General features: G+C 40.2%; 2 protein-coding genes across 8 annotated transcripts; both read left to right on the top strand.

Annotated features, from left to right (window-relative positions):
- The first annotated feature begins 32636 nt into the window (after positions 1-32636).
- Positions 32637-83247, top strand: RCOR3 (REST corepressor 3). 7 transcript variants are annotated; one of them, XM_033092640.1, is made up of 13 exons: positions 32702-33089; positions 33501-33557; positions 41291-41368; positions 44436-44488; positions 46097-46258; positions 47554-47678; positions 48396-48474; positions 59084-59302; positions 63159-63236; positions 71489-71546; positions 72853-72903; positions 79551-79792; positions 80262-83050. In XM_033092640.1, exons 1-13 carry the CDS (start codon positions 32921-32923, stop codon positions 80604-80606), a joined length of 1716 nt encoding a protein of 571 aa, XP_032948531.1. In that variant the 5' UTR covers positions 32702-32920; the 3' UTR covers positions 80607-83050. The 7 variants fall into 7 exon arrangements, with proteins under 7 accessions (XP_032948537.1, XP_032948535.1, XP_032948531.1 ...); XM_033092641.1 differs by having other exon boundaries at positions 32703-33086; positions 80262-83049; XM_033092642.1 differs by lacking the exon at positions 72853-72903 and having other exon boundaries at positions 32703-33089; positions 80262-83046.
- Positions 83248-93186: 9939 nt separating this feature from the next.
- TRAF5 (TNF receptor associated factor 5) lies at positions 93187-138563 on the top strand. Its single transcript, XM_033091949.1, has 11 exons — positions 93187-93317; positions 118925-119143; positions 120136-120193; positions 122202-122303; positions 124641-124805; positions 125871-125948; positions 126272-126346; positions 128995-129087; positions 132848-132995; positions 134430-134591; positions 136154-138563. Exons 2-11 carry the CDS (start codon positions 118926-118928, stop codon positions 136729-136731), a joined length of 1677 nt encoding a protein of 558 aa, XP_032947840.1. The 5' UTR covers positions 93187-93317; position 118925; the 3' UTR covers positions 136732-138563.
- The last annotated feature ends 5616 nt before the right edge of the window (positions 138564-144179 follow it).

Here is a 144179-nt window from a genome sequence, read left to right as displayed (position 1 = left end):
GGTCATGTATGTATATAAAAATTAATATAAGACCCGGTCTTATTTTACTACTATGTAAGACCCACTCTTATGTAATATAATATAAGACTGGGTCATATATTAATTTTTGTTCCAAAAGACACATTAGAGCTGATGGTCCGGCTAGGTCTTATTTTCAGGGAAACACAGGATATACATATGTGTGTGTGTGTGTGTGTGTCTAACATCCCATCATGTCTACAAAATACCCGTCGATGTCTCCTGCTTCTGGTGAGAAGAGGCAGGCAATGATTCTTGAGATGAAACTCAAGATAACTGTCCAACTGTAGGCTAATATAAGTATTCTGAGCATGTTTGAGGTAGGCTAGACTAAGCTCTGATGTTCAGTAGGTTAGGAGCATTAAATCCATTTTCAACTTACAGTATTTTTTACTTATAATGGGTTTATCAAGACGTAACCCATCAAAGTCAAGGAGCATCTGTGTATGTGGTTGTTTGTGTATATTTGTGTGTATATGACACATATATATGTATATACTCATATGACAGAGGAATGCCAACCTCTTTCAGGGTTAAGAAAAACCTCCCTGAGCAAGTGGTATTTAAGCTGAGCCACAAGAATGGTAATATGGACTGAATTGTTTCCCCCACAAAATTCATATGTTGAAGTCATATAACCCTCAGTACTTCAGAATGTGACTGTATTTGGAGATAGGGTATTTATTAAAGAGATAATTCAGTTAAAATGAGGTTATTGGGGTGGCCCCTTATCTGCTATAACTGGTATTCTTATATGAAGGGGAGATTTGGACACAAACACATAGTGGGACAGTCATGTGAAGACACAGGGAGAAGGTGGCCGTCTACAAGCCATGGAGAGAGGCCTCAGAAGAAACCAACACTGCCGACACCTTGATCTCAGACTTCTAGCCTCCAGAACTGTGAGAAAATACATTTCAGTTGTTTAAGCCACCCAGTCACTGGTACTTTGTTATGGCAGCTGTTGTGCAAGGCAGCCTGCAGGGTCTCTGCTCCCGCTCCCCACATAAGAACGCAGGATATGGTGAGGCCAAAAAGGAACACCCACGGAGCCATAGGTAGGGGAGTCACACCACTATACTCTCACTGGCGGCTGGGTTGGAGAAACAGGAAACAGGAGCAACACAATTCTCAACCCTCACTGCGCCGCTTGCAGACTCAGCCACCATCTTCTTGCTAGCTCTCCCCCTTTTCTTTTTTTGCTACCAGCCTAGCCACGGCAGTTATATTCATGGCTAATGGCTCACTGGTTACAGCTGACGGCCAACTAGCCACAGCTGCTGGCCATTTGATCACAGTCGATGGCCATTTACTACCTGAGCCAGCACCTTTCTATGTGAGGCCGAGAGCCTGGAAACTGCTTTTTGGGGCTCTGTCCCCACAGCAGCCCAAGCAGACTAATATAGATGGATAGGTGTCACCCATTACAGGAACACAGGGAAAAGGACATTTATACATTGCTGGTGAAAATGTGAACTTTAACAGCCATTTTGGAGACCAATTTGGCAATAGCTATTAAAAATTTGTTTACAGTTCTTTTGTCACTACAACAATGCAATTAAAATATATAAATGTTTATATGTAATGTACACGTGCACACACACACAGAGACACACACATTCATCCTTGCTTACTGAATGGGGCTTTTATTTCCATGGACAAATTCCCAAGAGTAGAATTGCTGGCACCAGATCATAATAAAATGCTTTCCTTGTGGGTTCCCCAGAGTCTTATTGTTCCTGAGATTATACTACAAAATTGCTGCTTTCAAAATATTTCATTTCCTAAAACTCAAGCAGCATATTAAGTATGAACATCAGTTAGCAAAATCACTGTCAACAAAATAAAAGGGAACAAAATTCAGTAACAATGCAGATTATATTCATTTTCTATTGCTGCATAAGAGATTATCACAAATTTAGTGTCTTAAAACAACTCACATTTATTATTTCACCACTTCTGTGAGTCAGAAGTCTAGGAATGGCTTAGCTGGGTCCTCTACAAGGCTGCAGCCAAGGTGTTAGCTGGGCTATATTCTCATCTGGAGGCTCAGCTGGGGGGAATCTCCTAAGCTCATTCGGGCTGTTGATAGAATTCATTCTTGGTGGTTGTAAGGCTGAGAGCTCTGACTTCTCACTGGCTGGAGCCTCGAGGCCACCTATAGTTCCTTGCCATGTAGGTTGCCCCAATATCACCGTTCATTTCATTCAGCCATCAAGAGCCTGTAAAGTGAGTCTGCAAGCAAGACAAAGTCTTATGTAACATAATCACAAGAGTGGCATCCCATCATCTTTGTCACAGTCTATTGGTTAGAAGCAAGTCACAAGTCCCATCTACACTCAAGTGGAGGGGCTTACATGAAGGTGTGACCACCAGGTGACAGAGATCATGGGAGCCAACTTACAATCTGTCTGCGTCATAGATTTAAAACCTTCCTTGCCTTTGAGTTAAGACACACTCCTTTTCCTTGGTACTCTACCAATCAGACTAATCAGTGTGCCTGACTTCCCAAAACCAGTCAGTAAAGATACCTGGTGTTTCTTGTTCCCTTCCTAGACTTTCTATGGCTTCATGTTGCTTTCACTGACTTTATTACAATTAAATTCACATTAGAAAACATTGGATGAACACCTTATATGCAACTATCTTTTCCAAGGTTCTAAGTGGTCTGACCACTTTCACTTTTTGAGGCTACTACGATACAAAAAGATTTGAAGGAGAGATCCAAGATGGTGGAGTAGATAAATGCTGTGCTTGCCTCAGCCTGTGAACACATCAAAATTACAACCAAATTATAGAACAATCAACCTGGAAAACCACCTGAAGTCTATCTGAACAGAAGTTTTCTAACTAAGGGTATAAAGAAGAAGCCATGTCAAGACTGGTAGGAGGGGCAGAGACACTAAATGGGTTGGTCCCATACCCATGTGTGGCAGTTGAAAATTGGGAGAGATATATCGGCCACAGAGGTTCCCCACAAAGGAGCGAGGGACCCCAGCTCCACACCAGGCTCCCCAACCAAGAGTACTTGGTGCCAGGAAGAGGTGTCCCCACAACTTTTGGCTGTGAAAAACAGTGGGGATTCCAACTGTCCAGGTAGGACGGAAGGCTGCAGGTGACACAAACATCCCCTTAAAGGGCCCACACAAGAACTCACCCTGAGCTCCGGCAGAGGGATGGTGACTAGTGGCGTTGGAGACGTATAGGCAGAGACTGAAGTTGTGTAACTTCAGAGTAAGGACTGAAGGGATGGTCCCTATTTTCCTCGCATGGGGTCCCCCTGTCATGCAGCCAACGGGCAGGTGCCATCTTTCCTGTGTTCAGCCCACCCCCACAGGCCAAATCTGAATCTGATTGGCCTGGTGAGCTCCACAGTTTCACCATACTGATTCACTGAGACCCTGCCTCACCCAAATTGTGGACAGCAGGGGCTTTTATCAGTGACTGAACCTCATGGAAGCCGGCACAACTCAGGGTGTCCTGGCTTTTTGTGGAGCTACCCCAGGCCTAGTACTAGTTCACAGCATGACCTCTCCCATGTGCCTCCAGGTTTAGAACAGGCAATGAACAACTATGGATCACTTTGTAGCTCCTACCAGGCAGCTCCCAGCCAGTCACAGGCAGTGGTGACCTGGGGCCCCTCCCAAGAGGTCCAGAACAAACATACTTGAAGTTTGGCTTCAGACTACAGCAGAACACCACCCAATTAGCCCCATGAGTGGCACACCGAGAGGGCAGTCTCAACAGGCACCAGAGCCCACTGGGGCAAATCCCTCTACATGGGGTAAGTCCCCCACACTGCAGCCTATAAGCTGTGGACATGACTAAACCCCACAGCCAGTCAGCCTGAGAGTTAATACCATCCACTGACATTCCAACAGCAATGAAGGCTAAACTATAACAGGAGGGCACATACAACCCACACAAGAGACACTCCTGGAGCACCCAGAGCAGGTGACCAGGGAGACTGGGTGCCATGGAGACCCATAGGTTACCTACTACACAAGGCCACCTGGCAATACTGGGAGACATAGCAGATCTACCTACTACATAGAAACAAACACAGAGAGGCAGACAAAATGAGGAAACAAAGAAATACGTCCCAAATGAAAGAACAGGAGAAAACTCTAGAAAAAGAACTAAACAAAATGAAGGCAAGCAACCTGCCAGATAGAGTTCAAAACAATGGTTATAAGGATGCTCAAGGAACTTAGTGAGAACTTCAACAAAGAGAGAGCAAGCATAAAAAAGGACATAGAACCCATAAAAAGAACAAGTCAGAAGTGAAGAATACAATAACTGAAATGAAGAACGCACTAGAAGGAATCACCAGCAGAGGATTGAATTAGTGATTTGGAAGACAAGGTAGCAGAAAATACTCAATTGAAAGAGTAGAAGGAAAAAAGAATCCAAAAAAATGAGCATAGTTTAAGAGGCCTCTGGGACAACATCAAATGTAACAACATTCACATCATAGAGGTACCAAAAGGAGAAAAGAAAAAGCAAGGGATTGAGAATCTACTTGAAGAAATAATGACTGAAAACTTCCCTAACCTGGTGAAGGAAATAGACATACAAATCCAGGAAGCACAGAGAGTCCCCAAAAAGATGAACCCAACCAGGCCCACACCAAGACACATCATAATTAAAATGGCAAAAGTTAAAGACAAAGATATCATCTTAACAGCAGCAAGAGAAAAGCAGTTAGTTACCTACAAGGGAGCTCCAATAACTGTCAGCTGAATTCTCAACAGAAATTTTGCAAGCCAGAAGAGATTAGCAATAAATATTCAAAACAAGGACCTACAACCAAGGGTACTATACCCAGCAAGGCTATCATTTAAAATCAAAGGACAGATAAAGAGTTTCCCAGACAAGAACAAGCTAAAGGAGTTCATCACCACCAAATCAGTATTACAAGGAATGTTAGAGGAACTTCTCTAAGATGGAAAAATAAAAATAAAAAATATGAATAATAAAATGGCAATAACCACATATCTATCAACAATTACTTTCAATGTAAGTGGATTAAATGCTCTATTCAAAGATAGAGAGTGGCTGAATGGATAAGGAAACAAAACCCTTACATACACTGCCTATAAGAGACTCACTTCATATTGAAACACACACACAGACTGAAAGCAAAGGGGTGGAATGGAAATGGAAACAAACAAACAAAAAAATCTGGGGCAGCAATACTTAAAGCAGACAAAATAGACTTTAAAACATAGGCTATAACAAGAGACAAAGAAAGACTCAGTAATTACACTTTCTGGTATTTATCCGAAAAAACCCAAAATGCTACTTTGAGGGGACATGTGCGTCCATATGTTCACTGCAGCATTGTTTACAATGGCCAAGGTGTGGAGGCAGCCTGGGTGTCCATAGATAGAAGAATAGATAAAAAGGAGGTGGTACATATATACAGTGGAATATTGCTCAGCCAGGGAAGGGAATGGGTTCTTGCCATCTGCGATGACATGGATGGACCTGGAGGGTGTTATGCTGAGTGGAGTATGTCAGACAGTGAAAGACAGATGCAATGTGATTTCACTTATATGTGGAATCTAAAGAACAAAATAAACAACAAAACAGAAACATAGATACAGAGAACATTTTGATCGTTGCCAGATGGGAAGGGGGTTGAAGGGGTGGGTAAAACAGGGGGAGGGATTAAGAAGTACAAATTGGTTGTTACAAGGTAGTCATGGGGTTGTAGGGTACAGCATAAGGATTATACACAATAATATTGTAATTGCTATGTATGGTATCAGATGGGTACTAGATTTATCGGGTTCATAGATGGGAGGGGTTTGGGGGGCACGGTGAAAAAGATGAGGGGATTAAGAAGTACAAATTGGTAGTTACAAAATAGTCATGGGGTGGAATGTAAAGCATAGGGAATATAGTCAATAATTTGGTAATAACTATGTATATTGCCAGGTGGGTACTAGAATAGTCAGGGGGAATCACTTGTTAAATTATATAAATGTCTAACCATATGCTGTACACCTGAAATTAACATAAAAGAATATTGAATGTCAACTGTAACTGGAAAATTAAAAAGTGAGGGAGGTGAAGGGCAATAAGAGGTCCACATTTCCAGGTAGAAAACAAATAAGTCATGGGCATGTAATGTACAGCATGGGGAATACAGTCAATAATATTGTGATAGTGTGGTAACGGTGTCAGATGGCTACTAGACTTATCATGGTGATCACTTCTTTAGGTATATAAATGTTGAATAAATATTGTGTGCACCAAAACTAATATAATATTGTATGTTAGCTATATTTTTAATAAAAATCCTTTAAAAAGATTTGAAAGAATAATAATAATGGTTACAACATTGTTGCATGTTTTAAATGGGAATTTTGGAACTGAAAAATACAATATCTGACATAAAAAAATTTCACCAGATGGACTTAATAGCAGAACAAAGTTGAGAACAAGAAAAGTCAGCTAATTGCAAGTTAGAGCAATAGAAATTATCCAATCTGAAAAATAAAAAGATAACAATTTGAAAAGATTAACAGAGCCTTAGGAATCTAAGGGACAATATCAAAAAAGCTGACATACAAGAAATTGGAATCCCAAAAAGAGAGAAGAGAAAAAATGAATCAGAAACAATATGTGAGGAAATTATGGCAACAAAACTTCCCATTGTTGGTGAAATACATAGATTTACATATGTAAGAAGCTTAGCAAACCCCAATCAGGATAAATAAAAAGAAAACTATCTCTAGACATATTATAGTTACATTGTTTGTGATGGACAGTTTCTGATTTGACTTCCAGTGCCCCCAAACTCCTGGTATTCATGTCCTTGTGTGATCCCCTCCTCTTGCGTTCAGGCTGACTCTTGTGACTTGTTTCTGAGGAACAGAATACATAAAAGTTATGAGCTGTAACTTTCATGATTAGATGACAAAAATTGTGATTCTTCTCTAGGCAGTTCTCTCTCTCTCTCTCTCTCTCTCTCTCTCTCTCTCTCTCTCTCTCTCTCTCTCTCTCTCTCCTCTTCCTCTCTCCCTCTCTCTCTCTCTGTCTCTATTCCTCCCTCCCTCCCAGATTTTGAATTCTTGACCCACAGAAATTGTAAGATAATGTGTACTGTTTTAGCTGCTACATTTTAAAATAATTGTTTACACAGAAATAGATAACTGATACACTGTTGAAGCCAAAAATAAAGAGATAATTGTGAAAGCAGCCAGAAGAAAACAATACTTTATATAAAAGAGGAAAAATTAACAATAACTTTGGACTTTTCATCAAAAGCTATGGGAGAAATATTTTTCAAGTGCTTAAAGAATGAAACCATCAACTCAGCATGCTGTAACAGCAAAATTATCCTATAAAATAAAAGAAAACAAAATAAGTTTTCAAGTAAAAGTAAAGTAGAAGATTTCATATCCGCCAGAAGTGCACTACAAAAAAATGCTAAAAGGAGTTTCATCAGACTGGAGGAAAGTGACACCAAAGGGAAGCCCAGATCTTCAGAAATAAATTAAGATCATCAGGATATTTATGATCATTAGATATTTACCATATCTAATAAATATATATGACAATTTAAAATAAGCATGAATTTTTAAGCAAAAATTATAGCATTATTTTTGTTGTTTATAATATATGTAGATGTAATACATATGATAAGTAGAGCGTAGAGGCTAGCAGATAAGAGAGTTAAATGAACCTATACAAATGAAGATGTATACATTGTATGTGACATGATACATTAAATCCAAATCAACTGTGAAAAGTCAATGATGTATATTGTAACCTCTGGAGTGAACAACTAGAAATTAATGCAACAATGTATACCTAAAAAGCCAATTGTTGTTGTTATATGCCTTTGAGTCTTTAGACTTTAAACTCTGTTTTTCCCCGTTTCTCATTTGACAAATATTTTCTGAGCACCTTTCTGCCAGGCCCTGTGTTATGAATTGGAAATATGGAAAGAAACAAAATAGACCTACTCCCTGCCCTTAAGAAGCAGTCCAATTAGGTAAATAAACATTTTTAAAACACTCAAATAATTATTTAATAACCATTATGACAAGTGTTAAGTATAAATTACCATGAGAGTCAGGCTGCAGATGTTTTCAGCAAAGGTCCCAACCCTCATCCATTGGGAACACTCAATTATCTTGGAGAACCAAAAAGAAAGCTCAATAAGTGGTAACAAACCTTATTCCCCATGCTGTCATCAGTTTAATGCATTGGGACCAATGTATTACTAGAAATGTCCACGTCTTAGAAAGCAGTGACTACACACCACCCTGTTCCTGTCTGAATAGGAAAGCCTTTATGCTACAGCATATGCTTCTTACCTGGAATCCAGGAACTATGGGTCCACTGAAATGAATGTTGGCCACCCTCTATATAATTTTAGTGTGCCATAAACCTATGGGACTTCTTATGGAAGAAATAAAATGTCACACGTGCATCAGTCAGGGTTCAGTTCAAAAGAGAAACTATGCAAATCATTGCAACAGAGAGAATTTAACCTAAGTAACTGTATAGAGCATATAGAATATATTATATATGTGGATTGAGGTTTGCAAAACAAATTGTTTACCACTAGGGAAAGGACAATGGCCACACATGTTTGAGACTGATAAGAGTGAAGTAAAACACATATTTTTGTGTGAAACTGAGCATAACAAAACTGAGTGATAAACACATTCACCAAAACAACTTCTGGTTATCACCTAAGAAGTAATCAAGTCCAAGGAAAAGAGAATAAAAGCAGAACTCCAGAGCAATGTTGTGAGTAGTCTGAGTGGGCGCTCCAGGTAAGACCCTCTGCGAGGCTCTGAGCGAGACACTATCGGACAGAGTCACCTGCGAGTGGCAAGCCGTGATACTTTGGGGCTTTCCGAAGTTTGTCCTTGCAAGACCAGCTAAACTTGTGGACCTTGGGTTCAAAGGAGATTTTATGAATTTGAGCTCAAAGGCAAGGGAAGTAAAAGCAAAAATCAATGAATGGGACTATATCAAACTAAAAAGCTTCTGCACAGCAAAAGAAACCATTAACAAAACAAAAAAGCAACCAACTGAATGGTAGAACATATTTGCAAACAACACCTCCAATAAAGGACTAATATCCAAAATATACAAAGAACTCATACAACTCAACAACAACAGCAACAACAAATACACAATCCAATTAAAAAATGGGCGGAGGACCTGAACAGACACTTCTCCCAAGAAGACATATAAACGGCCAACAGATACATGAAAAAATGCTCAACTTCACTAGTTATTAGGAAAATGCAAATGAAAACCACAATAAGATACCACCTCACACCCATTAGAATGGCTGTGATCAACAAGACAAGTAATAATAAGTGTTGGAGAGGCTGTGGAGGAAAAAGAACCCTTGGACACTGCTGGTGGGAATGTAAATTAGTACAGCCACTATGGAAAACAGTATGAAGGTTCCTCAAAAAGTTAAGAATACAATTACCAGCAATCCCTCTTCTGGGTATCTACCCAAAAAGTCTGAAGACATTTATCCGTAAAGATATATATACACCCCTAATTTCGTTGCAGCATTATTCATGGTGGTCAAGACATGGAAACAACCAAAGTGTCCTTTGATAGACGATTGAATAAAGATGTGGTACATATACACAATGGAATATTACTCAGCCATAAGAAAAGATGAAATACTGCCATTTGCAACAACGTGGATGGATCTTGAGGTTATCCAGCTAAGCAAAATAAGTCAGACAGAAAAAGTCAAAAGCTGTATGACCTTACTCATATATGAGATATAAAACTGAAAGCAACAAAGGAACAAGACAAACAAAGAAACAAAAACTCATAGACACAGACAACAGTGTAGTGGTTACCAGAGGACGTGTGGGGGGATTGGTAGAAGAGGGAAAAGAGTCAAATATATGGTGATAGAAGGAGAACTTATTCTGGGTGGTGAACACTCTGTGCAATTTATAAATGGTGTATTATAGAAATGTACACTTGAAACTTATATAATTTTACTAGCCAGTGTCACCCCAATAAATTTAATAAATAAATCAACAAATTTTTTAAGAAAATGTAGGGGCTTGGAGGAAGAGCCATATGGAGCTGGAACTTAGTCCTTTGAGGAAAGACATTGCTCAGCTGTTCTCATGCCTCCGAGTTAGCTGTAAGGCTGGTACTGGTAACATGGAAAAACTGCAAACAGGAACCAAATGCTGTAGCAATGACCTGTCACTGTCAAGGTGAAGAATCATTGCTGTTGACAATGACAGCAAACAGGAAGGAGCAAGTCTCTCTTTCCTCCAGTCTTCTGGTTTCCCTGTAGCATCCCCGAATGTCAAAGCCTAACTTGGGGCAGCTGGCAAAGCAAAAACTCGTTTGCAAGGTCCAGCAACACAAAGCAGAGAATGAAATGGTGGATTTGGAGCAGAAACTAGTTAATAACTGTCACAATCTGACAGAGCAAATCAAAATTGCCAAACTAAAGATAGTGAGAATTTGAGAAGCTGTGAGTAGACTGACCAGCTCGTTGAAGGGGGAAAATGGGAAGGATGATGGTCAGTGACTTTGTGTGGAGTGGCCTCTTTCCCACTAGTTCTTTACCACCTAGGAACTGGGAGCAGGCACTACTAAAAATCAGTTCAAAATACCTTTAGGCGTGTCCCTTACTCATTAACAGTACAGTTTTGTTTTTGTTTTCTTAATTAGAACCATCTCAAATGTGCCATAATGCATGCCCTCACCCCAGTTTCCCCAACAACATTGTCTGGACTTTTTTCTCATAGACATTACCCTATTTATCTGATACTTAGACTTCCAGAAACTTCAACTCAAGAACACCAGTGAGTCTGATGAAAAGCCTAATGTAAATGCAGCAAGAGCCTGAAGCTAGTTTGAAATAGATGTCGTTAAAGTCATGTACTTTATCTCTATCCAGACAGAGAATATTTAAATTAATATTACACTTAATAATTACTTAGCTGGTTTCCCTTGGCAACCACGCAGGAGTGGCTGAACAGAAAGGAAGAGAAAAAAAGTTACATCATTTTGGCAGCTTCAAGAAGTTACCATGGAGAAGAGATGTGCAGCAGGAAAGAAAACAACATCACGGGCAGCAGAACCAGAATAACAGCATGCAGTGTGGAAGCACTCGGCTCTACAAACCACACAATGTCAAAAGCATCTGTGAGGGAGAAGACAGCCCCACTGCGAATTAAGACAGTGCAGCCGCCTGGCAGAATTCAGGAAAAAGAGTGGTTAAGTTTCTCTGCTTCATCCCCCTGAGGCGTGTCATTTTTATCACAGACCAGAACAACTGTGTGTCTGTTTGTTTACCATTGCATGTTCAGTGCCTGGAACAAGACAGGCATTTAATTAATGAACCACGGATAACCGTATTGATGCCTGATCATAAAAACAGCAAATGCAGAGATGTAACAATTGCATTTTAAAAAGTCACTATTGCAACAAGTCACTATCTGAGAGCTAAAGAAAGTAGGACCAGAGAGTTATTTACTTCAAGAACGAAAATGTACAGATGCAGACCATTCTCCTGATTCTCAATGGGCAAAAAGTGAGAATTTGGTTCAACATATTTCCTTAAGGAAGAGCTGTATTTCTCCCTGTCAACTAATCTCTTTGGGAGCTTTCGTTTTGTTGCTATTGGAAGACTTTTCTGTTGGGATGGATACAATTGTAGAACAGGGGTGTCCAAACTTTTTTCAACGTTTTTTACCAAGGGCCATATGCGGTAAAATACACAAAGAGCCGGGCCACTCACTCGAGGTGAAGTACGGATTGCCTCACCTGGTTTATTTAAGTAAACTAAATATATTTTTGGAATTTGCTGCGGGACAATTAACAATGGATTACGGACCGCAGTTGGCCCGCGGGCCGCAGTTTTGACACCCCTGCAATAGAAGAAACAGATACATAATAAACGGTCACATGGTTATATCACAAGTGGAGAGGGCAGAAGAGATGCTTTAAGAACGACTTTGAAAGCCATTTCCTATTTGGTGTAACCAGAGGATGCTAAAATTTTAAGAGAGTCTAATAAGTATTAATAGCAATTGGAAAAGGTATGATTCTTTTAACATGAAAGGCTGTATAGGCTTTTGACTTTTATTTTTCAAGTCTAAAGTTAAGCTTTCTAAGAGAAGCACTTTTCAAGTTAACACACACCAAGAACAACTGTAAAGCTAGATAAAATACCCACCCCAAGTCAGTTATTTGAGCATATTGTGGACGGAAAAGGGACCACATATTAAAACTGACAAGCTCAGGAGACTGAAAATAACCACATAGGATGGCGTGAGCATAAAAAATTTCATAACTAAGTGGGCCATGGAAGGAAGTCACATCTTTAGCTTCTGTCATAAAGTTAAGCTGTGCCTTTAAGAGGGCCTGTATGTTGTCTTTCTGCACCTAAAATCGCATCTTTGGAATGTCAGTAATCCTTTTTCCGGACCAGAGATGGAAACTGCAAAATCCCTCATTATGCTTGTCCCCTGATTACCGTCTCTATGTGCTGTAAAAAGCGAACTGTTAACTATCCTGCACCCACCTATGTAAAAGAAGTACCTGGCTCTCCAATTTACTTTTATCCAATCCCAGAGATTTCCCCACTTTGCTTTCTCCCACCCCCTTAATCTACCACCAGTGGATTTCATGTAATCTTTCTCCTTTAATGTTATGTATAAAATAAGCTGCAAACCACCATTTCACGGAGCTTCTTCTCAATCCGTGGAGATTTTGCTTCCCAGCAATTGTTAGTTTGGCTCAAATAAACTTTTCTAAGCTTTCTTGGGCTGGATGTTTTTCGTTGACAATATTGAAGAGCAACCAAGGCAGCCAGGCCAAGGAAGTCAAGATCCTAGAGGAAAGGAAAATAAACTGGAACAAACGAGGTAAGTTCTTGGTGAAAAAACAACTAAGTAATGTTCTTTACTAAATTAAATGAGCCCAGAAAGAACTAGTGAAAGCAAATATACTAATCAACATTTTTGTAACTGTAAACAAATATTGACTATTAAGAAGTAAAGAAAGGAAGGAAGAGAGGGAGGGAGGGAAAAAGGGACAAAAGTAATAAGTCACTGATGTGAGAAGGTAAAACCAACATGAAAATGGGAACAGGGTTGTTCAAAGGTGAAGCATTCTAATTTCTGTTTTTTCCTTATGCTTTTTGTCTTTTTGAAATTGTCTATTCTTGTAGGTGCATTATTTTTTTGTAATAAAGATAAACAATACATGCTGGGTTTTTTTTATTTTAATTTCTGTTAATGATAAGATTCTACTATGTAAAATGATATGGCCCAAATGTAATATTTTCTATAGATCCTGACTATAAATAATAAAAATGAATGTCCAAAAAATTAGTAAACTTGTCAAGATTACACACTGAGTGGAGAATGGGCTAGAAAAGAATTTAGGCATCTTCCCTTCCAGTTTCACAATAAAAACACGTCAGTTCTTCTTTATGTGTATCACCAAAATCTTACATTGCAAACCATGAACCAAGATGTGGATTATTTTTAAGCAGTTTTTTAAACCCCTCCCCCACGTTTTCTCCCACCCCTACCCCACCCCTGAAGAGAATTCAGGAAGAATAACAATTGCCAGTTTAACCTTTTAGATTTTCTCCATGGTCTATGAAACCAGCTAACAATATACCCTAAGAAGACTACTGCTCCTCTAAGTGATATTAATGTTTAAGATTTCCATGAAATCATCAGAGAATCTCCTATCCCTAACTAGACTCTAAACTTGGAAATAATGTTGTTTTCAAACAATACAGAAAAGAGCACTTTGGCTCAAGGAAATATGGGCAGTAATCTCAAATAAGTAAATATGTGTTATACTCTGAAGAATATGCAAGGAGGAAGATGGTTATCTCTTACGATTTCCCTTGTAGGTATTCATGTAGGTGATGTTGGATCTGTCGACAGTTTCTGGGTGTGGGCCAGGATCGTGTCTCGTGAAGCCAAAAAATGGAAACACGGACCAGGGAGAGGCAAAAAGTTTTAAAAACAGGATCGTTTATTAGAGGCAGGAGAAGAGGTTGCAGCTCCCGAGTGGGAGGAGGTCCCGAATGGGGGGGTGCCCCATGACTGAGGCAAAAGCTCTTACTTTTATACCTTCCCTTGCCTGCTTGGGGAAGGGGAGCTGTTTGGAGAAGGGAACTGTTTGAAGAAGGGAACTGGCGCCTTCTAATGAAATCTGTCTACCAGGTTTGTTCTGCTTGCCCATCCTGGAGGAATTAGCAAAGTAACCCACTCTTATCTATCAGATCTGCTCCATTTGTCAGGCCAAAAGGAATTTTATGATTAACCTCAAGGCCTTGTTACATTATGTCCTGGAGTAAAGGAGTGATTTCAAAACCTGAAGTTTTAGGATATGGCTGTCTTTGTTTATTCCACCAGGGACCTCCCCGTTTATGTAGGGACATGCTAACTCTCCTGTATCAGTATCTTAGTTTTCCTTCCTGCCCCTTTCCTTTATTTTGCTGAATTGCCTGTTTTAATTGTTCTCATTACTCTTTCTGGCAATATTGAATTCCACAAAGAATTATCTAATAGTTTCTTTTAAATTTTTATAAGCATTTTTGTTTGCATTTTCCTGTTAATACCAAAATTCAACAATTACGTTTCTCACCTATATTCTGAAATGAGACCTTTATACTTCTGTACAAGTTTAAAAATTTTCCATATTTTATGAACCCAAGTAAAGAATAATCAGGTATGTTGTTTTTCTATTTAAAGAGTCTGTTTTTAACCATTGCAATATAACTCTTAACTACTATATAACCAGCATTATTTCGACTTACACACATTTTATTGAATTAAATAGTAGACTTTATTTCTTATGTTTTATGTCTTCCCCATCTTGAGATTTTATTCTGATTCAAAATTCATTTGACTATAATACTTCCTTGAATAATTTTGGTTCCAGAAAGAATACTTGAAGTAGAGAAAGTTGTTCCTTGCTAGCTATTCCCCCCCTCTTTCTGGAATAATAAGACCTCAAAATTTTAGCTGGATACACGGCTTCCCAGAAGAAATCACTTATCTCGGCATTTTTTATAGCTGGGTGTGGCCATGTGACATTCTGATAAATGGGATATGAAGGGAAGTAACGTATTCCATTTCCAGAACTTGGCTTAAAGAAAAGCAGTCATCCTTCTATTTCCTTGTATTCCTTTCTACCGATCTAAATGCATATGTGATAAAGGGAGTTGGAGGAACCATCTTGGACCACAAGATAGAAGTTTGGTGGTGATATAAGCTGAAGTACCCAGTGATCAGTGGTGGCAGATGTGGTCCCGGATGCAGCTGCCTGGTATGCCTTGCTCCAGGTTCTCTAGTATTCCTAGAGATGTTGTGAACCACCTGACATGTTTTCAATATATTCTTTTTCTTCTTAGAACTGACAGTTTCTGAGATTTGCAACTGAGGACAATGAGACAAATATTGGAAAGATATGGTTGCAGGCAATAGACCCTCAGGGAAATGGAGAAAGAATAGATATATGCATAGTTATATAGTCTGATTGGAGCTGAAGGGACCTGGTAATCCATGGCACATAGTCTCCAAAGAGCTAATTACATTACCACCTGTGGTGACTGATCTGAAATAAAGTGCTTGTATTGGCAACGAAATGGCCATTGCCAAAGACCACTAAGAAGGTTATGCAAAATAACCTTTGGGGTAGCTTTCCTAATGGCTCTGGAAAGCTTCAAGTAAGACGACTACTCAAGATTCCTAAATTTTTTACTTATGTCACAGTCTTAAACCCACAGACTTTCTAATATTTTGCTAACATATCTACTTTCCTGAAACCACAGGATTGAGATAGATGGAAAACAAATGCAAAAGTTTGATCCACAAACTTAGTGAATTATAGGGCCTTTCTCTATGTCTGGTGCACAAGAAAGGGCACTGATCAAGAAAGGCGGGGACCCTATAATTGGTGTTGGAGTATATAAAAAGATTGGGAAAACCTTCAATACCCATTCTTATCGAGTCTCTCATATTAAATTAAATGTTTGGTTTTGTTTTATTTTGTTTTGTTTTCTAACACCAAGCAATTCTCCAATTCTTAGCAGACATTGACCAGGTGTTCCACAAATGTAACTCAATTCTGCCACTGTCTACCTGGAGATAGCATCAGATCCCACAGGTTAAGGACTCGGTCCCACAAGACTGCCCCCACTTCAGATACCAATCAGAAGTCCAGGTTGTTACCTGTTCTGACCAACCAGCTCTAGATCAAGGGTTCTCATGACCTCCTCTTCGGGTTTGATTAATTTACTAGAGCAGATCACAGAACTCAGAAATTATGTGAATCCCCAAACAGAATACATCTGCCAAGAAGGACTCCTCATGGTTAACCGCGTCCAAATTCATAATCAGAGTCAAGCAGCCATTGTTTATAGAGGCCTCTCATCCACATTGCATTTCACAGAAAAGCCGCCAACTGAGCTGCCAAGCCTCTTGCACTGTGTTTCTGCTGGCTGAGCCAAACCTTATAAAGGAATTCCTGGAATTGTAGTTTGACCAATGAGTTGAGACACCTGCCCCATCCAATCAGAGCTGCATAGCTCTATCTTTATTTGCATCTTTACTTACCAATCAGAGCAGCTCCATAATGACCAATCAGACCTCAAGAAGCTGACGAATCAGGACAGTGCTATTTGGACCAAACTGTGCAGATGTGAATTTCTCATTTACATAAAGATGAACCAATCAGGGACCAGGGTGGGTACTTTCTCTATATAAGCAAGCCTCCCCTTTGTCTCAGGGGGACACACTTCTGGTTTCACCTGAAGCTATGTTCCCTGGGTTTGCAAACTGTTCATCTGAATAAAGTTTCTCTTCTTTTCACAGCCCAGATTAAGGACTCCTATTGACATTATATTGGTGACAGTGACTTTTTGTTGACAATTACCAGTTTATTATAAAAGGACATAACTCAAGAACAGCCAGATGGGAGAGATGCATAGGGCAAGATATGTGGTAAGGGGCACAGAGCTTCCATGCTCCTTTGACACATTACTCTTCCGCTCCCCCATCTCCATGTGTTTACCAACCCAGAAGCTCATCAACTCTTGTTGAAGAGTTTTTATAGAGCTTAATCTGTAGCCACCCTTCCTTTCCCCTTCTCAGAGGTCAGTGAGTGGGTCTGAACATTTCAACCCTCTTACCACTTGGTCTTTTTGGTAACCAGTCTCATCTAGGGGCTGTCCAGGGGCCCCACCTGTCATCTCATTAGCATAAACTCAGGTGTGCTCAAAATGGATGTCTAATGAATGACAAGACAAATTCCAATCACTCAGGAAATTCCAAGGGTTTTGCCTGGGATGAAGACCATATATATTTCTTATTATACCACACTAGTCAATGCTGCTACCTCTTACTTCTCAGATGTGCTGTTACTTTAAACTGTGAAGACTTTGTTGAAAAGGAGAGCAATGTACTTCATGCCTCTCACATGTATATCTCATTGCTCCAGTTTCATAATCAGAGCTGATATTCAGCTGGTACCACTAGTGCATTCCTAGTGATGCAAGTAGTGAAGCTGTACTTGCAGTTTGAGCTACTTAGAGCATGACATATGGCTTCTCCAAGATTGCAAAAGGAGACGCTTTCAGGATTTCTTAAGCTGTAGGACTGGGACTGATATAGTATCTGTTCATGCAGGTCACACAGCCAACTCAGATTCAAGGCGAGGAGATACATAAGGGCATAAATGCTGTAATGGTTCACTGGGACTCACCAAAGTTTCAGTCTACTGCACTTTCCTTCCCTCCTACAACTGTGATAAACGTGGGACCATTTCAAGTGACAAGTGATTTGCTAAAATAAACTGTAGAGATGAGCTAATGGAGTCACAGCTGTCAAAGAACTTTGAGGCTTTGATTTTGGATGGAGCATCTAGGATAATGGCAGGTGTTGGGGTGAGAAAACTATGAGACAGGAGCCAAATTCTTCAATGAATGAGGGGAGTAACCTCAAGATGTGAAGATGTCAGCAATGAAGATAGTTGGTTTGTAGGAACGCCAAAGAAAGAAGGATTGTTATATAAAAATGGAAAAATAATGATCTAGAATACGGGGCTAGCAGAATGTTGACTGCCCCACAGCTCTTCTCTATGGAAATGTGAGAATAGGCAGCCTCTATTCAAGCAAACTTCTCAAAAATATTAGACACAATAATACATGTCTTGGCTGCATAAGGAAGCAAAATAGTTTTACAAGGTTTCTGAGAAAGCATTCATCAGAATCCCTCCAAGGACTTGAGAATGTTTCTTTGAGTAACTGTCACATAAACATGGTAGTGTGGCAACTTAAGGTGGGTCAAAAGTCTGGTTTAGGGAGCAAAGCTTGGAAAGGCTGCCTAAATCCACCACTAAATATATTTGGCTTCGCTGAATAGCACTTTAGAAAATAATTAAGCAACTCCAGGTGAATAATATAGAAGCAAACAAACAAAATCCATAAGGTAGTCGATTCACATAAAACATTTTTAAATTGGTTGCTTCTCAGAACGTTAATATTCAGAACGTTTAATATAAATAACTTTTTTATGTTGTCATAAATGAAAGGTGACGTGGAAGTCAAAATATGAAGTTTTATTATTAAATTTGCCATTGAACATGACTATGAACTTCACCGATTAAATGTACCCACTAAGAACTTCATGCCTCTTGGCAGTCAAGATAAAAAAAGAGGAGAACACACCCTCTGCCAGGTGGGCAGAGCCTCAAAGACAGTGCTGAGCAGTTTCAGACTATGCAGGCGAAGAGGATCAGAAAGAGAAGAGGCGACCTTTGAATATCTACCGGAATTCAGCAGGTCCCATTTATGGGCTGATAAAATGTCTTCTTCTATAGTTGGATGTAAGAACAGGCACTACTGGAAATGCACACAGAGGAGGGTAGCTCCCAAGGAGAGCCAGGCTTTGGTTAAGGCAAGACGTGGAGGTGAGTTCCCAGTCATAGCTTGACACAATGTGAGAGGTCACTTAATCTGTGGACTAGGAGTTCCTGAAGACCCAGTGAAATGATTTGGGGAGAGAGAGAAAGTTAAGTTCAAGGCTGGGTCAAGGACAAGAAAGTAAGGCATTGATTCATGAAAAAAGGTGAGCGACAAGGTGAATTTAATCCTGATGGTCTCTTGGAGGATGACAGGCACCTGGCTCACCTTTGGGGGTGGCATCTCCAGGCCACTATCTAGCTCCCTGGACCACAGGCACCCACCCTCCTCACACAGCATGAGCTCCTGTCACTCCCAGCCGTCCTATATCTGGGACCCTGTTTGCTCAGTTTCTGTTCATCCCAATGACCACAATATCTGCTCTTCAGAAAAAGATATTTTGGATTTATAATCTATAGCTCTTGTATTCTGGACTGCTTATCTCTAAAAGTTAGTCCTGCATTCCTCATGGTGCTTAAAATGCCCATGTAAGAACTTCTCTGCAGATCAAAGATAACTGTCAAAGAAGTCACTGAAAGTGGCTGACTACAGATAACTAGAGATCCTTTGCAGAATTTCCTTTGCTATTTGAAATGAAAATATATTTTATCTATAAAGGCAAATTCAATTTTCAGTACAAAAACAGAATTATTTTCTAGGTGCAAACTTACCTTCTCTTTGATGCCCCTTACTATGATGCACTATTAACCACAGAAATATATCAAAACCCGGAAGCAGTCAGCAAAGCTTTAGGTTTTCGGAAGAATGGTTTTCAAAGCCTGCCTCATTCTTCCAAAAACAAAAAACAGTAACACAACAACAAACTCCTTACTTAACTCTCTGGGTTATAAAATGTTTTTGTGGAAAGCCCTGAAAAGAGTTTTAATCAAAAGTCAGAATCTTGTTAACCCTTTTTTCCCCTTTAGTCTTAGTGTACAGCGCATTAAAATGCATAAGAACGGGCAACAGGTGAAGATTTGTTCCTGAACAACGCCCTGGATGCCTGCAGATTTGATACTTAAAATTACCTTAAGTTCAAGGTTGGGAAGACTTTTCTTCTCGCTTCAAAGTCCTTCCATATCAGCCTATTACCAATGTGTCTTGAGATAATATGACGACAATGCAATGGGAAATAAGAAAGGGGGAATAATGAACATTTCAAAAGCAATTTCTCTTTTTAAGGATCCTGAATTATTTTTATAAAATATTATTTTAAGACAGATTATCGAGGCCTCATAAATACTTGACATTGGACAAAAAAGTTACTCTCCAAAAAATTTGGGACAACTTCAGAAAATCCTATCTGACCTCATTTAAAATGTTTTCTTTCCAATGTCCAAAATCTACCAAGATTTTAAAATAAATTTCCTTATATAACAGTGATTACAGAAATGTGTTATACTTCAGGGGAGTTGGTACAAATGTGGAATATGACCCAATGTCTTTGTTGCTATGTAATATCAAGAAATTATTTTCAACAATTGTAATTTTGTGGTTTGTAATACTCCATCAGTAGTTTTGCCTGGCTTCTTATATACAAATTAAAATGTATTGTTGCTAAAAGTTTGTTAACTGCTAAATCCAGTGGGCAATTCCGTCTTCACCTTGTTTAGCTGCCCGGCAGGATCTGATGCAGTTGGTCACGCCTTCTTCCTGTCTCTCTGGGCTTCCAGGTGACCATGCTCCCGGTTTCCTCCTCCCTCCCAGTTCCCTTTACTGGCTCCATATATATATGTATATGTATACATATATGTATATATATATATACACACACACACATACATATATGTGTGTATATATATAGATATATACATGTATATGTACATATATGTATTTAAACTCGTTGTTTATTACTGTCTCCTATAGGGAAGATGTTGAAGAAAATTTGCCTTCATTGGTTGATGTGAGCTTTTGTCTATTAGCTTTTATCTGTTCTTGTATGTGAGGTAATTTCTGTGCTGTGATCAGGGGTTGAGTAAATTCCCTCTTTGGTCTCATTCTCCCGAGCAGGGAGATAGGAGATGATGTTGCTTTCTGCGTCTCATTCTCCCGAGCAGGGGAGACATGAGTTGAGGTTTTCTGTTTGGTCTTATTCTCTCAAGTAGGGGAGATATGAGATGATGTCTGTTGTTCTGTCCGTGTTGTGAGGTAATGATTAGCTTAGGGTTAAAGAAATTCTTGATCAGGGGTTGAGAGAATTTCCTCTTTGTTCTGTCTGTTTCGCCCACATCAGCAGATGCAGTGAAGAAGTAGTTAAGTTATATCAGGATGACGTGACAGGCACATTGCCAGGGTTTAGAAGACCTTGGGCTGATGGTCCCAAGCAAGAACAGTAGATATTGCTTATCTGGATAAATTGGCCCTTTGGCCGGATGGACTTTTGTATCAGTAACTGCCGGACCCTCCCGGAACTGGCCATTCCCGGAGCGGGAGGCAGGAACAAGAAACTTGGCTCTAAAGTACATCTGAGAAAATATATAAGACGGACCTCAGTTGGCAGTGCTATTATTATTTTGTTGTCATTTGGTCATTTTGTCATTGGTGATTTCCTTCATCATTCTAACATTTTGAAGACTTCCAGCAACATGCAACTTACAACACCAGGGGATGTCCTGACTTTCAGCCATGAACCTGGTGAGGGCTGGCTGGTTCCCGGCCTCTCCAGTGTTGTTCCCCACAGATAGCCTTCTTGAGAATTTATTAGCATCTAGAAGACTTTGTATGTAGCTCGCAGCTTACAACATCAGAAGGCATCCTAACTTCTCACAACGACAACAGCAACATTCTTCAGATTGTTAACACCTTGAAAACTTATATGTAGCCTGCAGCTTATAGCATCAGAAGACGCCTTGACTTCTAACAACAACGCCAGCAGCAGCAGCATTCTTGGGAACTAGCAACCGGTGGTGTGGAAGACGCCTGCCTTTCTCTCAGCTGCAGACCTGGCAAGATTTTGACTTATGACTTTTCCAGGTTTTGACTTATGACTTTTCTGGTGTTCCCCACCGGTTTGGTGAGCTTTTGGCATCTACTGTAATAGTTACTATCCTATAGAGCTTATTACTGTTTTTGGATACTCCTTACTGATGTTATTTGTGCATTTAGCCAAATAATTTTTGATCAATAGTAAACATATGTTGGGATCTCTTAAACTTATAAGTATCTGTACTCCTTTGACATGACGTTGTTATCAATGTATAGTTTAGTCTTAACCACCTTTACTCTTTACTTTCTGTCATTAGCACATTCTATTAATTGCCTTGGTCTTTTGCTATTGCATACTGCTAAATAAACTGATTAGATATTGCTAAATAAATTCATTTGCTCCACTCTAGCGTGTGTCCCTCCTCCTTCTTTTCCCCGCTCGTCATTACATGCCCCCTTCCTAAAATGTAAACTCCACAAGAACAGGGATATTTACTAAGATAGTACTTGGGATGTACTAAGCACTCAATTAATGTTATCAAAGAACAACGTATAGTACAATCCATATTTGTTATGGAAGAACTTTAAGCATGGAATTTAATAAATATTTGAATTGTTCAGTCATTTATGTAGAGTCCAAGGTGATCAGCTTAACCTCCCTCCTCAATATTTAACTTGATAAGAAATAAAAACTTTCCTCCAACTGTTCTGTAATTGTTTATTATTCATACAATGTTATTCCCCTCATTAACTGTTCATTATTCAGTTAAATGAATGCATTACTCTCAAAGAGGGGGCAGTGCGAGTTTGCAGATCAGGAATAACTCACAATTAAGTGGGATGCTCAAAGCCTGTATGCTATAATTGCACTGATTTAGTGGTATCTTATATAGAAAATGAATTTTGCAATAACTAAGTATAACATAACCTCTTTAAGTTCCAAATGCAAACAAACGACTTAGCAGTCCATAGTGGCTTTCTGAGAACTGGAAATAATTTTTGCTGGTATTATAATAGTAAGGCAGTAATTCACGTTAGGATATAAATGAAAGAATACCTTTTCTCAAACTTAAAACTTGCCATATTTTTTTCTTGGTAGTGACGGGGAAAACTAAGTATTTTCTATTATTTAAAATAATTTTGAAGTTAAGTTTTGCAATGCTTTCAAAGAAAAGCTACAGAGATCGGTTGTATGATTGAGCTTGTAATACTACAATGAAAAGAATGCAAATGAGAAAATACTCCAATTCTCTAAACTCTAGAAATTGAAGTCAGGCCTAGAAGTCTGTCCTGTCCTGGTATGAGGACATCAATGTGGGGCTCTATTTCTGCCTGCAATTTAATGGGATTTCAAAATATATTATCCAGAATTTGTGTAGTTAGCAATAAAAACCTAGAAGGAAAGGTTAACAGATTTAGGATTATTCCCTCTGCGGAAGAGGAAATGTCTCGGCTTCAATTGTAGCTTAGATTCCTTTATATAGCATTTTACAATTTACATTTGCTTCTATATACATTATTTCATTTTGATCATGACTAAGCTGTTTACCGAACAGGTTAGATAATATAAAAATAATAAACTTTTTCCATCTTAAATGAGATTTAACCACACTTTTGTTTAATGAGTTTTTTAAAGTATAAACGTCAGATATAGTAAATTACATAAATTCAAATTATTATGAAATAAAGTCTGTAACTTCATTACACAGCACAGATGGTCCTCAATTTTAGGTATGATTGAAGTGAAGGGAAGATGAGACACAGCTGGCTGGCTGGCTGTGCCTTGGTGAAGTGCCGTCTGTCCCTGGGAATGCCCACAATTCGATTTTGTTTTCTATCCAGAGTTGGTCTAGCTCTCAGGTCCTTCCTCATACTAAACAAACACTCAACAAGGCTGAAAGTAGTATTCTCCCTTTGTAATTAATAAAATTACTTCCTATTTATAAATATTCAAGGACTTTGTGATGCAATAGGAGACAGATAAATACATAATTTCAATGAAGGATTGTGGTTATTATCATTGAGTCTGCACAATCTACTCAGGAGAGTAAACCCATAGTTTCCCTGGGGAAGAATCCCAGATGATTCTATGAGAGAACTGCGCTTTTTAAAAAACAATACCAGAGGATAGGAATAATACCAGAACTGGGGTATTTGATTCAAATAATAACTAAAATACCAGTATTTTCTTTTTTGAAGCTTTTTAATTAATAAAATAAAAATGTAAGACTAAGTACTTAATACATTTTAAAAATTATACATTAAGTAAAAAGAAAAATTATAAAAATATAAACATTAAATATAAATCATCAGTCTAGTATCAGTTGCTAGCAGATAAAATGAACAAAGTATTACAAACTTAGCTAAACACTACATGAAATAACGAAAATGTAATTAATCATGACAAATAAAAGATGAAATATGAAATGAATTTTTTTTTAAAAAAAAGTTGTTTCTTTAAGTGTGTCCATTGGTTATTATTAGATAGTGAAATTATTTTTGTGCAAATTTTTCCAGCTACTGAAAAATCTTTTCCTAATTCTACAATAGTTGGAAGAGGGCATCATGGTTATTAGATAACTCCAGATATTTTCTTTTTATTCCATCTTCAAATGACCTCTTTCTTTTTTATGTGCACATGCACATACTAACTTTGAGAACTATTTTTTCCATGGGTTGCAATCTTTTTATTGATAGCAAGCTATTGTTCTTATTCCTTAAAAAGAAATATTTCCAGTTCTCCTTTGGCTTCTTTAGTTTTATAATGGGATTCCAATGCAGTTTCTTAGATTAGTTTCAATACTGGCTTCTTCATATTCTATTTGTTCAGAAGTTCCTGGAACTCAAATAAGTATTATTCTACCAATAGAAGCTTTTTTCAGTTGTCATTGATTCCTCCTGTTAGGAATTATGGAGACAGAAGAATTTTATCTACACAAGTAAAACACAGTTTGATTAGAAATTATAATGGAATATATCAATGATTCAAATTTCAGAATATTTTAGAATAATGGTTTTATTCCAACAAAAAATACTGGCCTTTTGGTGCCTTAAAAAAATCATAGTATACGGAATAGAATTTTTTAAAGCCAAAATGCATTTACTAGCTTAAAAGTTAAATATAATCCACATAATACAAGGCAAATTTGTATAATTCAGTCCTGGCATGAAAAATAACTCGACAAATCCGGCAATCTGAAGTAATTAAAATAGAAATTCAAATCTTTACTATACCCTCTGAAGAAAACCTCCAAGAAGGAAGACTTACTTAAAACTTCATAAAAATCCCTTTATCCAGATTGCCTGGAACATATTTGGAAGCTACTCAAAAGTCCTTCTTTGTTCACCTCCAAAGTTCCCAGAACTGTCACTTGAACCCATGCAGTATGAATTCTTGTTTTCCCACTACTCTCCATCTTCCATTGGTTTGTCTATTTGTAACACTCTCCTCTTTCCCATGAAGGTAGCCTGGGTTTTCAGGTTAAAGATAAAGAATGGAATGGGAGGGAAGGGACTTGAGGTAGACCCTATATTCTTTCAAGGAGCATGACTTCAATGAGGAGGTAAGTCGGGCAGTAACTTAAGGAGGACACAGTACTGAGGGAAGGATTACTATTTGCATTGTTTTGGAATGTTAAGAAATATGATTTTTATAGGTCATGGAGAAGGGGCCAAATGGAAAGGAAGACATTAAAAGTACAGAAAAGATGAAATAGAATAACCCAAAGATTAGGGTTCTAAGCCTTTGCATATGCTGTTCCCCTCTTGCCTGAGACTCCCTTAAGCACTGACTCGATCTGGCCATCTACCACTTGTTCTTCAGGTCTTAACTCAGAAATTAGTCCTACAGAAAGTCTTACAGAATCCCCCATTTCCATAGCTATGGAGGCTCATCTTAGGCTGGCCCTTGCCAGGTGTATTTAATGGCCTTGTGGACTTGTCAGACTCCCTCACTAAAGATCCGGTGTAGCTAATCCTTGTAACCCCAGCCTCAGGCATAGGACTTGGTGCACAAAGTGGTAGGTTCTCAATTATCGTTTGATGGATGCTTTGAAGAGAGAGGTGGTCATGCAACCATAATAATAGGATGGATTCTTCTTTTTCTTGAAGGAAAACTCTTAAAACCATCACTTTAGTGGTCTCAGCTTTAAGGAAGGAACCCTTTATTATAGCTGACAGCCCAAAGAGAAAATATGAAAGGAACTAAATACAATTTCAAATGATTAACTTCACAGCTAGCTTCAGAAATGGCAATGTTCTAGAGGGTGAAGAGGGGATTACCAGACCTCTAACATGCTCTTATGATTTTTCCACTTTGAGGACTAATGGTTCTAAAAAACAAAACAAAAACACAAGAGCTCCTTGTCTTACTGTAAATACACGTGGGCTGTTCCCACCAGACTGAGCCCTACGTGAGTGACTCAGGTTGGACAGCCTCCTGGCCGTGCCACTCGGCGTTGCCTGACTCCGTTTCAGTTAAACTTATTCTGAGACAGGCACTTACTTCTAAAGTAATAGTGAAGCAGAACCAAAGAGCAAATCGACAAATTCTTCAGCATAATTGGTGTCATAAAGAAACTCATTGTTTGTCTGGATAAAAGAATAAAACAGGACTTCTGGTGAGGTCCTTCCTGGGTGCCTAGTGTAGTTGGTGAAGCAAGGTTAGTCCACACTAAAGCTGTTTAAATTTTTTTCTTTTATAAAATGAGAAAAACACCTCTATTCTCTTTGCAACTTTCTTATCCCATTCTACTGCCCAACTTCTGTTAGCTGTAACTTTACTTTTCCATTATTTTAATGTTATTTTTTTAACATTAAGTATCTGTGTTTTGTCTATTAGTTGATACTTTAAACATTTCCTCAAAACAGTAATACACAGACATGACGAGAGTCCAACCATGCAAAGGAATCCTCAGGCAGATGAAGTCCTCTTTCTATCCCAGACTCTGACACTCCCCTCCCCAGAGGAAAACAGTTCCTGTGCACGCTTTCAGAAATATTCTTATGTATAGGCAGCTACATATGTTTTTATGTGTGTATGTTAGAAAGGAGATGCATACATACTACGATGGTTTGAATGTCTGGGTCCCACGCAAAGTCATACAGTGAAATCCTAACCCTCAAAGGTAATATTAGTAGGCGAGATGTTGGGAGGTGCTTAAATCATGAGGGTGGAATTTCATGAATGAGATCAGTCCCTTATAAAAGAGGCTCCAAAGAGATCCCTAGCCCCTGACACCACGCGAAGTTATATAAGGAAAAGTCTGCAACCTGAAAGGAGGCCCTCACCCAACCACACTAGCACCCTGATCTTGGACTTCCAGTCTCCAGAACTATGAGTAATAAACTTCTGCTGTTGATAAGCCAACCAGTCTATGGTAATTTGTTATAGCAGCCCAAGCAGACTAAGACACACACACACACACACACACACACACGAATACACATGAATGCTGTATTAACTATTTGCACATTGACTTTTTCACTTAAAATACTAAGATTGTTCTATATTGGCATAAGTAGATATGCTTCATCCTTTTTGAAAAGGTCACATTGTGTGCATGTGTGTGTGTTGGTTTAAAAGCTAAAAACTAACAACAGCATTAACATTTAAAAAAACAAAGATGGCAAACATTTTAGTACAGAAAAAATTCTTCAAAAATTAAATTTAGAATTCAGAAAATTTTATTCAATTCAGCAAATAGTTATTAAGTATCAACTATGTACAGGGATGCAGATCAACTTTATTCCCTTTTTTTCTTAGCAACTTAAAATTATCTACCTAATAATGGGGGGAAGCAGCATTTGGTACTTCAACTTTTGAAATATTACATGTATACATATTCTTGCCTGTAACTCTGTAATTACTTTGCTTCAAGTAAGTATTTGCTTACTTGTTTGTTTGCTTTGTTTTATTTGCTGTTCTTATCCACATGAGTACATTTCTGGAGTAGGTTCATATTGCTTGTTCCCATTTCCTTATCCCATCATAAATTATTATAATTATACCATATAAGACCCGGTCTTATTTTACTATAAGATCGGGTCTAATATAAGACTGGGTCTTATATTAATTTTTGCTCCAAAAGATACATTAGAGCTGATTGTCTGGCTAGGTCTTATTTTCAGGGAAACACGGCATTTGCAGTTTCCTGACATAACGTGATAATTCAAGATTCTTTGCATTTCCCATACTATTTTCTGTACGTGAAATGCTCAATATTTTCTGTTATAACCTGCACTTTTTATGCCATTTAAGACATATTGGACTATCCAAAGTTATAAAGATAATAACTCATAAGTAGGCATCAAGGTTTCTTGTTTTCCACATGAATATTCAATTGATCCACATGATTCATTTATTGAAACATCCATTTTTTCTCTCCACATTACTAGTTTCACTTTTGTATAAATAAAATGTTCACTTAAGCACCTGTTTGAGAACTCTATTCAGTTCCATTGGTCCACTTTCTACTATCTGGTAGTATAAATCTTCCAATTTTGTTCTTGTAGATTGTCTTGACTATTCTTGGTCTTTTGAATTTCCATGTGAATTTTAGAATCAGTTTGTCAATTTACACATACACACACACCTGCTGGGATTTTAACAGGGATTAGACTAAATCTACAGATTTGGAGAGAACTGACAGTTTTACAATATTGAGTCTTCTGACCTATGTGCATAGTGTATCTGTCCAGTTACCTGGGTCTTCTCTAATTTCTCTCAATAATATAAAACTCAGTATAGTGTTCTTACACCACACACCTTTCATTGAAATTTATTCTTAGGTGGTATGGGCTGGATGGTGTCCCAAAGATGTCAGGCCCTAAACCCTGGAACCTGTAAATGTTACCTTATTTGGAAAAAGGGTCTTTGCAGATGGGATTAAGTTACTATCTTGAAACATGGAGATAATCCTGGAGATAATCCTGGGCCCTAAATGCCATCACAGTGTCTTTATGTGATAGAGGAAGAAGAACATTTGAGAAATACACAGAAAGGCAACATGAAGAGGGAGGCAGAGACTGGAATGATGGTTGCAGTGGTTTCTAGCCAAGGAATGCCAGCAGACACCAGAAACTGGAAAAGGCAAGGCACAGAGTCTTCCCTAGAACCTCTGGAAGGAGCACAGCCCTACTGACACCTTGATTTCAAACTTCTGGTCTCCAGAATTTTAATTTTAAAATTTTTAAATTTCTTTTAAGCCACTGAGTTTGTGGTAATCTGTTACAGCAGTCACAAGAAACTACTACACCAGGTATTTGATATTTCTGATGCATTTATACATGGTAACACTTTTATTTAATTCATTTTCTAATTGTTCAGGGCCAGTATATAAAAATATAATTGATCTTTATATACTGACTATATTCAGCAACTTGCTAAATTTACTTAAGTTTATAGATTATTATAATTTTGTATGTCGACTCTCACGGTTTCTCAAAATAACAGATTTATGTATTTCTTCCCAATCCTCATACATTTTTTCTTGCCTTTTTGTAATTGCTAGATGTCCAGTACCATAGTGATGTATATCCTCTTACAGCTTTTGATTTTGGAACTATAAGACTGTATTATCTTTTCCAAATTTAAAATACAAATAGTAAAAAGAAAAAGAAATACAGTATTAAAGCAGCCAAACAAAATAACGAACATCCTTCTAGTTGACAAATCCAAAGGCCTTTTCTTCAACCTTTCTCATGACTGCATCGTTGGACATTGTTTATTAACCCTTTCTTAAAGCTTTCTTCTTCCTTATCCAGATTCTTTACTTCCTTTAACCCCTATAGACGTTCCCAGTATTTTCTCCTTAGGTTTTGTGAACCCTAAGAAGATACGTACCAAGGACTCCTTGTGCTAACTGGGCTCAAATTTAAAAACAGAGCCTAGCAGACATTTCTAAGGGGCCTGTCACATAAACTGCACTTTAGGGAGAAGCTTGCACCCAACTGCGGGTCTCCACTATGTTCCTGCCATCTGAACCTACCCTTATAAAGGATTTCCTGGAATAGTATTTCAACCAATAGGACTGAAGCTTTCCCTGTCCAATCAGAGCTACGCAGCTATATCCCCAGCAGCATCTTCACCTAAAATCAGAGCAGCTCCATTCTGGGCCAAACTATCAGGATTGAGTCCTTATTTGCATGAGGACAGACCAATCAGGAACCAGAGAGCAGGGACCTCTATATGTCAGCTCCCCTCAGGCGACAGAATGCACTTTCCCTTTCCACTAAAGACTGTATGTATTTCCCCTACCTGGGGCAGAGCAGAGCAGAGGAGCAAGCAGTCTAGCCTGAGAGGGGCCTGACCCCAGTGCTGCCTGGCAGCGATGCTGCTTCATAGTTTAGCTGTAACACTATTAAGCTGTTTTCATAGCTCTGCTGTTCTCACAGCCATACTGCATGTTTCAACTGAATAAAGTTTTCCTTTTCACTGCACTAATTGGGGATTCCTGTTGGTGTAGAATTGGCACCAACAACCATCAATTGAGTCTTTTCTCTTTCTATACTGTCCTGTTAACTGTTGGGAAATCAACTTAAGTCCTATTCTTCAGAATCAGGTCAGTTTCAGGTGCTTTCCTTTTCTCCAGGAGCAAAACAGAAACTTGTTTTCCTTTTTCAAATGCCTAATTCAGCCTCCTCCCTGAGGTTCCTCTCCCAAGAGTGGAATACATTCTTCCTTGCTCTGTACTCCTTGCTGTGCTCAAGAAAAGCATGTAATTTCTTTAAGGGTTTTATTAACAATATTATAAAAGTCCCCAGATCTTCACAATGTTTTGCTTCATGATCTATATTCATGAATTGCTTTCTGTAGAAAAGTAGTTGGAAGGTGTTACAAAGTTGAGGTATTAGAAAGCTGGCAGGCCAAGAGGCTTCTTTGCAAATTCACTCAGTTCAGAGTCTGGCCTTTGTATTACAGGACCTGAGATGCTGAATCATGTTCATTAGAGAAGCTTATGTATAAAAACCAAATTATATTGGTATTATAAAACCAATATACATTGTATATATGCTGTAGCTGTTTCCACTGAGTAGTTTCCCTCTTTACTGCACCCCAAATTGGGGATTCCGGTTGGTGTAGAATTGGCACCAGTGAGCCATCAGTTGAGTCTTTTCTCTTTCTATACTGTCCTGTTAACTGTTGGGAAATCAATTCAAGGCCTATTGATACCAATGTATTAATTTACAGTGAAAAATACAACTGTCAGGGAAATGGTTATTCATCTCATTTGGCCAGGATGCTCTGTCCTTGTAGAAAAATTACATGTGAATTAAAATAATATCCAGAGCTGTATTTGTTTTAAAAAGTAATAGAATAAAAGGTCTGGTGGTACGATTTAAATATTGACTGGAATTACATCAAGATTTGATAGATGAAATTCTCTTTACTACCAGAACTAGACAGCTTTTGTACCTGCTGGGGAGACTTTCCCCTTTAGACAGGGACCCTGCCAAATACTTATTCCCCAGGCTTTTCTTGGCTCATGTCCTGATTGAGACATTTCTGCTTTATGCATGTTATTTCAGTGAACGGTTTGCTGTGGTCAGAGAAGCTTATTTCAGGTTTGCTCCATTCTGCATTGACCTAAAATGTACGGAAAATACCTCACTATTGACCCAAAATACTATTCTGCATACAACTGCATACTAGATGCTCACAGCAAGTCCTCACTTCTACTTACTCGTGAGAAAATTTTAAAAAGAAGAAAATCATAAATAGCCCCCAATGCCAGGCAGCCTGGCACACAGCAGACATCCTCAAATCTGGTGAACGAAAAACTCAGTTCCCTATTCCTTCTGCCTAGTGCAATTCAGAAAAGCATTACAGAGCACATCTCCTGCCAGGATGGGAAGCCTGCCAGAATGCAGCTCTTGCCTCACCTCTACGAGGACTCCACCCTCTATAGGTCTGCTCCAAGCCTACCCAGGTCAGCAGAGACTGGGTAGGCGCCAAGCGGGCAAGGGCACTGTCCTCGTTTTATCTCACCACTGACAGCACTCCCTAACGAATGAAATAGCAAATCCGAAAAAAAGAAGAAAAGTAAGAGGAAAATGGGGAGAAAAGGTTAAAAACAAATAAAACGACCTTTTAGGAAAACACAGCTGCATTGCTCAGGCCTGGAAACTCAACTAGGTACCCTCGGTCTCTCTAGGGAATCAGGCCCCGTCTCAGATATTTAGAAACAAAAACTGCAGTGTCCGGATGATGATGACCGAGTCTACGTCTCGGGCCGGCTGGGCCTGGGACCCCGAAGGCCGCCCTGCTTCCACTGCCAGACTCCACCGCCAGCAAGGACGAGACCCCAGCACGAGGCCGGCGGAGAAGCCCTGTAACCGGGCAGCCAGCCCGCCGCAATACCTGAAGAGGGCCGCGTTCCCACTGGGGCTCGGTCGGCCCCACAACCCCCTCGGAAAAAGGAGGGGCCGCTCTCCGGACCCGGGCGCCTCGGGTCGCGCCGGCCCTTTCTCACGCTGGCCGCGTTCCTTCCGCCCGGAGAGGGCAAAGAGTCCCGCTCCCTTACGGGCGCCTCCGCCCGCGCTCCAGAGCGCCCCCTAGGAAGGAAGCCCGAGAGGCGGCCGCGCCTCTGCGGAGATTTTGTTACTGCTCGGTGGGGGTTGCCCTGTCTGTCGGCTATCGGGGCTTCCCTGCCCCCCACCCCCCCGCAGCCTTGTCTCCCTCCCCCCCAGCGGCCGGAACCTCCCTGCGGGGCGGAGTGATACCGGCGGCGGAGTAGAGCGCGGCTCGGCCGAGCCCGGCGTCCGGCACTGCGCGGGGCGGGCGCCGGGCGGAGGGAGGAGGGGAGAGAGGCGGGGCCGGGGCGGGTTGTTGTGAGGCGACTGCGCTACTGCCGGACCGGGGCGGTTATGGCGGCTCCATATTAACACCCTCCTCCTCCTCTGCCGCCGTCTCCTCCTCCTCCTCCTTTCCCTCCCGCCCGCACTCGTAAGCCATCTCCCCCTTCACCCTGAACGCCTACCTCTTCCCCTCACCTTTCCCCCCTCCCCTCTTCTACCATGCCCGGCATGATGGAGAAAGGGCCGGAGTTACTGGGGAAGAACCGATCGGCCAACGGCAGCACCAAGAACCCGGCAGGCGGCGGTGGCAGCGGCGCCTCGTCCACCAACGGCGGGCTGCACTTCTCCGAGCCCGAGAGCGGCTGCAGCAGCGACGACGAGCACGGTGGTAGCCTCGAACTCCTCCCCGCCAGCCCGCCTGCCCCCCTCCCTCCTCCCCTCCCCCAGCCCCCTCCCCTCGCCGCGCTCCCGCCCTCCCTCCCCTCGGAGCCCGGGCGCTGCGGTAGCCTCGAACTCCCGGTGCAGTGCAGCAGCACCCCCCGCGACCCCCGTCCCTCCGCCCTCGACCAATCCTCCGCCCTCGCCCCCCCCCGGCTCCCCGCCCCCATCCGCTGCCATCTCTTGGAGTGCCCTGAGTTAATATCTTCCCAGCCACCCGTCGCTCCTTCCCTCTTTCTAGCAATTTTTATATTTTATTAAGTGTCTCTTTTTCTTTTTTTCTTTTCATTTCTTTTTCGTTTCCTTTTTCTTTTTTCTTTTCTTTCTTTCTTTTTTTTTTTTTTTTGACATTGCTTTGCAGATGTTGGGATGAGAGTCGGAGCTGAATACCAAGCCCGGATCCCTGAATTCGATCCAGGTAGATATATTTGCTTAGGCAAAATTCTGTTTCCCCTTTTCTGGGATTGGTTTAGGGTGGAAAGGGTAGAGGGCGGGCGGGGTAGGGGTCCGGGTGTGCGTTTGGGAGGGGATGCGGGGCTCGGATGGGCAGGCATCTCTGGCGGGGAGGCTGTCAGGCTTGGCAGGGCTGTGACACAGGGCGTGTGGGCAGATGTGTGCATTGCAAGGTTAACATGGTTCCTTTGGAGGCCACTTGCCTGCTGGTGGCATCGCCCTTCTGCCCCCTGGGCCCGGGGCGAGGTCGGGGAGAGCAGAGGGAGACGGCCCTCGGCGAATTGGAGGTCCGCGGCCGGGGGACGAGCGGCTGCGGGGCCGCGCGGGCTGAAGGAGAGGCTGTGCGGGCTGTGTGTGGAAGAACCATGCCAATGTCACTTGCCACTCCACCGGCCCCCAGGAGCAGAGGGCCGCGCTCTGGCAGGGCGGCGGATGCCCGGACTGCTGTCACCGGCCGAAGCCCAGGGCGAGCCCTGCCCGACCCGCGCGCACCCGGGATTTTCTGTTTTCTTTCTTTTTGGCTAGGTGGTGTAGCTTTGCTCGCGACAGCTCAGCGGAGTCTAGGAGCCAGGGAGAGAAAGGGATGGGGGAAGGGGTGGGGAGAAGCCAGACGCACACCTCGCTCGCAAGCCAGCCCTGGGAAGTCAGACCACAGGACAGTGGCGGCAGCTGCCAAGGAGACATTTTCTCCCCGAGCAGCCAGGTTCCAGTGTCCTCTGCCAACCCAGCTTGCGGGCTCCCTGTCTACTTTTCTCCAAACAGGCTCCCTGGCGGTCACGGGATTTCAGCCTGGACGGGGATTGGGCGAGAGTTCCGCATATGGAGGCGCCCTTGCTGGAGCCTCTCGGAGTGGAGCGCGTTTCCTTCTCCCCACCCCACCCAGACCCTCTTCAGTTCAGGCTTTGGACAGACTTGGAAGGGGCTGGGTTTTTCCTTCTTACTTGGTCAGTTTTTTGCCCATTGCTTGCTCATAATAACGTTGCCTCTGTATTGGGATTCTTGAATTCTGTATTGGATATTAATAAGGCTTACTTGTATTTTTCTTGGAGAAGGGGAATAGCATGTTTATTTGAGTATAGACTATAGATGGGTATTTTCATTCCTCCCCTGCCCATTACGGCAGTGCAAAATGATACTCACCGACCATTTAAAGAGTTTTAGGTAGCGGCAATTCCTATTCCAAGGGAGAGGGTAAAATAATGAGTGTTAAAAGGATTGTTAGTGCTGGCTATTTTTCAGTAGGTAAAAACAACCGTACGAGAGTGCTCACGATCTAATTGCATTCTAAGTGACATGGCAGTTAATACATAATAAATTTTATTTAAAAGACATCAGTGTGTGTACTGGTGGGCTTCAAATAATTGAAAATGTTTTGTGAAACTAATTTTCTCTGATGTAGTTAGTAGGTGAATGGCACTTTCACACATTATTGTGCTACCTCAGGTTTTAGGTTGACATTTGGAAAGAACTTGCTTTGGCTTAAGACAGATTGAATTCAGTTCCCCCAGCTCTTTTATCTTTGTGCTCTGAGCAAGTCACTAGCCGCCTCTGAGCCTCAATTTCTTAGCTGTAAAATGGAAATAAAAAATATTTCATAAAATTCTTGCCAGGATTACATGACTGCACAGTTATTCAGTAAAGATTGAATTTCATAATTAAGAATGATTCCACATACATTTATACGTTTCTCATTTGGGTCTTTCATTGGGACTCTGCTTTTGGGGAATTGATAAACTTATTTCCAAATTAGAACTCAGCAGCCAGAATTATTTCAGAGGTTAATAAACATAACCAACCTTCCTCCCCACCCCCCACCCCATTAGTTAGGTTTATGTTTCATAGGCAACTATACCCAGGTTGATTAAGGGTCTTGGGTTTAACAACCAGACTTCATGTTGGGACAGATTTACACATCATGTCCTGATCACTGTAAAGCATTTTTTGTTTCATGATAGAGTAAATACTGGAACAAATTTCAGAATTGAAAAATAATTCATTAAAAGTGCAGAATACTTCTTAGGTGGTTTCACATGGCCATTATTTGGATTATCCAATTTACTTGATCATAGTTTGCTTATTTTGAACCTAAATAGAATATTTGTGTGAAAAAAGTTACTGAAATATTACTATTTTTTAAAGTTATATTTTCAATTTACTTACTCAGACTGATTGATACTCCTTATTAGGATAAAGATAAATGTCACATTCTTTAAATTCACTTACTCATTTTCTCCTTAATCTTGTGTAGAAGAATACTGAACATAAGAATACAACTAAAACCAGTTACCAGTTAAACTTAGGTCATTTGGCTCTTAAACACAAGACCCCTACCCAAGCTGTGTAGTTAGTTGTCTTTAGCTGTTATAGGCAAATCTTGTCAAACAAATGTAAATTATCAATTATTAGACACTTTTTACAAGGAAGTATTGAGCCTCTATGCAATTCAAGATAGTACCACTGTTTTATTTTATTCTAAGTGTTACACTGTTGTATGAAGTTTTTACTTCTCATCAATTCAATATAATTGAGACTTTAAGCATATTTCTTTGGAAAAGATAAAAGAAAAAAAGAGACATTAGTTAATAGTAGAAATTGAGGTATGGTCAGCTCTTCTCTCTCCTTTTCTCTTTTTCATACTATTATTTTTAGCCTCATAAACCACTCAGTCTGTCTTCATAGAGCTTGTTCACCAATAGCCATCCAAGTTGTTTGGAAGAAAAATTCTTTAGGTGCCAGGATTATCATGATCAGAATGTAGGAAAATTAAAGGGAATTTTTTTGCGTGTGTGTGTGGAGGGTATTTTTATTGGAGGAGATGATGATGATAGAAATTGAGCACAATAAATTATTAAACTGACTTTTAGGAAATATGAGAAAAATTGAGATTTAAGTTAGAATTGCCCAATTTAATTGCCAAATTTAGTTTACATTAATTAATGAGCCATTGCTAAGAATGCCTTATAAAAATTTACTAACTAGATTTCTGATTATTTTCTTAGGTTCCTTTGTTTTTTTTTTTTATTTTCTGGGTCTTCACAACTTTTATTTAGTGCTTACTGTCTATACTTATATCATGAGGAGCAGTTTTGTGTGGTTATTAAGTATCTCACTTCTTATCATATGCCTTTTAGCTAAGATGGCATAGTAACCTTGGGTGAACTAACTGACATGTCCAGGCCTTAGTTTCCTCATTTGTAAAAGGGAGATAACGTTAACTATATAGTAAGATTAAGTGAAAATTAATATATATTAAGAAGTGTTCTTCAAAATAATTTGCTTGCATACACACCCATAAAAGAACTTTGAAAAAAGATTCTCACATGTTTTCAAGTTGACTTCTGTTATTTGTCACTGAGTTTAAATAGTTGAGAAATGTAATCTCCAGTGTATTGAAAATATTAACACTTTGAAATAAAGTGTTAATAAAGCTGTTTATCCCTATTTTAAATGCATCCAATTAAATATAAATACTAGAGTAATATGGTGGTACCTATTTTATAAAATACATGAACAAGCTCCTAACAGTCTGAAAGTTTACATTGTTCCTTTTTGTCTTTGAAGTCATTTCCATGCATTTTCCCCACAGAATTTTATATATTTTTGTGTTTGAAAGTGCTTTATTGATCACCTATCCAGTTTCTCCACCACCATAATATGTATTCTTGTGAACATTAGGTTCTAAATGTTAAATCTCTTCTGGCTTGAGTTATTACAATTAATGCATAATTGATTAAAATTCTAACTGTCCTGGTTCCTTGAGTAAAGGAGGGCTTTGCTGATAGCCTTTGGCACTATAGAGGTTTTACTATTTGGGGCAGAATGCTTTTAAAAGATTTGGGATGGGTGAGAAATCTTCCTTTTTATTTCAGTGAGAAGGGTATTTAGGAAGAAGGAGGTCAGAAGTGGAAGGAGCAGATAGCTTAGACTGAACATGAGTTCTTAGGCAGATGTACTCGGGAAAGAACATAGGGAAATTCAAGGGCTGAAAATTGATTCCCATCAAACTTATTCATGCTTATGTACCCCTTGTGAAGCTGGTGTGTTAAGTATATAATTCAGAGCCTAGTTTATAAATGATAGAATTTAAAAAAATATTTGGAGTATCTTAATATTCTTTAAGTTCTTTATATAGAATATTGGTTCCATGATTTCTATCAAAGTCCTTATTTTAAATGTCTTAAAAGGAAATCTGAAAAAAAATAGACTTTTTGTACATATTTTGAAGTTTGCTGGTGTAGAAACCCTAACCTTATCAAAATTATAGTCAGTCATCCCTCGGTATCCACGGAGGATTGGTTCCAGGACCCCGTAGGTTACTAAAATCTGTAGCTGTTCATATAAAATACAGTATTTGCCTATAACCTACGCACATCCTCCTGTATACTTTAAGTCATCTCTAGATTACTTACAATACCTAATACAAATGTAAATGCTGTGTAAATAGTTACATTGTTTAGGGAATGATGATGAGGGGAAAAAAAACCTGTACATGTTTAGTATAGACACAACCATCGTAGGCCTAACTACATACTACATGTCCCCAACAGCATAACAGTTTTTTTCTGGGACGTTTTCTATCCCTCGCTTGGTTGAATCTGTAAATATAGAACCTGTGGATACAGAGGGCTGACTATACTTTTGTTTTTATAGTTGTTGGTTTTCCCTAATTGGTTTCATAAATGTACTTTACCAACTGCATGCAGGTAAGGAGATATAAAAGATTTCAAAGGAATTAAACAAATATTTCATTTGATACTTTTGAAAACTTCAATAATTTTATTTTCAGAACTATCATGCTACTATTAAAATTGTAGTAGCTTGCTATCTAGGTTTTAGTTTGTTGTTTCTTAATCCATTCAGAAGATAGGATACTTCTAAGGCTTGGTTATTTTGTTTGTGACTGAAGTTTGATTCTCAGTATTGCTTCTGAATATCAGACAACTTCGAGGTATAATCTTAAATATTGTAGCAGATGAAAGCAAAATAAATATTGGGTTCATGTCCTTTAAATATCTTCATGTATTTCTACTTTTATGATGGAAAGGGTAAAACTTTATTGGATGCAAAGCATCCTGGAGGGTAAATTGTTTTTAATAATACAAGTTACTTTCTCGTATTCTTTTATCGGAGAGGAATCAGATCTGAGTTGTCAGAAAAATGAAAAGGTCATTTTAGCTATTCAATCTCATTTTCAAAGTGTTTTGAGAAGGGACATCAGCCATTTGTGTTTGTACCCCATGAGATTTTATTCATTTACATTTTTATTTGATAATGTGAGAAGAAGCCCTTTCAGAATAGAGAAAGAAGAGAACTTAAGAAAAAACTGGTTTTCAATAAGCATATACTAGTAATAATGTCTTATATAATGTTTACCATATGCCAGCCACTTTATATAGATTAATTCATTTAATTTTTTAACAACTCTGAAGTAGGTACTCTCATCATCGCTGTTTTTAAAGATGAGTTAAATTAAGGCACAGATTAAGTAAATAAGTAGCAGAGCTGGGATTCAAACTTGGGGTCTGGCTCTATAATTGTTGCCCTCTTAACCATTACACAAAAATATCTCGTTTCCTGTGAACATCAGTTATCTCTTGGACCTACCTGACACATACATAATTGAAAATGGTCCAGTTCAAGGGTTAGGGAAAGAACATTGTGAAGTGCCTGATTAGGCGTACTCTGCTACTAGACATGGTTACTCTTTTACACACACATACCCGTACGCCCATTATTAAAAGAGCTGTTAGTCCCTACAGCTTGGATGCCAGTTTCTGCCAGACCAAGTCCTTAATTACAGTGGTAGGAATTCTTCATGGGGAAAATACAAAAGAATAGTTTATATTTGTTTAAGAGATATTTAATGAAGATTTTAATTCAGATATTCTATAATACAAGAATCAGATGCAAGGAAATATGTTTAAATTTTAAGCATGATATACTATTATTAAGAGGTGGGACATAATGTGACACTTTGTTGCATTTTATGTTCTATTAAGTCGGATTTACATTATCTTATTGTCACAATCCATTGTGAAAAAAAGTCAGTGCCATGTTAAAGGATTGCAGTTTAGGATGCTCACTAGAAATAGCAATAGATTGCATTATGAAGGCTTCTGACCAATTTAGATAGGATATCTGTGTTATTTCCATTGAATGGTTTGGCTCCTGTACGTTTACATTTTTATTTTATGTGGTTAAAATTAAATGCATATTTTAATATTGAAGTTTTTAAATGACAGATTAAAATTTCATTGAATATAAATTTTAGATACTATACTTCTAACTTGCATTTTTTTCAATTCTCAGCTCCTATTTCTGTCTTTTATTAAAGATACTTCTGACAAAATGTAGTAGGTTTTACCTTTAGATTTATTTCATAATCGTGGTTTTTCTAATACTTTGATAGTGTTGTTTCATTTCCCTTTTCTCCCTCAATTTTTCCTTATAGTGAAATGCATATAGTGAAATGCATAATTTTAAAAACAATTTAGCTTCATATTTCACTAAAATTGTATCATTCTCTGAAATTTGTTGATTGAATAGATAGTAGTGATACATGATGATTCTCCAAAAATAAAAAACTATGGAATGCTATTAAATTATTGCTTGATAGATAAACCTCTCTAGATTGAGATTATAGTAGTAGTTCCTTTCACCCTGGAAATGAATGTTCTGTGTTCCAAGTATCTTACAACTTTATAAATGATTATAGTTTAACCTCAGAATTCTGTTAATGTTTTATGTGAATTATTTGGGAATTCTGGCCATTAGTTGGTGGTAGTTATCAACACTTGATAAAAGTCATTTATGGCATATTCATAGACAAGTCTTAAAATAGGTGGCAACAAATGAAGCATTTGTTGATAGTTTTAATTAACTTGAATGCTCCTAAGAATTAGGGAGGAACCAGAAAAAGGCCACTGAGTAATTAAAAGACAGACCCCAAGGGCATGTACTTGGCTCTAGGATACCTATGTCAAGCTTTCATTCATTCTGTCTATTCTTAATTTACATGCAGTTTCAGTAAGGTTAATTTTTATGGCTTTTTAGATTAAAACAGATTAGAAATAAATTAAAAAGAGCAATATGCTTCTAGATTAGATATAGACTCTTCCATTAAGAAGTAGTAGCATTTTACATTTTTTTGACTATTTTCCTCTTACGCAGTACATACTTTTATAAATATAAAATAAATGAAATTAAGTCTAAAAAGGAATAGCTGACAGCCTTCTAGCAAGGAATAAGATAAAATAAAAACCATGAAAAGCAGATACAAGTATGTAAAAATTACAGTAATTTAGGCCTATTTAAATATGGGGCAAAACAATTAACTTACCACCTGTGGTGTTCTCTATGGTTTTAAGAGAGATTTTAATGACTCTGAAGTAATGTATAGGAGGTTAAGTCAGCGTTATTACCTGTAAAGAAGCAGGGATGTGTAATGTACTTAAAGAAATCTTTCTTTTTAATTTAAAGGGGGTAAGCTTCAGTGTTTATGAAATTACCTTTATTTTCATAAATGGGACGTTTACTATGTTTACTGTAAATCTGTTTTACTTCTCTTTGTTTTCCTGTACTTTGTGTTTCTTTGTCTTCTTTTGCAGGTACTGTACTAAAATAGAAATAATTTTGTTTACACTTACTTTGAATGTAAATAAAAATCTGAAATATTCAAAGTAATTAATTTTTCCCCAGGTGCTACAAAGTACACAGATAAAGACAATGGAGGAATGCTTGTGTGGTCTCCATATCACAGTATCCCAGATGCCAAATGTAAGTTTTCTGAAATTGAATGTTTATGTCAATAGGGATCTATCAACCAATTCAAAATGCAATTTATATTTGTGTTTGGGTCTCTTAGATTCACATAAGAAAAACCAGTTTGTCTTTGTTTTGTTTTGTTTTCTGATGGAGGTTACGTTAGAATGTTTTTCCTTTTGAAAGATAGTGGGTTGATCATTCCAATTTGTGTCAGGCCCAGGAAGACTGAGAAATCAATCCTAGGATTTGATGGCATTGCTGCTTAAATCCTCAAGCAGGGGAGAGAGTTACTATGTAGACATCTGCACAGGCTTTTCCTCAGTATATGGAGCTGTAAAGAAATGCCTTCAAACTTCAAAGAGCCCACTATCATTACCATTTTAAAGAGGAAAGGGGAAAGAACTGACTTCAGCAGCCATCAATCAGGTCATCTTTGTGCTCTCCATTTCTGGACGGAGACCTTCTGGATCAATGACCATGCACTTCTTGAATCATGGTGTGGCTTTAGACTTCAATGTGATGTAGCGGACCTGATCCTTTGCGGCACATCAGATATAGGAAACGTGCAGGTAACAAAACTAAGATCCCCACCCCTCCATTTAGTTATCATTGAATTTACTAAAACAAACAAACAAGAAAACCACTGAACAGCTATTCTAGCAGCTGTAAAATAAGCTTGTCTTTTAAAAATATTTACTAAATCTTATAAGTGTCCCATGATGATTTATTTAGTTTATGAAAAGTAATGATCATGTGCATAGTAAGTCTTATCATTCTTATTGGTGCAATAAGAGAACTGAAAATTGAAAACAGTATTATTCTGCATATTTAATAATTCTTATTGAAGAGCTTTAAAATACCAGCAAAAGGTCTAGCTGGTAATCTAGGAAATAAATGCTCTTGAGACATTCTTAAATGGAAAACATGAAATTGTACATTTGGCCTGGGACTGTATACTGAGAAACCCAAAAGAGACTCTTGGGTTTCTTTGGTTAAATCCTCATTACAGGCAAGGGTTTTCATTCACAAACTCAAGGTGTCATTGGCTTTTGCTGTATACACTTGTGTGTTTCTTAGTAAAGTGGGAAACAAAATTCAGAAAGCCAGTATTTCCTGGTGGTACGATGACCACGTGGAATATCCAACTGAACATCTAGGGTTATACATTGGAATCACTTCGGGGAACTTTTTTAAAAAAAAAAAAAGCACACTGCTGTTGTTTGATCTCTATCTCAAACCAATTCTGTCAGAATTTTCAGAGGTGGAGCCTGGACTTACTTTTTTAAAGCTCCCCACTGATTCTAATATGTAGCCAGGGTCAAGAACCACAGGCTGATTGGTGTGTAGCCTTCTATTTATAGGACGATAAGCTGTTTTGTTAATCAGCATATATTTAGACCTGTCATGTGTTTTAAGTTCTGTGGTTTCTAAATAACCTATAATATTTGGATTTTTTGTACCAAAAGCTTACAGTCTTAGGGAGATATAATAACATCGATAAAAAATAGATGTTATTATAATAGCATTAATGTTATAATAGCATATGTATACATTAAACTGTACTAGTAATAATAACAAATTCTTATAAAGTACTTTAAAATGTGCCAAGTGCTATTCTAAGCACTTTACATATATTAGCTCATTTAATCCTAGGAGGAAGGTACTTTTTATCACCATTTGGAGTGAGGAAACTAAGGTACAAAAGTCAAGTTAATTGACTGAAGTTACAAAACAAGGGACAAGGCTGAGAATCTAGCTCAGGTAGACTAGCTGTTCTAGGATCAGAATTCTGAACCACTGTTTTTGAAAAATGAGCTTAAAGAATTAATTAATATACACGCACACACGTGTATGTATATATATATATATGTATAAAGGATCAAGGAGTGACCATGGATTTCATTTGAAACTGAATCCTGCTGAATGTAAAATGGCAGACTTCTCAGGAATGAGACCTTAAAATAGCCAGTATATCATCATTGAAGCTGTGCTTATCTAAGTAATTCTATTGGCTTGATTACATATGGAGGATGAATGAAAATGGAATATTCACACACCTTTTGTATAGTAAGCAGAAAAGCTGAAGAAAATTTTAGGGATACTGCAGCGTATTTAAAATGTTTTGTTACGTATAGCTGGCAAAACTATAGCAAAACTAGGGTTTCCGGGCTGGAATTCCCGCCCGTTCTTGTGAATTTTTTTTACTTTCCTATTCCCGAATTCCGAGAAAAGTTGGTCAGGAAATCAGGAAAATCGGCTCTTTGAACCCAGTAATACCCACAATGGAAAATAAACATACTACTCAGAGGGTATCTCTTAGACATTTTCTCTATTTATCGCTAGGGTTTCCAGGTGGGGAATTCCAGCCTTCTCGGGAATATTTTTTGCTTTTCTGTTCCTGAATCCCAAGAAAAGTGGCCAGAATATCGGGCAAATCGGCTCCTTGAACCCAGGTGGTTGATAGTATCGGTCGTCACTTTGTGGAAATGATTCATCATGGAGAACAGAAACAGTTTATATATCGGGATTCGGGAACAGGAAAGCGAAAAAAATTCCTGAGAACTGATGGGAATTCCGACTCGAAAACCCTAAGCAAAACCATCCTTTATACAGCTATCAGAAATGGGAAGGTAAAAGCTTTGGGCCAGTTCATTTAGAGATGGGGTCTTAAAGAGCTAAGTGTCTCATCATGAGATGGGGTCTTAAATAGTTTCTTCAAAGAAAAACTGCAACAGAAAATCAAGAAATTAATATTTTACACTATAATTAGGCTCTATTGGCTACCACAGATTGATCTTTTTTGTATACAAAAATAATTACAGTAATGTCATTGAATTTAATAAGTATATGCTATACGGTCATAGAGATAAGTCATACTAAGGAAAATTTTAAACCAGATGCACTTTTGATCCTGTTCATACACGTAAAAGTCTTTGTTGTAATATTTGTGCCAAATGACTTTGACTATTTTTTACCCCTGGAATATAAATTTTTAAATTCTGCTTTGTTTAAAAAAAAATAAACCTGGGCAAATGAAGTAAATGAGAATAATTAATTATGTAACATTGTTTCATTACAGTGGATGAATATATTGCAATTGCAAAGGAGAAACATGGCTACAATGTGGAACAGGTACGTAGAGAAACATTTTAATATTAAGGCTTGCCTCAATATTTACCAAATCCAAAGAAATATCATGATAGTTTGTATCTTTAGGAAGTACGTAAGTTCAACCAACTTTATAGGTACCAAAAAAGTCCTAGCAAAGATTGACCTTTCAGCATTAAGGATTTTGCTTTTATAAATATTCGTCTCAAGGGGTTGAACATTTTTCTCTCAATACCTCTGTTTCTTATTCTACTTTGAGTTTTAAAAGTATCTGAAAGCCATCAGGATTATTCTGGCAAATGCTTACCAAAAAGGGAAAATGTTTTTGAGTACAGGTAAATTCTCTGACTTTTTAATCTAAAAGTCCTAAAAGTTAAACTTTGTATTTAAAGAAATATTTAAGACTTTTAAATTATGAATGAAATAATTTACAATGGGCTTTTTAAAAATTAGATAACTTGAAAAAGGAAATATATACGGCATGTGGTTTATTATCTATAGTCATGAGAGGGATGGAGAACATGGAAAAATGAAACTGAAATAGGGATTCTTAAGTCTCATAGCAACTAAGTATTAGGTCAAATTTTATCAGAATTAATAGTAAAATAAGTGAATTATCTGTAACCTGGATTATTAAGAGCTAACTTTATAGTCAGTAACATGGTTAAATAATAAAAAATCATTTCTGTGAAAATGAGATGTGTATCTAAATGTAGTTATCTTTTTTGTGTGGGTTTGAAGCCTTTGATTACGTATTTTGTTTTTAACCCTTGACTTTCTGTTTAATGTTTAAGAAAGGGTATCTTTTAAAATGTGACTGCACATATGTTCATTTTAATGTTCATTTTAAAGGAGTATTACCATAGTACAGAAGTTAACTTTAAAGTTATTATCTAAAAACTTGCTAAGTCTCTTAAAAAATAAAACTTACCCCCTAAATGATACTTTACTATAAGATAGTAAAGATAAAGCCCTATTACTTACCTACAATAAAAGAGAAAGTTGTGGAATTGTTGGAAATTGTCCATTTCAGGCTTTCCTATGATTTGCTAATAAAGTCATTGAAGTTATTAATACGCCTCATAATAATTCTTTGTGTATTATGATAATTAAGAACTTTAAAAATACGTATGTGGTAAAAGACTCTTACAGTTGCAGTTGAGGTACTCTTGGAAGTGTTTAGTTCATGATATACTTCTAATGTCAGGGTTAGAACTAATATTTCTCTACTAAGTCTCAGCTGAGCACTTCTAATTTTGTTACAATCAATAGTTTCATTCAAGTACTAGTTTCCTGGGTAGTTTTCCTTTTGGCGTATTTTTCTGTACGTATTGACAAATGAATAAATACGGGTAAAATGTCTTGATATGAGCCTACATATCTGCAGCTCACTGTGTTTCCTAGATTCTGCAGTAAATATGGTATGTAAGAACATTCACTGTTCCAAGACTCTACTTGAAAGAAAGAAATGAAGTCTGCTACCTGGGCACCCCTGATTAAAAGCCCCACACTGAGTGTATCTTCAGTTGAAGTCATAGGCTTAAGATTTTAACCTAATTTGTGTTTAACTCTCTGAAGTGTGATGGAACATAAGTCCATTAAAAACCAAAGGGGAATGATTTCTCTTCAAAGGCACTTGGCATGTTGTTCTGGCATAAACATAACATTGAGAAGTCCCTTGCCGATCTCCCTAATTTTACTCCCTTTCCGGATGAGTGGACAGTGGAAGATAAAGTCCTATTTGAACAAGCCTTTAGTTTTCACGGGAAGAGCTTTCACAGGATTCAGCAAATGGTATGGTAATTTTGGTCTTACTGTGATTCATACCTGAATGATATCTTATGCTGTTATTAAACACTTCCTAGTTATTAAATAGAAAAATAGTTTTCCAATCTAATTTTAATTTTTAAAAATATTTTGAAATCAGTATATTTGCATATAGTTTTATTTTCTACAACCACTCTAATACACAATGGTTATGTGCTATTTTGTAATATATTAATTTTTATTATGACTTAAATATATACTCGTATCTCACTGCGTTATTAAATATGTCGTCTCGCGAAAAATCATACTTTTATTTTTATTTTGAAATGTTTTATTCCTTTAACATAAGGATTTTATTTTCTAATTTATATTCCTTTAGATATGAAAATCAATTTTTAAACGTTCTGTAATTCAGTATTGTTCAGGTGCTGTTAATTTTTTTTTTTAAGGAGAAAAAGTGCTCTTTAGTTCTTAAATTTTTAGTGTTGTGTCAAAATAATATAAGCCTGAGAAGTTGCTGCATTAAACTCTTTTAACCTGAAGGGATAAAAACTAGATAATGTTTGCAAATATATCTAAGTCTGATCCATAGTGGAAGAGAACATTTTTGATTGGGAATGTGCAAAACTGCATTGTGAAGAATTTAATAGCTTTTCTTGAATACATATGCTAAGTGAAAGAAGCCAGACATAAAAGGTTGTATATGTTGTATGATTCCATTTATATGAAATGTTCCAAATACACAAATGCATGGAGGCAAATCCACAGGGACGAGGTTAAGGAGAGAATAAGGAGTGACTGCTAATGGGCGTGTAGTTTCTTTTTAAGGTTATGAAAATGCCTGGAATTAAGCGGTGTTGGTTGTACAACATAGTGAATATCCTAAAAACCACTGACTTGTACACTTTACACTAGAGAATTTTATGGTATGTGAATTATTATATATGAATTTAAATATTCCAATTCACATAGGGGAAAAAAAGAATTCAGTAACCCTTTAAGGAAAAATTAAATGCTAACATTGACTATGCTGGAAACTTCTGGGGCCATTCTTAACCATGTGACATCCTTCTCTCCCCTCCCCGCTCAGAACAAATGGGAATATTCATTCAGAAATTTCAGTGACATAGGTGTGAGTGGGATACTATAACCGTAACAGCACTTTTTAGCTCTATAATTCATAAAGGTACCCATGGAACTATTTTTCATCTATGTCTTTGTTATCTAAGTATCAAAGACCAATATTAGAAATATTATTCATTCTGTTAATCAGAGTTTATGAATTAAACTTGCTGATATTAACATAATTTTTTTTCCCCAAGCTTCCAGATAAGACAATTGCTAGCCTTGTAAAATATTACTATTCCTGGAAAAAAACTCGATCTAGGACAAGCTTAATGGATCGCCAGGCTCGTAAACTAGCCAATAGACATAACCAGGGAGACAGGTAGGTTGGATGCCTTGCTGTAGTTACTTTCTTAGGGACCCTGTACATTTCCTGAAGGAGAAGAATTATCACAACACGTTGTACTTCTTATCCTTATATTCATGTGTCTACTCTAACAGGAAGAGCTGAGGGATCAGAAACCTTAACAGTAAGAACTCTCTTCAACTCTTTAACTGTTAATCGTAGCCAGCGAACATTGCAACTGAGTTATATTGGAGCTGTGTTTGATTAATTACAAATGCTTCCTTTTAGTATTGATATATTAAATACATATATTTAGAATATATTAAATATATCCTCCAGAAGATGCTCTTTCCACAATTGCCTGAGTAACTGAAGTCCACATTATTGTAGCTGTGTCTTTATGATAGTATAAGATCATTTTGTTTCCTAGTATTTGTCTGTCTGTGTCCTCCAACTGGAGAACTGAAATAATAAGTATTATATTAAATTAATATATGTGTTCTATTTCCCAAATATCTTTCCTTTTGGGTCTCTTTTTAAGCTAGAAATGTTTACTCAAATGATTGTATATGCCTTAAATATTTCTAAACACTGCAGAAATCTGAATTACAAAAGCTCATCTTTCCAAGGACAATCCACGTTCTGTTGGGGAATATTTAGTAAAATTATTAGCAAGGTATATTAGTTTGATAAGAGTACTGGAATCGAATAAAAAGAAAGGAATTAAGTTTACTAATCTCTATCTCTTGTCAGTGATGATGATGTAGAAGAAACACACCCAATGGATGGAAATGATAGTGACTATGATCCAAAAAAAGAAGCCAAGAAAGAGGTAATTATGATCACTAGAGTGCTTATAATTAATTGTTCTACAAATCCTCTCAAAAAGAATGAATAGTACTTCATATTTTAAAATGTTTTTATATAATGATTTAGGAGGTAATAAATTCCAATATTAATTCGAGGTTTTTGGGAAAACAGTAATATCTAGGACTCCAATTAGCCAGTGGTTTAAGTAATTTTGGGGTTATCTCATTCACTCAGAAGTATTGAAAGCACTGCCACAAACCTTACTCTTTAATCCATAGAAAGGAAATAAAACCACCCTCAGATGGTATAGTATTTGGTGTAAAATCAGGCTTCCTGGTTTTGTCACCCATTTTATCTTGAAAACATTTTTTTTTCCATGTTACAGCTAATTAGAAATGAGTAGCAGGTTTACGGACAGCAGTGAAAATTGAAAGCTGCCTCAAAGGAAGAGATAGAAGAATCCCGACTAGAAAAGCACTCATATTCCTCAGTGTGATGATAATGATGACTCAAAATCATTAAGAAAAAGCTAAACTGATGTACATGCTCATTTATTAAGGCAAGGAATTGCATAATAGTAAAAAATAGGCCAAATATTGATGAGTAAAGGCTTATGAAGTATAGGCAGCTGCGGAATAGTGAAAATAACATTGAAATTGGAGACAAAATGTGACCTCATCCAATTTTATGTCTCCCATTCCTCTTAAGGAGCTCAGTGCCATGGCCCATTCTGGCCCTTGTCATCTTGTTAAACTCTTTCCTCAATGAAATATTACAAATCCTATTCTTACCTCAACTTGATATTTTACTAATTAATTGTCTTAATATTGCTAAATGGTCTCAAATTTCTCAATTCCTTCATTTTTCCCCAAGTCTGCCTTGTTTTCCTGAGCCATAGACCCAATTGTCAGCTACTTAAATTGCTCTCTTTCCACTAGCTTTACTTCCCCCCCGGCTCTATCTCTTATCCTTGTCCCATACCGTGCCTATCCCTATGAACCCACAGTGCTGGACCAATTGCTATGCTTGGTCTGAGAGGGGAACATGACACAATCATGTAAATTCTTGCTACTTACAAAAAGTAGTTTCCGATTTCAGTGTAGGCTTCAGTGCCTCTCAATTTTTAATGTTTAAGCTTCAGTTTTTTCCATTGGTAAAATAATAGGATTGTTTTGAGAATCAAAGAGGTGATACCCACTACATAATAAATCTTGAATAAAAGTTGCTGCTGTTCTATTATCTGAACAGCTATTTTGAACGTTCACCCCTTTCTGCACGTTGCCTACCACCTCTCACTCCCCCAAAGTGTAGCAGATAACCTCACCTTCTGTTTCGCAGAAAAAATATCAAAGCAGGAATTCCCTTAAATTGCAGTCTTTCCGCTAACCTTTGCTACCATACCACCCTTTCATCTGAGTGTATTCATTTAGGATATTACATTAAAATTATTGTGTTTTCCCACTAAGCTGTGAACTCATTGAAGTCAGGCTGACTTACATTGTACATCTTGTATCCCTTGTAGCACTTCAGACATGTACACGCGAGAAATGTCCAGACCTGTAGAGAAGTTTTAGAAGAGTTTACATGAGCCAAACTGATGACATATGCCAGGAAGCAAGATCTCGAATGCTCCCAAGAATAAGTTCTGCTGCTTCGTTTATGCATTTGAAATTAAGAAGGGAAGAAAGGAAGGTGACTTTGTAGGTGGGAGCAAGCAAGGCAAGGATCAGATTAGAAGATAGTTAACAAGATTATGTGCTTTCTTAAGGGTGGTTATGCCTTCAAGGGGTATTCGGACATCTCAAAGGTGTGTTAACCTCCATGCACAAGAACAGTGAACAAGACTTGCTTAATAATTTCACTCAAGAAGTTACAGGCCTGGGAAGTGATAACCCACCATGACCTGCCCATTTTGGAGTTTATGATCAGATCACCTTGTAAGGTTACTTTCCATAGAACCCCTTTTTTTTCATCCACACACAGTACTCATTGTCACTTCCTTGCCAATACTTGATATGATTAGACTTAAAATGTTACAAATCTGGCAATATGAAATGATATTCAGTAATGTTTAGTGAACAGTCAGTGCCAGAATGCCTCCCTCTCACCCTAAGAAAAGTACCTTCCCTTGGTCTGTATAATTTCCCTGCTTGTTTGAGCCTGTCCATCTCTTCATATCACTTCTAGGACTTCTCCCATCAGTCGTCCCTTCTCTATGCCATGTTTTCATCCTTAGCATTACAGCTCAGTGGGATGCACATGTCTCCCATTTAAAAGCATAACTGTCAACCAATATAGAAAAAGCTGTACTCCTTAGCACTATTTCACTCTTCAGTTTGCTTCAGTTAGGCTTCTGTCCCTTCACTTCCCTGAAACTGCTGACAGAGGTCAACAGTGACCTGCCTGCCATATCCAGGGACTGATTGATTATTCATTAAATTCTACTTGTGCTTTCTATATCATTTCAAGTTATTGACCCTTCCCTTCTTCCTGAAAATCTCTTTGATTTTTGTAACACCATTCTATGATTCCTGTTTACCTTTTTAACTGTTGTGTCTCAATTTTAGTGACTTTTAATTACTGTATTCATTTTATCATTGCTTTTTAAATTCTCTCAACGAAATTTTGTCTTTTTCTCTTTGTTCTTCTGCTTCCTTTATTTTTAGGTTCTCATCTCTGAATTATTGAAACTTTCTATCGTATTTCCATGCCTCCAGACTCTCCACACCACACCTTCCCGTCCATTCTTTACCCTGTTGCCAAAGCAATCTTTTTAAAGCCAAATTTACTGCTCTTAACCCTTCGATGGCTTTGTCTAGAAAATAAAACAAAAACGTTTTCCCCATCCCACCCCACATGTTTCTAATTACTAATTGTGTTTTAAATAAGTCTTTTAGTTTCCTGAATTTTGTCCTGTGGTTATGTTAGTCCCTTTTTTCTGGAGTTCCCTTTCTTCCCAAATCTGCCTAGGAAATTCCTCATAATTCTGTAAAATATAGCCTCTGTATGAAGTCTCCTGTGCCTTGTCTGGAATTGACCACTTCCTTATTTTTCTTTAAATCTATTGCAGTACTCATTGAGCTGAATGGCACTTGTTTACTTATAGTCTCTCCTCTTCCCCACCTCCTACCCCTGGGTGGTAAACTCTTTGAGAGCAAGAATTATATCTTATCTACAAGACCTGGTACATAGTAAGCATTCAGTCAAATTAATTATAATTATAAACTTACTGTACAAATATGAGAGATTTTTTTTTTTTTAAAGATTTTATTGTGGAAAGGGTACAGGACTTTTATGGGGGAACAGTATGTATTTCCAGGACTTTTTCCAAGTCAAGTTGTTGTCCTTTCAATCTTAGTTGTGGAGGGCACAACTCAGCTCCAGGTCCACTTGCCATTGTTAGTTGCAGGGGGCACAGCCCACCATCCCTTGCAGGAGTCGAGGAATCGAACCGGCAACCTTGTGGTTGACAGGACGCGCTCCAACCAACTGAGCCATCCAGCATCCAGGAGCTCAGCGGCAGCTCAGCTCAGCTCAAGGTGTCGTGTTCAATCTTAGTTTCAGGGGGCGGATCCCACCATCCCTTGAGGGACTTGAGGAGTTGAACCAGCAACACTGTGGTTGAGAGCCCACTGGCCCGTGTGGGAATCGAACCGGCAGCCTTCGGTGTTAGGAGCATGGAGATCCAACCGCCTGAGCCATGGGGCCGGCCCCAAATACGAGAAATTTAGGATTTGGATTTAGTTATACAGAACAGTGTATACATGTGGAATATTGTTTTATCCAGTTATGCAAGATGACACATACAAGTTTGGTCTTTTGTTTGCCTGTGATCTCATCCTATTAGCAAATAATGTGAGGAGAGTATAAGTTAAAAAGTGTTAAAACGATACTGCATGTTGTGGTCCAGGGTCGCACTGCATGTCAGCAACTTCATTCATTTCTCTGCTCTTTCACAAATGACAAGGACATCAGGCAGAGAATGATACTTTATTATTGCCTTTAACACAGATCTTTACAGCTGCTTCATGTTGTTGACACATTATATAGAAGGTTTTTTTTAACTTAAAAATTAGGAACCACACATACCATAGAGTATGTACAGTTTAAATAATAATAAAATAAACACTAATGTGTCTGTCACTCAGCTTAAGAAATAGAAGTTCTGTGTGTGTTTCCGTAATTGCACCCCCTCCTCCCTTCTCTCCAGAGGGAACTTCTATCCTGAAATTTATCAGTTATACAGTTCCTTTTTTAAATAGTTTTATCACATGTGTGTACCTCTGAGCAACTCGCATTTAATTTTGCCCATTTCAAATTTTATTTAAATGGACTCATATGTATTCTTCAGCTACCTGCATTTTGTTTTTGTCCAATGTATTTTTGCAATTCATTTTATTGCTATATTATAGCGTTCCATTGTATACATACGGCACAGCTTATCCACTCTTTTACCAATGGACAGCATTTCTAGTTTTTGTTGTTATGAACAATACTGATAAGAACATATCCTGGATACACACACATATATAAGAGTTTTCATGGGATAGAGGTTCTCAACTAGGTTTAGCATCGCCCCTGTAAGGGGCATTTAGAAATTATGGAGGTGTTTTTCGTTGTTACAGGGATTGTAAGGTACCACTGGTATATAGTGGAGAGGGATGCCAGCTCTTCTGAAATGCATAACACAGATTGTTCCACCAGAATGCCAACAGTGACTTATTGTGTAACAATACCCTATGATTGTTTGGAGTGGAATTATTCTGTTTTAGGGTCCAGTATTCTTCCCTTATGCATGGGGGGTATGTTCCAAGACCCCCAGTGGATGCCTGAAAGCACAGATAGTACCAAACCCTGTATATAATATGTTTCTTCTATACATAACAAGGTGTGATTGAAAAATGCGGTGAATGTTCACATTAAAAAAAATTATTATAGTAAAAGACATATTGTCATTAATCCCCCCTCAAAAGACACCCTTACCCATCGTTCTTGGCCACTTTCTGAAGCACTTCTGGAAGTCCTGTTTCGTCAGTGCCTTTAGTTCATTCTCCATCATGACAACACTGTGTCACACATTGCTTCTGGTACAGCAATTTCTGTCAAATAAAAACATTACGGTGTGTCCTCATCCACCTTATTCACTGGATCTGGCACTGTGCAACTTCTGGCCCTTCCCAAAGTAAAAATGACCATGAAAGGAAAATGTTTTGAATCAATTCAGGACATCGAGGCAGCCATGACAGTGCAACTAAAAACACAAGAGAGGACTTTAAGAACTGCTGCAGATAGTGGCAAGAACGATGAGATAAGTGTGTTCGAAGCAACGGGGAGTATTTTGAGGAGGATTAATGGCAATGTGTCTTTTACTGTAATAACATTTTTTAAATTTAAACATTCACCATACTTTTGGATCACACCTCCTACATACCTTTCTCCTTAATCAGCTTCTTTAACTATCGGAAGTATGGCAGCAGCTTCTTCATTGGCAGATGCAGCATCTCCAATAATTCTTATAATTTTCAGTCCAAACCTATTCCTGCAAGTAAATGGCTCAGTGTCGCTCATTTCAGGGGACCCCTTGCTGAAGTTTTCATATAAGTTCAGGGCTTTCTGCCGCAACACGTTATGGTCAACTGGAACGTGTTTTTTGTTCGTGTCTTCCACCCACAAATTTAATACCTTTTCCATCTTAACTCAGCATTTGTCACCCACGGTGGCCATAATTCTTGCAGTTTTGAGTGTGACAGCAAAACTAGCACGAATTTCTTTTTCCTTTTTCACAATTTCATGGATAGAAAATTTGTTCTTCCTGTAGATCTTAGCAACCTCAGCATACAATTTTATTTCTTTGTTAATTGTAGAACTTCAACCTTTACTCTTAAATGATGCACTTTATGGCTTCTCTTTGGCATACCAGAATTGCTAGCATCACTACTGTTGCACTTTGGGGTCGTTATTAAGTAAAATAAGGGTTCCTTGAACACAAGCACTGCGATACCGGGAGAGTCAATCTGATAACTGAGATGGCTACTGAGTGACTAACAGGCAGGTAGTGTGGACAGTGGACACATCGGACACAGCGATGATTCATGTCCCTGGTGGGATGGAGCAGGACAGTGCAAGATTCTGTCACCCTACTCGGAATGGCAAGCAATTTAAAATTTATGAAGTTTTCTGGGATTTTCATCTTAATATTTTTGGACTGCAGTTGACTGTGGGTAGCAACCTTCAGAAAGTGAAATTACGGGTAAGGGGGGACTACTTTAGAACCATGTTCAACTTCCTAGGTAATGGCAAACCATTTTCCATATTTGATTTGCTTCCATTGGGCTGTAAGAGTACTCAGTATCACCTTCCTTACTAATATGTGATATGATGAGACTTTTAAAATGTTACAAATCTGGTAGTATGCAATGGTGTTTCATTGTGTTCTCAATTTCATTCATCAGATTACTAATGAGGCTAAATATTTTTCCATCTGTTCATTTTCTATTTTTTTAATGTTTATTTGTATGTATGTGGTATTTTTTGTTTTTGTTTGTTTTACCTACTGCAATTACGTTGTTTTTGTCTTTTTTTAAAGACAACATATAAAAATGTTTTTATTAATGAATTCCTTATATTCTTGATTCAAATCTTTTGGTTAAATGTGTTAAAAGATCTTTTAATAGTTTTTGGTTTAGCTTTTAATTCTCTACATGATTTTGATGAACAGATTTCATCAAAAGCATATACATATTTAAATTTCAGTATTTTTATATTTTAAGTTTTAAAGTTACTTTTCACATGAAAGTACTTGATCTATCAGTAATTACATTTTGTTCATGCTGTGAGGTAGATTTCCATTTTTATGTATTTGTTTTCTAATATAAAAGTGAGTTCATCTCTTTCAACTGGTCTGTAATGTCAGCTTTATCATATATGAGGTTTCTGTATATGCATGGCTCTCTACTTTTGTCAGTTAAATATCCCTTGTCAGTCCCACAATGTCTTACTTACTGTAGCTTTGATAGCTGCTAGGGTAAGTCCCACTGCTTGGTGGTGGTTCTGAAGGAGTAAGTACTTGGCTGTTCTTAGACCTTTGCTCTTCAAGCTTGTCAAACGCCTAGGAAAGCCCTACCAGATGATCCACTGAATCTACATATAAACTGGGAAGAAATTAAATTTTTGTGCGATTTATTTGTAGATTATTTTGTGTTTTTTATGTAGAGATTTATATTATCAGAACATAATAGCAGTTTTATGTCTTTTCAATTCTTACGTACCTGTATTTCCTCCCTTACTGAACTGATTAGAAGCACCATTATAACGTTGAAGGGCAGTTATGATAGCAGATATTTTTATCTTATTCCTGATTTTAGAAAGAATGATTTTTATGTTTCAACATCAAGTAGGATGTTACTGAAGGTTTTTGACTCCCTCACGTGACTGGTAGTTGATATGCCAGCTGTTGGCCAGCATTCCTCTCCAGCCTGCTGGTCTGTGAGTAATCTGACTTCTTACCACGGACTTGTTTCTCCAAAGGAATCATCCCCAAAGCACTAAGTGGAAGCCACCCAGCCATTTCTGGTCTAGCCTTGGGAGTTACTCAGCATGACTTCTATTGTGTTCTGTTATACGTGAGTTACTAAAGTTGGTCCAGTATCAAAGGGAGAGGGTAGACCCCCCCCCCCATTCTCAATGGCTGGAATGTTGAGGAATTTGATGACATATTTTAAAACCTCCAAGCCTACACTATGGAATTTTCATAAATGTTTTTTCATGTGTGCTTGAGAAGAATATAAACTCTCAATTACTGGTTACAAGGTTTTGTATGTGTCTTTTTAATTGCAGCTTGTCAGTTCTGTGATTGAAATCTATACTCTCTTAACTGCCTGCTTATTTGCTAGAGTGGTTTTTGTTGTTGATCTGCTTATTAAGAATCCATCACTCGTCCCATTTTTTTCCTTTCTACTAGTTTAAGATGTTTCTATATTTCTATTATGTGTACTATGGAAATTTTGTCCTGCATGTTTAACCTAAAGTATAATATCGGTGTTTTTAAATGACTTTCTGGTTAACGCAAGGCCCTTAAAATGCTTTGACTTTATCCACTACCTTCTTGATTTATATGCTGCTTTTGTCCAGTTTTAGTTTCATATTGTTTTAAATTTCTCAAATTAAACATAGTGTTGGTGTTTATTTCGATTTACCCACATGTTTAAAATTTATTTTGCTTACCATTCTTTCTTAAATCATAGACCTTTCTTTGAAAATAATTCCCCTTTTTCCTGAAGTATACCCTTTACAAGTTAATTTATGGAGGGTCTGTTGGTTATAAACCCAGCTTCATAATGTCCAAATGTCTGTTTTGCCCTTCTTGAAACCTTATTTTTACTCGGGTTCGACTCTTAGGTTGACTCATAGTTATTATTTGAAGATATTATTCTACTGCTTCTGATTTCTCTCATTGCTGTAAAGAAGTCTGTCTAATTGTCATTCTTTGGAGGTAATTAATTTGTCTTCAGTGCTCTTAGTAGTTTCACTTTGATGTATCTGAGTATAGATTTCTTTCTTAAAACTTGTTTTGGATTCATTTTATTTTCTGATTTCTATGTCTTAAGTTCTATAAAATTCTCATTTGTTGCTTCTTTGAATATTGCTTGTTCCTCATTCTTTCTATTCTTTCCTTAGAAATATAATGGACTTTTACGTATCTATTAACCACTCATATTTTCCATCTTTTTGTCTTTCCATATTTCTATTTGTCTTTCTATATGCATTGTGGGTCTTTTTCTCATATGTACATTCTAAGTCAATAATTTTCTTTTGAGCTCTATCTAATCTGGTAAGTAGCCCATCCATTGAGTTTCTAATTTTGTTTCTAATATTTTTTATTTCTAGATGTTCTGTTTGGTTCCTTTGCACATCTGCTTGTTCAGTTTTTGACAGACTCTTATTCCTTATAAGAATAGTCCATATTTTTAATTGCCTTTTGTTTCTTTGTACACATATAACACATTTATTGTATTATCTTTATTTAGCAATGCTAATATCTTCAGTCTTTGCAGGTATAATTCTGTTGTTTGCTTCTCTTTCTCACTCACAGGGCTTACATAGCAGTTTGTGTTGTGAGCTCCTTTTCCATGGAACCTACCTGGGACATTCTTGAGACCTGGGTTTAAAGTGCATTCTTCTAGGACAGTTTACTTCTGCTAAGTGTCTGAAAGCCCTACCAACCTGAGACACTTTAAATTTTTGATTTGGGGATTTTTAGGCGAGACAGGTCATAGAAATTTAGTCCCCAAAACTGCCTGAATGTAGGCCTCCGGTTAGGGATTCTCCGGGGAGCCTTGTTTGGGTTTCTTTTCCATTCAGCCAAGGATAAGGTAGACGTGACTCCCTTTACTCATGCTCTCCCCCTGCTGGGCAGGGGTATTTGTTCTGCTTGTACAATGATGAAATCCCCTTCCAGAGTCTGGCTTTATCTACTATGCCCTGTACCTGTTCTTTAAAGTTTGGACTTTAGGCAGATGCCAATTCCTACATACTTGCTCATCCCTCTGGATTCCTGCTTTCTCATCATTTCTGGTCTCTGAGGAATTTCCTCACTTCCCTCCTGCTCAGAAATGAATTTTAAAAGAGTTTTTTCAAAAATACTTGATCCAGCCATTTTAGGAGTGCTATGCTGGGAGGAGTTTCCCTGAACGTCAGATCTGGCGGTTTACAACACCGCCGTCATTCTCAGCGTGTGTGGCTTTGAGGTGGATTTCAAGCAACGAAGTGGATTATGCTTTATTATACAGTTGTTTTATGACTTTTACTCAGAGTTCCTTTTCTAAAGAATTGGATTATTTATTCATTGAAATACCCTTCAACATAATGGACACAGTTTCTAATGGATTCCTGTCTCAGAAGCACAGAATAACATTGTATTTTTATATCACACTTTAAGAATATTGCAACTAATAATGAAATCCTACTTAAGAGTTCATGGTCATCATTAGACCTTTCTTAATGTCTTCCAAAAAGCAAATTCACATTCTGTTTTTTCACAGATAAATAGACTTGGAGTTTAGAAATGTCATGATTAAGATAATTCTGTGTCCTTTGTAATGTTTGGAGGCATATTTTTTCAACAACTCTAAAATGAGGATGAAATGTCACCTCTTTTTTTCACCAGCTGTCTAATCTGCCACTTTTCATAATTCCTGATTTACCCCTTTTTTACTTCCTCAAAAAACTTTGTACTTAACATTATGGTGTTCTTTTCCCCCTTTATTGCTTAGAAAAAATATATCCCATCTTGAAGCAAACAGGAATAGTTTAGAGTCTAACTTAGTTTTTCTTTTGTTTATAGTCTTCTGGGTGTAGAAACCAAACATTTTATTGAGTGGATTAATTAAGGATACATTATGTTATGTGCTTATTTCTCCCCAATTGATGAGTGCCGTGTGTGTGTGTGTGTGTGTGTGTGTGTGTGTGTGTGTGTGTGTACTCGTACATAATATAATTGGTTAGAAGTATTTTTTAGGTATACTTAGTGCAGCAGATAGTAATAGTACTGTTTTCTACTAGTAATAGACTGCTTTCAACTTACACATGTGTAAAAACTAAATGACCTGTTATTTCTGTCTTTATTCTTCTAGGGTAATACTGAACAACCTGTCCAAACTAGCAAGATTGGACTTGGAAGGAGAGAGTATCAGAGTTTGCAACACCGCCATCATTCTCAGCGTTCTAAATGCCGTCCACCTAAAGGCATGTATTTAACTCAGGAAGATGTGGTAGCTGTTTCCTGTAGTCCCAATGCAGCCAACACCATCCTGAGGCAACTGGACATGGAGTTGATCTCTTTAAAACGTCAGGTATTTTATAAAAATCATACTTTTAATGATTCTGTCCATTTTGCTTATCCACTTTTATCTCAGTAAACTCAGTTTTTTTGCAGCTTTTTCTCAGCCCCCCCCCATTTACATAAGCTTCATTCTTTAAAATTTACCTTGTTTCCAGATAGTAAGATGCATCTGTCTATTCTAGATTTGAATCCCAGTGTTTCTACCTGTTAGCCTTGTGATCTTGGGAAATAATAGAATCTCTCTATACTTCAATTGTATACGCGTGAAACTGGAGATAATAATCACACTTTTCCTACAAGTTGTTGGGAATTATTTGAGAGGATATATGTAGATTGTTTAGCAATATTGGGCACATTTTGAAGGCTCAGTGGATAATGGCTGCTCTCTTCATTGTCATCATTATCACCAGCAGTAGTTTTGTAAAAGTATAATCATCGTGATCAGTTAGGGGTTAAGAGTCAGAGTCGGGAGTCAGTGAACTTGGGTTCCAATCCTGGCTACCCCATCTACTTCCTGTGTAACCTTAGGGGAGCTGCTTAACTTCTCTCAACTTCCTGAAATATGGATAATAATATGGCTAGGAGGAATTAAACAAGATAATATAAGTGCATACAACAGTGGCTGATACATAGTAAGTACTCAATTAATGGTTGTTACTAGGTCTCTGGCCTTTCTGTCTTCTTGTCCTTTATTTGTTTATTTGTTTCTGTTGTTTACTCTATCGCTTAGATCTAGGTACTCTTCTAAGTCTATACTTTCTTGGTCTGTATCAACCAACCTACACTACATGCCAGTGATTTCTGAATTGACTTCTTAAGCTGTGACTTTTCTCCCAAGCGCTATAGCTATATTTCCAGCTACCCGCTAGACATTTCATCTAACACTCAAAAGATTTTTTTCTGTTCCCTGTCAGAACATCAGAAGCATCTTTGATTCATCCCTTGCTATTATCACTCCCCCAACACACAAACCCGAGTGGAAACCAAGTTATGTGAGGTTTATCTCTGAAATGTTCTTTAAATCTAACCCCTTATTTTTAATCCCATCACTACTGCCCTTGTCCAGGCACTTATCACCTCTTGTCTGACAGTGACTGTTGTTGATGCTCCTTGCTGTCCACTTGCTCTTTAGTTCCATGTTGCACATTGTTGTCAACGTTATCTATTTAGAGTACGTACTGCTGGGATCAAGATCATTCATTTTAAGGCTCTTCATTCATTTCTACTTGCCTTCAGCAGGTTATAGCAGAGGTAGACAGGATTTCATAAGAAGGTCTTGTTAAGAAATTTGATGGGGTCGGCCGGATGGTTCAGTTGGTTAGAGCGCGAGCTCTCAGTAACAAGGTTGCTGGTTCAATTCCCACATGAGGTGGTGGGCTGTGCCCCCTGCAACTAAAGATTGAAAACGGCGACTGGACTTGGAGCTGAGCTGTGCCCTGCACAACTAGGTTGCAGGAGAACAAGTTGGAGCTGATGGACCTGGAAAAACACACTGTTCCCTAGTATTCCCCAATAAAATTTATTAAAAAGAAAAAAGAAATTTGAAGTTCATCATGAATTAGGAAACTACTGAAGGATTTTAAAGAGAGGTATAACATGGCCATATTTACATTTTCCAGCTATATCTCTGCCTTTTTTTTTCTTTCTTTTTCTAGTAGTTGCTCTAGGGATTACAATATGCATCCTTTGAGTTAATATTAGGTCATTTCACATAAAATGTAAGAACCTTGCAACAGTATAGTGTGGGACCCAGATAGTTTCTCTCTATCCCAAACATTCAAATTTCTTCGTCCCTTGACCCTGGTTACCCAAAATGATCCTGTGTTTCTCTTTTCATCTTCAGCAAATTTTCTGACTATACCACATTAGCTTTCTCTGCCGTCTTACTATCCGTTGTTCTCTGAGCCTTCCCAGTCCAGTTTCTGCCCCACACCCCATTCCAGTTCTACCACTGAAAAAGCTATTTTAAGATTATTTATGAAAAAGTTGCCAGGTCTCATGTCTTCTTGATTCTTATTTCTCTTGGCTGTTCAGTAATATTTGACACTGACAACCACTTCTTTCTTTGGACTTTTATGACTAGGCTCTTGAATATACGTATATATTATATTTGATATTGAAGGCTTCACCTTTAGTTGAACCACGAATGTGTGCAAGACTCCCATCTTCCTAACCCAAGCACTCCTTCTCTTTAGAAGACTTCTAAAATGCTTTGCCTGTAACATTTAAAAAGTGCTCAAAATTTTTTTAAATAATGAAGGAATAAAATATATTCAGTCACATGTATTCATACTTTGTCCTCAACACTGTTGACTTCACTTATAGACCATTTTTATTGATTTTTATAAAGGAATTATTTTAAAGCTCTGAGCTCCTTTCCTGGTTATTTATTTGATGTGTAACATAGTAAATGTTTGCATTCTTGGGTTTACAAATTGTATTTCTATACGTATTCCAGACACATCTCATGTAAATGTCCAACTGAAATCTTCCATACCCACTCTAGTTATCTGTGCCTCTTTTTGCTTTCCCTGTCTTGGAGACTAGCACGTCATACACTTGGTTACTTAAGCCAGTAACCAAAGAGTTAACCTTGATTCGTCCTTCTCCCTAATTATCTGCAGTCAGGTGTTTACAAAGACATCTTAATATTATTTCCAAGTTATTTCTTTAACCCATCTCTACGTACCACTACCACTATTCCTTCCTTCCTCCTCTTTTAATTGAAGTCCTCAATATTCCTCACTTGGATTGTTAAATTGATTAGTTTCCATCCTTTTCACCCCATGCTATTCTCCAAATTACTACTGGAATTCTCTTTTTAAAAGACAAATATGGTTATGTTGCTCCCTTGTTTAAAAATCCTTTAGTTATCCTTCAGTCTTTAGACAAAATTAAAATTCTTTGGTCCCAGCCTAACTGCCCACGCTTGAGGGCTTTCCCGCCTTCCTACATGTATCCTGCCTGGAAGGCATTCCCTCCGCAGCCTTGTCTGCCTGCTTAATTCTTGTTAATCCTTGAAAACTCGATTTTGGTGTCATCTCTGGAAAACTTAATTTTCGCTACCACCCACACCCGTTAACACATATACAAACACACTTACTCTCTTGTTCTCTTTCTCTCCAAGTCTAGCTTAGATGTTTTAACATGTATCATACTTTTATATTTATTCATCTCCCCACTACTCTCTGAAATCCTGAAGGACTGAGACTTTTATATTTTCTCTCTGTATATCTATCTAACATGGCTGATCAACTAACCACATTTGGACCAACTTAGATTTACACATTTTAGATGTGTTTTTAAGATCTCTGAAGAAAAAAAAAATCACAAATCACATAAATATTTGATTGTCCATACTAAAAAAACAAACAAACAAAAAAACAAAAATAGTGAATGAACACACAAAAATCCTAACCTTTAGTATTCTAGGTTGAGATTAACAGTATTGCTAATGGCATAGTAGTTAAAAACTTGGCATAATTCAAATTCAGGTTCTACTTTCTATGTCTGTAGTCTTGGGAAAGTTTCTTAACTTCTCTGCTTTACCTTCCTCACCTGTACAATGGTTAAAATAGAGTCAGTTGTGCTATAACACTTGTTTTGAAAACATGAATTTGTTCCAACACAATTGATACACTAGGGAACAATTTAAGCATAGTACGAGTTTTGCATTTGCTTATATGTGATTTTTGTCAGCAAAAAACTGTACCTAGCTACCTGAGTACTTACCCACGTACTTCATATGTATACCAGCTATCCTGAAATAAAATTAAAAGGGTTTTGGTATATATCCTTTTTATTGAGAGCTCAAAAATTCACCTAAGTACATGATCTGATTCACATTTTGGCTTATTTTGTTGAAGGTTCAGAATGCTAAGCAAGTAAACAGTGCACTTAAACAGAAAATGGAAGGTGGAATCGAAGAATTCAAACCTCCTGAGGTACGTTATGAAGAATATATGTGGCTAACTGGTGAAACCTTGTTCTTTGAGTTATCCAGTGTTCAGCCACTACTTTGGTCACATGTGTTGTTAATACTGTGAAGGTTTAATAGTATGGATACCTTGTTATGTCTGTTTGTCATTTAGATAGTCTTGAGAGACTTGGCTAATGATTTCAGTTAAATCATTTCTTTCCTGCCCTTAGCAATTCATTTCAAGCAAAGTAATTAGGGAATATAGCTATACAAGTAGGTCCAGTGCGTGTGAAACCAGAAGAAGGTCATTGATGAACAAGCCGGTACATTTCTTGTTCTACAGCAGTGTTTGCTCAAAGCCCTTTTCTACTTGTGTGAATGAATTGGTAACACAGCAAGAAGATGATCACCAAAAAAGGAGCTCATTTTAACAAATTTAAGATGCTTGTCTTTTGGCTCAGATTTCCAATTAGGATTTTAGTATCTGAACTTACATTCTTGTATATGTATTCCTGAAAATACGAAATCTGAAAACAAGATGTAGATTGACCATAAATTTGTATTTCAACTGAAACTTAATGTTTTTGGTATTTGTGATAATTACAGGAGTACTTAAATGCCCATGAATTCCAATCAAGTCTTTTTACAGAAGGTCCTATTATAAAATCTTTTTTCTTTTTTTTTTTAAGACTCCTGTGTTATACTTCATATGCTTCACTGGCCTTTCTGTGTATGTCATAATCAAATAATCTTATTGGATCTTAATGGGACATTTCCTCCCATGCCCCAAATCACATGTTGACTGAAATATCTGCAGATACGTGGGAGGGGTTGGGAGAGAGGCGGAAGAGTAGTGCTTCAGAACTAACGCACCATACGCCATCTCGCTCATTACAGTTTGTCGGAAGGAAGAATCGTTATGAAGAAAGTTGTTTCTGTTCGTTTTGAATATCTCTTTCCAGGTTAGGAAATGGAAAAGACTAAAATATACATAGACTAATACCTCATTCCAGCCCCACAGGTAAACTGACAAACATTCTGGTGACATTTATTTAAAGACAGTATAATACCAAGAATACTAATTTACTTCGTTATATTATTGCAACAAAAAATCATTGTAAATTTTGTATTGAAATTTCATATTTAATTATGTATTAAAATGTACAAAAGCAAAAAACTTTAAATGCCTATAATTTAAAAATACAATTTAATAATCAAATGTTAAAATAGAGCAGATATTGAAAACTTTATGGGAATACCATGAACAACTTTATGCCAATAAGTTTAAAAATGTAAACAAAACTTAGAAATTCCTAGGAAAATATGTCTTACCAAAACTGTCTTAAAAAGAAAGACAACCTGAATAATTTATAACCATTAAATAAAATGAAGACACTATTAACATTTTTCTCTTAAGAAAACACCAGGCCCAGACAATTTTCCAGAAAAAGTATACCAAATTTTCAAGGAAATGATAATTCTAATTTCAAATTTTCCAGAAAATTCCAGGATATTCTCATTCATTAACATTATATACAGTGAGACGTGCAAATGCAGTAGCACTTATAACTTTCCTATATGTCACCTCATTTGATGCTCATAAATCCAAAGAAGTAGATAAAGCATTGCTATTATTTTACATGAGGAAACTGGGCCTCAAGTTAACTGACTTGATCAAGGTCACACATCTAGTAAATAATTAACCTCTGGCTATATTTCAGATTCTTAGAGTCCAGTTGATGTCCTAGATTAATATCATGCTGCCTCTTACTTTTGGAAGTTTTCATATAATAGCAAAATTGTATAATAGATTGTCCCATTTAAATGCAGTTACTGGGTTAGAAATTATCAAACATTTATTACATTTTTTGGTTTATTGTGAAAAATCAAAATGAAACCACCACAATTTTGACATTCTACTATCCATACATTGAAGTTTGAATATTACTTAGAAGTTGATTTACTGAACTCATATGACTTGAAAATGTATATGTTTTATTATCTAGAAAATACCCAACATATATTTGTTGCCTTTCCAGGAGAGCAACCTGAATAGATACACATATTTCAAAATACTAGGTTAACAGGCATAATAAAGACCTTGAAAAAGCATGTGATTTATCTATCCCCTTACCTTTAGATTAGGTGATTTCTAACCTAAAGAATTTCATTAACTTTTGAAACAATAGGCTACTAAGTGATGTAACTCAAGTAGAAGTAAACAGTTACTAAGGTGCTTTACTTACTCATTTGGTTGTATTTGCTATTTTCATTTAGGGAAAAATTTGGTGAAAAAGTCCATACTTCCATAAGTATTTATTGATCAGTTATTTTATGTAAAGCACTGTGTTAGGCACTGCAGGAAGCATGTGTTTGGGAAAGGTGGGGGACACATAAAAATGAGGAAGAGATGGATTTTTCCATCTGCTTTTAAGAAAAAAGGAACTTGTAGTCTAGATGTTGTAAGAGAAATTGATTCAAGTTACGTGATAGATGTACCGTGTTTCCCTGAAAATAAGACCTAGCCGGACAATAAGCTCTAATCCGTCTTTTGGAGTAAAAATTAATACAAGACCTGATCTTATTTTACTATAATACAAGAACTGGTCTTTATAATATAATATGATATATAATATAAAATACTGAGTCTTAAACATTAATTTTTGCTCCAGAAGACGCATTAGAGCTGATTGCCTGGCTAGGTCTTATTTTCGGGGAAACACGGTCTGAGTAAAGTGTTACACGGAAACAAGTGGTCGTTATTCATTCTGCTGGGATCATCAGGGGATACTTCGTAGGGGGGACGTTTCAGCTGAGGTTTGAAGGATCGGTAGGATTTTTACACATACGAAAAAAGGCCAGCCAGAGGGAATTGTGAGCAATGGTTTGGTGTTGAGCAGTACATTCAACATACAAATCCAGTGGGGGAAAATAAAAGCACTTTAATAAACCAGTCAACAGGTATTCTCTTCAGCACTTATTATGTGCTCATTATGCCGCTAATTATAACTACTATTGAGAATTCAATAGAAGCGTAAAACAGTCTTTTCTGCAGTAGTCTGTTGTCTACATAGGAAGGCAAACTTGGATGCAGAGGACGAATGAACACCGTGTGTGAGCGGTATTAACAAGGCTGAGTTGAATAGGGGCTTCTTTATGGTAGAGACCAATGAGCAAGGACCAGAGTGTAAGTCTGTGAGAGCTGAGAGGTCTGCCTTTTAAATTAAGTCAGATGGAAATACCTTACAGCTCCTTCAATATGGGAAGGATGTAATGAAAATATTTAATTTTAGGAAAGTTATCTTGTCAGTGTTATACAGGATAATTTAGAAACTTTACAGCTGCTCAAATACCAAGCATGTGAATGATAAAGTAAATGGTAAAGGGGATTGGGTAGGGTTGGGCATTAGTTGTAGGAATGGACAGCAAGTGATAACTCTAAAGAATACTGCGAAGTAGAAATTAGTGTATCTCCTTCAAAGTATGTGAGAGTGTTGGGGGGAGTGATGGATGTTTGGTTGTGCTTTGATTTGTTTTGGGTGAAGGTAGGTAGATGGGGACAAAGAGATTAATGAATCCAGGAAGAAAGAAACTCAGAAAGGAGTGCTTTTTGAAGCTAGAAATTTCCCCATGCGTGGATGTTTTCATGCATACGTGGGTGACATTCTTTCATTATGGATGTTGGATGGAATTTTTAGCATTGGGTAGGTTTAACTTGGTGACCTTTTCTAACTCTTCCCACTCACTCAGAGATAGTATAAATCTACTACTGACCAAAATGGGAAAGATGTAAAGACTAATTAAGTTATAAGGGAAAGAATGCAGTAAAGATGCTGGATTTATTAAGGCTGTCATAGATTGTTCTAGAAGGCTCTTTGGGGCCTTTTATTTTGTTATTACTAGTATATATTAGATTGTTTTATATTAATATTTTATTATTTTTTAAAGCAATGGTACTTCAGACTGGGGTTTGCTGTAGAATGTTCTCAGTGGTACCACCCAGCTAACCACAACTACCACACAGTGTTAGATTCCTAGATATATTCTAGTTGTCCTTTCCTTAAGTTAAATAAACCTCTACGAGAGTTTGTTGTGTTTAAAAGAGAATATAAAAATTAGTAACTTGAAATCTTATGTGTTTACAAAATTTTGATCCTTTTTCTCCTTTAGTCTTTACCCTCTTCCATTGCTTCAATTTTGTCACACATAGACTATTTAATTCCATACAGTTTCACCTCCACCCCCTGCATTTTCCCACTGAAGCGTCTTCTTAAAGGTTAACATTGGTGCTAATGACTAGTTTCCACAGCTCTACTAACTCATTTCCTTTGCCTTCTTCTGAGCTCTTGACATAGATGACAACCTTTATTCCTTTAATTTCTGAGAGGTTATGTTCTCTTTTATAACTGTTATGTTCCCTACTTAGTTGTAACTTCCCCTTCTATATGTAAATATAGACATTCTCCAAGTTTTTACCCCCAGAATTCATTTCTCTCTCTTCTCTTTGGAAATATACAATCTTCATCACTATATTAAAGTTACATCATATGTACATTTAAATGACACAAATTCAAAGATAGATATTCAGTCAAATTAAAAGGAAAATGTTTAGTAATAGCAAGTGCAATAGTGCTGGCGATTCTGCCTTGGCTCCATTTATCGAGTGTGTGCCCCAGACTGAGCAGTTATGAGGCTGGGAACTGTGAATCCACTGTTCCTTTAGTCAGTTTTAGCTTCCACATGCCTCCTGTGTGAGCATCTCCTTGAACTGAGTGAGATTCTAGTATTTAAATATGTATTTATATTTTTCATTTAATACTACCCTAAATTTGAGCCAAAGGCTTCATCTGGGATTTAACTACAAAACCAGTGGTCCATTCCGGTGCTGGCGGAATACCTGGCTATGTGGACCTTCGTGCTCAATTCATAGGCTGATTTTAGAACTTCACATCTGAGTAAGATATGACTCCATTGTTTTCCCTCATAAACATTTTCCAGGCCCTTAAAAATGTGTTTGAATAGATGGATCTGAGTTAGCCTCAGGTGGGACCTGCGCTGCACCTGAATGTCCTGCCAAATACCTCATTTTTGGTGAATACATCATTTTAGCCTTGCCTTCCCACATCTCCCAAATCAGCATGTCTTCTGAAGTCCTTAACAGCATTACCCTTCTCCCAGCTCTAGGCTTAAAGTCTTATTCTGGTTATAATCCTTCCCCTCTCCTGCTCTTCCCTCCCCCGCAAGAAATATTGCGTATTAAATTTAGTGTGAACCCATCAACCTTGATATTTACTGCCCTTCTAAAAGTGGTCCTAACCGTGTTTTAGTTTAAATTTCACCAATTTTCCGGGCTTATTTCACTTGTTCCTGACACAAATCCTATTGTTCCCAATACATGATATGCCTTTTCCTTATCGTTGCCTTTCAGAAACTCTGTTCTTAAACCCTTCTCAATCTCCAGCCTTTCCAATGTGCCTTTTTCCCCATTCCAATCATTGTGACTTTTCCTCTCATCTTTGAATCCCCGTATGCTAAATCTTTACATTTCTATTTTAATAATATTAGATTGGTGCAAAAATAATTGTGGTTTTTGCATTTATTTTTAACCTTTTAAAACCACAATTACTTTTGCACCAACCTAATGGTTATTTGTGTTCATCCCATCTCCTGATTTGCTTGTGTGCTGAGAATAAGTTTTCATAGTGCAAGTTATTTCTTTTTCATTTTTTGTTCCCTTTCCATTAATAACACCTTTTCCTCCAGTTTCCTCCTTTCAGGTTTAACAAACATCAATTGATCAACTTTAACTTGTTTGCTCAGGCAGTGTTCTAGATGTTTTTTACATGTATTATAAATATATCTTCATATATACTGGGGGTGCCAAACGAATGTATACAAGTGGACACTTTGGTCAAGGATACTCAAGCAGTAGTTCGCCATAATCAGAAGTGTCTGGACGCTGATGGTAACCACTCTGAGCACCTCTTGTAATTGCAGAAGTCAAAACATGACTTGTATTCCTCTTTTGTTATCGGTATATATTGAGTATTACAATTTGAATACAGTTTTTTCCTTTCTTAAAATTTGTATGCATTTTTTTGGCACCCTCTGTATTTTACATCTATTCTAAATTTACCCCTCAAAACAACTTGCAGTGTAGTTTATAGGAGATTCTCAGTATCCAAATGCTCATTGATCTGAGGAGTGAATGGAGAAGCAAAACTTGCCAAACAAAATATTCTCTAATGAACTGAACACTTATAAAATTGGACTCTACTCATCACTTTTCCCAAATTAACTGTTGCTATGTCTACCTCATTCATCACTTCAACATCCTGCTCGATTACTCTCTCGCTGATACAATGCATATATAGCATAAACCAAAATGAAATTGTAAACATTGCAAAAGATGCAAAACTTCATGAAGTCTATGAAAGTACGAGAGAAGGGCTTTAATCACTAGCAACACTTGACAGATGGGTATCTAGCAAAATTTACAATTTGAAGGAAAAAGGATGATGACTCATAGATAAGCACTTCATAAAAGAATAATTTGATTACCAAAACTTGAGAGGCCTTTGAGAAATTTCTTAAGATCTTCAAAGATGATGTATTCTGTGCTCGTGTTGTAAATTTCAAAGCTGGAGAATGTTATATCATTGTATAGTCAGAAACAATATGTCAAAAATTAAAATGAAACATAAGCTAACTCATTAACTATTTTTAAGAACTAATTTTTATTAGTTTTAGTTTCATATTTCAGATTAAGTTGTAATCAACGCTTTGTTTTTTTAACCATTTAGTTTGAAATATTTAGACCTGTTTTAAGTAAGTTCTATCTAGTACCAGTTATCCTTGGGTACCAAGGACCTCTTCTCTCTACCTGTCTCAGCCAACGTAACATCAAATTACCTGTGTATGTATTCAATATTAGCTCCTACTCCGCTCTTGTTATTCCTCTTTTGTGGGGAACATATGTTCAGATTTTCTAATTTTTCCTTAATCATTTCCTTTTTCTTTTTATTTCTTTCTTTTCACTTTTCTAGCCTTAGTTTACTGTTTTCTTATTACTGCTAATGTATGTCCTAATACCTCTCTTTATCTTTTTATTGTTGTTCCTTTGCCGCATCACCAGTATCCTAACCTTGCGGATTGCTCACTGTCTTTGCCTGGCCTGCCTTGCTGTCCCATTGATACCTCATGATCTGGAATTTAGTGCTTTCTGTTTTAGGTTTATCCCTCCTTTAAGTCTTATTTTACTTTTTTCTTTCTTCTCTAGTAATGGTTTGTTTTAATTTTGAATTTTTGTTTTATTCTTTTTTTGAATGCTTACTTACACCTCCTCACTCATGGCAAGAAAGTTGGTATTATTCAGAAGCTCTGTGCTCTGTAGAAATCTTATTGCTAAGACCATGAGTAAGATAAGAGCTAAATACCCCTTCTCAAAGGAAGCCTTTCTGTTTTGCCCAGCATGTCCGTGTATCACACCAGACTACTTTATCTGGGCAGTTTGTACTGCAAACCTCTGTAGGCTGGTGTACTCATTTCTGTCCCTCCGTCTACTGCCAAAAGTCCTTGATTACTCATCAGTGAATATATACTAATGAAATTTGATTAGATGTTTAATATTGTAATATTGCCATAATAAAAATCCTAAACTTAGGATTTTTTAAAAACAAATATTGGGAAGAATATGAGGGGTCTTGGGGAAACAAAATTTTGTTACAGTGTGTCACTTTCTGCTTCAGAAATTGAGTCACAGATCCTCTCTAAAGAAAACAAAGTCTCTTAAATTTAGCCCAGTTTAAAACTGGGCTGAAATTGGATGGTGAACACAATGCAGTATACAGATGATGTATTATAGAATTGTACACTTGAAACCTGTATAATTTTATTAACCAATGTCACCCCAATAAATTTAATTTAAAAAAACTAGGCTAAAATTAGAATCTGTAATGTGATAGGAACATTAGTGTTAGAAAATAGGTAACTAATACATCTTCTCAGTTTTAATATCTCTGACTAGAATATACATGTGAATGTTATTCATCCTCCCAAATTGGTGCATTTCCCTTTCATTATCTTTTTGTGTGGGTAAAGGGTAACTCAGAATATATATTTTTAATCCTTACAAAAATGGAATCTTCCAAAATCAGAGTTTTAGTAATCTCATGTCTGTAATTTGGTGAAAAGTTTTAAAAAAAAAAATTAAATAAGCACTTTGGAAAAATGTCTGTCTTCATATCCTCATTAGGAAACTTCTCTTTAATTTTGTAGTCAAATCAGAAAATTAATGCCCGTTGGACCACAGAGGAGCAGCTTCTAGCAGTGCAAGGTATATTAAAGATAAGCAGTTCTTGTTGTTATTAACTATTTAACTTGTCATGAAAGGTGACTACCATAGTTCTTCCCTTCCTTTAGAAATGGATCAAAAAAGGGCTCTTGTGTTCACAAAGTCCTGTTGACCAGGAATTCTATTCTGTACTTGTGGGTATGACATACTGAGCCTGTGTGCATTTTGAGTCCTGAACAGCACATAACGCGTTCTCAGCACTAAGTAAATGATGGTGATGACAAGCTTGACAAGTCCTATGGTGACAGAAGCTCTGTGCCTCTGTTTTGGTATTCCTGCAGTTGGGTTCATTCTTACTATATCAGTCGTTGATGACTCGTGGTTAAAACATGAATAAACTATTACATATTTCTGGTTTCTCTGTGTAATAGTGATTCTCTATTTGATAAATGTCAGGTACTGAAAATATTAATGGTATGCTTAACTTCCAGTGTATTATAACTTACTTAAGAGATGTGCCACTGAATGCTGAGAAACCTGACTAAAAATATATGTTGGTATTATAAAAGAGACGTAAGAGATATTTAAAAATATATACATATAGCATTTTAAGTACAGTATTTATAAGAATGCTTTGTTGAATTATGTGGCAGAACATTTTTTCTATTAGAAATACCCTTGAACTATCTGCAGACTAATTGTGTAGTTTTAAGTTTGTTCTACAATTTGTTTCTTCCTGATTGAGCCCTCTTGTGTTGAGTGAGTACTTTTACCTAGGTTAACTACTGTAAGAGAATTGGGCCCCAGTGAAACACATAAGTATACCTTTAAAAATATTTTCAAGTATTCCAACATAGAGAACATATGTAACCCAAAAATGCTATGCAAGTACCATTGGGATGTGAGACTAATGTAATTATAGATTGAGTCATAGATGACTCTGCAGTTTGGGTTAGAGTACGTAAGAATTACCCAGCCAGTCGTGATTTGAAAGTGTCACGGGAGGGTGCTCACTGGATGATGTCAGCCGTCTCTTTGGCCTGTACAGCACACACAGTCATTTCATAAATAAAAATACTTGATCCTGGGGAGGCAGGATGCTGGGTGTGCATTGAGCGTATCTGTAATTGTAGAACTAAGTTTCTGAATGAGTCAGGACAAATTCGTTTATAATGTTCAATCATAGCTGTTTTAAAATTCAAAACATGATTTAAATTTTTGATTAAAAGTTTAGTATTTTTAATGGCTGCTTCAAATTCATTTAGAACTATGACTTATAGCTCTAACACAGTTATTGGAGTAGGCATTACTGTTATTGACATAAAGCCTGTGTTTCCCTCCATCGCAGTCTGTAACTTACAGAATTTAACCCTGGTTTCCAGTATTCAGTGGCTTAAAGGTTAGTACATTAATCCTGTACTCTAGTGCAAGAAATTGTCCCAGTGAAAGGATTTTCTGAGGAGAGTCGCCAAGGAAACGCGGAGCTAATGTTTCTCTATACAGCACTCAGGATTTGATGCTGTGCTGCATGCAGCACTGCTTTATGTGGTAGAGCTTGTTGACCATGGCCGGGTTGCTACTGTGCAAGCTACACTCAAGGGAAGAGACAGTGGCAAGGTTTACATCTATAGTGTGAGCTACATACATGGACGTTATCTCAGCTTATAAATATTAAGAGAATGCAGTATTTATAGGTATAATCAAACATTTCAGTATTCTTATGCACATCTAAAAAGTAACCCTTAAATAGATTACGTTAATGCAGCAATTTCTGGGGAAATAGGCACATTCTTAGGATTTCGAAAGTACTTTCTTAATATGTTAATGTCTTTGTTTTTACTTATTTGACTCTGTGAAATTTTTGTTTTCTGTTTGGGTCTTTTAGGTTTTTTGTTTTTGTTTTTTATGAGTTTCTGTTGTTACATAAAATAAAACAATATAAAGCTATTTGTATCCAAAATAGCTATTTAAGGGAGAATTAAAAAGTGCCATTTTTGCCTCATGTCCACACACTTAATGCTCAGAAGTGTGTCTTATAAACAATATAATCATATAGTAATGTCAGCTGTGCCTGAGTCTCAGTGTGGTTGAGGTACATAATTGCAGTTTAATTTTGACATGCATGGTTTGCTATCTAGAAGTATCTATCTTAGCAGGCAATTGTTTCTGTTTTTTCTTTTTAATCTTTATTTATGATAAACCTTTATATGATGTTATTCTTATTATGGCCATTTCAGTTTCATGAAGTAATACATCATTTATGTTTTGATAGTAACATTTTTAAATTTATATAGGATTTTATAGTCAAGACATTTTACATATATACCGGGGGTGCCAAAAAAATGTATACAAGTGGACACTTTGGTCAACGTTGCTCAAGCAGTAGTTCGCTATACTCAAAAGTGTCTGGATGCTGATGGTAACCACTTTGAGCACCTTTTGCAATTGCAGAAGTCAAACGTGACTTGTATTCATCTTTTGTTACCGGTATATATTATTACAATTTTAATAGTTTTTTTCCTGTCTTAATATGTACATACATTTTTTTGGCACCCTCTGTATTCTGATTTGACACTCATTTATTAAATGCTTTGCTTTATCTTGCTCATAGTTGACTATTACAGTGACCTGGAGAGAAAAATACTGACTCTAGTGTCACTAGTGAGATTTATAACTCTATTATTAAATAAATATTTTTGTTGTAACTTTTAAAACCAAGTGAATATATTAAGATCATTTTCTAGGGCTTAAATATACAGTATTTCCACTTTACTTCCCATCTACTCATATTGTTGTTAACTAAATAGTAACCATTTAAATAATAAATATTTAAATAAATGAATACTATTTAATAGTATTTAAATAAATAAATAATAAACAATTTCCCCTTATTTGGAAAGGGGGAAAATCATGCTCAAACCAAATAGCAATGTCTAGTTATCCTTGTATGATCTGTCACTTTATTATGTTAATTTTAGTTCTAGCTATATAACTTTAATAACATTCAAGAGTCCCCAAGTGGGATATTATAGATGCTGATAATTTAATCCTCTTAAAATATTTGCTAAGACTGAATGGTATTTCTACAACTTCTGTAATCTGTTCCAGCCTTAAGTATCTAAATTTTGTATTATAGCAAATTAGTTAACAGTGAAACCAATTATAGTCTTCACATATTTGTGTAAATGGTGAGATATCCATTTGTAGTTTGTGTCATATAGTATAAATATATTTTGCTAATTTATAGTGCTTTTACAAATTATCCTAAAATCAATCTTGATATTCATATGATATTTCCTACTTAGCAAGAATTAAGAAAGGAATTAGATTCTAAGTGTGTGTGTGCGTGTGTGTGTGTGTGTGTGTGTGTGTTTTCATATAAAATGGAGTAATTGTTAGCTATGTTCAAAAAATAACAATGTATTTAAATGATAGTACAAAACATTTACTCTTTAAAGTACATAGGGCCAGAAGTATGGTACAGTATTTGCCATTTTAATTTAGATCTCTTAAATGTGCACTATACACTTCATAGTCAGTGCTAAAAAAAATATGCTCCCCAACTAAAAATTTGTGTTACTTTAGCATAAACAACAACAAAAAATTTTGCCAGTTTTATCAAAATGTCAACTTTAATTTTTAGTTATTTTTTTTTTTGTATGTATGTATTGCCTGCCTTCTCATATAAAACAGGAAATAACAGAGCTATCTTCAAGGGGGTTATCCTTACAGTTAAATGTTACCTTCTCTCCCTGTAGTTCATACATTCATTCCTTTTTAGGAGAAATGAAGTTGCAAATCTAGAACTTGTCTTCTTTCTAATTTTATCTCATACTTTCTTTAAAAAGCTAGAATGGTTCCTAAAGTAGGGGAAAAAGAAATTTGGCAGTTGATTAAGACATAACGATTGTAACCTAATACATGAATAATCAAAAGGAAATGAAAATAGGAGATTCATTCTTTCCCATTTAAAAAGGCGCACATGCTCTTTAGAGAGTTTCTTCTGTTATAACAGATACTGTAAGAATGGAGGCCCAAAAGTATAGTTGCCAGCCCTCTGATGCACTTGCTTCAAATAATTAATAATTCAAAATTCCCAGCATTTTTATAATGGATTAACTTAAAACAAAGAATAATGGAAACTCAAAACTCAGAAGAGAAAGGCTAGACATTGGAAAGAATATATGATTTTGACTTTTAGCACTTACTTAGATGTACCAATCTAAGTTGTACCAGCTGCCCACTGCTGTTGATATCTTTTTACCTTCTTTGACACAAATTCTGGAAGAGATTTACAGAAGGAGGAAAGAAATGCATGTTCCCAAATAGAGTCTAAAATTAATCTTTTATTAATAGGAAAGAACCACATCCATGGAGTTTCTAGATGTTACTATGTTCTTATTTCAAAGATAGATATTTTTTAAAAATTAACATTTCCCAATTAGACTAAGAACATGCTCAGTTTAAGAAATTTTGCTGTAGGAAACAGGAAAAAATATCCCTCCAAATTTTACTACCTCAAAGCAGTTTCCATGTAGTATTTTAGCTTTTTTTTCCCCCCCATACCAAAAGCAGATTTATGATATCCCATCTATCTAGGGGAAAAAAAAGTCTATATAAATTCCACATCCAGAATTGGGAAACACCATGTTACAAATGCTCCTCAAGTTACTGTCTTACTAGCCAAAGCTCAAAAATATGCATGCATGTTTTTTTGTTGGGTAATATAGAAGACTGATTGGAAAATGTGGACTTTCAAAACTGTAATGATAACACAATGTCCTAATGAGTTATAGTTTATGTTAATTCCCAAACAAAACGTTAAAAGTATATGTTATATTCAAGACTATAAGGTATCATCTGCCAGCACAGGAGGCCAAGTTATTTCATTGTAGCTTTCAAATGAAATTTGGAAATTTGACTGAAAACAATTTTTTCTCTCCCTGGGAAATTTACAATTTACCTCTTCCAGGGTTCTCTGAAGTTTTATTCCACTAACCTTTGAAAACTGACCTCCAGACCTAAAGGTGAGAAGTTTAATTTAAAACCATGGTTCAAATGAACCTTAGCCTTTTACATCTTCAGGGAGAGAGAGAGATTTAATTCCTTTTATGATATAGCAATCAGATGGCCTTGTTTATTATAAACTATGAAAAAAAAATGGACCATCCTTCCCCCAGGTACAAATTGGAACTAAAGGAGCTCTCTTGTCGTATGTTGTTCAAGTTAGTTGCTCAGCATTGCCACCTCTGCTTATGTTGTCCTCCAGAAGCCTAGCTGGGGATTCTAAAGGAGCAGTGCCAGTAAATCTTCTGGTGTTTACTACAGTTGGATGAGTTACCAGCCACAGTAGAGCTTAAGCATTCCACCTTCTAATCATAATACACAGTGGAGCAGCAAGCATTATTGAGAACGTGAAAGTGATAAAGGAGTCAGCCATGTGTGACTCTTGTTGTTTGAGAATGAAAAACAGAATGAAGCCTCTGGGGAAGAAGAATCAGTCATATTTCCTGAGCACTTCCGATGTACTCAGCATTGTAATAATGCTGGTGCCGATTGGTATTCCATAGGACTGTGCTTCCCAACCTTTTCACATTGGGGCAAACAGAGAAAAGTAGGAAATCTATCACAACACACTGGGGCAAACAGATGAGGCTGCTGTTGCCCTTGCTCCTGTGCAGACGCTGCCCGGGCACATGGCAGGCCGAGGACCTTATGTTCTTAGGACCAGACTGGGATCCTCAGCCAGACTAGAGAAGTCTGCAGTGGTCTGAGCCTTAAGATTTGGCACCGTAGTTAATACAAAACGATCGTACAAGAGTTAATAATAAACATGCCTAGATGACTTGAAAAAAGTCCTTGAAATCCAAAGTGGGAAAACTAAAGCTCCTGTAGGAAGTAGCTTTGGTTTGATGGTCTGTAATTCTGGAAATGCAACAATCGGTGATGAGGTGAAGTCCACTGAGCTAGAGAAAATAAAGTGGAACATCAAAAAAAATAGAGTCAGAGGGAAGAGGGGACAGTTATATAATGGAATCAGATGTGGGAAAAACATAGTGGTAGGTTTTAGAACATATTTTGCTAAACAAATAGGTGTTCTGAGGGTTGTAATATCTTCAGACTTAGAGTCAGCATTAGTCTTATTGTGATTTCTTGCTAGGAATACAGAAGATCTAATCCTAGATTTATTTAAGGTTTTCATTTCTAAATTTATGTATTCAGTAGGTTTGGTCATTTCTAGAATGTAAATTAAATATTCCTTATGAAAATTAGTATCCTGATAGAACACTGCATCTAATTTCTAATTAGTTATTTTTCAGTGCAGTGATCCCAAATGAGTTACTGTTTTCCAAAGTATAAGTAGTAGAGAGGTACTTAAATATGTAGCAATAACTCCAAATATGAAATATAACCTTGAATTTTTACTGCCAAATAAACTCTCAGTGGAACCTAGCCATGATTAGAATTTATTTATACTCAGTTATGAAGTTGAAACTGGAAATTAGTTCATGAATTTTAAGAGAATATAAATTCATTCATTATGTTGCTAAAATATTGTAAATAATCTTTGAATATCATTATTACTTTATTGTTATACATATGTCTGTCCCTTTGAGAACAGAGCAAATGAGCATAGTTCACATACCCAAAACTCTGTATTAAAAATGGGATATAGTTATACCTTAATAATGTCAGACCTCCCCCTAAATGCACTAAGAGTCAAGCCCAGCTAGTTGATTATAGCAAGACATACTTATTCCCAAGTTCTTGATATTAAAATAAGGGCAGAATTTAAAAACAGGAATTATGTCATATCATGATGGTGCTTTAAGATAATTGGGTAATACCTATAGGTAGCAGTAAGAATATATCTAGCCTTTACTGGGGTATTAACACACCTTCTAGTATTCTCTCCTCTGTGAGTGTATGCATGTTAAGTTTATTTCAACCCCCATATTTCTGGCTGCTTACACACTTTACATCATAGGCATCAGCGTTTTTTTTCTCAGTTCTCATCTCTGTGAGTAATGAGTTATTGTTTGCTGGTATTTTTTTAAAAGCAGTTATTGTAATATCAAAAATTTTGACAACTTCTGTATTTTAAGTGCATCTCTTTTTAGAATGAGTCAATGAACTTCTTTTAGAATTCTCTTAAGAGCAAATAATTATCTATCTGATTATATAGTCACTTTAAATTTTGTAGCATGATTGACTATCTCAAGTTCTTAAGTCAAATATTATCCTTCATTATAATAAAATTTCCATAATGATAAGTTAGTTTCTCCAGTAACTGAATATACAGTCCTTCTTAAATTGAAGGTAGTGATAAGCACAACAAGTGCCCTCCTAATAGTCACTACTGTAACCTTATCCTAAGTCTGTAAAGCATAGCTAGGAATCCTTCAGATATGCAACTAACTCTGGAAAATACCTCCCCATTTTTTGTGCATCAGATTGTGATGATTCTCCTGCTTTTTATGTTTTAAATTCTTATTTCTATTCGTCAGTACCCTGGTGAGATAGCAGCAAGTAATCATGTTGAAGTTGGTATTAAGACCAAAATTATAATGCTTTTCTTAATGGGGGACCCTAAGGCTACTCACTCAGTCCATTGAGGGGATAAAAGAGATGGCTCATTCCCATCCTGTTTTGTTTATAAACGGTGTTGCTCAAATTTAGGTGACTGGCTACTAGGGAAATAAATGAATATGGAATTGAGGATGGAACAAAGAATTCAATGCTTTACAATAAATGGACTATATTTGAGAGTTCAAGAGAGGATTGGAGAAAATAACTGAGTATGTAAAAAATGGTAAGTTTCTGATTGTTCAGTTGAAGGCAAGTGGCTGGCTCCATGAAATGACATAATTGAGTGTTTTCATCTGGGACCCTGATACCTTAGCCTCTATCTCAGAATTGAGAAATGAGCAGAGTTTATCAGAAAGGATTTTCATTGCTGGTATCTTTTGTGTGTGCATGATGTATAGTACACACAGCTCTCCTTACTGATCCTTCACCAGGTGTATTATTTACTTTGCCTTCCAGGTGTCCGAAAATATGGTAAAGATTTTCAAGCTATTGCAGATGTAATTGGCAACAAGACTGTTGGCCAAGTGAAGAACTTCTTTGTAAACTACAGGCGTCGGTTTAACTTAGAGGAGGTATTGCAGGAGTGGGAAGCAGAACAAGGAACCCAGGCTTCTAATGGTGATGCTTCTACTTTAGGGGAGGAGACAAAAAGTGCTTCTAATGTGCCATCAGGGAAGAGCACTGATGAAGAAGAGGAGGTGTGTTTGTGTATGGAATTTGAGCTAATATGAGTCGAGGAATCACCATTTTGTGTGGTGTTCTGTAAGGTTAATTTGTCAGAGGACTAGCTAAATGAGCATGAAAGGTTGACAATACACTCACTCAGTGGTGCATCTCTCGTGACTCTTAAGTCATATGACATGCTAAGTTCTGATCCTAGAAGAATGGAGAGTGTATTGTTCTTTCATAGTCTTATTTTTATTTCCAGTGTTAAGCTGTTTACTAATAAAGATGCCTGTTTGGTAGCTTCGTTGCTTTTTCGGTTTTTGGTTTTTTTGTTTTGTTTTGTTTAAAATAAAAGAAGCTTGTGCTTCCAAAAAATACTGGTGTTATGTTTTTGTTTTGTTTTGATTTGTTTTGTTTTTCCTGTGACAGCCCAAACTATATTGTGTTAAGTTCATTAGGGACAATCATCTCATGCGTGTATTTTTGTTTCCTCACCTCTAGGCACAGACCCCACAGGCTCCTCGGACTCTGGGTCCATCACCTCCTGCCCCATCATCCACTCCAACACCAACAGCCCCCATTGCCACTCTGAACCAGCCTCCACCACTTCTTCGTCCAACACTGCCTGCTGCCCCTGCTCTTCACCGGCAGCCTCCTCCACTCCAGCAGCAGGCTCGGTTCATCCAGCCCCGGCCAACTTTAAATCAGCCTCCACCACCTCTCATTCGCCCTGCTAACTCTATGCCACCCCGCCTAAACCCAAGACCCGTGTTGTCCACGGTTGGTGGTCAGCAGCCACCGTCACTTATCGGAATTCAGACAGACTCACAGTCCTCACTGCACTAAAATTAAATCGGACAGAGTTGCAGTAACTTCACCCTCCATTATTACCAGTGCTCATCTGACTGAGGCAAGAGAGGAAAGACTAATCTTCCTACATACTGAGGCTGCGAACTAGTTCTGTGGCAGTGGGCTAGCATAAGTGGATGTCTAAGAAATTTTTTAGTTCACGCATCTGAGATGTTACACGACAAAAAGCCTACAGTTGGCCTCCTTTCTAGAGTATATGTTCAGCGACATGATCTTATAAAAGGAAAAAAAAAAAGATTAAGTATTCTATATACCAAGGGTTTTTTGTTTTGTTTTTACTGTATTTATTTTCTTGAGATTCTTTATATTCCTGCCTCTTCATAGTCAAGGCTCTTAGTACAGGAATATTGACTTAGGAATTGGGAAAACTCCTTAAATTTCTTAAGTTAAGGATGTTTGACTTTTTCTTTTTTCTTTAATTTAATTTTAACATTTTCCTATGTTAGGAGTGCAAGAATAAATAACCTGCATTTCAGATTTTGACGTATGTTCATTTAATGCATATTTAAGAAATTATAGCTGCATATCCCTTTTTTCAAAAACAATCTTGCTTTTTTTTCTAAAGGAATGTTAATATATTCCTTTCAAAGAAAGCAATTTAATCAATTGCAAAGCAATTGTATGAAACCACAAAGAATGTACTGGACCTACTAACTGTTTAACATACAGTTTAGGGTCCTAGTGCAACGTCCTTGCTTAAAGGTCATTGACCCATTATCTGTCAGTAACTAGAGGAGCGGAATCATAATTTTACTATGAATGAGGACTTAATTTGTTAAAGTGTGATGTCTTTAAGTTCCTTGAAAATGGAGTTAATTTTGATTTTTCCTTTTTTTTTTTTGTTTCTAAATGCTATCTGCTTTTAACTCGTAGTTGCCTACATTTGGGGACTTTAGAATTATATTTTGTCAGTTACGTGGAGATAGTGGTTATGGAAGCATTTATTTACAATGCCCTTTTTGTGTTTAGGTTCTGAACTTAAAATTGCCCTCATACTTATTAATATGGTCTGCATTTGATATAAAGGATGATTTCTTGATAAATCTCTATTGTATTATTTGGGTACATTTGTGTATTCCTTGCAGCCGACCTGTATGGCTGGTTTTGGTTTAGGATTAAATCATCAACATTATTTTATAAAATAAATTTAAGAATTTGTTCTGTGTTATCTAAAGATGTATCAGTATATTGTCACGATTGTGCTGTTAACCTAAAATGCTGAGACCCCTTTTTATAAAGAAACAAAAAAATTTCAAGTCTTCTTAATTCAACACATAATCATTAGGCACCTACAAAGAATATTTTACAAGTGATAGTATTTCAATGATGTGTTACTAATATTTTTGATAACAATGATTTCATATTGGAATCATGACGTGTGCAAAGGGACAGATCACTTAGATTGCTATACTAGTGGAACTTAAGGCTAAATGTTTGCACATTCATATTCTCATCACATTTAGAACTACTTCATGAAACGGTCAACATCTAAGGACCTACCGGTAATAGATGTTCTGAGAGGTCTTATAGTCCCATATTATTGGGAAAATAGTCCCTACCTTTGGCTGTAAAGCCTTAAAGAGCTATGGAGTTAAATCCACTGATTAGTTTTAATTTTGTAGTTTAGACTACTATCCACAAGGACTTTAAATTCTGGCATAATCTAAAACTTTTTCCAGGATGTGTCTGTCATTCTCATTGGATCATCTTCAATAGTTCCTGCCCCTAGATTGTAACCAGATAAAATATGATTTAAAATACTTAAGTATTCAAGAATTTATACTTATTTTTACTTTAAAATCATGGGGGACAGTTAGTTCTATCTTAAAAATATATAAAGCATTTTTTAATGTACTTAGAGTGTCTTGCATATGTGCATACTATATGGCTTTTACTGTCTTGTCTCTTGTCAGTAGACCTTCAGTATACAGTATGTGGGATACGTCAGTCAAGTTGGTCGGCACCAGCATCTGTCCAGCTGTGAAATATATTGTGATTGATTTAAAATCTATCCCAGCCGTGGGCCAAGGTGCTGTATCTGAGGGATGTGCTGTTATTTGATTTACATACACTAGAGCACACAGTAGGAAAATCTTAGCTTCATTAGTAATATGACACATGTATATAGTGAGATGTCTTTATTGTGTGCTTTGCATATTTTGTAAATATTTTGCACGTCATTATTTTTCTTTTTTGTTTAAGCAGTGTTTGGCCTGGAAGAGTGATAATGCTTGCTGCTTAATCAAAGGATTAAAGAGTTAAAGATGTCTATGTCTTCTATTTTTATATAATTTCATGTTGTATGAGGAATTTAGGACCTCTTCACTGTGAAATTCTAAATATTGGGTTTGTTTTTATAAAACAGCAAAACCTAGAAATGTTTTAATGACCATTTCATTAATTTCAAGGTTATTATTTTTGAAAATGCTACACCCAAGTATTTTTTTCATTACGTAACTAACAATAAATCACACTGTTGATAATACCTGGTAATATTAATGAACAAATATTTTTCTGTAGTTTAATTCCAGTGTAGTATGGATAGAGGGAAAGGTCAAAATCTTAATCTGACAAGCTAGTAAAATATAATGTAACATAAAGATGAAAGAATGTAAAATTCTGTCTTAATATAGGCCTACATTCTTTTTAGGAATAGGCATAGGGAACAAGCAAAAAAATATAACTCCTGATTTTAAAATATATTAATGTTGTAAGTACTTTGGTTATAGTACCAAGTTTAGTTATTAAATATGTCATATTATTTTAATACTTCTTCCTAGCCAAAGAATATGTTACCCATAAGTATTAATAACTTGGTCATCCAACATTGGGGTATCAGAGTCTCCTCAAAAAGAAGAATCTGACTTAGAACTCAAAGCAGGATCTTTTTGTTGGTGCTTCCCCCAAGTGAAGGATAAGTACATTCTGATTATAGGAAACGTAAGGAAAACTAAAATGTGTATTAGTTTTTTAACTTAGACATTTATTATAGATAATCGTTCATAAGAAGGTAACAAAATAAGTGAATACAGAAAGAATCCAAGAATCAAGTTTGAGAAACTATGCTGTATTATAAAATGTCTATAGAAGAAACTACCTCATTTTCTGACATTTATGGGAACACATAAACTGCTTTCTCTTAGCAAAAAGTAGGTCACTTACAACCTCTCCCAATTTAAATACAACTACTACTGCCTTGCTAAAGCAATGTTCAGCAATACATTTTAGTAACAATAGTGTTTGGGAGTAAACCATCAAAAGGAACACTGGATGTGTGAGTTTGTGTCTAAAAGGCCATGTAGCCTTACCTGCTTGTTTTCTGCTCTCAAAAGTCCTGTATACTTAAGGGAGGGAAAATGTTGGATTGGGATGTTTGCAAATTGTCATTACCAGATTTAAGATAGACTATTGTCTGTTGATGGGGGAACGGGTCTTTACATGTGGTAACTTAAACTTTAGAATCCTAAAGCTGGAGTTTGGGTGGAGTTTGGAGTTTGAGCAGAGTGTCTAAGGAAAAGTTACTGGGAATGAAAAGTGGAGAAGTCTAGGAGCAGTCTACAATGTAAAACAGCATAAATGTTAATCTCCCAGAATGTTACATTTCTCTGGGTTTTTAAAAGAAAGGTTAAATTTTCATTTGGTGTAATTTAGTCTTACACATTTTTGTTTTTCTTACGATTCCTATAATCAGAATGTATTCATCATTCATTTGGGGGAGGGTACAATTACCAATGACTTAAGAAGACCCTGAATAATACAAGGTATCTCTTGAAGTACCTACCTTACTGCCCAGAACAGCTTTTAGAATTGGCAGGATTTGGCTTCAAGAGGCCTTTATTCCCAAGAGCGTTTGTTCACATGCTGTGCCCTTTCCAAAAGGGAGTTTAAAAACAATCAATCATTGAGGGGCTCATCACTTGGCTTATATATACAAGAGTGCTCCCTCTACCCTGATGACTCTTCCAACGTGACTGAGCAAGTTACTTCACCTCACTGTACCTCAATTTTTCTTCCCTATCAAAATCTTACTGAAATGACAAGAAATAAAAAATAATAATCCTTAGTTCTGGATAGCTGGGGGAGATGCCACCAGCAGATAGAGACTGATTTATGACAAAACCACAGAATGAAGCAATCTCCCAACTTCATAAAGGCAAAAGAACACCAACATTCTCAGAAGGATCCCATAACAACCTCAAGTTAGAGGAGATATGGAGCATTTGCTTCCTGGTATTCATGCCCTTTGTGGGCTGGAGGAAGGACATGCTTCGAACCAGTACAGTACAGCAAGGGTGATGGGATGTTACCTCTGGTTAGGTTAAAAGATCGTAACTTCTGTTTTGCTGATAGACTTCCTTTCTCTGCTTGCATGCCTTGATGAAGCAAGCTGCCATGTTGAAGAGGCCCATGTGGCAGGGATTTGAGGCCAGCCCCCTACCAACAACCAGCAAAGGACTCAGGACCTCAGAATAACACAACCTGCTGGCAACTGAATCCTGCCAACAAACGTGTGCTTGGAAATGGATCCTTCCCCAGTTGGGCCTTGAGATGACTAGAGCCCAGCTACCTTGATTGCAGCCTATGAGAGACCATGAGGCAGAGAGCTCAGCTAAGCTGCACTCAGATTTCTTAACACCACAGAAATTGAAATAATGAGCGTTTTGCACTGCTAAGGTTTAGAGTAATTTGTTATATAGAATAGAAAACATACAATGGATAACATATACCATCTTAACAAAAGTTTAAGTGACTAAATTAGAGATGGACAAGGTTTCAAAGCAAAGAATATTATCAAAGATAAAGATGGTCATTTAATAATGACAACTGTGCCAATTCATCAAGAGGATTCCTGACAGAACCGCAAGGATTTAATACGCAAATCTGCCATTAAAGTCAGTGATGGCAATACCCATCTCAATAGTCAATAGAACATGAAAACCAAAAATGAATAAGAATATAGAAGACTTGAACAACACTGTTCAGCTACATTTACCTAATTGAAAATTACAGCTCATTCCACCCAACAACTGCAGAATAAACATTCTTTTCATGTGCACATGAAATGTTTCCAAAATAGACCATATTCTGTGCCATAAATAAGTTTTAATAAATGGAAAAGGATTCAAATCCAGAGATGTTCTCTGAGTACAATGGGATTACAAATCAGCAACAGAAATCTGGAAAATTTCCAAATATTTGGAAATTAAGCAACACATTTCTAAATGTGATATGAGTCAGAAAATAAATTACTGGAGAAATTAGAAAATATGTTGAATTAAATGAACATAAGTGAAAACAGTATATAAAAACCTATTGGATACAGCAAAGCTATGCTTAGAAGGAAATTTATAGCTTTAAACATTTATATTAGAAAGACCTAACAGAAAGAAAAGACTAAACGCAACAAAGCAAACAGAAGAGAGCAAATAAAGATTATAGTTGAAATAAATAAAAAAAGATTACAGGAAAACAATAGAGAAAAATCACTGAAGCCAGTATTTGCTTCTTGAAAAGATCTACAAAACAGATTTTGTTAGAAAATGTGTTAGATCAAGAAGAAGAGTGTGTAAATTATTAAAATCTAGACTGGGAAAGGGTCATCATTACATAAACTACAGGAATGAAAAGAATTTGTAAAGGAATATTATGAACACTTTATGCCAAGAAATTTGGAAATGTTTATGAAATAGGCAAATTCTTACCAAAACTGTCTCAAAAAGAGAAAATCTGAATCAAGTAAAGAAATTGAATTTGTAACTTAAAATCACACATAGACAAGCCTTGGGCCAGATAGCTTTACTGGTGAAAATTCTTTCAAACCCTTAAATAAATACCAAGCCTACACAAACTGTTTCAGAAAATAGAGGAGGAAAGAACATTTCCCTACCCATTTTATAAGAACATTATTACTCTGATTCAAAGCCAAAGGAAAATTTAAAAATTTCAGACTAATATCCCTAATGAACAAAGGTCCAAAAATCCTTAACAAAATATTAGCAAATAAAATCCAGCAACAGCCAACAAAAGATTGCCCAGCATAACCCCAATGGTGTTTATCCCAGGAAAGCAAGTTTGGTTTAACATTCAAAAATCAATGTAACGTCAGGGGTTTCTCAACCTCAAACCACTATTGACATTTTGCACTAGATAATTCTTTGTTGTTTACTGTAGGATGTATAGCAGCAGATACCAGTAGCATCCTCTCCCCCACCCCCAGTTTGACAATCAAAAAAGTCTCTGGCCATTACCAAATGTCCCCCGTGTCCTCCATGGAGCAACAACACCCACATTTGAGAATCATTGCAAAACATCATATTAATAAAGTAACGTGCAACGGCTGTATGATCACGTCAATAGACACAGAAAAGACGTTTGACAAAATCCAACATCCATTCATGATAAAAGCCTCAGAAAACTAGAAATACAAAGGAACTTCCTCAACCTGACAAAGGGCTTCCACAAGAACCCTTAACTGAATGCTTTCCGCTAGAACTGAAACCAAGGTAAGGATATCTGCTCTCACTACTTCTATTCAACATTTTACTGGAGACTCTAGCCAATGCAATAAGGAAAGAAAAAGAAAGACATAGAAATTGGAAAGGAAGAACAAGAATTGTCTTTATTTGTACATGACATGAAGTTGTGTGTAAAATCTAATTGAAAACCAACTACAACAATGAGTTTAAGAAGGTCACAGGATACAAGATAAATATAAAATCAATTGTATTTTTATGTAGTAGCAATGAATCATCTGAAAATAGAATTAAGAAAACAATTTTATTCACAATAGTATCCAAAAGAATAAAATTTCAGAACACATTTAACAAAAATGTGAAGGATGTGTTCACTGAAATTTATAAAATATTGCTGAGACAAAATTAAAGTAGACCTAAATAAATGGAGGCATATACCATTTTCACTGATTGGAAGACTTAATATTGTTAAGATGGCAATTCTGCTCAAATTGATTTACAGATTCAATCCAGTCCCTATCCAAATCTTACAGGATTTTTTTGTACAAATTGGCAAGCTAATTCCAAAATTTATATGGTAATGCAAAGGACGTAGACCAGGAGCCAGCAAACTTTTCTTATAAATAGCCAGACAGTATATATTTAAGTCTTTGCAGTCCACATAATCTCTGTTGCAACTACTCATCTTTACCAATGTAGTTCACAGTCATAGAAAATACATACATGAGCAGGCATGGTTATATGTCAATAAAACTTCATTTAAAAAAAATGCCAACTTGAATCTTAGAATAGCCAAAACAATTTTGCAAAAAAAAAGAACAAAGTTGGGTGACTTACACAAACTAATTTCCATACTTGTTATAAAGTTACATTAATGAAGGCAGTGTGATATTGGTGAAAGGATGGACATATTGATCAGTGGAACAGAATAAATATACTCACACATATATGGTTAATTGATTTTCAATGATGGTGACAAGGTAAAATCAATAGCAGAAAGGGCAGGATATCTATGTTTTAAAAAATTTTTACTTCATACCATGCACAGAAATTAACTTGAAATAGATCATAGGCCTAGATGTCAGAACTAAAACTATAAACTTCTAGAAGAAAATAGGGAAAAAATATGTCACCAAAAGCATTCCATAATATAAAAAAAAATTATAAATTGGATTTTATGAAGATTTAAAAAGATCTTTTCAAAACATGCAACTAAGAAAATAAAAAGAGCAAGTCATTGACCAGGAGAAAACATTTGCCAAACATATCTGATAAAAGATTTGTATCCAGAATACATAATGAACTCGTAGAACTCAATAATAAGAAATCTCACAAGTCAATAATAAGAGGACAAAAAAAATTTTAAACAGGCAGAAGATTTGGGTAGACATTTGCCGAAGAAGATATGCAAATGGCAAGTGAGTGCGTGGAAAGATGTCACATCATTAGTCATAAGGGAAATGCAAAGTAACGCCACAACGAAGTACCTATTAACACCCATTAGAATGCCTAATATTAAAAAGACTGATGATACCAACAGTTGTCAGGGATTTGAAGAAACTAGAGCCCTCTCATATGGCTGGCACAAATGTAATATGATACAGTGAAACAGCCACTTTGGAAAACTGACAAATTTTAACAAATTAAATGTACATGTACAAGAAGACCCAGTAATTTTACTCCTATTTATCTACCTAAAGAGATGAAAATGTATGTCCACACAAAAACTTGCATTCAAATGTTCATAGCAGCATTATTTATAATAGCCCAAATGTCTATTAGCTGGTCGGTGGATAAACAAAATGTGGTGTATCCATACAATGGCATACCTAGGCAGCAATAAAACAGAAGTACTGATACACGCAACAAAATGGATGAACCTCAAAACTATTGTGCTAGTTGACACAAAATACTACATATTTATTTACATACATTTTCTGGGAAATGCAAAACTATAGAAACAGGGCTGAGTCCAGGGCTGGGAGTGGGGGTTGACTGTAAAAGGACAGAAGGGATGATGGATTTGTTCTAACATTTCATTGTGGTTATGGCTGCATAACTGCTACATTTAGTAAAATTCACTGATTGGGTGAATTTAACGATATTGAAAGTATAACAGTAAAGTTGTTTTAAAAAGGGAAAAGTATGAAACAAAAGTTACATGCAAAGAATTGCAGCAGCCCCAGATGGGGTACCATAATGAGAGGCCCTCCTTATGCCTGTAGAACATCACATGGGAATTCTCAGGATAGAGGGGCAAGGTCGTGGAACACAGATGTCTTTGAAATCGAAAACATTTGAACTTTTTTTGTCAGAGCTTTTTTAGGCTAAGCCCTTCCTTTGCTTATGCCTTTCTTTCTGTCCTGTTTTCTGTGAAATGGAGGATGTCGCTAACCAGGGTTATAAGAGCATTGCTTAAAATCTCAAAAGGAAGAAATAACAAATAAATGGTTTTCTTTGTTACTAACTTATTACAAAGTCTAACAAAACAAATTGTGCCTATCAAATTTTATTTCATCGTTCCCATGGCTAAATAATAACCTTAAAACCTATATTTTAATGCCTTACAGTGACTATGCAGAATAAATATGTTAAAATTTCTTCCAAATACTGATGGAAATTGCTTATGTGAATCTTATTAAAGGAATTGTCTAAATGGACAGATTCCACATTTAGCCAAGTGATAAAAAAGAAAATGGCAGGTCTAATTTTAAAATAATAAAAATCTCATTTCTGCAACAAAAAGGCGGACTATCAGACAATCAAACCATGAACAGAGAATGGGAGGAATGAGTGTGTGTATTGAGTGAGAACCTCCTGGGACAAATACAGAATATGGCCACAGGTACAGCATAAGTCTGCTTTTTTTCAAATGAGTACTGAGCCTACACAAAATAGATAACAACAGAATGAAGCAAATAGGAACAAAGAAACACAGTCTTTCTTGAGCTCCTAAGCTAAAAGAGCAGCTGCTGGGTACACATATATAGGAGATGTATGTCCACACCAAAACCTGCACACGAATATTTATAGCAGCTTTATTCCTAATTCCCAAAATGTGGAAGCAACCAAGACGTCCTTCAGTAGATGAATGAATGAATAAAGACAATAGATGTAGCTTTTGAAAAAGTCTTTGAAAAAGGGTTTTATGTTTTTGTTTTTTTTTTAATTGCATCAGTCCTGGGAGAAGCTCCCTCCTCCCCCGCAGCACTCCCTGCCTCTCTTCTTGTGGTGCTCAGCACACTAACAGGCAGAGCTGGGGTTATTTGATGAAAGCAAAGAGACCGCATATCACTGGGTCAAGAAATTAAATATAGAATACCCATAGGCATTCATTCATTCACTGCTCAATGCAGGACTTACTTAGCGAGCAAGTGAGCATTCTGCTCCTTAGTGCTCAGGACCCTGAGGTTTTGCTTTTTCCCTGAGAGTGGTTTGCTGCTCTGTCACATTTTCCATTATGGGCAAAGACTTTCCATTGTGACTTGCAATGGAAGTTAGAGGCGCAATATAAGGCCCAAGGAGAGGATTTTTCCTCCTTGTCAGATCTCACTGATCTCTAGGAGATGGAAGATACGACCTTTAACCCTGCTGGAAGAACCCACTACATTGATCAGTCTTGTCACAGAACGGAAGCCTGAGGAAGGACAATGCATCCATTTACTTACTATTCCAGTAGATGGCACCCTCCTCTCTCCATGGCTCTCTCTCTTCATTGACAGCCAAGGCTGCAATCTCTTACCCTTTCAATTTATCCAGCCAATTAAAAGGCTAAAAGCCATGTCTTTTTGAAGTCAGGGAGTAATCTTAAGGTGCTCAGAAGAAACAGCTAAAAAGTTTAGCCCTTTTAGTCTACGTAAAAATTTAATGTATAGTCCAATCCTGCTCTTATTTTCGTTTAGTTTCAAGACTGGACTCTGTTTATATATTGAAAATATTTTGAGAACACTAAGTGATGAAATTTGTGTCCTTCTTAAAGTTGTTTTGTTTGAATTCACACCAACCATTTCTTTGAGGGGCAGGGTGGTATAGTGGCCAAATACTCCAGAACCAGACTTCCCAGTTTCAAATACCACCTCTCCCAAAGTAAGACTTTTGCAATTCTGGGCAAATTGTTCAAGAGATGTTTTTTCATCTATAAAATAGGGCTGATGATTAAATGGGTTGATATGGATAAAGCTTGAGCACAGTACCTGGTGTATAAGACATCATCTGCAAGTATTTAATGTTTGTTTTGTATGTACATTTATGAGTCTGTTCTGTCCTTCCCATCTACCTTCAAGATCCTTGAGGAAAAGGATCATGTCTCCTCCATCAGACTAGGCTGGATCCCACGGTCTGTATTATTTTAGACCCTCTGCCCAGGATTCTGGGATTTACAAGGGGAGGGGAACTGGGAAAATGTTCTTGACTTCCAACAGCCATTTAAAATTCCTCTACCTCTCCACTTAGACTCCTAGAGCTGGAGTCATGTGATTCCTCCTTCCCACCACTATGATTCACTATCTCTCCCAGCATCTGATTCCATTGTATTTCAAGCTCGGATATCATTCTTGGAACAAGTTGACTGCTTTATTCAGTTGATGGGAAGATGCGCGGGGAGAGACAAGTGGATCCCATTCAGTGACAGTACCGAGGGCCTCAGCATACCTGCGTATATGATGCTAGACCTTCCTGTTTCAACTGAAAGGAGATACACCTTTACAAGACATATTGATCGACTTTGTTGTATAGGTAACACAATGCTGGGGGGCGGAAGGGGGCGGTAATGAGAAGGGAGGAGGAAGTAGGTAGCCAGAAGAGAAGATGTACTGTGTGGAAGAACAGGGAAAGATATTAAGGTTTTTTGGAGTACCTGCTGTGTGTCAGGAGTACAGGAACGTTATCTCATCTTATTCTCACAAGATTGTGAGGTGGGTTTAGCGTCCCAAAATCATGCTCACAGGCCCCATTTCGGCATGGAGTAGCTAATCTGGCTCACCAACCAAAAGGTTTGAATCTGGATTTCAGCTCTTGTTGAAAAATAAGAGACCAGGTGAGGACAGGCTGACACCAAGTCTGGCTGCTCCCACGACCCGACACGTGCTCTTTAGTCACCCGTGGCCTTCCCCCTCCTGTATAACTACACACCTCCACCTCCCTCCTGTATGTTTTCCGCCTGGCTCCTAAGCGTATCTGAGTCGTGCACATCATTATCGCTCCCTTTTGCTGATGACTAATTGAAGCGTGAGGCAGTTAGGTAGCTTTCCCACGGTGGCCAAACTGAAATGGAGGAGCTAGAATTGAAATTCTGGTCCATTTCATTCCAAAGTCCATGCTCTTTAGGCATCATCAATCTTCACAAAGGAAATTTATACGGACTACAAACATCATTCAGACCATACGCTCACGGAGAGAAGTAATGTAAGAAAGAGTCCTATATTTAGGAGTCGGGAGACCCGCGTTCAGATTGTAGCTATAACACTTGCGGAGAGTCTAGCTTTCAGCACATCACTTCATGTCACTTCTCTGGGCCTCAGATAGCTCATCCGTAAAATGGGGATGACCAGGCCTACTTCACAAGTTTGTTTTGAAAATCGAAAGAGATGTTTGGAAAGCCCTTGGTACAATAGCAAGCTCTGCGATTCTAAGGGATTGAGCCAACGGCAAGGAGAAGGGCTGGCAATTTGTACGACTGCGGAGGTGAAGTAGTTGTAGTACTGTAGGTAGTGCTATTTGCACTACTGTGAAGGAAGGTGGGGAAGGATGGATTTGTTCTCAGACCTTGGCTAACGATGAAAACGTGAAAGAATTGCCTGAACCTCGTTATCCCTTGGCGAAAGGTAAAATGTATACAGTTCAAACGCACTTGAAGGAAATCAGCGATGATTTTTATTTGTAGGTACTAATGATTCCAGCGAAGGTGAATTAAAGTTCTAACTGCTCGGGTAACTGTCTCTGAGCCTCCTGTCCAACACCTTACAACGCGTCCGCGAGTCCCGGGGTCCTGCGCCCCTCCCTCACCGGGACTGCCCCCCTGGTCCCCGCCCCGGGCTCCGCCCCAGGCCCCGCCCCCCCGGTGGCGGGCCCTCCCCTCCGCTCTCAGCGGGGCGCGGCTGTGTTCTGGGCTCCGGCACTGACAGCCTCGCCCCCGCCTGGCCGCCGCGGGCTGCTGCCCAAAGTAGCCCCGCGCCTGGGGAGCGGCGCCGGCGGAGCCTCGCGCGCCCAGCCACACGTGAGTCTCGGCAAGTCGCCGTCCGGGGCGGCCGCGCCGCGGGGATGAAGCCCTTCGGCTGTAGGGCTGGAGTGAGGGGGCCCAGGAGCGTTTTTCGGCTCGTCCCATTTACTTGGAAACCGAAAGCGCAGCGGCGGCGTGAACCCCGTAGCCCCCTCCCCGCGCCTGGCGCTGGATTGATGGAACCCCGGGAGAGTCCCTGACCCACGGGGGCGGGCGCGAGCGGAAGGCACAGGGCAGCGGCCCGGCCTGACCCAGGGCTGGGGAAAGCCGACCGGGCAGTGGCCGCTGATGCGGGCGAGCGAGTACGGTATGGGGGGCAGCTGAGCGCGGGGCTTTCTTAGCAGAGGAGGGGTGTGGCGAGGCCGAGACTCGGGGCTCGGCCTGGAAAGCTACTCCAGAGCGCGGTTGTGGACTGGAGGGGCCAGGTTCAGGTTGGGGTGCACAGGTGGGTGAGGACTTTCAGGCGTGCCCCGCACACCCGCACTGCAAACCCCCAGGCTCCCTCTCCATACCCTTAGGCACCCCCTCCACTTTTGCAAGACTTTCCAACCTGAGCACTCTAGAATGAAACTTGAATATTGGAATGAATGGAAACCTCCAGAAACTGTTCGATTGAGCGTGTTCGTTTAGACAGACATGCAACACTCTCCCTCCATCCCCACCCCCACTCCGCCCAAAGAGAGCCCAAAGGAGTTGAAGGAAACCGAGACTCAGATAGGTGAAATGAGTTGCCCGGGGACACCTCGAGAATTGCTGTCATCTGGGTTCTCCACACGAAATTGCCTCCGTGTTGTTACCGCTCCGCTCGGCAAGGTTTTGGCAGTTGTGAGAATGATCAGTGAACAGTGGGGCCACGCTCTTGCTGCTAACCCCGCCAGACCTTCGTGGCTGGTTCTGCCCGCCTCCTGCATAGTTTCCATATTTGGCTATTTCAGATTTACTTTCATCGGAACTCAGTTATCTCTCTGTGACAGGCAGGCATGCTCTTCGCCAGCGTGAGGTTGGTGAAATGGGGCATGGCTCCCTGCCTAGGCTGCCCCCTGCACACCCCTCCCTCCTCTGCCCTGGGCTCTGACCCGTTTCCTGTGAGGACAGGCATCTAGTGACCGATTTAATTCAGTGAATATTTATTGGGCACAAGCGCTGTGTGGGAACTGGGCCAGGGCCAGTAGAATATACCCGTAGTTCCTTCCTTCAGAAATATTTGCATTTTAAAAGGGCTGTGGAAGACAAAGAAATTGGTTCAAGTGCTTCTGGGAATAGAACAGATCTGGGTGTGTGAGAGATAATTTTAGGCAGGGAAAGGCTGGGTAGGACTTCTCAAATCCAGAGTGCAGCCAGCCTCCAGCTCTGCCTTATACACACAGCCAAAGACAGGGGTGTTAGCACAATTGATGGTTTGGGTGAAAACCTTATCATCTCAACACTCCCACCCCCTACTTTAATTTGACAGAGAGTGAGGGAGGAAGGAAGAGAGAGAGAGAAAGAGACAGAGAGAGAGAGACAGAGAGAGAGAGACAGAGAGAGAGAGAGAGAGATTAGTGCAAGAAAGATGGCTGTGAGATGAAAGCAGAAAATGACTAATCTCTATAAAGGTTTTTGTTGTTGTTTTTGTTATTTTGTTTTGAACTCTAGATTAGTTTGGCTCTCAGATCCTGGGTTCCCCTTCTCTGGATCCTGGACAGAGACAGGAGAAAGTCTCCTGTCTGAGCCAACCTCTGGAAGTCCTGCCTGAGGGGAGGTGACTTTCTCAGGTCCTCTGGGCTGAGGTCTTTGACAGTGGGGATAGAATGGGCAGTGTTTCCATCTGTCAGCAAGCATCACCTGCGTGCCCACTGGCCATGGGTGGCAGGGCTGTGGAAAGAATACGGAAAAGAGATGGGACCCCATCCACTGGAATTACTAACTGTAGCAACTGAGATAGTTCAGTAGAGATGATTTGCAGAAGGTGGGAGCTAGATGCCTGAATGAGTGCCGTTAGGTTAGCCATGGGAAATGCTTCTCAGCATTTAGACAAACAGACCTTCATGATGATCTCAGCTTCGCTGGGAAGGACCCTGAAGAAAAAATGGTAATTCCTTGTTTGTAAAGCTTTTTCCCTTTTAAAGCATTTTCTCATTGCTCTTGCCGTTATGTTCTCATTTTGTCCTCTGTGATATCCCTGTGAATCAGGCCAAAGTAGTAGTATTCTCTACATCTTTCAGATGGTGAGGGTGCAGCACGGAGAGTGTAATAACCCTTTAGGCTCCACTGCCAGGCCAGGCCTGCCTCTGCAAAGTCTGGTTCTCTGCTCCAGGCCCCACATCCTGCTTTCTTAGAGCGTTAAATCTGCTTAACTTCTCTCCAATTTTAGGGGTCAGCAAGGGGACCCAGACTCTGATAATGCGTGTATGGTCTGCTCCCACATGGAACACACTCTCCTGTCAGCTGCCCTGGGCACCGCACGAACAGACACCCACCCTGTTAGCTCCACCCAGCTGGGTGCACTCAGGACAAGTTGTGTATGTGTTCCTGTTTATCCTGGAATCTGGCATAGAGAAGGCTGAAACAAATGTTTACATTGAATTTATTTGAGATGTGTCTCCCATGGGCTCTGAGCTGCCAGGAACTGATGGCTGGGAACGTGTGCTGGGTGCGGCTCTGGGGAGAGGGGCTGAGCTGCCGCAGGACTTGCTTAGATCCCAGAAATCAGAACAGCACTGTACCCTTTTCAGATAGCCTGTCTCACCTGATGAACTTCTCACTGCCTCCCTGAGAGAAGGGAGATGCAAGTGCTATTCCGTCCACTTTACCTGGTTGCAAACTGGGTCAGAAGTGACTTGAAAGATCTCTCATAGGGACCAGCCAGGACCCCAGCGCAAGTCTGCTGATTCCAACTCCTGTGCTCTTCTCATAGTATTTTGGCTGAAGGAAGCCGGGATTCGGGGCAAGAGGAGCGTGAGGGAACCAGAAAGGCATTCATCAAAAGCTGCCTGACACCTTTGTCACTCACCGGGGTTCTTTAAGAGCTGATAGACCAGGGAAAGGGGGAGCAGTGGCCCACGCAGTCTCCGAGGAGGTTTTCCTGCCCAGGTGGTGGCTTTTTCTGTGGTTCCTCTGGGCAGCTTTCACTCTAGCAGAGTGTAGCAGGTGGGTATCTGTATGTATGCTGGGGATAGAGGGGAACATGCCGTGGGGCAGAAGCCATTCCCGGGGCTGGCAGGCTTCTACCACTGCCGAGGCCAAGGTTGGGTCCCAATTAGTTTGTTGCTTTGCCCAGTGGACAGCTTTATTTGGAGGGTCAGACATCAGTTGACCTAGATGGCCCCCGGCAGCCCTGTCTTGTGAGGAAGTGGGCTGGAGGACCAAGGAGGAAATAAATGTGAAAATACTCATCAGTCCTGATAGAAAACTGCAAACTCCCCTAGCAGTGACAGTGATGAGTTCATTCTGCACGTTGTTACCTGGAGGCCGGCGGTGGTGCTCAGATTGCACTGAAGCAAGAACAGGTACATCCGAACGTGCTTGTAGGGCCAGCGTTAGATGACAGAGCCAGTGGGTGCCCCTCCTGGGGTATGTGGGAAGGGGTACCCATCTCACTTACTTTCAGCAGATCCCCAAGCCTCCTGTTTTGTCATGTTCTCCATCACTTCCCTCCTCACAGATTCGGAGCATCCCTGAATATCCCTCACAGCTTTTTGTCGTGTGTTTTTTTCTGTCGAGGGAAAGATGCTCTCCTGCTCCATGACAGAGTATCTTTTCCACCTACACGCCTGATTCAGCTCTCTCCTCCCTCAGAGACAGTTCCCTCTGTTACCGTCTTACCACTGACTCCTTCTCTCCCCCACATGCCCCGTCTCTGTTAAACGAGAAGACGCCATGCTTCCCCAGCCCCTCTCCTCTCCTTTCACCGACACGCTTCTGGAAGACTCGCCAGCACTTGCACTTGTGCTGTCGTCCCCCATCAATGCCGTACACCTGCTGCACTGCTCGGATCACCCTTTGAAGGCTTCCAGGGCCTGGTAATCCTGCTGTCGCCAGCTGGCTCTGCAGCTGTTGCCATCTCCGTGGAGGGGGCCACACCGTCCCCACTGAGGCTCCCTTCCTTGACCTCGAATTTCTTGTCCTCCTGCCCTGCACGTGCCTGTGTGGGGCTGGGTCCTCAGCTAGCTTGCTCTTCCCTACGATCCTCTCCCTAGAGCTCCCCTCTGCTCCCAAAGCTTAACCAACACTCTGAACAAAAGGCTGATCATGTCTCCCACTCAGCTCCCTTCTTGGCCAGTTTGATTTCTGATACACAGAATCTTCCCCGTGATAGTTCAGGAGCCTCTTAGATACTGGTCCTGAGCCACTTCTTCCTCTGTGTTCTCCTAAGCTGCGCAGAGATCAGTGCTCACCCTCGGGCACCTCTGGCCTGGCTATCCCCAGCCACTCTATCACCAGGGTTGCTACCTGAGTTCACGTGCGCCCGACCTCTTGGCTGTGCTACCTGAATTGTGCGTCCACTCGCTTTCCTGCCCTTCTCTTTTCTCTCCCACATTGCTGCACAGGGGCCTCCTTAATGCATAGCCTGATCGAGACCTACTGTTTTCACTAATGCCGTAGTGGAAATAGTGTGGACTTCAGAACCTGGCAGGCCTGGGTTCCATTCTGGATTTATGACTTGCTCGTAGTGGTTGTATGATCTGGACAAGTTGCCCAAGTTCTGTGAACTTCTGTATTCCCACCGGTAAATAGAGATAGTAATCTTGCCCACGTGGGGTTGCTGGAAGAGGTAAACGAGCCAGTATGTACCCAGAGCCCTGGTGTTTGGTGGGTACTCAGTAAAGCTGGTTTTCTTCTTCCTTGTATTTGATAGCAGCAATAGGGGGTTGTAGGGTCTCTGGGGAGGTAGAAAATGGGTGTCTGGCCTAAAGGCTCTGGAATTTAAATTAAAAACAGATGAGCAAAAGAACTGCCATGTGCCAGGGTAGACCATCATTTAAACTAGCCTGTGGCTGTCACTTTGCAATCTATAGACCAGGCAGACCTCAGGGGCCCGAGTCGGTGAGCTGGGACAAGCCCTCCGCAGGCAGAGGACAGAGAGAGCAGGCAGCCTGGGATAATGGAGGCCTGGCCCCAGGGGGCAGGTTTAAGGGGGAAGAATTCTAGTCTTTAGAATGACTTGTAGTCAGAGCAGTGCAGCCTTGGAGGAAGAATAACACTGGGCAGGGAGGCAAAACAGGGACCAAACAGAAGAAATGAAATGGGTTTGGGACACAAAATACAGGCATTAGCTTCATCACCAGGAGCAGAGCAATTACTCGAGTGGTATCCAACTGTGAAGTCAGAGCAGGATGAGGAGTGAGGCTGGCTGGATGTAAAGCTGTCAGCCAGAGAGAGCCCTTTCCATTGGCCCTTACTGAGGGGGGATGGCTGGGAACAGGAGGCTGTGTCTGAGCCTCCCTAGTGGGGCCCTAGATGGAGGCAGGTGGATGGGGTGAAGTGAAGCAGGTCGTGGAAGCTCCCCTTCTGCCTTCATGAGGTTAGGAGTCTGAGAAAGAGGCTGGGTGGGGACCTAGGATGCAACCTGGGAAAACTTACTAGGACTCCTGGGTTAAAGGCAAAATAATATAAAGTGAAGGCTTATGTGTTCAGTAGATGCAGAATAGAAGAAGTGGTTAACCAACTTATTCCAGGAAGCCCTCCTACGGAATGACGGAATGACGAGGGGAGGACAGGACGGGTGGGAGGGACTGTGGGCAAAGGCATTTCTAAGGGATGAAGGAAGGAGTCGGTAACTGCCCCAAATAAATGGAAAGTAGATTATTTTGGAGCAGATGGATTTCCTTATATTGAGGTGGTTTATTTGAAAAACCAATAATTTGGGATGTTGCTTCAACCTCTCAATAGCACTCCCCGGACGTTTCATAGAAAAGTCCAATGCCATGTATTAGCTACGGGCAGCCAGACACTAAATTCTTTCAATCTTCCCTTCATACCAACAATTCCACATGTCTGACTTCAAGTGATTCACTTCACCAACATTGCATCTTTCTAACGCGTTTGACTTCTCTAGCCCCGTCTATTGGACCTCGTAACTGTAATGCTCGATTTTCTCAGCATCAACTCTGTTTACATCAAACTGCGGTAGGGCTTTCTACACCTGACTTACCTATTCTTAACTTTCTTCACACCATTTCCCCTGCCTAGAATGCCTCCTGTTTTAGGCCACTAATTCATGCCCCTTTTACCCCTTTCAAAGAAAACTCAAAATGAGTTTCTAATTAGGAAGACTTCTGTGTTGAGGGTCCCTATGACCATGCCCAGGTTTGATGCTTTGCAGGGAGGACTCGCAGGCTCCCACATTGGGCATACGTGGATGATTTATGAGAGGGAAAGGACTCAAAGCAAAATCAGCAAAGGGAACAGGCACATGGGGCGACATCTAGAATAAACCAGGTGGAACCTTCGAATAGTCCTACCCCAGTGAAGTCGCATAGGTGACTTAATTCTTGCTTAATCCCTCCAGCACTGAATTGTGACAACATGTGGGAAATGTTGTCAACCAGGGAAGCTCATTAGAGACTCGGTGCCCAGGGTTCTTATCGAGGAGGGCTTACAGACACCCTCTGCCTAACATATACCAAAATTCCAGACTTCCAGAAGACAGACAGGTGGTCAGCATAAGCCACAACTGTTTGCAGACAGTTTAGGCACAGTGAGCCACCCTAATCCTTAGGGGAAGCTGCTCCAAACCACCTTCCCAGACATCAGCCAGGGCCATCTCTGAGGATAGCCACCTCAGGCCTGCTCTGTGAACTCTTCTCTGCACAGCTTCCCTGCATAATCCCACCTGTCAGAGCCTAACTGGTGATGCCGTGGAGAAAACCCCCCCAGACAAGGAGCTGGAAGATCTAGGCTCCAGCTCAGCATGGCCACTTACAGCTAGGTGATACTTTGAACCCCTCAAATTCCATTTTCCTCCCTCATGTGGAAAAGGGGAATTGTAATTCTTGTGTGTGGACCTCAAAGGTGACTGCCAGCCCCGAGCACGAATGAGATGACGTAGTGTGTCATTCCACCCACCTCTCTTGGCTGAGCCCCACTGAGTCTAAGGCAGTGAGTGAGTGAGTAGCACGGGGCGGGCAGAGGGTGGTGCGATGTAGCGGCTTGGATGGGAGACAAGCCTGAGAGTGAAGCCTTAGCCAGCATTTCCCAGCTTCGTTACCGTGAACACAAGACGCAATTCCCCTGAGTATCCAGACCCAATCTGTAAAATGTGAACACGAATAATAAAACTGGTACCCGTACCGCCCTGGGTTGCTGTGTCGAATAAGGAGAACAACCCACGCAAAGCTCCTCACCACAGCCTCCAGCCCATTGCAGGCACCCACGGTGACAGCCACTATTTCACTCAAATATTTGAGTGCTTGCTCTGTGCCAGCACCTTGAAAAAGGCAAACACAGTCCCAGCTCTGTCTTCTGCTTGCTGGTACAGATTAATATTGAACAGATAATTATATAAAAATGAATTTTAATCATGATAAGGGCTATGAAAGAGAAGTACAGGGTGACAAAAGAGCATGTAAAGAGGAAGAAGAACCTAAGCTGGCTGAGAAGGCATGCGAAGGCTTAGCTGAATATGTAATACTTTAGCTGGGCTTGCATGAGTTTAGCTCCGTGAGAAGTGGGGAGAGGAAGTTTCCAGCAGAGATAACAGCATGAGCAAAGGGAGACCAGCCTTAGGGTGAGGGCTATAAGGAGGGAAGGGTGGGGGATACAGGGTGGAGCTCACAGATGACCCTGGAGACCTGGGCAGGTTAGGGACTTGGAACCGGAAGGGTAATGGGAGGCTGTGAAAAGATTGTGTGAGTGACAGCAGCTCGGCATTCTCAAAAGCTCAGTCTGGTTGCTGTGTGGAGAATGCTTTGGAGGAGCACGTGGGCTGGCGGACCAGTTACTGGAGAGGCGCGGGGGGGGGGGGGGGAGAATCCACTATAGGAAGGGAGACCCAGTACACACGAGAAGGCTGCTGCCATGGACCAGGTGACGGGGTGGTGGCTTGAATCTGGGGTGGGGGGTGGGGGGTGGAGAAGTAGGTGGGATGTGTCTATGAGGTACATTCGGGGGCCTCAGTGGCCAGTTGGATGTAGGGGAGGATAGAGAAGGCATCGCCAGAAATGAGGCCAGTTGTCTGGTGACAACAGCAAGATTAGCAGTGCGCCTTCACCAAGAGGGAGCTGTGGAGGGAGGACAGATCGGTTCAGTTATGGACGTGTGGGCTTCGGAGTGCCTGTGAGACAGTCGGAAGGAGACCCAGGTAGGCAGTAGCACCTGTGGGTCTAGACGCGGAGGAAAGAGACCACTGGGAGCTGTTAGCTTGTGCGTGCTGTTTGGTGCCAGGACAGTGTGGTGTCAGGGAAGCTAGAGGGAAACAGTGTTTCAAAGTGTGTGTTTTCTGGGAAGGAGGGCAGTCAACAATGTGTGATATTGCAGAGGGGCCAGGAAGATGGAAACTAAAAATTGACCATTGGTGTTAGTGACCCAGGAGCCACTGGGAGCAGTTTGGGTGGCGTGGTGGGTGTAAGCCAGGCCGGAGGGGGCCGAGGATTGGATTGAAGAGAGGCCAATGGAGACAGTGTGTGAGGGTGAGGATAGGTCAAGAAGTTTGGCTGTGGGAGGGAGGAAAGCTCGCATTTTAGAGAAATATGAGAGTGAGAATTTTTGTGTTGCTTTCATCTTAGGAGAGACTTGTGATTGTTTCAGTGCTGGTGGAAGGAGCCAGCCAAAAGGGAGAGCTTGGTGGTGCCAGTGGGATGGGTGATAACCGACATCAAGGACCCCTAAGGAGGCTGGAGTCCAGGAGAGGTGGAGTCTGGCCTAATTCAGAGATCACCTCTGCCGTGGCCCCGAGAGGTGACCTGGGGCGTCCCCCGCGGGGAGACACGCAGGCGTGGCGGCAGGAAGTGGAGGTGTTCTGGTCTGAAGACTTCTATTTTTTCTCTGTGCAGTAGGAAGTGAAGTGTGCCGGTAGGACTGGGGGGAGTGGTCATGGTTTGTGAAGAGAAAGGTTTAAAATAGATATCGAAAACAACAGCATGAGCTGAAAGGGAAAACCTGGCCCTGCTCTCTCTTATCCGTGATCAAGTCTGCAGAAAGGGACCCTGGCAAATATGATTTGAGGTCTCTAGCACCTTGTGGGGCACAGAGGTGAGGGCCCCATACTTGCTTATTGAATTGAGTTGTTGGCCTGCCTATCTTTCAAAATCCTTCTCAGCATTTTCCCCTCCTTCCCAGGTGGCTGGCTCTGGACTGTGGCCCCCTGACCCGGGGCTAGTTCACAGGAGTTGGGAGCACTGCTCAAGCCCCATTCTTCCAGCCCCAGAGGGCTGAACCCTCCCCCTCCTGCCACTGACTACCCCCCGCCCCTGTAGTCAACCATCGTTGCCAGCTTTGCCCTTTCTCGCTATCAGTGGGAGAATTGCAGGACTTTTCAGACAGTTGAGATGACAAGACTTAGGCACTGGGAGGCATGCTCAGTGAGAGACAGGCCGTCCTGCTTTCTGCAGAACACCATCAGGCAGCCGTTCCGTCTTTCCGTAAGTCCTTACTGAGCGCCTCTTATGGGCACTGTTCTCAGTGTTGGCACTTCAGTAAACGAAGGAAACATCCCTGCCCCCATGAAGCTTGTACTCGGGCAGTAAAGAAGGAAACACAGAAGATGCTAGATGGTAATAAGTGCTTTGGAGGAAAGTGCTGCCGGGCTGCTGCATTTCCGTGTGGGCCAGCGAAGGCCTCACGTGTGCGGTGACATTTGAGTAGATACCTGAAACGAGGGAACAAGCCATTGAGGTGGCAGGGAGAAGAACGTTCCTGGCAGAAGACAGCAAGCAGAAGAAGGCTCTTCTACTAGCCAAGAAAAAGTGTGGCTGGTATCGCTGGAGCCTGTGAATAGGGGAAAGTGCTGGGAAACGAGGACAGAGAGGCCAGAGGACAGATGACATGGGACTCTACGGACGCTGACTTTATCCTGAGTGAGATGGGGCCATTGGAGTCGAGGAGTGACATATCTGACTTCTGTTTGTAAAAGGCTGCTGGGTTGTGAATGGACTGGAAGGGGCAGAGGCAGAGGTGAGAAATGAGCTCGGAGACTAATGTTGTAGTTGGTGGGGAGGTGACGGCGCTTTACCGCGGATGGCGATGCTGGAGGTGGGGAGCAGCCGTTAGATAAGCTTGGAGGGAGAGCCAACAGAATGCGCTGTTGTGCCACAGACAGAAAGCCAAGGAGGACCCAGAGTTTTGGATCCACGTAACAGGGTGCTTGGTGGCACCATTTTACTGAGACGGAGGAGCAGGTTGTGCAGGGTTGGATGTGTTACCTTGAGATGCCTCGTAAACAAATATGGCCATTGGAATGACCAGTTCAGGGTTGATGTCCCAATATGACGTCCCAATATGGCTAGCCTTAGGTGGCATTTAAGGTAGGAGCTGAGATGAGCTCAGCAGGAAAATGAGTGTAGATACGAGAGACCAGCCGGCCCTCTGAGAGATGGGGAAAGAAGGCGTGGCCCGTGAGGAGGAGGAGGTGACCCGGAAGCTGGCACGATGGTCTGGCATGGTGCTTCTTGCACAGTAACAGGCTACAGAATCTAGCCTGGGAACTTGTTCAAAAGCAGATTTCCAGCTGCTACTGAGAGATCCTGCTTCTGACAGATATTGATTAGGATAGATTAAGCTACTGTAACAAATAGGCCCCAAAACAGAGGTGCGTCTCTCTGGGTAAGGTGTCCAAATCATCCTTTTTACTCTCCAGGACACATTCTTAGTCCCCAAGCACGCTGGAAACCATTCCTGGACTATGTGCAGAGCTGTGATTTCCCCACCCAGACTGGAAACCCTTGGGGAATGGGAACTGTCTGGTAACTTGGGGTCCTGTACCACTCCCCCCACTGCCCACAACAGAATGAGATGTCGGCCTCTGCGTGCAGCAGGCACTGAATAAATGCTAGGAGTGAAGGATGTTAAATGCTTATTTATGTGTCGTGTACTGTCATTTATATGGGCTAACACATTTAATTGTCACTCCAAGCCTTAGAGGCAGGTACGATTATTGTCCCGTTTTCTGGCTGAGGAGATGACACAGGTAAGTGAATGACAGAAGGGACTGACCCTCAGTGGCCTGGTTCCAGAGCTGGTCTCTAGGCTGTACTGCCTTTCATCACGAACCCTCTTTTGGTGCCAGTTGGGATGGGGGCCATTTTCCCCTTGCCATGACACAGACCAAGGAGCACTGGACTTGGGGTCAGAAAGGCCAGATTCAAGTTCCTGCCCTGCCATTGCTGTGTGCTTTGGGGCAAGTTGCTTGACAACTCAGGGCCTCAGCTTCCTCATCAGAAAGAGGATGATGGTAATATTGCCACAGAGTTAGTGTGAGAACTAGGTGTGATGTTGTATGTAAAAATGCAAACTGCCAAGTACTAGTAAGCGTAAGGTCGTATGATATTATTATTATATTTGAAAATTAAACTGGAACTCCTAAGATTAGCTGAAAGAGCTGCCTGAGGGGTGTCGATCATAGGAGACCCCACAGCCTTGCTTTAACCACAACGGTTCCTCTACATACTCTTTTATTTGCTGATGTTTCTGCATGAGATTTAGTTTGAGGAGTTTTAGCTTTTAAAAAAACTGTGGCACTCCTCTTTTCCATTCTTCCTGCTTCTCTTGGGCCCCCTTTCTAGGCTCTCCCCCTGCTTTCCCTCTTCTGTTGTGCTAATCAAGCCCGTCAGCCCCAAGAGCCTGACGTCCAGTGTTGTACTGAGGTGCTACAATGTTCTGTGAGCTGCACTGTCGGATGGCCGCCCCCGTGTGAGCTGGGCGTCTGGGGTGTGCCTGGGGTGGTGGACTTCTGGAAGCTTCTCCACTCCGGGCTGGGGTGAGAGGGCCGCCTCTGGTGCCGTCAGCTTCCTCCCTGGGCCTGGGCCAAAGCTGGCCTCGCTGCTGGCCAGGAGGGGATTGCCCTCCACGGACTCTCCCAGCTCTAGGGCAGTTGGCAGAGGACAGTATGTCACATGTCTGTGGTCAGTTTTGGAGACAAGAACTAAACGCAAAGGTAGCTGTGTACCAGCATTCGTGGGAAGATGAGGCGCAGCTAGAATGATGTTGGCCTTTGGTAGCTAAAAGTCACCAAAAGGTCAAGCCAGGGTTTGTGAATCCTCCTTGGCATGTCAGTTCTGCAGCTTATCTAGGGTAGTCTCAAGGCTCTTCCCTTTCCTCAGAGTACCCTGAGGCCATGGAGGGTGGGGCCCAGCACATCCCTGCCCAGTCCTTAAAAATGCTTCAGAATTCCAGGCTAAATCCAAACTAGGGTCTGTTGGCTGTGTGCATCCCAGCTCCCAAGATGCTTTGGTTGTGGAGCGACTGGGTTCTCCATCACTTTCCGGGTGCGTATACTCTTGTCTACCAGTCTGTGTGAGAACATAGGGTGGTCAGGAACGGAGAACGGGGAGGGCACTGTGAGTCCGAGATGATGGTGAGGACATGGGGTTGCTGCCCACATTCAGTAATACAGCCTGGCCGGGCATGAGGGAACCTTTCAGATGAGGAGATGTGAGAGTTGTGGCGAGAACTAAAGGTAGAGGGCTGACCCAGCCTCAGGGGAACCCCTCAGGGAGCCTCCTGGAGGTGTGGTCAGGGGTGCGGGGAGAAGAAAAAAGTACAGACTCCTCAGCGCCAAAGGATCAGGGAGTTTCAAGAAGGAAGTACCAAATGCCACGTAAAGGCAGGGGGGCAATGGTTTAGGAGAGACTCATGGGCAAGTCTGATTACATGACTACAGTTTAGATCTTCAAACTAATATAAAATGCTTTTCCAAACTATGCAGGGCCTCACACACACACACCCCAACACCCAGATGACTCAGGCCCCCCGCCCCCAGGTTGTCCAAAGGCAGAGTACAGGTGAACTTGGGAGAGCAGGGAAAGCGGCGGGCAGGTGCCAGTGGGGTCTGCAGGCACTGCTCTGGGGCCAGGAGTGGGAGGGGAGGGGATTGGAGAAAGTGGCCGGTGGACATGTTGCTGGGTCAGGACGCTGAGGAATCGGCCACTGTGCTGGATTTGTGTTTCCCCATCCATGTGTGCAAGTGGTAGGTTCTCAGCAAAGGAATTAGTGAGTAACTGAATGAATACACGTTTAGTGGGAGATTGTCCAGTATAACCACGAATGCAAAGTAATGCGTTGGGTGAACTGAGGAAGAAAATGGGTCTGCAGGAGGAAGTAGAGAAATGCGGAAAAGGGCAACAGAAAGGCAGCTCTGGGTAGAGGAAGAGCAGTTAGGGGGTAAGGGTCCCAGATGAGGGCCATCGCCCTGTGTTGCGGGGGAGGGGTTGGTGTCTGGAAAAGCCATGGAGAGATGTCTAGCTTGTGCACGCAAGTGAAGATAAGTCAGTAATGCTCTGTGCCCACCCACAAGGTTACAGCTGTGACCTGAGCCTTAACAAGAGTACAGCCTGGGGGGGAGGGCGGGATGGGGGAAAGGAGATGGTGGGGGGAGGACCCTGCTCTGTGATCAGGCCTCATCCAGTCATCACGGTCACTTCTGGACCCGGACAAGGGGTTGAGGGCAGGAATATGGAGATACAGAAGAAGCAGAGACTATTTATAGCAAACAGGTGAGTGAGGAAACACGTGGCAGCATGAAAACAACATATTTTACCTTGCTCTCGAGGGGGCCGAGGGAGTTGTCTTTCCCTTGATGTTGTCTTTCCCTTGACGTTGTCTTCAGGAAAAGGGATTAGGCTTTTTCCCTGCAGTTCCCGATGACTCCTGCCCCCGCTGCCTTTGCCCTCTCTTTTCTGTTTCTCCGTGAACAGCACCACTTCTGCCTCGGAGTCCAGGCCCAAATCCCATAGCCAGCCTTGGTTCCTCCCTGCCCTCGGGCATCAGAATCGATCACCGAGTCTTCCTGATTCTACCGTGAAACCCCCGGGTTGCTCCATGTCCCTGTCACCACCATAGTCCAGGCCTGTGCCATCTCTCCCCGACTACTGTAGCATCTCCACCAGGATGGACATCAGCCTTCTCACGGTTCTGCCCGCTGCACCCACGGTCCCTTCTCATTTAGCGTCTGGACTGGCCTTTTTAGATTCCAAAGCAGACAGTGTGACTGGCTCCTTACAACCCTTGTGCCGCTTCCCATTGCTCTGCTCTTAGAATAAATCCAACTCCTTTTCCTTCCCGGCCCCTGTGGTCTGGCTCCTGCCCTGTCTCTTACTGCCCTGCCGCTTGTTCCTGACACCTGGGTAATACTGGCCTCCTTTCTGTTTCTCAAACATGGCAAGCCCTTCCCCAAAACTGATTGTTAAACTTGCTGTCCTGTCTGCCCGGAATGTCCTTCCTGCCACTCCTCAAACTTGCTCCTTCTCATCTTCCAGTAGCTGCTCAAATGTCACCTCCAACAGGAGGCCTTCCAGTCTACAGTGGCTGCCCCTTTTTCTCTATCTCAACATCCTGTTTATTTTCTTCAAAGAACTCATCACAGTCTATAATTACCTCTTTTATTTGTTACTCCCTTGTCTTCTCCATTAGGCTGTGAGCGCCACAGGAGCAGGCTTGGACCATCTCTGTCTTGTTCCTCCCAGGCCCCTGGAGCCTGATACAGTGCCTGGCCTGTCAGGCAGTCAGATCATCCTTGGTGGGGGATGCTGATGGAGCAGCTCTGGGCAAAGTCTTAATGAGAATAATGTGCCCTCACGGCACTTACTGTGCACCACCATTATAAGCTCTTCGTGCAGGGCGGTGGGGGAGCAATCTTTTCCTATAGAGAACTAGATAATAACTAGTTTAGGCTTTATGGACTATATGGTCTGTGGTGAAACTGCTGAACTCTACCACAGTAGCACAAAAACTACCATAGACGGTTTGTAAACAAAGGAGCGTGACTGTGTTCTGATAAAACTTTATTTACAAAAACAAGTGGCGGGCCGCCAACCCTTGATGGATAGTAACTAATCTTCAAAAATTCTGTGAGTTAACTACTATTATCATTGTCACCATTTTACAGATGAACAAACTATAAAGCGGTGATAATGATGGAGAGACTAAGAAAGTTGCTGAGGTCACATGGCTATTCAGCAGTGGAACCAGGATCTGAGCCCAGGCAGGTCCACTCCAGAGTCCATGGTGGTGACCATCATACCACGCAGCTCTTGGCAGACAATGGAAAGGCAGGAACCCCAGGTCCTCCTTATTCCTTGACAGCCTCACTGCTTCCTAGCCATAGGATCTCCCCAAGTCTTCTCCTTTGCAAAGTGGGGATAATAATAATAATATACATATCGTGTGGCTGCTGTCAGGATGAAAGCGAGACAGTGCGTGTAAATCAGTTGGCTCTGAGCCTGGACACAGCCTCCGTACCTGTGATCCTGACTCATATCCAATTCCAGTCCTTCGCTTCCATTGACATCTTTTCATATTGTCCCCTTGTCCTCTGTCTGCCTCATTCACATTTGTCCTGGGTGCTTTTCATGGCCCTGCTTCCAACAGCGCTGTTCCACTGAGGCCTTATTTCAATCCTCAGTTTCCCTTCTTATTTACCAAACCTGGACTGAGCACTCTGTGCCAGGCAGAGGGCTGGCTGGGAGGATCTGGGGACCAATGAGGATAGCCCCTCCGTTGAGGAGCTTTTTGTGCCGCCAACCCTAGATGGCAGTGGGGACGGTGACAGAGTTGGAGCTGAGGGTGGGGGCTGAGAGTCCTGCAGTCAGAGCTCCCTAAAGAGGAAGAAGCTTTTGTGTGGAGAGATCAGTAGTGTTTTGTTGGTGGTGGTTTTCTCCCCGTCTTGGTCTAAGTTCGGAGAGCAAATCTAAAAAGTCTCCTGCAGCCGCAGAGCCAGGTGGACTCTGGATGGTTCTGAGCAGGAGAGAGAGTTCCATTGGAGGCTTCCCTGTGAGTGACACTGACACGAAGGTAGCAGCAGCAGGACCCAGGAGAGGGGGCGGGGAAGCCCGTTAGCCCTTGAACCGCCTTCTCTTCGGTGTTTGGGGGCACCCCCAGGCAAATGAGGAACCAGTTGAGGTTTCCTGATGACTTGGAGAGAAGTCACAGTTGTCTTCAAAGGAATGGGAATCAGGTCCACCTCATCCTCTGTCCTGTGCCGTGGTGGTTGGTGGTTGTGTTGAGCTGTGGGAGCAGCGGCGAGGAAGAAGTCAAGGGCCGGAGCAGAGGCCGCGCTGTTGTCTTGAGGGGTTTCTTCTTCAGAGGGAAGACCTTTCTGGGCTTTGCAGACAGAGGCTTTGGTGAAACCTTTGAGCCCCTCTCAGTTCTTCCTGTGGCGTGGCGACAACATACTAAAGTGGTTTTCTTCTTTTTCTTCTGCTGCCTCCATCTGCTCCTCCTCTTCTCTTTCTTTTAAACTTTCCTGGTAGTAACTTCTCTTCCTGGAAGAGCAGAATCTCAGAATTCAGGGGCCAGAAGCAACCCTGAGTGAGCAGTTGGCACCCTCGCAGAGCTATTCCCTTGAGTAATGCTCAGGGCAGAGCCTCCTTGGGTCACTGCATCTTGGGATTTGATATTTTTACTTTTCCTCATTGCTACCTACAATCTCTCCTCCTTTAATTTAAGCCCAGGACCCTTCACTGGGTCTTGGGTGGGTTTGGGGAGTAACGTATTTGCACCCGGCCTCTGTGTCAGATGTGAGCAGTAGAGTTGGCTCCTTTCGTTCCTGGCGGGGCCTGAGCAGAGCTGGGAAAGAGCCATTGGCCTCTAGCAGCCCGTCCTCTGACTGGCAGCTTCATTGGCCAGTGTGGTGTTGCCCCTCGTTTGCCCATGGCTCAAGGCCCATCCTGGGGCACCAGGGCCTGTAAGTTTCACCTCTCAGAGCAAGCCATCTCTCCTGACTCCACAGCCCTCAGTCCCGTCCCTTACAGGGACAGTGGGGGGAGGTTGGAGGGCTCTCCATAGTCCTCAGACTCCTCCCTGGCACCACCGCGCATTTCACCACATCTCCTGGACCCTAAGAGTTTTTGTCGAATCCAGTCATTTGCAGTGGGGATCTCAGGCCTATTTGAGGGAGAGTCACACCAGGCTGCATGAAGGTTACTCTGGGGAAGCAGCACTGATTAAATCCCAAACAGGGAGTCCCACAGGGCTGTGCTGCAGCAATGGATGTGGGCGGAAGGACCAGGCAACAGGCTTTAGGACTGGCTTCGAGGAGTTTTCCCATTGCTGTCTCCCTAGGATGTCGTCTGTCTTCAGATCTTATTTTCCTGACGTAGGTCTAAACCTATTACGTCAAATGCAATCACAAAAACGACCCCAGAATTATTTGTAAAGTGAAAAACACTTTAATGCCCTGGGCAGTTGTAAAATAATCATTGATACTGCAAAGGAAATGTGGCCGTTGCTAGGAATTGTATAATTTATTCTGGGAGAAATGCTAGACGTCAGCTGGTCTGACTCACCCTCATTCAAGACTGTCCCTAAGACACCCCACCTGGATACGTCTCCTCCTAGCATCCTTTGCATCCTCTGCTTCTCTCCCGCATCCCATTGGTGCCATCACTTATCCAGTCTTCCAAACCGCAACCTGGGAGTCGTCCTCCACTGTCCTCTCCCTCTGCCTTTCCATCGAAGCCGTTCCTAAATCTGTGCGTCTTACCTTAGGAATGCCTCACAAACATGGCTCCTCCTGACCACGGCCTTAGATCAGGTCTTCGTCCTCCTTTGGTCTGTGTGGTAGCCTCTTCCACTAAATTCCCTGCGTAGGCCTGTCCTCTGTGGTGATCATCCCTAAAAAGGTCAACACTATGGGGTAAAAGTTGGAATTCCCGACGGTGGCGTGCATTCAGGACTCTTCACAATGTGCTCCTCCTCTCTCTACACTTACAGCTCAGAGACCTTTCAGGTGTTGCAGACCAGGGTATTTACTTATACAGGAAATAGCTACACAGGTGATGGCAAAGCTGAGAAGCCAACAGTGAGACAACTCCAAGATGAGTCATAACAGGAAGCTGCCCACCATTTCTAGACTTGAGAGGACAAAGGGAACAGATGCTGTTTTCAGAGCTTAGAGCTGGGGACCACAGAGGCCTGCCTGGTGGAAACTAGTCCGCAGAGCAGGGGTCATCTAGTGGTGATTCTTGCCATGGAGGAGACCCAGTCAATGTTGAGATTATGCCCAACACCCCCCTACAAGGGAGAAATACTCTGGCTTCTCCCTTCCTCCCACCCGTTAGTCTCCTACAGTGCCTCTCATTGGCTGAACGCAACCAGAATCGAGGGAGCCTGGGAAACAGTTTGTGGGGGTCAACCTTCACCCCACCTTATGATGCAGACCAGGGCAGAAGAGCAGAGAGTGGCTCTGAGAGCAGACAGACAAATGACTGGCATGTGCCCTTAATTCCACTTCAGCTACAGTTAATTAGTAAACATTCCAGAATTTTTATGATACCTTCTGGGAAACTCTTTTATCACCTTCATCTAGAAAGTGCCTCTTCCTTCTGCAAGACCAGCTGAGATGTTTTCTCCTCTGTGAAATCAGCAGACACCTCAGAAGGTGTTAGCTACACCTCACCTGGGCTCCAGCAGTTCTTTGTTAAATCTCTCTGTATGGTACCTGTCACCAGGGTATTGTAATGTATTGTCCCGTGTCTGATTTCCTCTGCTCAACTTGGAGACCCTCAAGGGCAGACAGGCTATCATGGGTCTCTGCCTTCTCAGCACCCAGTCCAGGACATGTACATACTGAATCTGTCTGGGATGTACAAATGAGGAGATTGTGGGACTGCCTGCCCAACGTTTCACAGCTGGTGAGAGATGGAGCAGGAATAAAGCCAGGTCTCTGGTCCTGTGCCCTTTCTACTCTGGGATTTGATCCGTAGTCACCAGAACTCCCAAGAATTAGAAGTTGAAAACCCTGGAGACCTAGTTCCTGGGCTTATGTCTTATAAAGTACAATGTAATATGTAAAAACATTCCAAACTTTTCCAGACCTTCATTAATCTAAACGAGACGCTGGGGGACTGTGGACAGACCAAGAAGGACACACCTTCTGTGTGAAACCTGAGACTGAATTCTGCTAGATATGTGTCCTTTGTATTGTAACCAAAAGCCAAACTCACGCTGCTTCAGAATGTTAGACTATTTATTATGCGTTCCCCAAAAATGAATCAGAAGGAACATGTAAATAAAGAGTATCAATCATGACATCTACAGGTTTCCTTCAGCGTTCTAAAAAATTCTCACGGGAAAGATGCATCAGTTTATGAAGCTAAAACATGGTGTGTAAAAGAAACTCAAGAAGAGTTCTCCTGGAGCAGATGAGATGTGGTTTTCTTTTGTCTGTTTTGGTTTGAGTTACTAACTCCTCAGCAGGAGGACAACGTTCTACTTTCCTTGGATGGCAGGAATAGGTATTGTGAACTGCGGTAAGGAGATACGCAAGCTCTACTAGTACTTATGATGGCTTTATTTTCTTATTTGTAAGAACTGACTCTTTTGCTGTTCCTGTTACCTAAGCTATTATACCCAAAGGGGAAAGATTTTAATCAAATGGAACTCTTATTCATTTCCACTAAATAACTGCCAGGGAATGACAGTGTACCAGCTGCAAATGTTGAATTAATTAGAGAAATGTATTTGTTAGAAATGTCAGCCTTTGCAGTTCTATTATTGGGGCTCTCTTATGTCAGCGAGCACAGTGAATTGATTGCATTTGTGGAGCTGGGTCGCAGGCCTGAAGAACTTCAGAGGAAGGACACAGACCCCGTACAGCTTGGTTTATATACAAGAACATGGCCTTGTATACATCTAAAGTCCATATTGTATAGCAGAACAAAAGTGCTTATTTCTAAAAGGTCTAATGAGATAAAAACTCCATTTCATGCAAATAAACACTGGACAAGATGACACATTCGAGTGTGAACAAGGTCAGCAGATGGCTTAGGCTTGCTGACTAGGGCCAGGCAAGACACACAGTGGAAAGAAAAGGTAGGATGGGGCATCCAGTCCTTAGGCCTCTGCTGGCCGTTCCCCCGGGCCAGGAGGCTGTCTGTTGTCTGTGAGGGTCCATATGTACTGGGTCCTGCCAGTACAAATACTGACAAAATCCAGGCCCGCCGGCAGCCTGATAGAGCAGTGGCTCCCCAAGTGTGCTTCTGATGCCCCAGGGATGCCAGAGCAGCTCTGACCAAGAAGGCAGCTAGTGGGCTCTTATTTAATTCAAGTATGTTCGGGCACAGAAATTGGCAGATTTTACAAACTGGAGTTTTCCCCCTAGAAGAGCATGTTGTTAAACATTTACCATCACACCACTGCCTGGGACTCCTTGAGACCCTTTCAGGGGATCTGCATGGGCAAACTATCTTCAAAATAATACTAAGATATCATTTGCCGTTTTTACTCTCCTTCTTTCATGAGCATACAGTGGTGTTTTCCAGAAGCTACATGACGATGATATTGCCACAGATTGAATGCAGGAATAGGTAGGAAAATCCAGCTATCTTCTATTAAGCCCAGAGATGTACAAAAATATAAAACAATGCCACTCTTCTAATTTTCTTTGTTTTGGAAAATGGTTATTTTTCATAAAAATACTGTTTATGTTAACATATAACTGACTCATGATTATCTTAAAGTAAATTAATGAAATATTTTTTTATTTTCTCAACTTTAATCTCAAATATGATAAATATTGATAGCTACAACCCAGATAAAAACTCTTTGGGGTCCTCAGTATTTTTTAAGAGAATTTTTTTTTTTTTAGAGCAGTTTTATGTTCCCAGCGAAATTGAATGGAAGGTACAGAGATTTCCCATGGACCCCTGCCCCCACACTTGCACAGCCTCCCCTGTTATCGCCACCCCCCATCAGAGTGGCACATTTCTTACAGTTGATGAACCTACACTGTGTAGGGGAGGAAAACAGTTTTCCCTCTACCCTTCTGAGTTCTTAGCCAAGACAGATTAATAAGAGAAAAACAAACAAGCTTATACATACTGGAGGTGCCAAAAAAATGGATACACATGACTTGTATTTATCTTTTGTTATCAGTATATATTGAGTATTACAATTTTAATAGTTTTTTCCTTTCTTAAAATGTGTCTACATTTTTTTGGCTCCCTCTGTATATATCATGTATACAGGGGATAACCTGGGAAAAATGAGTAACTCTCCAAAGTGGCTTAGAATTCAGATTTGAACACCATTTTAAGAGGGAAAGGGGAGGAGGGATGTAGGTCTCTTAGGGAGAGTAAATGGTTTTTAGGAAACATGAATGGGCTCTTAGGAGAAAAGATGGGCAATATGAGAGTTCGTGACAAAGTTTGTCTGGATATCAACTTCTAGTTTCTTCTCCTGTGATGAGTCAATCTTGCCTGGTTGATGAAACTCCCAGAAACGAGATTTGTGATAATTGAGTTCCTTTTGAAGGATCTGTCTTTAGGCAGATAAAAGTGTTCCAAGTGTGCCTCCATTTGCTGTTCTTCAAGTGTCTACAGTTCAAAATAATATACCCATGCAGCATATTTTGGGGTGGCAGTTCCTGAATTCCTACAGTTATATTTTGGGGTGGCATATTCTGCTACCCCAATTCCATAGTTTACATTAGGGTTTACTCTTACACTCTATGGGTTTGGACAAATGACATGTATCCATCATTATTGTATCATACGGAATAGTTTCACTACCCTAAAAATCCTCCATGATCCACTTATTCATCTCTCCCTTCCTCCATCCTAATCCCTGGCAACCACTGATCTTTTTACTGCCTCCATAGTTTTGCCTTTTCCAGAATGTCATATAGTTGGAATCATACAGTATGTAGCCTTTTCAGATGGGCTTCTTTCTCTTAGTAATATGCATTTAATGTTCCTTCATGTCTTTTCATGGCTTGATAACTCATTTCTTTTTAGTACTGAATAATATGCCATTGTCTGGATATACTGTAGTTTATCCATTCACCTACTAGAGGACATCCTACGTGGCTTCTAAGTTTTGGCAATTATGAATAAAGCTCCAATAAATATCCACGTGCAGGATTTTATGTGGACATAAGTTTCCAGCTGTTCTGGTAAATGCCAAGGAGTTCAATTGCTGGATCAGATGGTAAGAGCATGTTTCGTTTGTAAGAGACGGCCAAACTGTCTTCCAAAGTTACATTCCTGTCAGCAGGGTGTAAGAGGACCTGTTGCTCCACATCCTCGCCAGCGTTTGGTGTTGTCAGTGTTCGGATTTTGGCCGTTCTAATAGGTGTGTTGTGGTATCTCACTGTTGTTTTAATTTGCATTTCCCTGATGACATATGATGTGGAGCATCTTTTCATGTGCTTGTTTGCCATCTGTGTGTCTTCTTTGGTAAGGTGTGTTTTGGATAACAGTCCTTTATCACATGTTCTCCCAGTCTGTGGTATGTCTTCTCATTCTCTTAACAGTATCTTTCACAGAGCAGAAAGTTTTACTTTTAATGAAGTCCAGCTTATCAATTTTTTCTTTCATGGATTGTGCCTTTGGTGTTATATCTAAAAAGCCATTGCCAAACTCAAGGTAATCTAGATTTTCCTTCTGTGTTATTTTTTAGGAGTTTAGTAGTTTTGCATTTTACATTTAGGTCTATGATTCATTTTCAGTTCATCTTTGTGAAGGGTGTAAAGTCTGTGTCTAGATTCATTTTTTTTTTTTTTGCATGTGGATTCACAGTTGTTCCAGCACCATTTGTGAAAATACAATAGAATTGTATTGCCTTTGCTCCTTTCTCAAAGATCCTTTATGTGGGCCTATTTCTGGTCTCTATCCTGTTCCATTGATCTACTTGTCTGTTCTTTCACCAATACCACATATAATGTCTTGATTATTATAGCTGTACAGTAGCTCTCAAAGTTAGGTAGAATCAATCTCCAATTTTATTCTCCTTCAATAGTGTGTTGGCTATTCTGAGTCTTTGGATCTTCAATTTTTAAGAGTCTAAAGGGGGGGCCCTGAGACCAAAAAGTTTGAGAACTGGTATTGAAGGGAAAGATGGACAGACACACAGATGAGTGCATTAAATTTCTTGTGCTAGGAAAGAGGATAGCATGCCTTAGGGTATATCCCTGAGTCCAAATTCAGATGCCATGTGACGCAGACATCAGCCTGGTCTCAGGAGAGAATCCTAGAGAGGCATAGGACGTGAATTGTCAGCCTCCCTGGGACTGGAAAACACAGGGCAGAGCAAGGCAGTCTGGAATTGGTCTTCTCTGAGAAAAAGTCTTGCTTATTAGGGTTGTATATGTAACTCAAGTGCCATTCCTTTTCATCTTCTTAAAAGGTAACAAGCTTAACTAAATTTTATTCTCCTTAAATAAGGAGCTTAACTAAAGCTTGTTAGCTAAGAGTAAGCCATATTAAAAGGGAAACAATCACATCTGTACATCTCACCTACCACCCTTGAAGTTCTGGAGGAAACACATGCAGAGAAGAAAAGGTGGGCCTTTGATCTCAGACCCCAGAACAAAAAAAAACAACAACAAAAAAAGAATGCCCTGGTCTGTTGGATGCTTCCAGAGAGAAAGATTTATTTGCCGAAAGAGGCCATTTCCTTTCTCTGCTCCCTTCACCCAGGCCACCCCCCCAACTCAGACTACTCCTGCAATGAGAGGGCCTAGCGGCTGACCTGAGGAAAGCTGAGAGTTGGAGGGTCAGGCTGCACACTGCTTCCAGGCCCAGTGGACCTCACCAGCTGCAGGAGAATTATGAGGGAATTCCAAGAGCAAGTCAAAGCACTCAAGCCCCAGGCCAAGCCTTCCTGCTCCCCAGCCATGTGGAAGCACGTCACCCCCAGGGACTGCCCCAGATGGCCTCCCACCCATTAACCATTTGCCAGACATTTCCCCAGGCACCACTTCTGGCACTGTGCCAAAAGTGACAATTCCTGCTGGGGAGGCAGGGTTGTTGTTAACCTGGGAACCACCGGTGGGTTCAGAGGGTCCCTAGAGGTCCAGACGTGTGTGCTATTTTACAGGGAGAAGGTCTAGAGTTTTCATCAGATTTTCAAAAGCAGGAGGAGGTCCTTGCTCAAAAAAGGTTAAGAATCACTATGTTAGAAGCCAATACTCCTTACAGCTGCTCTGTTGAGCATTTTTCAAAAAGTGCATTTAATAACATCAGTTCAACAAATAGCTCAGTTGTTCTCCATGCCTGGCTCAGTGCTAAGTGCTGGAGATGCAACAATGAGCAAGACCAGATGCAATCTGTGTGTCATTAAGGGACACAGATATAAATCACATAATCACACAAACATGTCGAATTTCAAATCAAGTATTGCTCTGAAGGAAAGGAACCTGGTTCTATGATGGATACAACAGTGGATGTTTAGTTTTTCTTTTTCTGTATTTATTTTTGAATAGGTAATGCATTCATGTTCAAAAATTCAAAAGGATTATACAGTGAAACTCCCTTCCCCCAAACACCCTTATCCCCAGCCACTCCCTGGAGGCTATGCAAATTCTCCAGACTGGTGAGTGGGCCTCCTGCTGTTAGGGGAGAGAGAGAGAGAGAGAGAGAGAGAGAGAGAGAGAGAGAGAGAGAGAGAGAGAGAGGAGCAAGCTTACCTGAGGGTTTGAAGCTTGAAATGAAATTTGAAGCATGAATGTCAGTTAACTAAGTGAAGGGAACTGGAAGGGGAGAGGGAAGCCCTCTAGACAGAGGCAACAGCTTATGCAAAGGTCCCGTGGCAGGAGACAGCGTGATGTTTTACAAGAACTAAAAGAAAGCCTGCATGGCTGGAATGCAGAAAGCAAGGGGCCAGGGGAGAGGTCCAGGATGCCACTGGGTGGAGAGGATGCAGTCTTATAGCCTGCTCAGCAGTATGGATTTTTCCCTACAAGCCCTGGGAAACCACTGAGTGAGGAGGGAAGGTAACCGTCAATCATACTTGTGTTTTTAAAATATTACCGTAGCTATTGTATCGAGAATGGATTGGAGGGGAAAACATTTAATGGTCTCTTATTTAGTTCAGGTAATAAATGATGTGGGTTGTTGGTGGTGCTTTATATACAGCAAAGTCCTCACATAACTTTCCTTCAATGTCATTTTGTTATAATGTTGATGAACTGCTGTAGGAACTTAGCTCTTGTTTTATCTATCAATCAGCCTGTGGTAGAATTGGTTTTGTTATACATCATTTCGCCAGAGTTCCAAGAACCTATCAACAATGTTAAGTGAGGACTTACAATATACTGCAAGAAATGTATTGGTGTGCAAGGTTCTTACTTCTGAAAAGTGTTAACAAAACATTTGTTTCAATTCTCTTAACTGAACAGAAGAAAAGCTGTAACAAGAGTTTGCCTAGAATGTAGTTAACACCTGGCTATATTTTGTCCAAGCACGTGGCCACACTGACAGGAAAATTTAGCATCCTGTGAAAAGGTTGATGGACAAAGGGCTGAAGTGTCATGGCATCTTGCTAGATGTCATCTGGTTCGGCCCTCACCTGAACACCCTAGGCGTCTCCCGCTGCAGGAGCTCTCCAGTGGCATGAGATTGGTCCTGCTGTCACAGGTTCTAACAGAGTGACCCCATGGGTGGGTGATGTCCAATAATTAATACACGTGATCGCTGGCTGTCATGGTTTTGGTCTGTGTACTTACTTTTCCTTCTGTTCTCTTAACCCCTCAGAATGGCTTATTCTGAGGAACAAGGAGGCATTCCCTGTGGTTTCATCCGCCAGAATTCCGGCAACTCCATTTCCTTGGACTTTGAGCCCAACACAGAGTACCGGTTTGTGGAGCAATTGGAAGAGCGCTACAAATGTGCCCTCTGTCGCTCAGTGCTTCACAACCCCCACCAGACAGGCTGTGGGCACCGCTTCTGCCATCACTGCATCCTGTCCCTGAGGTGAGTGGGCAGGACCTGCAGCTCTGGCCACAGCAGACCAGCCAGCACCAGAAGGAGGTGTCCTGAGATCTAAATGTCATTTATGGCCACTCAGCTGTAATCGCGGTTTTGGAATTGTTGTGGTTGGCCACAGAACCACAAATATGAGGAGGGGCTCTCCCAGGCTCTTCTGTGAGAGCCTGAGGAGCAAGCTTCATTTTTTGGCACTCCCTTACTGATGTTCACCTTCTCTTAAAATTCTGACCACACCTGTCTTGCATGTGAGGGCAAACCTAGAAGCATAGGCCGTTTTGGGAAGGACCCATGTCTCCCGAGGGTCTTTGCTGTAGTCACCCTGACCTTTTCTTGCCTTAAGGCAGAGGTGGTGTCGCGTGGAGAAGAGACTTCGCTGCCATGGTTGCTGTCCATTCCCAGGCAGCTATAAAACCTGGGTCATGCTAGATTGAGGGAGGAAAGCAGGCCTTTGGGGCTTAGCTAGGGGCAGTAAGGAAGTTGTACCTTGCCACACTTGGAAAGGGGGTTATTAAGGCACATTCTCCTTCTTTCATGGATTTGTTCATGCAGCACCTGTGTGTTCCAGGCACCTTGCTAAAATAAGCTCTAGTGTCCAGAAGTGAACAGCTAGAGAGGTTCAGTGTGGAACAGAACCCAGTCTCTGCCTTCTAGAATGTTCCAGTCTTGTGAAGGAGACAGGTTGGGGTACAGTGTGACAAGCAAAAGACTGCTGTGGGAGCACTGGCAGAGGGCATTTAACTCTGTCTGGGGGACTGACCTGCATCCTGGGGGATGAATGGGAGTTTTTCAGGCAAACTGGAGAGGTGCTGAAATTGGGAAGCAGGGGTGGGGCCCTTCTGGGAGGAGGGAACAGCAAGAGCAAAGACAGGCCCGACCTTCCCAGGGGGAACTTCAACGGGTTGAGCATAGCTGGAGTGCTTGGAAGAGCTGTTGAGGTCAAGTCTTAATTCTGGCTCTATTTTTATTTTTCTCTCCAGAGAATTAAATGCAGTGCCACTCTGTCCTGTAGATAAGGAAATTATCAAATCTCAGGAGGTAAGAAAACCACTGCTTTGGTTTAGCAGCTCTCTAGGTGATAGAGAAGCCAGTGTCCTGATTGGACATTGAGGTTGGAGCAGGAGAGTGGGAGGGGAGCCTTCCTTGGAATCCATATTCCTCTGCTGAGGGGTCAAGTCAGACCCCACTCCTACCACTGCTTGAGTCTTGTTCTGGTCTTTATTGAATTCCCGCCCTGCCCCCAAGTTTCTTCTGATTCTTCCTTACCATCTTCTTATTACTGGTTCCAGTTACATTGAGTGCCTTGGAGAAATGAAACATCCTGTTTCCTGGAATTCACTTTTTTATCTGGTTAATCTCTAGAACTTCCTTTTATTATTATTGTGTCTAATAATAGCCTTATTGATATATAATTCATATGCCATAAACTTTACCTTTAAAGTAGACATGTTTCTTGAGAATACACCTAGGAGTAGAATTACTGGGTCATATGGTAACGATGTTTAATGTTCTGAGGAACTGCCAGAGTATCTTTCAAAGCAGCTGCACCATTTTACATTGCTACTAACAATGTATGAGAGTTCTAATTTCTCCAGATCCTTGCCAAAATTTGTTATTGATCTTTTTGATTATAGCCTTTCCAGTGGGTATTAAGAGGTAACTTGGGGTTTGGATTTGCATTTCTCTGATTAGTGGTACTGAGCGTCTTTTCATGTGCTTGGCCATTTGTAATATCTTCTTTGTAAAAATGCTTTTTCAAGTCCTTTGCCTATTTTTAAGTGGATTATGTGTCTTTTATTGTTGAGTTCTTTATGTATTCTGGATACCAGTCACTTATCAGATATATGATTTGCAAATATTTTTCTCCCATTCTCTAGGTTGTCTTTTCACTTTCTTGATGGTATCCTTTGAAACACAAAAGTTTTTCATTTTGATGAAGTCTTATTTGTCTTTCGTGTGTTCAGTTGCTTGTTCTTTTAAGTGTTGTATCTAAGAGACCTTTATCTAACCCACGGTCATGAAGATTTTTCTCCCTTGAAACTTCCTTTTAAGTTCAGTTTTCTTCCTTTAAAATTCCAGTACAGGACATTCAAGTATCACCTCCTCCAGGAAGCTCCCCAAGCACCTGTCTGATGTACACGCTCCTTCTCTCCCTTTTATGATGCAAATTGTCAATGCTTAGCAGAGGACAGTGCTGTCCTTGTGTCTGCCTCACCCGCTAGGCCAGGGATTGGCACACTACAACATGGGATTTGTTGGGACAAATCCAGCTTGCCACCTGTTTTTGTATGACCTGTGAGCTAAGAATGGTTTTTATATTTAAACCATAGAAAAAAATCAAAAGACGGGTACACAGGAACTCTGTACTATTTTTGCGACTTGCTCTGAGTCTTAAACTATTTCAAAATAAAAATTTGAAAAATCAAAATAAGAATGATGTTTCTGACACGTGAAAATTATATGAAATTCACGTGTCAGTGTCCATAAATAACGTTTTATTGGAACGCAGCCATGCCCATTCATTCAAGTATTGTGAATGGCAGAGCTGAATCGTTGCAACAGAGACCATTGCCATGTGGCCTGCAAAGACAAAAATATTTACTATCTGAGCCTTTATGAAGAAAGTTTGCCAACCCCTCGTGTGTGCTGAAACAGCAAGTCAGCACAGCTTCAGTGACACTCCCTGATGACTAATACAAACCTTTTTGCTGGGACGGGAAGCGGAAAAATATCACCCTCAGCCACAGTCCCACCTTCTGACCTTTGAGCACATGGGGTCAGATACACCACAAAATTCTCCTAGCAGCAGCATACAGTGCTGAGCATGAAATTGCTACCTGGCTTGTATGTTTAGTGACCTGTCAGAAGTATGTATCTGAGACAGCTTTTTCTTTTACGGTGGTGAATCTGGTATTTCCATTCCAACCACTGTCTGGAAGTTGCCACCCAGCTATTGAGATGTACCTGAAGACCAAATTAACAATAACTTCATTCATGTTGCTCTAAAGCTTTGGAATGTGAGAGACCTCTCATGTTTATCTTTTAGGTGTTTAAAGACAATTGCTGCAAAAGGGAAGTCCTCAATTTATATGTATTTTGCAAAAATGCTCCTGGATGTAATGTCAAGATTATTCTGGGACGATTCCAGGTTGGTATGACTCACGAACAATATTTGTCCTTGCCATTTTTCCAGTGACGTGTATTGAACAGCTTTTTGTGACAGTTTCTGAGCTAAGCAGGATGGGGTAGGGGGTTCATGGGTTGCCCTCAGAGAATTCCTGTCTAGTAATTTTACTAGCATAGCGTGCCAAGGGCTAAGACGTGAGGGAAAAGGTTCATTGTGTCTGGGACACGTGGAGGACATGCCATATGTACTAGACTTTAAATTATGGGTTAAGGACATTAATCCAAAAGCGAAAATGTGGAGCATGCTGGGTAAAAGGAACACTCAAGCAAGGACATGTCATTTGGGATTTCGGGTCCCTAGGGTGGGAGCCAGGGTATGACTGCCCAAAAGCATTTGCAAGTGCTGAGATGGGTGTTTCTCAGCACCTCTGGGCCTTGGGTACCTAGCGTTTATGGTCTGAGGCAGGTAGGTAACAGATCAGAACAGAGATAGGATAGAGTTTAAAGGGGAAGTATTGGTACAGATGCAAACAAATAAGGTGCAGGGGAGTTGACTTCCTCTCAAGTGAACTGTGCTACGTAGCTCTTTCATCCAGCTGGGGAAGCTTGTTAAATTCTAAGCTGGAAATGTGGCTGTGTCATGGCAGGCCCATATCAGATTTGATCACACTATGAATGAGTAAGACTCAGGCATCTCAAGCTTCCTGGGAATTGCTTGGCAGCTGCTGAGATTTTCCCCTCCCACCCACACATTTTGGAAAGTATTTCAGGTGATTCAGTCTTTTCTCCATCACGCCTCCAAACCCCCAGGCACTGAGCTTATAAATGTGTAAATGATTTCCTTGTTAATCCAGGGAGTTCTTTGGAGGTTCACGGAACTTTTTTTGTGTTTGAAAGTCAAATCCTAGAGCAGGCCCTCTTTTCCCACTTTGTTGTGTTCTCACGAAGCCTGAAAAGGAAATGAGGCTCAAATAGACCACCGATTAGTTTAAAGGCCAAATCATCAGCATCTAGAGGACAGTGGCTGGTTTCTTTTCACCTCTTTCGTGTGTGTGTGTGTGTGTGTGTGTGTGTGTGTGTGTCCCTGCATGCCCTGTTCTCCCAGTCCAGCATGATGAGGTATAGAACCTCCCAGATAGCAGAGGCTTGATGAATGCTGACTGTTTTGCTGAGAGTGGAGGGGAAACATCAGTAAATTTTTGGATAAGATGTGGCTTTCAATTGTTATCACCATGTGTTTCTTACTAGCAGAGGCAAAGCGAAATAGCTATACTATTTATGTATCTCCTGTAGAAAAACTGTTTGCTCTTTTTTCCTTCAGAGAAGGGGTCAGCAAACTGTTGCTATCAAGAGCCAGATAGTAAATATTTTAGGCTTTGCAGGTCATACAGTCACTGTCACAACTACTCAACTTCCCCATTGTGGAGGGAAAGCAGCCATAGGCCGTATGTGAATAGATAGGCGTGCAGCTGTTCACCAATAAAACTGTATTGACTAAAACCAGTAGCAGGCCAGGTTTGGCCTATGGGCCATAGCTTGTTAACTCTGTTTTAAAGGCTTTTACAGGGAGACAAGCTCAGTAGGATTTTGATAACTTGTCAGCATCACAGTAACTTGCATTAATCCAAACATTTTATTAAGCTGTGCTTGCTTTTATAAATCTCTAATGTGAAGACCACTGGAATGAACGCTGTCCATATCATTATTCTCTAATAATCTGGTTAAAAACATGTCCTGACTTTACAAGACTGATCATTCCCAGCTTCTCTTGGGCCTGTGATCCTATCATTTCTCTACCTCCTTCTGGAAAAGCTTCCTCTCGACCCCTTTTCTTCCTTTTATCCTTTCCCTTCCTTCACTGACATAGAATAGGCCCTTCTCTTCCCTCTTTTCCCTCTGTCTGGCTTTTACCATCTGCTATGCAGAGATTAGTACTTGGTGCTGGGGATGAGAATGGAGAGTTCACAAAAGAAATAACAAATATCCTTGAAGCCCTGGTAAATTAATTGGCAAGCCTAAGGAAAATATTTAAGAACCAACTTGAGAACATGAGCACATTCCTAGATAATCTGAAAGAAACTCAGCATACTTCCTTCTTCACCCATTCTCCCCTGTCGTCCTAACTCCCACCAAGCAAGGCTGGCTTTTACAGCCTCCGTCCCAGGTCCAGGCCGCTCTCTCTATGGGGGGCGCTGTCCTCAGCAGAGACAGGCACGGCCTCCACTCAGAGCCTGCAGGCAGAGGCTGCCCTCCCCGCCCTCTCTGTTCTCCCTCCCTACCTCCCTCACTAGGCCTTCCAGCCACCTCCCCTCCTGCTGCCCTTGTCAACGTCCCCCTGGCCTCTTGTCATCTCTTGCAGGACCACCTTCAGCAGTGCTTATTTCAAGCTGTGCAGTGTTCTAATGAGAACTGTCGGGAAGTAGTCCTTCGGAAAGATCTGAAAGAGCATGTGAGCGCAGACTGCCAGTTTCGAGAGGAAAAATGCCTTTATTGCAAAAAGGATGTGGTAGTAATCGATCTACAGGTAAAAAGAGAACAGTCTTTATGGGGCTAAATTCTGCCTGACTGGTCACCGTGAATCAGATGGGATACCAGAAGCACATTTTTGGATTTATTATTGTACAAGTAGGTCTAAGAAATAACTTTATCTGAGGGTTCTGTAAAAAACTAAAAGCCTTCTTTTCTTTCTTTTTTTTTTTTTTTATTGGGGAAGGGGTACAGGACTTTATTGGGGAACAGTGTGTACTTCCAGGCCTTTTTTCCAAGTCAAGTTGTTGTCCTTTCAATCTTAGTTGTGGAGGGTGCCGTTCAGCTCCAGGTCCAGTTGCCCTTGCTAGTTGCAGGGGGCGCAGCCCACTATCCCTTGTGGGAGTCGAGGAATCGAACCGGCAACCTTATGGTTGAGAGGATGGGCTCCAACAAACTGAGCCATCCAGGAGCTCAGCGGCAGCTCAGCTCAAGGTGCCGTGTTCAATCTTAGTTGCAGGGGGCGCTGCCCACCATCCCTTACAGGACTCGAGGAATTGAACTGGCAGCCTTGTGGTTGAGAGCCCACTGGCCCATGTGGGAATCGAACCGGCAGCCTTCGGAGTTAGGAGCATGGAGCTCTAACCACTTGAGCCACCGGGCCAGCCCTAAAAGCCTTTTTGTTGGTGGGATTCTATTTATTCATCATTGGCAAAAATATTGTTCAAGCATCTGCTGAGTATGAGTGTGCAAGGAGTTATGCTAGTGCTGAGTCATATATTGGTGACAATACTGTCTGTCCTCAGGATGCTGCGATCTAACTGGAGTGGCAGGGTGTGGGCATAAAAAGAGAGCCTGGGGTACCTTCTACATGTGCCATGACTCCCACAGCCTGCCCCCCTGTGAGTCCTGTGCCGTCTGACCTTTTAGAATAATTAGGAAACTGAATTGAATTCATTTATACCAAGAAAGTAGCCATGTATAATCCTTCCTGGAACTGGGCCATATCTTCCTATAATAACATAGATCCCCAAAGAGCTATGTGTATAAACACTCTGAGGCCATAAAGGGAACCCTTGAAAGCAAGGGGGGGCTTTGTTTCAACATACTTTCTCTGTTTCAGAATCATGAGGAAAACTTGTGTCCCGAGTACCCAGTATCTTGTCCCAACAAGTGTTTGCACCTTATTCCAAGAACTGAGGTAAGTGTAAATAATGCTCTCAGTAGGTTTTATGTAAAGTAAAGTTTTAGTAATCATGATGATTTGATAGAATTGCATAGGCCGAGGCCCAAGGCTTAAATGACACCCACGATAACCATGTCTCTGTCTTCCCTTCCCTTTTCCCCAAGAATTCTCAGTTTTTACCTTAGCATTCTCTCCACCAGGCCTTAGCGTGGCTTTTTCCTTCTCCTATTCCCACCCTTCTTCCCAAGCCACCCTGGGTTCCCTGCTTGCTGCAGTTATACCAGGCATTTGGAGAATTGGTGATAAATTTCTGTCTCATGAGGCTGTCCATTTCGTAGGTGGATGAACACCTTGCCGTGTGTCCTGAAGTGGAACAAGACTGTCCTTTTAAGCTCTATGGCTGTACTGTAAAGGTATGGAGTACTTTTTGTTTCTGCTTCTGCGTTCTATATAATTCACTGAGCGAGTTCCTTGGACTCTTGGATTCCATCCAGGATACAAAAGGACATTCACTTATGAGAATTTTAAGACTGGCAATTGTATTCATCAGGGTTCTCCAGAGAAACAGAACCAATAGGAGACATAGAACATATATGAACATGAATACAAATATGAAAAATATAAATAATATAAATACAAATATACATCATAAGAAGGAGAGAGAGTGAGAGAAAGAGAAAGAGGGAGAGAGAGTTTTAAGGAATTTGCATAAGTGATTGTGGGGCTGGCGAATCTGAAATTTGCAGGGCAAGTGGGAAGTCTGGATACTCAGGCTATAGTTCAACTGTTGTAGTCTTGAGGAGAAGTGCTTCTTCTTCAGTAAACTTCAATCTTTGCTCTTAAGGCCTTCAGCTGGTTGGATGAACTCCCCCTACCTCCCATTATGGAGGCTAGACTGTTTTCCTTAAAGTTAACTGCTTTAAATGTTAATCACATCTACAAAATCCCTTCATAGCAACATCTAGACGAGTTTTGGCCAAATAACTGGGCACCATAGCCTAGCTGAGTTGATACATAAAATTAACCACCACAGGGATAATTTCTGCCTCTGCCAGGTTTGGGGATCTCCTGGAGTCACTCTTCCAATGATGACAAATCTTGGTTTTATGGTACCCCTGTTTGTCCCCAAGGATTTTGAAACAAATTGACTTAAAATCATATTTTAAAATATATTTTGTTATCTGTTAAATACCTTTAAAAGTATTATTCAAAATATTATATAACATAAATTTAAAAAAAACAAAAATAACGTTTGATTCCTACATCAGTCTTTGTAACAGATTCCAAATGGATCAAAGTTTTAACCATTAAAATATATCATGCTCTGTATTGTTTCACATTTTCTGTAAATCTAAAATTACTCCAAAATAAAGTTTATTTTAAAAATCATAAAAATACTAGAAGAAAAAAATGAGTGAATTTTCTTTTTAGTCTTGAAATAAAGAAAACATTTCATAGATGATTAACACAAAACGAGAAGCCATAATTCTGATAAGTTTAACCATAAATATTTAAAACTTCTATTTGATTTTTAAAAATACCATAAATAAAGTCAAATGCAAACCACAAACTGGAGGTATGTTTACAACATATGACCATGCAAAAAAGGGCCTATTTTTTAATATACAAAGAGTTCTTATCTTACACCTAATTAAACATAAATTATAACAAGAAATATAATTTGTACCGTCAAATTGACAAAGATTAAAACAATTGATAATATCCAACTTTTTTGAGGGCAGTTTGGTTATAACTATGCAAATAAAAAGTGAACCCACACATTGACCTTACCCTTCTGCTAGGAATTTATCTCACAGATATCCTTTCATAAGTATGCAGTGATTACACACATACACACACACACACACACACACACACAGATGTTTATATAGCAAAAAAACCCACAAAACAACTAAAAACAACTTATAAGTCCTTCACTAAAAATGCTGCCTACGTATTTATATATATTCATATTTTGGGATACTTGCATCTGATAAAAAGAATAAGGTATATATTTTTTAATTAAATATAATATGATCTCTGTATTAAAATGTGTATATATCCTCACTAACTCTGGTGGGTGAGAGTAGGGAATTGCATGTAGTGATGCAGAGAATGCTTGTAGTTTTCATTCTATATCATCTTTCATTCTGTATCTACATAAGCATATATTTCTCTTATTTTAAAAATCTATTTGAAAAAATATATATATTATGAGAAGCCTTTAAAAAAAAAATCAATGAAGAATCCATAAATTTGTCACATACTAAACCAGTGATTGTCTTCATTGTAAAAAGGACAGGGTTTACCTTTCTAGTGCATGAAATACAGAAATGCTTTCCAGCTTTGAAAGGAATTTTCTTTAGAGTTATGCCCAAATGTCCAATTGGATTGTATTGGAGAACTTACCTCAGTTCTAGAGCAGGTGATGAGAGTTCTCTGGAACGAGGGGCCAACCCTAAACAGAAGGTTTAAATTGATGATGAATGTTTGCTTAAAATCCATGGATCACCCAGAACCCATCACATTTCCTTTATTAGTCATATAGGCACTTTGTGATTATTATTGCAAATGTATTATTTGATTTTGCGGGCAACAAATTTGCATGGGCCGAAATCACAATTAGGTTGCCTACCTTCGGCCTGTGACAGCAGGACAGTCATAGAAGACAGCATAGAAATGTGCTTGGTAGGAGGGAGAACTAACTTAAGCCTAAAACTCACCTGGAGTGAACCCACTAAGGAGATAGGTTTTATATGTGAGTAACTGTGAGATGACAATATCTACACTTAAACCACAGTCCGATAGTCCCAGGGCCAGGAAGGAAATCAGCATTGGAAATTTTGATAGTGGTCTGATTCTCTGTCTCTGTAAGTTTAAAATTGTTTCGTGGGAACTATAGAATCCTAAAACTGGAGGAGGGACCTGGAGGGACCCTTCTTCCTGCAACCCACCTTGAGTCAAGTAAGCAAAGTTGTTAAAGTTCTGCTTTAGCAGAGCATACCACCCTTGTTTTGGGAGCCTTTCAACAACCTGTCTTATTTTTCTCGTCATATTGAAGGACAAACGGGGGAAGCTGCAGCAGCATGAGCATTCTGCCTTACGGGACCACATGCTTCTTGTTTTAGAAAAGAACTTCCAATTAGAAGAACAGGTAAATAAATATCAAGGTTTTGAATATAAAAGGAGGCAGCAGAATTGCTGAGATTTGCAATTATTGGCATTCTTATAGTCTCCGTTTTAGTGTAAGTTGACTGGTGGTAGATGTTTTTCTACTAAGTGGTCTGGCAGACTCATAGGATAGCAGGACCTTTGAAGTGGAATGTACCTTTGAGATCTTTGAGTCCATCACCCTCATTCAACAGAGGAAGTAACTAAGCTAAAATCAATTTTGATGTGTTTGTGACTCATAAGTGGCAGAATTCAATCTCAAACCAATGTCCCCTGATTCTCAGTCACACGCTCTCCATGACATGCCACACTGCCTCTCTATAGCCCTTTTGGTTAATAATACCCGGTACCTAGTAGGTGCCACGTAGGTGTTCGATGTTTTTAAATGAAATCAGTATTACTATGAAACAACAGTTGACAGTCTGTTCTAGGCACTCTAGGTTTTATATGTTTTGTAGAGAGTCTTAACTCCTGCCTTTGAGAAGCTTTGTAACCGGATAAATGCCTACATACATATTTATTTCACCGAGTTGCTATTATTAAGTGAAAGTATGTGTGCAAATGCCTGCCGTAGTCCCTGGAATATTCATAGTGGACCTCAATAAATGCTGATTCTGTTGCATAATTATTATAAAAGTTAATGATTTTGTTAGAACATCTCAGAGGATCAGACTTTTCAAGCCCACATAGAGAAGAAAACCATCCATCTGCAGAGAGGGAGCTGAACTTGCTACTGCCGATGATTTTATGATGTCTGATTCCAGATTCACGTAGGTGTGTGAGTTCCAGGGTCAGATACTGGAGAACGTTAGAAAGACTGGTGAAACTGTAACTTTGGTAGAAGGCCTAGTAACCATTCCCAACTTCTTTCTCTATCAGTTGCCTCATTCACCCATCCATTCATTCAACAAATAACTCCCATATGTCAGGTACAATGCTAGTTGCTAGGGACAGCTCACAAAAATGGAAACAGTTAAGTGGCTGTGTCTCACAGGACATGCTGTGAGGATGCCCCCTGTCTGGGTACAGAGGCTACATCAGTCTACTCCAGGGGACATGGGGAAGGACATCTGAGATACGTCTTGAAGGAAGAGAAGGTCTGTCAGTTAACATGTTGTGGAAAAAGGGCATTCTAAAAGGGAAAAGTTAAGGCGGGGAGGCATAAGGGAAGCTGATGGTTCAGGGAAATGGTATTTCCTGAATCCAATGGGATGGAGAGACAGCTCAGGGTAAAACAGGAATGGTCTGTTGGATTCAGGTTGCAATAGTTTTCCATGTAAGCTAAGATGTTTTGAACACTGCATTCATTTTTCTTTTATTTATTCATATTCTGCCTTGTTTCAGAAAGGATTTAAAGGCCAAAAGTCTGAACTAATGTTTGTCAGTACTAGGGAGCTAATAGGGACTTTTACATTGGAAGCTACTTGGCCAGCTAGTTGTTTGTTCGGTTTTAAAAAGTAAGACAGCTGGCAGTAGCATGGAAGATGGATAGATGGAGAGACGAGAATGAGGACAGAGCGCCCAGGCAGAAGGATGCTGCAAAAGACTAGAAAATGTAGTGTCGAGCTTGGCAGTTGACGAGTGAGGGCTCTGGTATCGGAATGCCTGGCTCCGAGGATGAGCTGCACACACAGTCCTCTGAGTATGAGCAAGCTACGTACCCTACCTCTCCCCAGTTTCTTCATTTGTAAACGGGGTGATGGTGAGGGTGAAATGACATATTTAAACCCTTAGCACAGTGCCTGGCACGTGCGCTTTCAATACTAGGTTGGAAGCAAGATGCTGGGGGAGGTCATGGTCGTGGTCAGCCAAGGCTGCGTCGGTGGGAGACAGGACAGTGGGAACCACGTGGGGGTTGGAATGGCTGTGACTCAGAAGGCAGGGGACATGGTAATGTTAACTGAGATGGGCGCTACAAGGACCGGAGCAGGTTAGAGGGGAAGGTGAGGAGGGGAGATTTGCTTTGGTGCAGGGAGATATCTGGTGCGTAGGTAGAAGTCAGCTCTCAGGGTCTTCATAGAGGATTCTGGGGCCAGAATTCAGATGGTTGTTGCCGCCATTTGTGCCTTCATTTATAAAATATGTAGCAGATGCCCTCTGTGTGCCAGGAACTGTGCAAGACTTTGGGAATAAAGAAATAAGTGAGATATCGCCTTGACAATTTACTGGAGGGGGGAAAAAAGATAAAAATAACCCCCCCCAAAAAAAAAACCAATTAGAGTAATAAGGTATGTTATACACTAGAGTATAGTCAGGTGTCATGGAATTTCAGAGGTAGCCTGGGTAGGTGGTCCTAGTAATAATCCTGAGAGAATGTACCCTTTGAGTGGAGGCTTGGAAAGCAGTGCTTTCTTGATGAAGGAGGAAGTGTCTGAGAGGGAAAGGCCTGGTGGGAAATAGTTGTGCACTCTTGCTGGGCAGGGTGCACACAACACCTGAATGGGCTTGAGACTGAAAAGGTAGCCAGGGGCAGAGCGTGTAGGGCCCTGTATGGTCTGTGAAAGGCCACTAGAGATGGCTAAAGGGGCGGGGGTGAGGGTGGGGCGCACGGGGCAAGACCAGATCCATCTCTGCATATTATTGTGGACAATGCATGGAGTATGCATTGGAGGAAAACAAGACTAAAAAGAGGGAGAACATGCATTCATTTAACAAATATTTAGCAAGCACCTCCTGGCGCCAGGAGCCAGGCCAGTTGCTGGGGTTACAATGGACTGTAGGGTCCATGCCAGGTCCAGCTCCCATGGAGCCTCCCTTCCAGCACGTGTGTGTAGGACCAGTTAGGAAGCTGTTGTAGCAGTCCAGGTGAGAAGTGATGAAGGCTGAAGTTAGTGCTGAAACAAGGTGAGAGGAAATGAGAAATGGATGCTGTTTTGTCTTGTTGTGTGTTAAAGTTGGCAAGTATTGCTGATTGAGTGGATATGAGGATGAGAGAAGAGTTGTCTAGGGTCACCAGTGAATGAAGACAACCAGTTCAGTAAATTCAGTCAAGTGATGTCACTGTCATTAGATGAACCATCTTAGTGGATTAGGTATAGAAAAGATTCATGAGAATCTGTGGGTCAGTTTTTTTCAAAGCACCTGCAAATATTTTCCTAGAATTATATGGGAATCTACTGGTAAATCCTATATATTCCTATAAATTCCTATATATTCATATATATGTGTGTGTGTGTGTGTGTGTGTGTGTGTGTGTGTGTGTGTGTGTACACATATATATCTCCTAGAAAACTATATAATATAGTTTTTGGGGGGTGCCAAAAAATGTACACACATTTTAAGAGATGTTATCTATGCTCAAGCAGTAGTTCGCCATAATAGAAGTGTCTGGATGCTGATCGTAACCATTTTGATACAGTTTTTTCCTTTCTTAAAATGTGTATACATTTTTTGGCACTCTCTCTCTATATATATATATATATATACCTGGAGTGCCAAGAAAATATGTACAAGCGGACACTTTGGTCAACGTTGCTCAAGCCGTAGTTCGCAGTAATCAGAAGTGTCTGGACTCTGATGGTAACCACTTTGAGCACCTCTTTTTGCAGGAATCAAACTTGACTTGTATTTATCTTTTGTTATCAGTATATATTGAATATTACAATTTTAATACAGTTTTCCTTTCTTAAAATGTGTATACATTTTTTAGCACCATATCTTACCTGCAATATTTTCCTAGAACTGCATTTATTTTAATTTGTATGCATGCATTTAAATGACCTCATCTACATTCCTGTTATTAGATTTCTGATTTATATAAGAGCCTAGAGCAGAAAGAAAGTAAAATCCAGCAACTAGCAGAAACTGTAAAGAAATTCGAAAAGGAATTCAAGCAGTTTGCACAGCTGTTTGGCAAAAATGGAAGCTTCCTCTCAAACATCCAGGTGAGAAATGGCCTTTCTACTTATCACCAAGATTTAGCCTTCAATTGGCAGTGAGGGTTTTTCTTATAACGTTTTAAATGGAAATAATTTCAAAAGCTCAGAAAAACTACAAGAATAAGATAGTGCAAAAAACACCTGTATGTTCTCCACCTAGAGTCACCAATTGTCAATATTCTGTCCTGTTGGCTTCATCATTCATATTCATTCTCTCCCCCCGACCCCCGTTCCCCTCTGTTCTTTCGGAACCATATGAGAATAAGCTGCATATATTATGACCCTTTACCCCTACATACTTCAGTGTGTATTTCATAAGAATAAAGATCTTCTTTTACATAGTCCCAGTACCGTTAGCAATGTCAGTAAATTTAACATTGATACAATAATTTTATATAATTTATGGCAGTTAGGGTTTTAATTAATGTTGGGTCAATATTAGTCACTTGATTTCAGATTCTTTGAGAGCATTTATAGTCCGGAATTTTGTAGCCAACAGAGTGAAACTATTAATTCCCTTGGGAAGAAAATGTTTTAAACATCAACAAAAGAGAGCAAAAATTACTTTGTAAATTATGAATGTTAAAAGCCATAAATTCCTAATGAATAATATCTTTATTGTAATTATAAAATTATAGTGAAAAAGATTCCTTGACATGTTGTATGGGAAATATTTTTGAAATTTGAATTATCCCAGAAAATACAAGCCATATAGTTTCCATACTTTGTCAGCACACTGTGTGTGTGTGTGTGTGTGTGTGTGTGTGTGTGTATGTGTCTGTACGCACATGTGAGTGTGTCTAGGAGAAAGGAAAAACATATGTTACTATCTCAATTCTGATCTTTTTCTAACACATTGAGCAGTCAGAGTTAAGGCAGCAAGGGCAAGAGAGGAGGAGAGCTATAGTTATAATTTTATTTCATCTCTTCCATCTAAAGAGAGCAGTCGAAAGTTCAGCCTCACCCAGGGCATTTCTGTACCACCTGTAGTGCACAGGCCAGAACAGGTGGGCTGCCTTCTAGCTTATTCTCTGCCTTCTAGCAGAGCAGAAGTGAATCAGGAGAATCGCTCCTAAGAAGAGAAGGAAGTGATAAGGCAACAGGAGAGAGAACATGAGAACAGAGATATAAAGATAGGTTAGAGAAACAAGTGAAGAGAAATTGAGGGATGAATAAAAATCAGATGAAGAAAAGTCCAAAGATTTGGAACAGCAGCTGGGATGGGAGAGGGAGAGGGAGGAGGAGGAGGAGGAGGAAGAAGAGGAAGAAAAGGGAGGAGATATAGGTGGTTATCTCTGCCAATCCTCATTGAATTCTCTTCTGCGCTTGTCGTTTCCTTAATCATTAATTATCTCATGTTTGAGTTGACCCCTTTACATCTCCATGCCCTGCTCAGATCTTCATTTCCTCCGCTTTCCTCTCCTTTGTACTGCAAGGTTCTTACCCCGTCGTCACGTTGACAAGTCTGCTTGGCTAGAAGCGCAAGTGCGTCAATTATTACAAATGGCTACCCAGCAACAAAATAAATTTGATATGAGGCCTTTGGTGGAAGCAATTGATACAGTGAAACAGAAAATTACCCTGCTAGAAAGCAATGATCAAAGATTAGGTATGTGTAATATTTTTTATCTCTCTTTTGGTGACTGTCTGTCGCATATGTTCATGAAAAAAGCAAACACCTGGCCAAGTGGAGAGTCACAGCCGTCCAGGATAAACAATAGCTGAATCTGGTATTTGTGAAACAAAGCGCATGAGATTCTGGCTAATTGGGCAAAAATGATGAAGAGCCACTAGCTGGAGCTGGGAGGGGTCAGGGGTGGAAAAGGACCAGGACATTCCAAGAACAGGGAATGATGGTTTTTAAGGAGAGTGGAAAATGAGAAAGCTAAGCAAGCAATGTGGTGGGATCATTGTTTTAAGTACAGGCACACCTCGGAGATATTGTGGGTTCAATTCCAGACCACTGCGATAAAGTGAATTTCACAAAAAAGCGAGTAACAGATTTTCTTCTTTTTTTGGTTTCCCAGTGCATATGAAAATTATGCTTGCAGTACACTGCAGTCTATTAAGTATGCAGTAACATTATGTCTAAAAAAACCCGTACACACCTTAATTTAAAAAAAAACTTGGTTGCTAAAAAATGCCAACCAGAGGGAAAAGGGGATCAAATTCTGGGGGTACCCAAAAAATGTATACAAGAGGACACTTTGGTCAACGTTGCTCAAGCAGTAGTTTGCCATAATCAGAAGTGTCTGGATGCTGATGGTAACCACTTTGATTACCACCACTTTGATGGTAACCACCTCTTGTAATTGCAGAAGTCAAACGTGGCTTGTATTCGTCTTTTGTTATCGGTTTATATTGAATATTACAATTTTTATAGTTTTTTCCTTTCTTAAAATGTGTATACATTTTTTGGCACGTTCTTTATATGGTGATGTATTATTAAAATGTACACTTGAAACCTATATAATTTTGCTAACCAATGTCACCCCTAATAAATTTAATAAATAAATAAATAATACTAACCATCATCTGTGCCTTCAGTGAGTAGCAGTCTTTTTGCTGGTGAAAGGTGTTGCCTTACTTAGTAACATCAAAATCACTGATCACAGATCACCATAACAAACATAATGAAAAAGTTTGAAATATGGTGAGTATTACCAAAATGTGGCACAGAAACACGAAGTGAGCAAATGCTGCTGAGAAATGGCGCCAATAGACTTAACTTGACACGGGGTTGCCACAAACCTTAATTTGTAAAAAAAACGCATTGTGTGCCAAGCACAATAAAGTGAAGTCCAATAGCACAAGGTATGCCTGTAGAGAAAACTATAAAAGGGTTTGGCTATTTAAAAGCATTGATGGTTAGTTAGCATGGCGCTCACCATGCTAACTAACACGCTAACTGAATGTTGCGTGTGTCTTCTCTACACTTTGGCAAGATTCAGTTCAAGAGGACGCATTCAGTTTTTTTGGTGCTGCTCTCACCAAGACATGAGATTCACTGAGTTGATACAAGTAATACAAATGATCCATTGGTAGACATTGAATTCAGTTCATCTTTAGGATGTCAGACTTTTATTGGTTCTCTTCAGATAACAAAATTCCACTTTGGGCAAATGCTAAAGACAACTTTGAGGCCCACAGAATCTGTGTTTTCCTTTGCAGTTGTTTTAGAAGGGGAGACAAACAAACACGATGTCCACATTAACATCCATAAAGCACAGCTGAATAAAAATGAAGAGCGATTTAAACTGCTCGAAGGTGCCTGCTATAATGGAAAGCTCATCTGGAAGGTGACTGACTACAGGATGAAGAAGAGGGAGGCACTGGACGGGCACACGGTATCCATCTTCAGCCAGCCGTTCTACACCAGCCGGTGTGGCTATCGGCTCTGCGCGAGAGCATACCTGAATGGGGATGGGTCCGGGAAGGGCACGCACTTGTCGCTGTACTTCGTGGTGATGCGAGGGGAGTTTGACTCACTGTTGCAATGGCCGTTCAGACAGAGGGTGACCCTGATGCTTTTGGACCAGAGTGGCAAAAAGAACCACATTATGGAGACCTTCAAGGCTGACCCCAATAGCAGCAGCTTTAAAAGACCCGATGCTGAGATGAACATTGCCTCTGGCTGTCCTCGCTTTGTGCCTCACTCTACTTTGGAGAATGCCAAGAACACCTACATTAAAGATGACACCATGTTCTTGAAAGTGGCCGTGGATTTAACTGACTTGGAGGATCTCTAGTCACCGTTTCTGGGGTGACAAAAGACTTCTTGGGTCCAGAACCTTGGAAGACGAAACCTTTATCATAGTGACTAAATTTAAACTCAGTACACATTTGTATTCGGCTTTTTGCCCTTAGTGTTTGAAGTCAGTCTAAAACTTCCTAAGTGCTGTCTTCTTTTTACATTTTACTTGGTCCCAATTTGAAACTTAAAACACTTAGGATATCCTCTCATTATTTATATTTTTCTAGCTCTTGAAAGATGGTAAGTTTCTTGACCATGCTGGTTTGGGGCTTATCTCTTTTACTGGTGCTTAGCGTGGGGTCTCAGGGGGGCACTCCACAAGGTTAAATGTTATTGAGGACACAGACGTTGAATTCCCAATTGAAAATTCTTTGGTACTTTACTATTTGGCCTGCTGATTTTGGAATTGACCAGAAGCCTGCAAAAGCCTTCTTTTAGGGTAGGCTGTTCCAGATCAGTAGATGGGTATTATATGTACAAATACAATATGTCCAGTTGGCAATAGACATTTTGGTCAAATACTAAATTACTACACCTCTAAATAGTTTCATGAAATTCACCACTAGTCAGCAAGCACAGTTTTGCAAGGCTGCATAAGAATTGGTGATTAAAGGAAGCACCTTCATTTTCCCTGCTGTAGTAAAGCAGAAAGTACCACGTAGCTTACATATAAGGAGATATAAACATTTAACTAAAGTTCAGATTTTATTAGGTTCAACCATGTGTAAAAACTATTTTCATAGGTCAAAAACAGTCAAATATTAATAGTTTAATAAGGTTCAAGTTAAATGTAGATATGCATATGTATACAAATAATTTAGAGGTATTTTGGTAATAATAAAGTAATGTGCAAATGGGCAGAATTTAGTATATGGTAGAGAAAATATCATAAATGGACAATAGAAATTTAAAACCGAGGGAAGACACCATTAGAATTTCCTATGGGTGTCAGAAGTACTCCCATCCAAAACTGATTCCTAAAAACAGTATCTCCTATTCTTTTTGAGAGAAATTTTAAATTCATAAATTGATATGAAAATGGGCGTTTATATAAACTCGTGACTTTTCTTGTGGAAATCCTGAGTACTTTGTGAAGAACAGAAATGATTATGTTCTTATGCATCTGTCTGTGTGGGTCCGAGGGTGTATATACAGTTGAGAAGAGTCCTCCTGATGCTTGATAAGCCTGAGCATAACTAAAAATACGCAGTTGACCTGAGCCCTAATTCACTGTTATGCATCCAAGCATTACTCACACTTGGCCTGGCTCCCCTGAGGGTGCAAGGACAACTGCCATGGGCTGAGGGATAGTTAGTGCAGGTCACTCAGATAATGACCGTGTACTTACAACTTTACAACTGGTGAACAGTTAACCTGATAGAAGAAGCGTGATTTGTAACTGTGAGTTCTGGAATCATTGGAAGTTGCTTAGTCTCTTCTGTGAAGCTAAAGACTCATAGTGCAGTAATTACCCCCACAGGATTAAATTAAAAAAAATAAATTCACAATAGAAATATACTGGAGAACTACCTGTAGCTGCTGGTGAACTCTGGTACAGAGTTTCTCAGACAAACTGAGGAAGACTTTTTCTAGACCAAGTGGTTCAATATGTTGTTTTCAATGTTTCCAGTCCAAGATGACCCTTGTACTCACTCCTTGGGAGTGGAAGATAGTATTATTGGAACTAGTTTTACGTAGTTGATGTAAAAAACGTTTTCAGTGCCAGCCCGGTGGCTCAGGTGGTTGGAGCGCCGAGCTCCTTAACGCCAAGGTTGCCGGTTCGATTCCCACATGGGCCAGTGATCTGCTCCCTCTACAGGTAAGATTGTGAACAGCAGCTCTCCCTGGAGCTGGGCTGCTGTGAGCAGCCGGAGGTTGGCGTGGGCTGCTGTGTGCTGCTGTGTGCTGCCATGAGTGGCCGGTGGCTGGTGGCCGGCAGCCAGCTGCTGTGAGCAGCCCATGAGCTGCTGTGAGCGGCCGACCAATGAGTGGCGACCGACTGCCTCAGCCGGGGGGAGCACAAGGCTCAGAATCCCAGCATGGGCCAGGGAGCTGTGTCCTACACAACTAGACTGAGAAACAATGGCTTGAACTGGAGTGTGGGGGCAGGGGGAGGTGGAAGAAAGGGGGAAAGAAAAAAAAAAACCAAAACATTTTCAAGTGAATTTCTCAAAATACTGGTTTTGTGTTTTAATCAGCTTTCTACAGAAAAAGTTTAAATCATGGCATGGTTTGCTTATGAGTTCAGAGTCCATCATTGAAACAGTGAACACAGAACAAGGCATTCTAGAGAATAAAGCACTCCTTTCCCACAAAGTAGGAGTTGTGATTTTTGTTTTAAAGAAGTGGATCCATGTAAACTATTTTTCCTCTTTTATGATATGAACAGTTATTCTATATGAGTAAGATTTAAATTATTTCCTTTTGGTTTGATTTTGATTCCTGGTGAAATGAAAACAATACACTAGGCATAAAAGGGGAGCTACACTTGAGAAATATATATATATGCAGGATTAAAGTAGGGTGGGAGGCGGGGTACATATTAATGCATATTAACAGACCTGAATTCTGCCCCCTGATCTCCAAATTTGATATTTTCAGAGGAACAAGAATAGTCACAGCCAGGGTCAATTCACAGTGCCAATCCTGGATGCAAGTAAACAGGACACAGAATCGCCAAGCCTTTGTGTGGTCCCCGGACGATCGGTCCACACTGCTGACTACCTCTCTTAGAAGGTGGTTTGAGACATGGGTCTTAATCTTACATAAGAATTCTGGGCTGGAGATAAATCTTGATGGATGCACAGTAGGAGAACCACGTGGTGAAATTACCTGAGACCACCACATTTTAGAGGGAGGAGGAAGCATTTGGAGAAGGAATGGTCAGAGGTAGGAGAAGTACAAGGGAGATGGGAAAGGAAAGGAATGTCAGCAGGACCAAGTGCCACCCTAAGAACAACCGTCACCCCACAGCCGACTCTTAACTCATTATCACTCCCATGCTGCTCCCTCCTCAGTCTACGTCTCTGACCCTTTGCCTTAAGTTGCGGACTCTTATATACAAGTACCTGCTGACCATCTAAACTTAGAAATCCCACAGGTACTTTAAAGTCCAGTTCACCAAAGCTGAGCTGGAAATCTTCCCACTCCCCCTTCCACTGCCAACCTGATGCCCGCGTTTATTCTACCCCAGTTAATGACATCATCCAAGCCAGAAGTTTGGGCACTTCTAAATTCCTCCCTCACTGTCCCCATCCAGCCACCCACCCAGTTCTGCCAATATGACCCCCAGATAATTTCTTTAAATTATTCCTACTGCTTATCTCTACTTCCTACCGCTGCCTTAAGGCAGCCTACATTTTTTTGCTATGCAGTTTTTTGTTTGTTTGTTTTTTGCCTTTTTCAAATGCAACCTCACACTGCTACCCAGTAATCTCTCAAATGAAAAACTGAGAATGACTCCCCAACCCACCCACTGGCTCCATCACCCACAGGACAAAGCCCAGCCTCTTTGACATGGGGTGCAAGGCCGAGCATGGCCACCTCGGGCCCTCCAGCCTCACCTCCTGACAGTTCTCCCCCTTCACATTTAGCAATAGCACACCAAGCTGTCTGCCATTTGTCTGGGCTTGTGCTGCACTTCTACGGGAATACTCTTCTCTACCGTCACCTCCTTCTTTGCCTGGTGAATTCTTGTTCTGTAAGATTCTGCTTTGGCCTCACCTCCTTCAGAGGTCTTCCCAGACCAGCCCTCCTCACTGCACAGCCCACACCACCCTCACTAGACCAGGAGCACCTGCTCTGTGCTGCAGACTGCCTTTTCTATACCTCAGTGTTCTCTTTTTTCCAGAAAACAAGTGTTAATTGACTATGTATTTGTAAGATTTTGTGTTGGGTGCAAATACAACAGCTACTGTCCCTGTCCTCATAAAACTTATAATCTGGAGGCCAACCACAAGTGGTGAACCAAAGCGATCAAGACGTAAATGTTCCCGGTCTCCTCTGTCTGATAAAGACTTTCCCTCTCACTCCACCCCTCCACCCCTAAAAATGTACCTCTCAGACCAGTTCTGAAGGTTTGTGATGCGAAATAAGAATAGGCAGAAAACATTTCAAGGGAGAGCCCTTGGGGCAAAATTTATGAAGAAAAAGCTACACCAGTCCACATAAGGATGGGGTAGAACTGAAGAAGAGAGAAAAGGGAATATGAACTTACAGGAACTGTTGGGAATTGTGACTTGGAGCCCCTTGGATGCTGTTTTCCTTCCAAGAAACCATTCCCTTCCAAGAGACCATTAAAGACTAACTTACATTTAAAAAGTATTTTGGGCTGTTTGAATTACACTTGTCGAGTGACACTCCACGTAGGGATTAGACTCTGGCTCCAGCACTTATAAGACACTTGAACAAATACATATGTAACAATACACATTGTGATAAATGTCTTGAAAAAAATGACAGAGTGCAGTGAAAGAATAATATAGCACCGGGCTAGAGAGAATATGTGTATACTTCGGGTTATCGGGGAAGGCTTTTATGCTGAGGTAACATGATAGTGTTCGCGTAACGTTTTCTGAATGCCCAGCACTTTTGAACATCCTTCAAAATATCTGAGGAATTTCCTGTGAGAAAACTTGCCTCCTTGACCCCCTTTGCAGTACATGCATGTGACCTCGGCCCCCCAATCAGGCATACCCGTGCAAAATTTCAACTTGAAAAATGAAGTTGAAAAGAGTCAACGTTTTTTGCAAGAAAGATTTGCAAGATGAAAGAAGGAAATATGTCAAACTCTGGTAAAGCACAGCTTCTGGCACCCCAACCCTTCTTTGTGTGGACTGTGCAGAAGTTGTGGTTTGGGTGTCATGCAGTGGCAGCAGCAGTGGATTTTCACTAGAGCACTGGCTGTACTGCACCCACATCTGGCCTCTGGTCGTCCTGGAGATTCTGTGGGCTGCATATACTAATAAAGGCCCTTTCTCAGCCAGGGCGGATTCTGATGTTTGTAACTAAGAACATGACTGAATCAAGCTGAGACCTGAAAGATGAACAAGCCATGAGAAGAGCAGGTAGGAGGAGCATTTTGGACAAAGGGCACTGACAATAGAGTCATGTGCCACATAACGACACCTCGGTCAACCATGGACCCCATAGATAATGGTGACCTAAGATTATAATGGAGCTGAAAAATTCCTGTCACCTAGTGACATCATAAAGTCATAGTGCAACGCATTACTCACGTGCTTGTGCTGATGCTGGTGTAAACAATGCTACTCCGCTGACAGTCGTATAAAAGTGTCACACACACAATTATGTCCAGTACGTAATATTTCATAGTGATAATAAACAAGTGTTACTGGTTCCTGTATTTACTATACTACACTTTTAATCGTTATTTTAGAGCATACTGTTCTACGCATAAAAAGGTTTCCTGTAAAACAGTTTGGCCGGTTCCACTGGCGGCAGCCTCATACACCTTGTGTTTACTGCATCTCTTGATTGCATCATTTTCTCTTCTGCTTGATTTAATCTCATGTTGTTCTGTACAGTAACATGCTGTACAGGCTTGTAGCCTCGGAGCAATAGTCTATCCTACGCTTAGGAGTGCAGAAAGCTATACTATCTACGCTTGTGTAAGTGCCTTCTACGTTATTTGACAAAATCACCTACTGATGCATAATGTATCCTGGCTGCTAAGCGGCGCATGACTGTAAAAGTGTTGGTTTGGGACATGAAAAGAGGCCAGTGTAGTGAGAGTCCATTAGAAGAGGGGAGAGTGGTACTTCATGAGTCTAGAAAATAAGGCAAGACCCAGAATCTAGTGCCGAAGTCACGCGAGGAGTCCGTGGTTTATGTAAAAGTGTGATGGAAGCTGACGTGCTTTTGGCAGGGGAACGTGTGCTCTGATTAATGTGTTCTAAAACATTGCTGTGTGGGGAACACAGGTAAAAAGGGAACAAGAGAGGACATGGGAAGAGTATTAAGGTTACATCACACCGCAACTGTGTTTACTTGTCTGTGCCCTTACTAGATCATAAACTCCTCGAAGCCAAAACCACGTCTCATTCAAATGCACAGAAGGTGCTCCGTGTATTAAACTGAATGTATATGTGCAATAACTCATTGAGTCTTTATAACAAACCTGCTAGGAAGGTATTATGCCATTTCATAGATTTAAAAAAAAAAACTGGTCATTAGAGAAATCTATGTGCTGTGGCTAGGCACTGTCCTAAGTTTACACACTATATATTAATGCACTAATCCTCACAACAATGTTATGAGTTATATGCTATTTTATCCCCATTTTACAGATGAAGCAACTCAGGCACAGAGAGGTTATATAACAAGATTTAGGTTACACAGCTAATATGTGGTCACACAACAGCCTAGACATCTGTCCCCCCATGCCTATCCCTAGAAAGGAAGGATTTGTGGAACTGTGCCTCTCTGGGATTGAGTTGTTACACCTTGTGTCTCTCCGCCTGGTCTTCAGATGAAGGGTTTGCAGTCCAAGACAGGTAAGATTTCTCACGGGAGAAACAACCTAAAACAGATGGGACCCCGCTGAGACCCCCGATGAGCTGTATGAAGATTGATGGAAAGAGGCTTTGTCATTCCTTCCCCCTGCTTGAGAAAAGCTGCTGCTGACTCTTGCCTCTCCCTCGCACCTAATAGTGAGAGAGGATCATTAGAGTGATAAGATCAAGCTCTTTCTCTCAGCTCAAGGCATTGCTTTACCTCGAGAGACTTTTCCCATCCCAGGGAGGTACATACCACACCTTAGTTATCATGGGACTGGATGCCTTGGCTGTTTTGGGACAAATAATTGGATTTTGAGATCATTCTTTCTATGTGGTGTAAGAGTTTCACAGACCATGCCTTCAATCCTTAATCATGTGACTTCTTTGTCTAAAATCAATAAATACCGACAGTCGGCCCGATTCAGGGCCCCAGTCTCTGATACTGCGGGTCCCCTGGTCCTCTGTAATTTAATTGTATTGAGTCTCTGTCTCTTTATTATAGCTTAACCCAAAGCTGCCCCTTCTCACCTCCCTACAGCCTTTGTTGCGCAGAACGCGACACTAATAAGTAATAAAGCCAGAATTTGAATCCAGGCAGTCTGGCTTCAGAGGGTCCACTCTTAACCACTATGCAAGACTGCTTCAGATGGGTACTGATTAATTCTACATGTTTATATAAAAATATAAATTTAAGTGAGTTAAAATATAATAATTGTAACCACTAGAATAAAATTGAAGGTATAACTTTCAAATCACTGGAGGAAAAAAACCTGGAAAAGAAACTATCAAACAAAAGACAGAAAAGAACGGGAAGCATGATACATAGAAAAAACAAATTAGAATTAAATCTAAACACATAATTATGAATGAGTTAAATTCTATTAAAAGAGGAAATATTTTTAATGTGGGGGCACATGTAGATGTT

Source organism: Rhinolophus ferrumequinum, chromosome 22, assembly GCF_004115265.2.
Source record: "Rhinolophus ferrumequinum isolate MPI-CBG mRhiFer1 chromosome 22, mRhiFer1_v1.p, whole genome shotgun sequence".
Classification (NCBI taxonomy): Eukaryota; Metazoa; Chordata; class Mammalia; order Chiroptera; family Rhinolophidae; genus Rhinolophus; species Rhinolophus ferrumequinum.
Note: the sequence above shows the minus strand (reverse complement) of the source record. Positions and strands in the feature narration are given on the sequence as shown.

Coding starts and splice junctions, on each gene's coding strand:
- RCOR3 (XM_033092640.1), top strand. CDS start 32,921: ATGCCCGGCATGATGGAGAAAGGGCCGGAGTTACTGGGGAAGAACCGA. Junction 33,090..33,500: donor CAGCGACGACGAGCACGGTG/GTAGCCTCGAAC, acceptor ATTGCTTTGCAG/ATGTTGGGATGAGAGTCGGA. Junction 71,547..72,852: donor GCAGCTTCTAGCAGTGCAAG/GTATATTAAAGA, acceptor CCTCCATCGCAG/TCTGTAACTTACAGAATTTA.
- TRAF5 (XM_033091949.1), top strand. CDS start 118,926: ATGGCTTATTCTGAGGAACAAGGAGGCATTCCCTGTGGTTTCATCCGC. Junction 119,144..120,135: donor CACTGCATCCTGTCCCTGAG/GTGAGTGGGCAG, acceptor TTTTCTCTCCAG/AGAATTAAATGCAGTGCCAC. Junction 129,088..132,847: donor ACTTCCAATTAGAAGAACAG/GTAAATAAATAT, acceptor TCCTGTTATTAG/ATTTCTGATTTATATAAGAG.